This window comes from Bombina bombina, chromosome 2 (assembly GCF_027579735.1).
Source record: "Bombina bombina isolate aBomBom1 chromosome 2, aBomBom1.pri, whole genome shotgun sequence".
NCBI lineage: Eukaryota > Metazoa > Chordata > Amphibia > Anura > Bombinatoridae > Bombina > Bombina bombina.
In genome coordinates, this window is record NC_069500.1 from 888,173,121 (window position 1) to 888,317,299 (window position 144,179).

Below are 144,179 nucleotides of genomic sequence, written 5' to 3' on the forward strand. Positions count from 1 at the left end.
TAGTTTCACATATTGCAATTTATTTCATTTTTTTAAATGATTATCCCAGCAGTATATGATCCACTGCTGGGCTAATAATTAAAATTTTTTTATAAAATAAATTGATTTAGTTGTTTTTTTGAATGTTGGGATGGAGAGCGAAATTGCATGGGGGGGGGGGGGGGGCAAGAAAATGTTTGGCCCGGGTCCAGTCAATATTAAAGACGGCCCTGATTACTTTGGATAAGAGCAGGTAAAATAACCATGTTTACTTATCAGCTGATTATTTCACCTGTGCTGTAGTAAAGATATCCCCAAAATCTGGCCTGTTAGGGAGGCCTGAGGACAGGTTTGAAGACCAGTGGTCTAAGCTAATTAATGGATGCTACTGTGAGGTGCTTACAACTGAGGACATTTTTGGACTGACCCCAATAATGGTGGCTCAGTGTGGAAGTTTTTGTTACCCTATGGGCCAACTGTTCCCTATCAGCATCACATACATAAGAACAATAAGGGAAGGGCAGGTAAAGGAGTTGTATAGGGTATTTATTGGTCTTGGGTCTAATAGGAAAACAAAACTGGCAATAAATGTACTTTTCTTGCTCCTCTCACAAATAAAGTTTTCTCCTTTTGTTGCCTCTCTCACATTTAATAAAGTTTTATCAATCACATGTTAATACATAATTGTATAATTGTATAAATGTCTTATACATGCCAGTAAATATTTATTCCACCACTAAATGAAAAATGGCTTTCACAAACTTGCTAATATGAAATAGGAGTTTATAATAAACCATCATCACATGTTGTACTGCTTTGATTAATCACATTTTTGTTTTATGTTTTTTTTTTATTTCAAATTAACAACAGCCATAATCTTTCTCATTCCTTAAATTTTGAACTTTCAGTATATTAAATGCAGACAAGGCACACTTACTAACATACTTTAGAGAATAATTAGCTTTTTTTTGTTTCTTTAAATGATCACATTGCATCCACATGTTAATTTCATCTGAATTCAGAAAAGTGTGACAGTTACTGCAGTGGAAGACATTTGGAAAACAGATGGGAAGAATGAGGTATTGGAACAAATCAAAGTAACATTTGTCAAAAAAAACTAATGCTGTAGGAGAACAACCAAAAGTAGCAAATTGTAAAAATGTCTCCCTAGGTGTGTTGCAAATCATGGTTAACAGACATTTGTTTTGAGTATATGATTTAGATTTCTGAAGCTGAAAATCTATAAAATACACAAATCAAAATATAAGTATTTCAGTAAAATCATAGGAAAAGGCAAATATCTATATACTGTACATTGACTGCTTTAGGGGTAGGGAACTGCACCCCAGAGACCAAATCAGGCTTGCTGTGTGTTATTGTATGGTCCACTAGTTAAACATTTTTTCATATTTTTTAGAGACATGAAACCCAAAAATTGTATTTAATGATTCAGATAGAGGATACAATTTTAAACAACTTTCCAATTTATTTCTTGTATCTTATTTACTTTGTTCTCTTGGTACCCTTGTTGAAAAGCATAGGTAGGCTCAGATGCAACAATGCACTACTGAGAGCTAGCTGCTGATTGGTGACTGCTGTCATTGGTTCACCAGATGTGTTCAGCTAGCTCCCAGTAGTGTATTGTTGCTCATTCAACAAGGGATAGCAAAAGAACAAAGCAAATTTTATAATATAAGTAAATTGAAAAATTGTGTAAAATGTAATGCTCTATTCTAAACGTGAAAGAAAAAAAATTGGGTTTCATGTTCCTTTAAATACCTGAATAATTTGAAAAGAATAATATTTTGTGACAATTGACAATTATATGAAATTTGATTTTCAGTATCCATAAATATTTTTTTTATTGGAACACAGCTGCTCTCATTGATGGTATGTATTGCCCATGGCTGAAGATAAGGAATTCAGATTATCCTAGCTTTGTGAAGGAATAATATAGATTTTATTAAAGACACAGAGACAAATATTTTGCTTAACTGTGTTTTAGTACTAGTGTGCAGCATTTAAATGTATAATAAATCACATAATAATTACATAAATACAGAGAAAAAAAGGACCAATATTAGCCAGAGAGAAGGCTAATGTAGATATAAAGGTAACAAAAGACCAATCAGGTGACCCATACTGTCCATAAACTGACCAATGAGCTCCCCATCTTCCTATTTCTTGCTTAAAGCTCATGAAAAAGAAATTCCCAAAAAACAGAAGAGACTCAAAAGTCCAACAATTAACGATAAGATGAACAGGAACCAGGTAATGTAAAACAATTTGGAAAAAACTTGACTTGAAGAATTCTAAGAAATGAAAGAAGAGCGCCTGTAAGTCCATTTTGTGCTCCAGGATGATGATCAAGATTTGATGGAAGGTGTAAATCCAGATTTAATTAGGGATGTTTGTGAAGTTGGTAACTAGAAAAATCAAATATATATGTTAATACATGAATAAAACATATTGGATGGGAAAGACAGAAGTAGAGGAGGGAAAATATTTGTCTCTGTGTCTTTAATAAAATCTAGATTATTCCTTCACAAAGCTAGGATAATCTGAATTTTATTACAAGACCAGAGACTTCATATTTTGCTAGTTTAAAGCAATTACTTAAAAAGATTTTGAGAGGCGTGTTGAATGGGTTTAACATAAAAAATGTTTAAAAGTTGAATCAGAAGACCAATCTGTCGCCTTTAAAATCTCCTGAAGAGGAGCGGATTTTAAAAAGGCCTTAGAAGCGGCAGAGCCTCTTATTGAATGACCTGAAAAAAGAACAATTAATCCCAGCTTCAGACATAACCCATTTAATCCACCTCCCAAAAGAGGTAGAGGATACAGGACATGAGGAGGAACAAAAGATAAAAGAAGTTGATTTTTTACAGAGTCTCTAAAAGGAGAAGTTTTAGATTCATAAACTTCTAGACATGAAACAACACATATAGAAGGTTCAGATTGAAAATAAGGGTAAAATATAGAAGAAGATAAAGTTTTTGTTCTTCGAGTAATAAGAAAAGTTACACCTTCAGGAGAAAAACATTTGGAGTTAAAATCAAGAGCCCAGACATCAGAAACTCTACGAAAGGAGATAAGACAGAGAAGAGTAGCAAGTTTAGCAGAAATTTGTTTAAGAGATAAAGAGTCATTAGAAGGCCAGGATTTAAACAGAGAAAAATTAGATCTACATCCCAAAAGAAATTATATTTCAGAGAAGGGGGGTCTTTTTAAACTAATCGATTTAAGAAGGCGACAAACTAAAGGATGCTTGCCGATAGGAGAATTGTTGATATAATTATGTCTAGCAGGGATAGCTGATCTAAAAAGATTTATAGTTCTATAAGCTAGGCCAATGTCGAAAAGATGAGAAAGAAAATTTAACACTTGAGTTAAAGGTGCTGAAAAGGGATCCATGTCCCTAGACAAGCACCAGGCAGACCATCTGGACCATGTGGAAAGATAGGATTTATGGGTTTCTGGAGCCCATGAGTCCCGTCTCAGAGTCTTTGCTGATTCCGAAAGCTTGTGGAGATTTCTGATTTCCCCATAATTGACCAAGCTATCAGTCTGAGTGAGTGATTCAGAATAAGATTGTGGGGATTGTCTACTGGATATAGAAGAAGTTCTGGAAACTGAGGGAGTAAAAGAGGAAGTTTGAAGAACATTTCCAGAAGGGAGGGATACTAGGCTTGAGTTGGCCCAAGGGGAGTTATCAATAGAAGGGATAAGAGATTCCTGCGAACCACCAAAATCGTCCGAGCAATCAGGGAAAAAGGAGGCAATGCATAAACTATGAGATTCGGCCACTGTTGTAGAAAGGCATCTATAGCAATTTCATCCGGATCCGGGCGCCAACTGAAGTATTGAGGAAGTTGGTGATTGAGATGGGATGCAAAAATGTCCAAGGAAAAAGGACCATGAAGAGCTTGAACAGAGAGAAAAATGTTTCTGTTCACCCCCCAATCCACAGCTGAATTTGAGAGACCGGGAATATATTCTGCTTTGATAGAGATATTCTTGTTTAGACACAGATGAACAAAATCTTTGGTAATGTTGGATAGATTTCTTGACTTTGTACCACCTAAACGATTAAGATATCTGACTGCAGATATATTGTCCATGCGAAGAAGGATGGTAGCTGGGGCAAAAGATTTTACAAAACTTTTTACAGCAAACGATCCAGCCAAAAGTTCCAAACAATTTATATGAAGATTTTTCTCTTCTGAAGAACATTTGCCCCCTGTTATAGACAGGCCACAACACGCTCCCCAACCTGAAAAACTGGCATCCGACTCTATCATAATATCCAGAGATTTCCCAAAAATAGCTCTCCCGTTCCAAGCTTCCATATGAGAAAGCCACCATGAAAGCTCCTCTTTGGAATCAGAAGATAAAGGAATGAGATGAGAATAGGAAAATTCTTTCTGAAGATAAGAAATTTTTAATCGTTGAAGTTTGCGATAATGCAGAGGGGCAGGAAAGATAGCCTGAATAGAGGATGAAAGTAACCCAACTATTCTGGCTATCTGTCTGACAGAAACTAATTAATTGGAAAGAATTCTTGAAATTTCCTTTTTTATATTCTTTATTTTCTCTTGAGGAAGATTTAACATGGATTTTGAGGTGTCTATAAGAAAACCTAGATTTTTGGAAGGAGTTAAAACTGATTTCTCCAAGAGATTAATAGTGGTTGATTATTGGGATTGAAGAGAAAGATAATTCTGATTCATTAAAAGAATGTTGTCTAAGTGAATAATGAGATGAACACCCCTCTGTCTCAGCCAAGAAACTGATAGTTTGAGTAGTTTCGTAAAAAACCCAAGGGACAGAGGAGAGGCCAAAAGGAAGGCAAGTAAAATTGCAAATGTGATTGTCCCAGGATAAAGTTAGATATTTCCAATGTTCTGGGGATATAGGAACTTTTAGATAAGCATCGGAAAGATCCAATCCGACCAACCAGTCGTTTTCCAAAAGACAGTCCCTTAGAAGATGGATACCTTCTAATTTGAAGTTGTTTTAAGCAACATAAGCGTTAAGGGATCTGAGATTGATGACTGGTCTGAATTTTCCGTTTTTCTTTTTTACTAAACATATATTGCTGAAAAAGACCAAATGAGGATTTAAACTTGGCATAATTGCATCTTTTAGATGAAGATTTTTTATTTCTTTTTAAACCTGAATTTTGTCTTTCTGTGAACAATTGATAGGGTGAGGGGAAAAAAATGAATTGGAGGAGAGACAAACTCTATAAGAACTCCCTGAACTGCTTGCAGTATCCAAGGATCTGCTGTTATATAAGTCCAATTTTGAGCAAATAAATTTAGTCTTCCTCCAACCTTGGATGGAAAAAAGATAGAGGAAGAAGGGACAATGGATTTACCTGAAGATGAACGAGGTCTTGACCTGAAGCGGGAACCTCTTTGTTGCCAAGGTCTGGCACGTGATGGTAAAACATTTGAGGAAGGACCATGTTCTTGGTAGGATCTGTTATATTGGTAATTTGGTTGCTGATATTGAGGTCTGGATAGAAATGAGGCATGGCTGGGAAAGTGACCTCTTCCTTTACTGGCTCTGTCAGTAGAGTATATAACATTTTTCTCATATTGGTTTTTACTTTGTTCAAAGTAGTAAAAGTATTAGCATACTGATTTAAATCTTTCAAAAATAAGTCACCAAAAAGAAAGCCATCTTTGTCTGAGTGTAACTCATTGATTGCAAAATCACAAATTTTTGGATCTATTCTATGCAGAATGTTCTTGCGCCTTTCAATAACCATAACAGCATTAGTGTTGCCAACAAAAGATACAATTATTTGCATCCACTCTCGAACTGTAGGAGGATCCATATTAGATTCTTTAAGAACAGCATCTTCAGAGAGTTCCAAGCTTCCATATGAGAAAGCCACCATGAAAGCTCCTCTTTGGAATCAGAAGATAAAGGAATGAGATGAGAATAGGAAAATCCTGTCTGAAGATAAGAAATGTTTAATCGTTGAAGTTTGAGATAATGCAGAGGGGCAGGAAAGATAGCCTGAATAGAGGATGAAAGTAACCCAACTATTCTGGCTATCTGTCTGACAGAAACTAATTAATTGGAAAGAATTCTTGAAATTTCCTTTTTTATATTCTTTATTTTCTCTTGAGGAAGATTTAACATGGATTTTGAGGTGTCTATAAGAAAACCTAGATTTTTGGAAGGAGTTAAAACTGATTTCTCTTTGTTCACCAGAAAACCTAAATTTTCCAAGAGATTAATAGTGGTTGATTATTGGGATTGAAGAGAAAGATAATTCTGATTCATTAAAAGAATGTTGTCTAAGTGAATAATGAGATGAACACCCCTCTGTCTCAGCCAAGAAACTGCTAGTTTGAGTAGTTTCGTAAAAAAAACCAAGGGACAGAGGAGAGGCCAAAAGGAAGGCAAGTAAAATTGCAAATGTGATTGTCCCAGGATAAAGTTAGATATTTCCAATGTTCTGGGGATATAGGAACTTTTAGATAAGCATCGGAAAGATCCAATCCGACCAACCAGTCGTTTTCCAAAAGACAGTCCCTTAGAAGATGGATACCTTCTAATTTGAAGTTGTTGTAAGCAACATAAGCGTTAAGGGATCTGAGATTGATGACTGGTCTGAATTTTCCGTTTTTCTTTTTTACTAAACATATATTGCTGAAAAAGACCAAATGAGGATTTAAACTTGGCATAATTGCATCTTTTAGATGAAGATTTTTTATTTCTTTTTAAACCTGAATTTTGTCTTTCTGTGAACAATTGATAGGGTGAGGGGAAAAAAATTGAATTGGAGGAGAGACAAACTCTATAAGAACTCCCTGAACTGCTTGCAGAATCCAAGGATCTGCTGTTATATAAGTCCAATTTTGAGCAAATAAATTTAGTCTTCCTCCAACCTTGGATGGAAAAAAGATAGAGGAAGAAGGGACAATGGATTTACCTGAAGATGAACGAGGTCTTGACCTGAAGCGGGAACCTCTTTGTTGCCAAGGTCTGGCACGTGATGGTAAAACATTTGAGGAAGGACCATGTTCTTGGTAGGATCTGTTATATTGGTAATTTGGTTGCTGATATTGAGGTCTGGATAGAAATGAGGCATGGCCGGGAAAGCGACCTCTTCCTTTACCGGCTCTGTCAGTAGAGTATATAACATTTTTCTCATATTGGTTTTTACTTTGTTCAAAGTAGTAAAAGTATTAGCATACTGATTTAAATCTTTCAAAAATAAGTCACCAAAAAGAAAGCCATCTTTGTCTGAGTGTAACTCATTGATTGCAAAATCACAAATTTTTGGATCTATTCTATGCAGAATGTTCTTGCGCCTTTCAATAACCATAACAGCATTAGTGTTGCCAACAAAAGATACAATTATTTGCACCCACTCTCGAACTGTAGGAGGATACATATAAGATTCTTTAAGAACAGCATCTTCAGAGAGTTCAAATAATTTGGTTATTGGGCAAATAGAGTCTAGCAATCTGTCTTGACAGTTTTTCCAAGATCTGTTTAAACTTTTTTTAATTTTATATCCAGGAGATCCTATAAATTTAATTACTTTGGGGTCTATATCAGGGGTAATGTTACTATTGTTTGGCCATAGAGGTCTTGGACATTCGGCCCTCATATTATTCCTGGAATGTTTTTTAAGGGTTTTAATTGAAAATCTACAAAATTAGTGATTTCCAATGGTGGAAACCATTCTGAAGAACGTGGGTGTTGTAATGTATCAGCATTGAAACAACGATTACCCAAAGGGTCAGTAAAAATATTTTCATCCTCAATATGTTTTTAGATTTTTTATTGTGTTTTTTCTTTTTTTTCTCTTTTTTGGTTCTGAATCAGAAGAGGAATCAGAATCATAATTTGATGAATATTTATCAGAATCTTCATAAAAAGAATCTGAATTTTTTGAAGTAGAAGAGTCAGAAAGCTCTTCTCTAATAAAAGATTTAGATTTTTGTTTAGAAACTCCCTTGTTATGCCCCTTGGGGGTTAGGGGTATTTTTGCGGATATTTTAATTACTTTACCGCAACAAATAGGATTATCAGACAGTGTCTGTTTAGATTTGCAAACTCATTTTTTACTAGTTTTAATTGCTGATGAAGAAGTTTTCCTTTTAATGGCTTTCTTTTGGACAGATCTATTAGCTAATAAAGTAGTCATATGAGACATAAGTTTGCCAATATAATTATCCATCATTTTATGAACTGACTGTTCAGTCAGAGGATTAGGGGATGAAGCATCTTGAGACATATTAATATATGAAAAATAAAATATATACAATAAACTTGGTTGAATAAAAAATTAAAATAAATAAAATAATTTCTTAAAAGAAAAAATAAATATATGAAAATTAAAATATGAAAATTAAAAATAACCCAACTTCTCTGACAGAAAATAACAAAAATAAAAGTATTAATACAATTTTTTCCTCAGGTTAATTCAATATATGGCCACCAGAGGGCATCAAATACCTAAAAATGAAGACAAAAAGAAAATAATTAGGAGACAGATCAATTTAGAAACAAAATAACGATCTAACAGGAGGAGTACCAAAAAGGAAACGTCCGTCAAGTGAGAAAACTGCAGACGAACTGCTGAGGCATGAAAATGGGCAGGCGGATACGTCCCAACAAAACACCTACAAAATGGCGTTGGATGCGAGACCGCAGAAAGAAAAGAAGATATGCAATGAGATGGAAGAAATAGACAAACGGTAAGAAGCGAAAAAGGAAAAGGACAACCTTAGAGGAAAGAAGGAAACAACAAAAGGGGTAAATTAATGAAAAATGGAAAAAGGAAAAAACTGCAGTTAGCAAGACAAAAAGAGAAAAGGGTACAGTCTAATAGGAAAAATATTTTTTTTAAAAAAAAGCAGAAAAAATTAAGAAGAATAATAGAAAGAGAAAAAATAAAACAACATAGGAATAAAAAAAGAGAAAAATATAAAGATATATATATATATATGTATAACACACTGAAACAGCACACTTATCTTTTGAATGAGCAGCAAAAGAAAGAGGAAGATGGGGAGCTCATTGGTCAGTTTATGGACAGTATGTGTCATCTGATTGACCTTTGTTACCTTAATATCCACATTAGCCTTCTCTCTGGCTAATTACATTGGTTCTTTTTTTCTCTGTATTTATGTAATTATTATGTGATTTATTATACTTTAAAATGCTGCACACAAGTAGTAAAAGAAAGTTAAGCAAAATATGAAGTCTTTAGTCTTGTAATAAAATTAAGTAGTTGTGAAAAAGACCAATTGCTGCACAGTGCACTCTGATAAACATCAGGCCAGGGCTGAGCAGTGGGACTGGCAGTTGTGGGACAGTTGCCCTGTCCTGTCTGTCACTGCCTTGCTGTGTCTCTGAGCCAGGTAAGAGCCAGTCCTGCCACCCACAATGTTGTTTTGACAGACTATAACTACACGGGCTATTTAAAATATATTATATTTATTTATATTTCGATATCTTCTATCTTTTAATTATATTTAAATGTACTATTTAATGACAACCAATAAACAAAATACAGTGACAGAAGGGTGTTACAAACCTTTAATGTTTTTGTAAATCAAACTTGTACATTATACTTGTTAGTTTAAGGGTATGGTTACCCAACACAAACAGGATTACTTTAGACTACATCCTGTAGTCATTTGAAGATAATCAAACTACTTTAGAAGTCATTTGCACATCATCAGACTGTTAAAGTCATCAGCTTAGGTAAACAAATCTGGGTGATGACTTCAGAATGATTAGTAGATTACCTTACTGATTACTTCACAAGCATGAACACATTGAACAGCCAGTGAATCATCTCATTTAAATATTTTTGGTCTGTGGGATTACTTCAAGATAGCTTCTGTTGACTAGTCTGGAGTCATCGATTACTTCATAATGACCCCAGGAAGATCATCTTTTATTGACTAGGGTAAATAACAGAAGGTGGGGGGGGGGCTGCTCTGCCTTAAAATGTGCAGGCCTATTATTGGTTCCAGTCCGGCCCTGATTTAATTTGTCAGAATATTCCCAACTAAAAAGAAAGCAACGGTCTGAAAATTAAGACTTTTTAAATGGAATGTTAAAAAAAACAAAAAAAACAAAAAACGAGGCTGCAATCAAAGGAAAGGTTCTGAGTGGCTAATTTGTTTTTCATATATGTTCAATTTTGTCAATAAAAATGTGTGGAAATTTGTTTTCTCTCTTGTTATAGAAGTACCTATATAATATCCTTCATTTTACTCTCTTGGTCTGCAAAGCCTAAAATATTTATTAGCTGACTCTTTATCACATATTCAGCCCAAGAATCTATACGCAGAGAATGAAGACATTTTTTCCATATTCACCTTCCCACACATAGGCAGGAGCAGCAAGCCTTGCGCTGAATATGAAAATACCGTAACTCCCTGGAAGCCTTAATAAACACCTAATGCATGCACAATATCCACCCCTAATCTGCCAATCCCCCACCACAATAACTAATATAATGTATTAACCTCTAAACCGCCAACCCCCCACAATGCAAAATAATAACTACCTTAAGAATTAATGAAAAATTACCAAAAAAAAAAAAAAAATTACTTAAAAAAAACAAAACACTAAAATTATCCAAAATATTCAAATAGACAATGAAATTCTCCAGAGAGGTAATGTGGGTGCATTAGTATATCTGTAAAAAAAAAACTACTGTTGCAGATCAAAAAATACCCTTTGCTAAATGAAGTGTTTGCGACCTGGGACAGACTATTTAGAAAAGACTCATACGTCTCCTCCCCTAGCGCCCCGGTTACACCCATAAAAAAAATCCAGACTTAGGGATAGTCTGTAGATCGCATGTTTCAGGCAGTTCATACCCTTTGTCGAATTCCCCTATTTACAATATATTACAGCAAGACAAACTCAAAACCCAAGAGGAATTGGCTGATTGGGACCATGACATTTTCTCATCCTGGTTCAGAATGGCGCAAATAACACTTCTTTAACACTCATAAAGAAAAGCATTTGCTAACCAGCCACAAAACACTCTTTGAGGTATTATGTACGGTGTCTCAGCCCCCATCTCATTTAATATCCCTACTCTACAAACTTTTACTTTCAAAGGGAGAAACCATTCTGCCAACATTTGTCCAAGCATGGCAGAATAACCTAGAACAGCACATAGAAACCAAGGATTGGCTTAAAATTTTTGAAAAAGCCAAAAAAGCATCTATCTCTGCCAAACTAAAAGAAATACACTATACATTTCTCAGCAGATGTTATCTGACCCCTCAAAGACTTAAAAAAATATATCCGAACACAAATGGGGAGTGCTGGAGGGGATGCGGAGAGGAGGGTACCCTCCAACATATCTGGTGGACATGCCCACACATACGCCCCTTTTGGGATGAGATCCTGCGTGAGATAGGTAGGATTCTTAAGATCCCCCTAGGCTGAATTATCTCATTTATCATGAACTACCCAAGATAGTTGGTGAGTGTAATATCCCTTTAAAATGGGTCCTCCCTTTTTCACTCACCAGCCTATTTAACCTCACTTCCCTCTAGTAACTTTGCTTGATTATTCTAGTCATATTGCCTACAGCTGGAATACCTCTCAGCACTATTCTGAATTGTGGATCTTCAAGCTAACTTTTCATTTTGTACTCTGGCAGACACGGTCTCTGTCCTCTTTCCTTGTGCAAATACTACAGATTTCCCTGTACTCGACTGCAGCAACTCACAGCACGAAGCCTTCCCCAGCCTTAACTGCATAAGAAACCGCAAGTAATTTTTACCTCTGATACCGGTAACATTCTGATACACTGTTTCCTTTTTGTTATGCCATCAACCACCTGTTTGCTGTATGTGTCAATTTAACTGCAAGTACTTTTTACCTCTGATACCGGTAACATTCTGATACACTGTTTCCTTTTTGTTATGCCATTAACAACCTGTTTGCTGTATGTATCAAGTTAACTGCAAGTACTTTGTTACCTTTTTTGCTGCATTTACTACCATCCGCCTGTAATGCTGAGCAGAGCCTCTTTTTCAACTTATCCTGTATAAAGCATTTTGCAGGTTTCTACGAGTACTAATTTACCTGGACATTACACAATCTTTAAACTTATACTCAAGTCCATCACTCGCTGTATAAGAATAATATTTTCTGTATTAATTGCTGAATGCTGATTATCCCAAATTCTGTTTCAGTCTTATTTTTGGGCCCTAGCATAATTCAGCTACAAACCAAACATTTAGTTTATTCATAGGATTACCTTACCTTTTACCTTTTTCTTCTAATGTTAAATGAAGTTAGGGTCTGATACCCCTTTACTGGAAAAAAACAACACATCCCAAATTTGCAGGAGTGGAACATGAAGGTGGGAGATCTGTTGCGGCTTGAAAGATATTATTATCTCAAAATTGGCAAACTCTGCACACAAATAATGATGCTCCTTACTTGGGAGGGTAAAGAAATTTGAAAGACTTAAGGGGTTCGGGGACACCTTATAACATTGACAATTTCAAATAATATTCTTGTGACTTTCTGACCTCTGGGTCTCCCTCTTAGGTCCCCCCCCCCTTCTTCCCCCCCCCCTCTTTTTTTTCTCTTCTCTCCTTCATTCTGTGTGTTCTCTCCTGCTCTCCTAACTCTATAACTGCCGGTATAGGCAGCCACATCAGGAACCCAGTTATTCTCAGTTGTGTGTAGCAAGTAAACTGAGAATGTCTGCTAGTCTCTTCAATAAGAGCACCTTATGTCTTTTATTTCTATTTCTCCTTTTCAATGTATTATATTAAAAGTGCATTCTCCGGGGGGCGTGTCCGGGCTATGGCCTAAGATGGCTGCTAAATTGGGAGCTCTGCTACTCAGAGTTACATTCCGCCTGTAATCTGTGGATTATATAGCCATCCAGCAATAATTTATATCTTATATCATAGAGGACACTTAGCTGAATGGCACTATATAAAAATTTTCTTTGCTAAGCAACACCAGGACTTCCCAAACCGGATCGCTGAGTGTCTCTGGCGGCCTCCAAGGAGAGAGATCCCAGCCCCCCCCCCCCCCCGGGAAACCGGGTAAACAGAGTATACTGACATCCTCTGTCAAAGGTTTTTGATAACCCTCATATAATGGAGGAGCTACTTGTTCTGCTTCGGGACTTATTGGAGGAGCATGGAAGGAGGATATGCAAAAGGATAGACCGTATTCTAACCCAATCTACTATGCCAGTGGAGGATGCACGGCAGAGTGAGGCCCAAGCATTTGCCTCAAGGCTCTCAGACGAGGAAGAACTATCTCAGCCTGGTTCCCCTGACCTAGGACTGGGAGTATGTGCAATGGAGCGCCCAGTGCAGAATATAAGGAAATGCTTTGCGGCCTCTGTGGCCAGGCGACCAGCTCCTGTCTGTTCTGCTGAGTCTACTGGGAGTGACGCAGGTACCGGGAGAGCTGGACTGAAGAAAGACCATGCTGTGACGGCTATACATATCTCGGAGGGCTGCCGCAAGGTGTACAGATCATCTACTTACCCTCCTGACTCCCGATGCCATGATCTGGATGGGGACGCTTTGGTCCTATCATATGTTCAGGTCGGCTTTGCGCGATGGTGGTCCCGGGGCCCTGAGGCCCCCTTTCCTTTGAAAGCGGTGAGATCTGGGGTTGGGTAAACTGTGAACTGAAAGACCGGGTCCTGGCAGGATCCCTCTAGCCTGCCGGACTATGTGAACTGTACCACATAGAAACCTGCAAGGACTGAGTTCTTACGGTTGCAGGGTCTGGGGGTAGTGGGATCTATGTGACTTCTTTTATTTACTACTGTGATAGCCACAATTAGTTGCTCAAGCCCAGTATGTCCTCTGGATACTGCCAGCAATCTGCAATGCTAACTTTTGAACTTTATACTGATTTATGTTTTTCATGTACATTGCATTATTTCAGTTGTTTATTCATGTTGTACTGTACTGCAACCTCATAAGTATTTTCCCTTGGATATAATAGCACCTTGACTTTACTTTAACCCTCCTCTCAGTGTACTGTTTGAATTTGGCTGAACTTGCTTTATATGTGTCTCCATTGGTGGGGGTTGGTAGGGGGTTTACACCTCATTATAGCTAATCTGCCACAAGATCTAATTAAGTAATCTAGATGGGTCCCTTTGCCTCAGTATAAATTTTGGTAGCCTTAACGTGCTGTCTGCGGCCGAGACGGTATGTGTGGCACATAATTTTCCCTAGGGCCCTGGCAATATATTGAGATACATAGAGATCTTAGGTGAATTTTGTTTGTGCATATGGCCTAGATATATCCTAAGCCCAATAACTAGTTTGGGTGCAGGGGGAGCTCGCATAGTGTGGCAGGACCCATATCCTTCGTCCTCTGGGATGGTGTAAATCTCTACCCTAGAATTCATGGTATTCTGAGTGGCTTTTTTTTTTTTTCTGAGTCCAGGGGAAGTTTACTCTGTTTGCTCTGGCATATAATTGAATATTAGCTTAGTGGCTGAATTTTGACCATAAGTAGTCTCCTTTGCTTATTAATAATTTTAAATCTCTGGGGATTAAATGTTTAATTATTAAGCTCACTAGCCTTAGCATTGGGTCCATGAGTGGCCCTGTTAACATTCTCCCACTCTTCACCCCTTACCTATATATAACATCCGGGGTCCAAAAGTGACCGCAAACTCTTAGTCGGGGTATACTTTATTTCTAATTTTTATGGGGGACTTGTTGATATAATGTTTTAAAGTGTTATATGTTCTGATGTGAATGTTATGGACACATACAGGCCTACTTGTTACCTAGAATCTTTGTATGAAAGTCAGGCCGTAGGACTACTACCTGTTACTTTATTTTCTGTTGTCCAAATGAAAATGTATATATCTAAAAAAGAGGTGCCGCTCATGGCCTTATATATTTCCTACTGTCAAGGATGTAATACTGTTTATGGACTCTAAGACATGCCTTCTGTATTGGGTATTTGAGAAGTGATGTAGGTTGTTAGGCGTGTTGCCATGACAATTATATGAGTATGTTATGTATGTCATTGCTACCTCAATAAAAACTATTTCTTAAAAAAAAAAAGTGCCTTCTCCAATGTTACAATATATACTTAACTACAAATTACTGTCACAAGCTCAAAGTTGATGGACATGTCAGACTAGCTCGATGTAAGAAGGCACCTGACTTTAAGATCAATTCATATTGATTACTTATATTCTATAACGTGTCTCATCCAATGATTTGCATGTAAATTATATATATTCATGTTGGATTCTAATGTGACCATGCTACACATGTAATACTGACTTACTATTAATAAAGCTTGTTTAAAAAAAAATATATCCAAAATAAAATAATCCTAACTTTACATTAAATTAAAAAATCCTAAAATTACAAAAAATAAAAAAATAAGATTAGAGAAAAAAAAACTAAATTATCCAAAATATAAAAGTTATTCCTAATCTAATACCCCCTTAAAAACAAAAAGCACTCCAAAATAACAAAAAAAACACTAATCTAACAATAAACCCATAGCCCTTAAAAGGGCCTTTTGTAGGGCATTGCCTTAAAGATAACAGCTCTTTTAAGAAAAAAAAAAAAAGTACCTCCTAACAGTACAACAACCAACCCCCCAAAATAAAAAAAACCTAACTAAAAAAATAATAATCTACTCAGAGGCGAGTGGTGTAGATTCAAGAGAAACGAAGAAAAATTCATAATTGGTTGCTTAAAATTGCATGCTCTATCTGAATCATGAAAGAAAAAAATTGAGTTTAGTATCCCTTTAAGTATTGGCTTTAGAACAACTGTGTAAACATACCCAGCAGAAGATATTAGACTCCTAGGGGAGGTAGGAGAGATAAGTAATAAAATGTTAATTTTCAATTGTTCTCTCTTAGTATTGGGCTTTTGCATACAGACAGAGATAATATAAAGTGTGCTCACACACAATTATTCAGCCATTACTGTATGCTATTACATTTGCATGTATTGGTTGCAAAAAAACTAATATAAAACACAGTAAATTCCTCTTTTTTTATTTGTATTTTAATGCAATCACACTTTATCCGATTGGCCAATAGAATGCAAGCTCAATACAATTGGCTGATTGGATCAGCCAATCGGATTGAACTTCAATCTGATTGGCTGATTGCATCAGCCAATCAGATTTTTTCTACCTTAATTCCGATTGGCTGATAGAATTCTATCAGCCAATCAGAATTGAAGGGACGCCATCTTGGATGACGTCCCTTAAAGGAACCTTCATTCGTCGTTAGTCCGTCGGTTGAAGAGGATGGCTCCGCGTCAGCTCTGTTGAAGATGGCTCCGCTCCGGATGGATGAAGATTGAAGACGCCGCCTGGATGAACACTTCTACTGTATGGAGGACCTCTTCTTTGCCACTTAGATGAAGACTTCTACCGGATCAAGGACCTCCTCTGCGCACCTTGGATGAAGAATTTGGCTCGGCTAGGTGAAGACGACTCAAGGTAGGATGATCTTCAGGGGGTTAGCGATAGGTTTATTTAATGGGGGTTTGGGTGGGTTAGAGTAGGGGTGTGTGGGTGGTGGGTTGTAATGTTGGGGGGTATTGTATTTTTCTTTTCAGGTAAAAGAGCTGATTACTTTGGGGCAATGCCCCGCAAAAAGCCCTTTTAAGGGCTGGTAAAAGAGCTGATTACTTTTGTATTTTAGAATAGGGTAGGGAATTTTTTATTTTGGGGGGCTTTTTTATTTTATTAGGGGGCTTAGATTAGGTGTAATTAGTTTAAACTGCTTGTAATTCTTTTTATTTTTTGTAATTTAGTGTTTGGATTTTTTTGTATTATAGTATAGTTTATTTTATTGTATTTTATTTGAGCTAATTGTATGTAATTTATTTAATTAATTTAATGATAGTGTAGTGTTAGGTGTATTTGTAACTTAGGTTAGGATTTATTTTACAGGTAATTTTGTATTTATTTTAACTAGGTAGCTATTAAATAGTTATTAACTATTTAATAGCTAATGTAACTAGCTAAAATAAATACAAAGTTGCCTGTAAAATAAATATAAATCCTAAAATAGCTACAATGTAATTATTAGTTATACTGTAGCTATATTAGGGTTTATTTTATAGGTAAGTATTTAGTTTTAATTTAATTTAGTTAATTTTAGGAATATTATTTCGTTTAATTTAAATTATATTTATGTTAGGGGGGTGTTAGGGTTAGGATAAGAGTTAGGTTTAGGGGTTAATAACTTTATTATAGTAGTGGCGACGTTGCGGGCAGGAGATTAGGGGTTAATAATTGTAGGTAGGTGGCGGCGATGTTAGGGAGGGCAGATTAGGGGTTAATCAAATTTATTATAGTGTTTGCGAGGCGGGAGTGTGGCGGTTTAGGGGTTAATACATTTATTATAGTGGCGGCGAGGTCCGGTCGGCAGATTAGGGGTTAATAAGTGTAGTTAGGTGGCAGCGACGTTGGGGGGGGTAGATTAGGGGTTAATAAATATAATATAGGGGTCAGCGATGTTAGGGGCATCAGATTAGGGGTTCATAGGGATAATGTAGGTGGCGGCGGTGTCCAGTCGGCAGATTAGGGGTTAAAATATTTTATTATAGTGGCAGCGATGTGGGGGGACCTCGGTTTAGGGGTACATAGGTAGTTTATGGGTGTTAGTGTACTTTAGAGCACAGTAGTTAAGAGCTTTATATTCCGGCCCATAAAGCTCTTAACTACTGACTTTTTTTGGCAGTAGGAGTCTTGTCGGTAGAGGGTCTACCACTCACTTCTCCCAAGACTCCAAATACCGGCGTTAGGCAGATCCCATTGAAAAGATAGAATACGCAATTGGCGTAAGGGGATCTGAGGTAGCCTGGAATCGCAGTAGGGAAGTGAGCGTTAGACCCTTTCCTGGCTGACTCTAAATACCAGCGGGCGGCCAAAAGCAGCGTTAGGACCCCTTAACGCTGCTTTTGACGGATAACGCAAAACTCTAAATCTAGGTGTAAATTTGGAAGTGTGCTTCTGTGTGTGTGTTTTTTAATTGATTTTAATGTTTCCTTTTTAACATGAACATTAAAAGTTATGTTTATCTAAATAGGCTCTCCAATTTTCACACCCATGTTAATTATATTAACTCTTATGAAATTGTGAATTATACGCCTGGTGTGTAACATCTAAGTGTGCTGGTATATGACTCCTCTCTTCTTTCTCTCTTTTTTTTTTAAAGGCATGTATGTGGAGCCACCAATCAGCAGCTTCTGTGCCTACCTAGCTATCCTTTTCAACAAAGGATACAAAAAGAACAAAAGAAAATAAATAGAAATAAATTGGAACGTTATTTAAAACTGCATATTCTATCTGAATCCTGAAAGAAAGAAAAATGGGTTTTATTCCCCTTTAATTTCCAGATTTTGCAATAATCCAAAAATCAAATTTGCATTATTAAAAGCAAACAAAATGGCACAGCAGGAGCTTAGAGGTTATGTATGTTGTTGACTCATCCCTTTTAATAGTGTGTGGTGATGCTAATAGGTATAGAGGCCCATTTATCAAGCTCTGAATGGAGCTTGAGGGCCTGTGTTTCTGGCGAGTCTTCAGACTCGCCAGAAACAGCAGTTATGAAGCAGCGGTCTAAAGACCGGTACTCCATAACCCTGCCCGCCTGCTTTGAGCAGGTGGACAGACATCGCCACAATTCAACCCGATCGAGTACAATCGGGTTGATTGACACCCCCTGCTGGCATTCAGCGATGTCTGTCGGACCTGATCTGCACTGTCGGATCAGGTCCGACAGACATTTGATAAATATGCCTCAATGTGTGCAATGCCTCTTGTGGTCCAAAACCATAGAGAAATATGTTTTATGTATGTCAATTGTGGCACTCCAGAGGTTTTGAAACTACAATTCCCATAATGCTCAGCCAGCTGAAATGCTGGCTGAGCATCATGGGAAATGTATTTCAAAAACCTCTGGAGGTCCACAATTGATGACCCCTGAATAAGGGATTGAAACACCTTACCATATTTCCAAATTTCCCCTACCATATTGATGGGTTATGGACTTGGCTAATTTTTTCATTGTAAAAGTATTACTCGTTCTGTAACTTTAATAGATTGAGCAGGTAGCATGTTTATATGTTTGCTTCTATAGCTCCCTAATGTCATACAATATGATAGGGGTAATTGTTGTATGTTTTGTGCACAAGGAAAACCAATTACACATTTTTACATTTTTGGGATACTTGGCAATTGATGTAAAAGTGTTGTGTTTGAGTTTATCAAGTCATATTGACTGTGGAATTATAAAAGAAAAAATGGCTTTGTAAATGTGTTTTTTAAAGGGACAGGAAACCCCATGATTTAATATATGTTTAATATAAATAAATAAAAAAATTCAATTTACTTCTATTATCAAATTTCCTCATTTTTCTTGTTATCCTTTGCTAAAGAGACATAATTGCACTACTGGCAGCTTACTACACATCTAGTTAGCCAATCATAAGATATAAATGTGTGCAGGCACAAATCAGCAGCTAGCTCCCACTAGTGTAGGATATGTGTGTATTCTATTTCATCAAGAGATACAAAGACAATGAAGCACATTTGAAAATAGAAGTTAATTTAAAAGTGTCTTAAAATGACATGCTCTTTCTGAATCATACAAGTTTAATTTTGAATTTCATATCCCTTTAAGTATGGAGAATTAAGATCAAGGATTGTGATCAAGGCTGGAACTTGTTGAATATAGGACCATTTGTTTATAGAACTGATAATGAAAAGAGATGATTGCGATCACATTGACACCAAAAAACAGACTTATTTGCAGCCATTAAAGGGACATGAAACCCAACAACTTTCTTTCATGATTCATATAGAGCATACAATTTTAAACAACTTTTCAATTTACTTCTGTTATCTAATTTGTTTTGTTCTCTTGGTAGCCTTTGTTCAAAAGCATAGCTAGATAGGCTCAGGGTCAGGAGTAGCAATGGACTGCTTGGAGCTAGCTGCTGATTGGTAGCTGCACATATTTGCATCTTCTCATTGGCTCACTTAATACGTTCAGCTAACTTCCAGTAATGCGTGACTGCTCCTTCAACAAGCTCGGACTTGTAACTTCCAAGAGAATGAAGCAAATTTGATCAAATAAATACATTGTACTGTTGTTTAGAATTGTATGCCCAATCCAAATCATGAAAGAAAAAAATGTGGGTTTTATGTTCCTTTAATTATCAAAGATAGATTGTTATCAATCATCAACCTCTATGTCTTTAATACCCACAAAGACAGCTTCAGAGCTGCAATGCACTGCTAATTATGAGATGAACACAGCAAGTGAATTGCAGATATGCAGGTATGCTGCCCTTATTGGCTCAGCAGTCATGTTTAGCTCTACACCATTGCAGAGGGTTTAAACACTTCATCTGTAAGCAATAATACAACAAAAAAATCTCCTAACTAGCACATTAAAACATTTCATTATTGCCCCTAACATGAACACCCTTATAAACATAGATATTTCTTATCTAAAGTTTGTTTGAAGTGACTTATTTCTTCAGCCTTTTCGTGCTTGCCATTGGGACATACATATTGTATGTTTCTTGGTCATGATATTATACTGTATATAGAAATTTGAATACAATCCTGTTTGTGGCGGATGGCCTCACTGTCAAAATTTAGTTTACCCATTCTCTAAATTGATATATTCAATAGTCATTAAAGAGAGTCTAGTCAAAACTAAATTGGCATAATTCAGATAGGGCATGCAATTTCAAATAACTTTCCAATTTTTTTTTATCATCCAATTTACTTTGTTCTCTTGATACTCTTTGTTGAAAGCTAAACCTAGGTAGACTCATATGCTAATTTGTAAGCCCTTGAAGGCCGCCTTTTATATTAGTGTATTTTGACAGTTTTTCACAGCTAGACAGTGTTAGTTCATGTGTGCCATATGTATAACATTAAGCTCACTCCCTTGGAGTCAGCACTGCTTGGCTAAAATGCAAGTCTGTCAAAAGAACTGAAATAAGGGGTCAGTCTGCAGAGGCTTAGGTACAATGTAATCACAGAGTTAAAAAGAATATTAATATAACTGTGTTGGTTATGCAAAACTGGGAAATGGGTAATAAAGGGATTATCTATCTTTTTAAACAAATACAAATTCTGGAGTAGACTGTCCCATGTTTAATCCACAACTGGATTAAACATGAAAGTAAACTCCTGTTTTGGTGACTATAAGCATTGCAACTGGCCAGCAGAACAAAGTTGGTCAACCAATTGAATGCAGTAGTTGCACAGCTCTGCCAATCGGGTGTTGTGTATCTGTTTACCAATAGCAAAACCTGCTAGAACAGGACTTTATTTATATATCTGTTAAATACTTCCAAAGGGTTTTGGGCCTGATTATGAGGGGAGCACTAACGATTACGCTTAAGAGATAATAAGTTTATCGTGGGTGTTTGCAAATGACGGCTTTTTCGCTCGTATTACAAGTTGAAAGTAAACACGATCAAGCGCAATTCAAGTTAATGTACTTCAGCTTAGCAAAACAAAATGATCTCACAAACACATTAAAAATTTGAAAAGACAGGACGCGTCTTCAGGAAGCTCCTCTCTCTAAGATAGCTTTTCTAAGTTATTTACCCAAAGTTTTTGACACTGAGGCGGTATAACACCGCATTTTGTGAGACTACATGATCTATGCAGTTTAAAGGAGTGGATAAAACGACTGCAACCTGTCTAAGTTTGGCTACAAACTAAACACGGAGACGGGATACAGCGGACAGTATTACCAAGATGGCAGAGATATGTACATGGGGAGTGAAAGTGCGTCATGCGCTCGAACTTTGTCTGCAGAAAATTGAACAGACCCTAATAACGGAGATCACCTCTCAGTATGAACGGATAGGCAGTAGGGCTGCTTAATCACCGCTCTCTGCTTCAGAGCTTCAACTAAACAACGCTACTCTGACAGCCTCCGCAATACAGCTAACCCAGCCTGAGGAGGCAATCTCACAGACAACTGCTATGTCTCCCTATAGTGGAGTCAGTGTCTCCCGCTGGACATCCTTAGCTCGGGGCGATCCACCTAAACTGCTAGAAATATTTGGAGGGATCCTTCTGAGTTGTTCCCACGAATCTGAGATACCATCTCTAATAAGTACTGCTGTGGAGTCGGTGGAAAGGTACATAGGCCCTGGGGACAGGTCTCACAAGCTTCCTACATCGGAATTACCACAGAGCTCATACGTCAAGATAATGCCACCAGTGCCGCCCCACATTGATACTTTGCGGTTGGTGACAGGAGACCCTATGGATCTGAGAAGGATATCAAGAGGATTGCACATCTTCCACAGGCAGCTATATGGAATATGACTTTACAACGGCTGGAGGCATACCAACTGATAAGAGACACTCTTATATCAATCGTCCGCATTAACGGATCGTAATTGAAGTATATCGTGGCTGAACCGTACAGGTCTGGCATTGGATAAATATAAACTTTTGACTTCTTATATGGACATTACTACTAGTTTCTTATTGTTGATAATTCGTTAATACAAGATTACAGTGACTTCCCTCAGTTTCTTCTTTTTGTTATTTTCATGTTATTGAGTATTATGGTTGATGCCATGAGATAATATACAGTGGGGCAAAAAAGTATTTAGTCAGCCACCAATTGTGCGAGTTCCCCCACTTAAGAAGATGAGAGAGGCCTGTAATTTTCATCATAGGTATACCTCAACTATGAGAGACAAAATGTGGAAACAAATCCAGACAATCACATTGTCTGATTTGGAAAGAATTTATTTGCAAATTATGGTAGAAAATAAGTATTTGGTCAATATCAAAAGTTCATCTCAATACTTTGTTATATATCCTTTGTTGGCAATGACAGAGGTCAAACATTTTCTATAAGTCTTCACAAGGTTGTCACACACTGTTGCTGGTATGTTGGCCCATTCCTGCATGCAGATCTCCTCTAGAGCAGTGATGTTTTGGGGCTGTCGCTGGGCAGCACAGACTTTCAACTCCCTCCAAAGGTTTTCTATGAGGTTGAGATCTGGAGACTGGCTAGGCCACTCCAGGACCTTGAAATGCTTCTTACGAAGCCACGCCTTCGTTGCCCGGGCAGTGTGTTTGGGATCATTGTCATGCTGAAAGACCCAGCCACGTTTCATCTTCAATGCCCTTGCTGATGGAAGGAGGTTTGCACTCAAAATCTCACAATACATGGCCCCATTCATTCTTTCATGTACACGGATCAGTCGTCCTGTTCCCTTTGCAGAGAAACAGACCCAAAGCATGATGTTGCCACCCCCATGCTTCACAGTAGGTATGGTGTTCTTTGGTTGCAACTTAGCATTCTCTCTCCTCCAAACACGACAAGTTGTGTTTCTACCAAACAGTTCTACTTTGGTTTCATCTGACCATATGACATTCTCCCAATCCGCTTCTGGATCATCCAAATGCTCTCTAGCATACTTCAGACTGGCCCGGACATGTACTGGCTTAAGCAGGAGGACACGTCTGGCACTGCAGGATCTGAGTCCCTGGCGGCGCAGTGTGTTACTGATGGTAGCCTTTGTTACGTTGGTCCCAGCTCTCTGCAGGTCATTCACTAGGTCCCCCCGTGTGATTCTGGGATGTTTGCTCACCGTTCTTGTGATCATTTTGACCCCACAGGGTGAGATCTTGCATGGAGCCCCAGATCGAGGGAGATTATCAGTGGTCTTGTATGTCTTCCATTTTCTAATGATTGCTCCCACAGTTGATTTCTTCACACCAAGCTGCTTGCCTATTGCAGATTCAGTCTTACCAGCCTGGTGCAGGTCTACAATTTTGTTTCTGGTGTCCTTCGACAGCTCTTTGTTCTTCACCATAGTGGAGTTTGGAGTGTGACTGGTTGAGGGTTTTGGACAGATGTCTTTTATACTGATAACAAGTTCAAACAGGTGCCATTAATACAGGTAATGAGTGGAGGACAGAGGATCCTCTTAAAGAAGAAGATACAGGTCTGTGAGAGCCAGAAATCTTGCTTGTTTGTAGGTGACCAAATACTTATTTTCCACCATAATATGCAAATAAATTCTTTCCAAATCAGACAATGTGATTGTCTGGATTTGTTTCCACATTTTGTCTCTCATAGTTGAGGTATACCTATGATGAAAATTACAGGCCTCTCTCATCTTCTTAAGTGGGAGAACTTGCACAATTGGTGGCTGACTAAATACTTTTTTGCCCCACTGTACCTTTGCATACTCTCTGCTACGGTTAATTTGTTTAAAGTTTTTAAAATATTTTTAAAATATAGATATAGGTTTTTTTTTTGTTTTTTTTTAAATATACCTGATTTGTATTTCCAGGTACTATAAATGCATGCTATACTTATAATGTAGGCAAAATATGCAATGTTTGAATAACCTCAGCTCTAATGTCTGCTTAGGATGTTCTATGGGTTATTACTGTGTCCCACTGTCGGCGGCCGAGTCAGAGGGATACAGGAGGACAGTATTCACTGAAATATATAAAGAAATAGGGAAGGACTAGTCAATATAACAAAGGTTTCTCCTTATAGATGTATTTGCAATCACCTCTAATCCCAGCTATAGTATAGCCCACTAATAAGTATGCACTTATTTTTATGTGCTCAATATATTTCATGCTTATTTAATATGTTACACAGTCTGTTATGCAAGGGACCTACTTTTAATATGTCACACGGTCTGTGTTATGCAAGGGAGCTACTTTTTGCTCTAGGCTTTGGGGTATAGGGCCCATGCCCCTGGGCCAGAGGTATAATGATGTATATTCCTGCAGAGCTCTTATTGCCTTTCATTGAGGTCTGTTATATAGATTTAGAGGTATTTAAGTTATTATACATATATTCTCAAGGCTTATGCCTATTTTTTCATCATGCATTGAGGTTTATAATTACATGAGACATTTTCAAGCTGCCCTATAATCACTCAATTTATACCACAAGTCTATAATGCCCCTTGAATATTAAAAAGCTCAGATCTCTGGCTGGTTATATACATAAAGCGAGACATAAATGCCAGGATATTTGCTTTTGTCTTCATAGGTTCATGGCTATTGGAATTAGGCTCCGCCCCCCCCCCAATTTTTGTTCACTAAGTGAACTAAGGAACTCAGATTCCATCAAACTTTTTCCCAATGTTTATTATATCTTAGCTGCAAGTTAACGGCCTTAGACATACCCATTCTGAATCACCATCTGTGACATATATGACCTGGATAGTACTGTTACTAATCTTGTTTTATTTTTTCTATTCTTGGACCGGTAGTGACCATTTATTGGTTTGAGAAATGACGTGTCGTGGATGTAATGATTCAATCCCTAAATTTTATATATAGGTGTTTTAGTATAGATGATATTGATAGTCCCTTCCATATTAATGTGAGGTTATAAGTGTGCAAATATTGATACAAGGGGTCAAAAGGGGCCCCATATCCTATTGTAAAAAACCTGAGGTTAGTTCTATATTTATATTAACCACACAGTTAGCTTAACAATACTGAAATTGTTTTTGATGATCTGGCCTCTGTATTACTAGCTATGGAACTGTACACTTTCTCTTGTGCCTTATATTAGCAGTGTATTGTTAGGTATGCGAACTGCTTTGTATATTGTGATAAGTTGCCCTTACTGGTTACGGGCTTATGCAAGTGGTTATTCTGTATTGTAATTTTTTCAACCTCAAAAAAAAAAAAAAAAAAACCTCCATAGTGAGGTTTAAAAAAAGAAAAAAGAAATACATTACAAAGTGCAGTTACACTCATAATAATACTATCTAATAAAAGTTATTAAAAAAAATATTGCAAACAGAAGTTATAAAGGCTCAAAGATATGATGTCTCAGGTGCAAAGGGCTTACATAGACATACATACATATAATGTCTAAAGAAGTATATGTATGTATGTATTTATATGTGTATATATGTATTTACAGATATAACCATTTGAGATTTTACAATCCCTCTCAACAAAGCAGGTGGATGGCAACTATCTGCCCGCAACAGTGAGTTGCGGTCTGTAGATTTTTTAAAAAGTGTAGTGCCAATCCTATTTCCATCCCTAAAAATGTTAAGGTCTGGAAAATTAATACTCTCAACATCGTGTGTAATTTTAAACTGTACAGTTGTGTCTGTCTGGTTAAGGTTTTCAAACCACATCTATCCAAACCACCCGCCAGATGAGGAAGATGTCATCTATATATCTGCGATAAGATACGAAAGATGACATCTCCCCATCCAGATAAATCTGTCTTCAAAGTCAGACATAAAAATATTGGCATAGGCTGGGGCCATATTTGACCCCATTGCCGTTCCTGCCATTTGTAGATAAAAATCAGTCTCAAAACAAAAAAATTTTCGCACTACACTTTTTAAAAAATCTACAGACTGCAACTCACTGTTGCGGGCAGATAGTTGCTATCCACCCGCTTTGTGTAATGCTCGTGGGATACTCCTCTATCAGACCGAACTCGGCCAGTAGTCTTGTTATCCCGGCATCGAGCTGGAATGATAGGGAATATCCCAGAGCAGAGAAAGTTAGTAAGATGAGGAGAGCGGCACTCACCACAGGCAGGACGGTCCCCAGCGGCAACGGCAAAGCAGTCCAAGGACACACCACTAGAATGGTCAAGGCAGGCAGGATTCGGCAACAGTAAAGCAGTCCAAGGGCACACCACTAGAATGGTCAAGGCAGGCAGGGTTTGGCAACAGTAAAGCAGTCCAAGGGCACACCACTAGAATGGTCAAGGCAAGCAGGGTTTGGCAACAATATATCAGTCCAGCAATTTAGGGGTTAAACAGGCAGAGTAGTCAGACAGGCAGAGTTCAGCAGCAGTAAATCAATCCAGCATTTCAGGGGACAAACAGGCAGAGTAGTCAGCAACAGGCAGGTTTAGCAACAAAAGATCAGTCCAGCAGTTAAAGGGTTAAGGCAGGTAGAGTAGTCAGTAACAGGCAGGATCAGCAACAATGGTATAGAATGATCTGTCACACCCAGGAGCACACAGAGTAACACCTATACTTGGGAAGCGACAGATCGTTAGTGCAGGGTTTAAATAGCGCAGGATTCACGCCAGAGAGCTCCCAGCAGCATCAGGAGTGTGCGGCGATGATGTCAGCGCCGCAAGCATCCTGAGCCGACACTGCCCCTGGCAACGAGCAGGAAGGAGACGCCAGGTCCGACACTGCCTCTGGCAATGAGCAGGAAGGAGACGCCGTGCCCCTAGCAACGGCTAGAGCAGTGCGGCATGACATAGCCCCCTCCACAAGGGTTCCCTCTGGGAACCAGAGCCGGCCTCAAAGGATGAGCAGCATGGAATTTGGAGACCAGAGATGGGGCATGCACATCACAGCAGAGACCCAGGGAGTAACCCTTCCAATGTACCAGGTATTGCAATTGTCTGCGCCTGTATCTGGAGTCCAGGATCTTAGCTACCTCATATTCGGGGTCCCCACGGACCAGGAGTGGAGGAGGAGGAGCTCGGAGCTGGATATATCTATTCTTGATGTATGGTTTAAGCAGTGAGATGTGGAAGACTAGATGTATGCGTAGGGTTTTTGGCAAGGCCACTTTGTAGGCAACAGGAGACAGTCTTTTCAGGACCTTCTAAGGGCCGATAAATCTGGGCCCCAATTTGTGACAGGGTTGACGTAGACGCATGTGTCGAGTAGATATCCAAACACGTTCACCCACTGGAATGGCACGTACAGAAGTCCTATGATGATCAGCAAACTTCTTATATCTAGAGACAGCTGAATGTAGCTGAGAGCGAATACGTTGCTAATGAGTGGTGAGTCAAGTGACGTGTCGGTCTGCGGCAGGGACCCCAGTGGACTGAGTTAAGAGAGGGAACACACAAGGTTGATATCCTGCTGCGGCTTGAAATGGAGAACATTTAAGGGAAGAGTGCCAATGAGTGTTTCTTGCCAGCTCAGATAGGGGTAGCAACTCAGACCAGTTGGTATGACTAGCATTGACAAAGGCTCTAAGGTAGGCTTCAAGATCCTGGTTTGCTCTCTCAGTTAGTCCATTGGTCTGTGGATGGTAGCCAGAAGACAAGGAAACCGTGGTTCCAATTGATTTACAAAAGGCCCTCCAAAAGGCAGAGATAAACTGTGAACCTCTGTCGGAAACAATGTTCACAGGAATGCCATGAAGTCGTACCACATGCAAGAGAAAAAGGGATGATAATTCTTGAGCAGAAGGTAGTTTGGTTAGTGGTACGAAGTGAGCTAGTCTGGAAAAGCGGTCTACCACAGCCCAGATTACTTTATTGTGGTCAGAAGAAGGAAGATCCACAATGAAGTCCATTGTTATATGTGTCCATGGTTGTTTGGGAATGGACAATGGTTGGAGCAAGCCAGGAGGCAAAGATCGGGGAGTCTTCTTGGCAGCACAAGTTGTGCAGGCTTTGACATAATCCTGTGCATCAGACTTCATAGTAGGCTACCAAACATGTTGGAAAAGATGCTTGAAAGTCCTAGTCAAACCGGGATGTCCTGAGAGTTTGCTATCATGAGCCCAGGCTAACACAGGGATACATAGATTCCGGGGTACAAAGAGGATATCGGAGGACATGTGGGCTCCAGGAGGTTTACTAGACTGAGCATGTTGCAGTCTCTGCAGAAGAGTAGTATTGAGTTGAGCAACCACACAGGAGGGGGGTATGATATGTTCAGTAGGAGCTTCTGAGGAAGCCTTCCTGTTCTTGGTCCCAGGAAGATAAGAGACCACAAAGTTCAAACGAGAAAAGAACAAGGCCCACCTGGCCTGTCGAGGATTGAGTCAGTGAGCAGTCTCTAGGTAAGTCAGATTCTTATGGTCGGTGAGAATCTGAATAGGATTGGTGGTGCCCTCTAACCAATGACGCCATTCAGTTAAGGCCATCTTAATGGCTAGGAGTTCACGATTACCAACATCATAGTTCCTCTCAGCAGGGGTAAAGCGTTTAGAGTAAAAGGCTACAGGGTGTGACTTGGAAGTCAAAGGGTCCCTTTGGGTGAGAACTGCTCCAGCCCCTATCTCAGAGGCTCAACCTCTAAAGTAAACTGTAGGTCAGGATCAGGATGGCGGAGCACAGGAGCTGAACAGAAAGCCCTTTTCAGGCAAGAGAATAGCATTAACGGCCTCAGGAGGCCAATGTTTACAGTCCTTGTTCCGTTTTGTTAATTCAGTGAGAGGAGCTACTGTTTGAGAAAAGTTCTTTATAAACTTGCGGTAATAATTGGAAAAACCCAAAAACCTCTGCAATTTCTTTAAAGAGGTAGGTTGAGGCCACTCTAGTACCGCGGTGAGTTTAGCAGGATCCATGGCAAAACCCTCCTTCGAGATGACATAACCAAGAAATTGGATTTGTACTTGATCGACTCACACTTTTCTAGCTTGGCTACCAAGGAATTATCCCTGAGGCGAAGAAGCACCTGTCTCACGTGCCTATGATGCTCCTCTAAAGTGGGAGAGAAAACAAGGATATCATCCAGATAAATGATGACAGTGCAGTTGAGGAGATCACGGAAGACATCATTGACAAATGCCTGGAAGACTGCAGGGGCGTTACACAGCCCAAAGGGCATTACAAGGTATTCGTAATGCCCAGATCTTGTGTTAAAGGCGGTCTTCCATTCGTGGCCTGGTGAGATGCGAATCATATTATATGCCCCACGTAAGTCCAGTTTCATGAAAAAGCGGGCATCCTGGAGCGAGTCATACAGTTCGGTGATCAATGGTATGGGATAGCGATTCTTGATGGTTATGTTGTTCAAGGCCCTGTAGTCAATGTAGGGTCTGAGCCCACCATCATTCATACTGACAAAAAAGAAGCTGGCCCCAGCAGGAGAGGAGGAAGGACGAATGAAACCTTTAGCTAGGTTCTCTTGTATGTACTCCTCCATGGATTTGGTTTCAGCCTTGGAGAGTGGATAAGTCCTCCCATTGGAAAGTGGGGCTCCGGGAAAGAGGTCGATCTTGCAGTCGTAAGGACGGTGGGGTGGCAGCATGTCGGCTGCTTTTTTGCTTTTTTTTTCAAACACATCAGTGAAGTCCGCATATACTGAGGGAAGGTTTGGAGGAATCTGTATAGTGGTAATGGGAATACGGGTCAGAGGAACGACTTTAGCAAGGCAGGAATGGAAACAGGCGGTGCCCCAGGAGGCCCAGTTGTCCCTCAGTCCAATCGAACCGTGGCTTGTGTACCTGAAGCCAAGGAAGACCAAGGATGGCAGGCTGTGCTGGGGAATGAATAACCTCAAACTGCAGCTGTTCAGTGTGGAGAACTCAAACAGTCAGGGTCAGGGGTGCTGATTCGAATTGAATCAGGCCCAAACCAAGGGGGGTGCCATCCAGGGTAGTTATTTTGAGACAATGTCTTTTCTGTAGAAGAGGCAAACCAGCTTGAATCATAAAATGGTGATCCAGGAAGTTTCCAGCTGCCCCTGAATAAATGAAGGCATGAGTGTGGACTGTATTCTGAAGGAAGGTAAGGGTAACAGGTACCAGGATCCGAGAAGATTGAGGGGATTTAGTTGAGACCATGCTTAGAGGTACCCCAGTGTTATCCTCTAAGCATTGGCTTTTCCCAGCCGAACATCACATTCCTTTAGTTGGTGGGTGTTAGATCCACAATAAAAATATAGCCTAAGTCTCCTTCTTCTCTGCCTTTCAGACTCTGAGGGTTTGAAGGAGGAGAGATCCATGGGTTCCTCTACCGAGGTAACTGGAGCTGCTGAAGGGATAGCGGATGCTGCCGAAACTGGGCGAATAGGAGGACTGTCTCTCTCGGCTTGCCAATCTTGAAAGTGAGAGTCCAGATTGATACAAAGCACTATAAAGTCATCCAAAGAAGAAGGTATATCACGATAAGTGAGTTCATCTTTGATGCGTTCATGGAGACCCCTCCTAAACTGCCTTGAGAGCACTGCCATCCCAGGTGGTTTCAAGTGCCAAGGTGCGGAACTCGACGGCAAATTGTGCCACAGTTTTATTACCCTGGGGGAGATCCAGGAGAGAATATTCTGCAGCAGAGGTACGGCCAGAAGTCCCAAACACAGAAGACAAAGCAGATATGAACTCATCAGCATCATGCAGGAGTGTAGCGTTCTGTTCCAAAAGAGGAGAGACCCAGGCTAGGGCCTTGTCCTTTTAGCAAAGAAATGATAAAGGTCACCCTTGACTGATGAGACCGAAAGGTGTGCGGATCGTTGCGGAAGTGCAGCCTGCATTGGTTTAGAAAACCCCTGCAATCAGTAGTACCTTCATACTTGTCAGGCAAGGGTATCCGGGGTATGCTTCCAGAAGCAGAGGAAGAAGTCACAGTACTGGGAGTAGGGACTGGTGGTGTAGCAACAGGAGCGGCATCCCTCGCTGCAACTAGTAAGGAGAGCTGAGCGGTAATAGCTTCTAGCTTGGAATCCATTTTCTGCATCTGCAACTGTGTGGTATGGGTTCCCTGAAGATAAACAGCTTGTGCCACCTCATTTGGCTGCATGGCCCAAGTATAATGTAATGCTCGTGGGATACTCCTCTATCAGATAGAACTCGGCCAGTAGTCTTGTTATCCCGGCGTCAAGCCGGAATGATAGGGAATATCCCAGAGCAGAGAAAGTTAGTAAGATGAGGAGAGCGGCACTCACCACAGGCAGGACGGTCCCCAGCGGCAACGGCAGAGCAGTCCAAGGACACACCACTAGAATGGTCAAGGCAGGCAGGGTTCGGCAACAGTAAAGCAGTCCAAGGGCACACCACTAGAATGGTCAAGGCAGGCAGGGTTTGGCAACAATATATCAGTCCAGCAATTTAGGGGTTAAACAGGCAGAGTAGTCAGACAGGCAGAGTTCAGCAGCAGTAAATCAATCCAGCAATTCAGGGGACAAACAGGCAGAGTAGTCCCAGGCAGGTTCAGCAACAAAAGATCAGTCCAGCAGTTAAAGGGTTAAGGCAGGTAGAGTAGTCAGTAACAGGCAGGATCAGCAACAATGGTATAGAATGATCTGTCACACCCAGGAGCACCCAGAGTAACACCTATACTTGGGCAGTGACAGATCGTTAGTGCAGGGTTTAAATAGGCGCAGGATTCGCGCCAGAGCCGACGCTGCCCCTGACAATGAGCAGGAAGGAGACGCCAGGTCCGACACTGCCCTTGGCAATGAGCAAGAAGGAGACGCCACGCCCCTAGCAATGGCTAGAGCGGCGCAGCGTGACACTTTGTTGAGAGGGATTGTAAAATCTCAAATGGTTAGGACAATTCGTAACAATACTAACCATGCTGTAGGGGTCTCTCAGTTAAAAGAAATGGGGGATAAGTTCCTTCAAAGGGGATATAAACAGAGGATCATTGATCCAGTACTGGAAATTGTTCAGACATATACTCAAGATGAGTTGAATTCTAAACAGAGGGAAGAAAAGGATGCCAAGAGATGATTATGGCCACTACATTTGGTCCAGGGACAGCCAATACTGGCAAAATTCTCAGAAAAAATTGGCCGATCCTGCTTTTGGATCCTAAACTTAGATTCTTAAAACAGTACACACCGATGGTGGGCTTCAGAAGAGGTACTAACCTCCGGGATCAATTGGTCAATGCGGATCCCAAACAATGTTATCTGGATCAGACAGTGGTTAATGTGAAGGGCAGCTATCAATGCACAGGCTGTGTAACTTGTAATGGACTGATATCAACCAAAAGATTTCATCATCCCCACACAAACAAAGTATACACCATTCGACATTCAATAACGTGTACTACCACACATGTGGTTTACCTATTGGTTTGTCCTTGTTCAAAATTCTACGTGGGCAAGACGAAGGGCACACTAAGGGAAGGGATGGCCAATCATAGGCTAGCTATAAGACAAGCTTTGGAGAAGGGTCATTCCGACCAACCGGTGGCACATCATTGTGCCGAAAACAGGCACTCTGTGTACTCCATACGATATACTTTGACCACGTTCTGAAATTGGATAGAGGTGGTAACAGGGACAAACTTCTACTGATCACAGAAGTAAAATGGATGTATTTTTCTGGGAACTATCGTCCCGGGAGGATTAAATTCAGTACCAAATTTCAAGTGGCTGATATAATCTGTTACATACCAGGGGTGCAACAGGAGTGGGGTGGAGCTATCCGACAAGAGTGTGTTGGAGGCTTCTGGGGAGGCTCCCATCACACATAACATGCCAGGGGGGGCACCGCTTTGGCGGATGGGATCTGTCAACAGGGCACCTTGATTGCCCACGTAATCCACTACAATATTTGTCACCCTTCTATCAGAGATAGCCACAGTGGTTGTAATCTGGGAGGTATACATTATGGGTCTGCAATGGAGGAACAACCCATGATCATAGAGGAAAGACATGTTGCTCATGTTGGATTGTGCAATGAATGCTGCATGTATTGAGTTATTACAAGTTAATCTTTATCCAAGATGTAAAATCATTCTGATTGGCATACTTAGATATGCAGAGTCTATTATCCATCTTTGTATTTTGTTTCTTAAATGTTTATCTTATTGACACTGTTATTATTGCTGTTTATCAATTTTAATTAGGCAATATTATTTAAAAGGATGAAACGATATGCCTGTTTCTTTAAATATGTCACTTGGTATTGACATGCACAAAGGGGTATGTAACTTATTAGTCTGTATTAAGGGAGTTATTACACTAATAGTATATAGGAATTATAGTTTAGGATGCTGTATTATATGGGATGTAAGGATGTAAGGATTACATTTTGTTATCACTATTAACATATGAACATGATTGTTTATGTATCCTGGTTACCATGGTAACCCATTTTTGCAAACAGCATAAGGGCTGTATGTTTTATTTTTGTTTAATGCTTATATGCTGGGAACAGACCTTAACAACTTATTTTCACAAGTGTGCAGTGAAATTTACATATACATTATATTATTATTTTCTTGAAACCGGAAGTGGTCTCAGTAGCTACTTCCTGTTCACTGTGGTGTTGGAACACATTGATGTGTTCCACTGCAATGTTTGACACTTTTTTGGAAGGAAAGGGAGGTTTGTTTGTGCTTTAACACTTATTTGTGACACTATATATAGTGCTGTGTTTGTATACTTTGCACTGTTTGATCTGATGAAAGGTCTTATATAGATCTGAAACGTCATCTAATAAATTTGACACTTATTTGTGCTTATATATATATATATATAGATAGATAGATAGATAGATAGATAGATAGATAGTATATTGTAGCAAAATACCATAAGAAATATATAGAAATATTTATTTATGAATAAATTCTACTATGTGTAGAACATTGCAATATGAAATATTCATATTTTCACGTCGGGTTAGTGCACTTGAGAATTTGCAATCGGGTTTTGCTCTGTTGGCTTATATGGGGGAATAGGTTATGGTGTGCACAATATTGTAAGTTCTGCTTTTTGCGTGTGTCAGGTTTTCAACTTGTAATAAGAGCACCTGCGTAAAGCTTTCTTTCTCAAGCAGGAGTGTTAAGGAACAGTCTACACCAGAATTATTATTGTATAAAAAGATAGATAATTCTTTTATCACCCATTCCCCAGTTTTGCATAACCAAAACAGCTATATTAATATACTTTTTATCTCTGTGATTACCTTGCAGCTATGCCTCTACAGACTGCCCCCTTATTTCAGTTCTTTCGACAGACTTGCATTTTAGCCAATCAGTGCTGACTCATAGGTAACACCCCGTGCATTAGCACAATGATATTGGTATGGCACACATGAACTAACGCCATCTAGCTGTGAAAAACTTTCAAAATGCATTCAGATAAGAGACGGCCTTCAAGGGCTAAGAAATTAGCATATGAGCCTACCTAGGTTTATTTTTTAACTAAGAATACCAAGAGGAGAAAGTAAAATTGATGATAAAAGTAAATTAAAGTTGTTTAAAATTACATGCCCTGAATTATGAAAGTTTATCTTTGACTAGACTGTCCCTTTAAATAAAGCTCCACTTGTAATCTAATCCTTGGTGACTACAATTAGAACAAAAATAGAGCATTTTTTGGATTTTAACTTCTCTTTAAAAAAATATATATTATTATTATACTTTATTTATGAAGCGCCAACATATTCTGCAGCGCTGTCCATGAAAACAATTCATTTAAATAAACAATGATATAAAACTTGTAAGAGACAGGACAAAATTTACAAACACATACAGGAGGAATTGAGGGCCCTATTCCCGTTGGAATTTACAATCTAGAAGGGTAGGAGGTTGAGAAACAAGAGGTGAGGACTGCAAGATGTTAATGCAGAGTTAGATGAGGGAAATGTTAGGTAAGGGAAATGAATCTATTACTGAGTTGGGTGATAGGCTTCCCTGAACAGAAAAGTCTCCAGGGAGCATTTAAAGGAAGTAAGATTAGGGCAAAGCCTGACAGCATGAGGGAGAGTGTTCCAGAGGGTAGGTGTTGCACGACAGAAGTCCTGCAGTCTAGCATGAGAGGAGGTGATAGTCGCGGATGCAAGGAGCAGGTCATTGTTGGATCTTAGTGGGCGGGCTGGAGTATACTTGTTTAATAGAGAGGATAGGTAGAGGGGAGCGGTGTTGGTTGTATGTAAGGGTGATAATTTTGAATTCAATTCTGCTGTGAATGGGGAGCCAAGGAAGGGACTCGCAGAGAGGTGCAGCATATACAGAGCAAAGGAAAGGTGGATCAGCCTGGCAGAGGCATTTAGGATGGATTGAAGGAGAGAGAGGCGGGAAAGAGGAAGGCCAGTAAGTAGGTTAAAATAACAAGGAAGTGGATTATTTGCTTTGTGGTGTTAGTGCTCAGAAAATGGTGAATATTGGAAATATTGTGTAGATGGTTGCGGCAGGATGTAGAAAGCGATTGGATATGGGGGACGAAGGATAGATTTGAGTCAAGTGTAACTCTGAGGCAGCGGACTTAGTGCGATGGGGAAATGGTGATGCCGACAACAGGGATAGAGAAGTCAGTAGTAGGCGTAGAGCTAGAGGGGGGATTAGAAGGAGCTCAGTCTTGGACATGTTAATCTTTAGGTGGTGAGAGGCCCTCCAGGAAGAAATACCAGATAAGCAGTCGCTGACATGAGAAAGGACAGAGGGAGATGTAGATCCGGGTGTCATCAGCATAGAGGTGATATTTAAAGCCATAACTGTTGATAAGTTTACCCAGCGAAGAAGTATAAATGGAGAAGAGTAGAGGACCCAGAACAGATCCTTGAGGTACTCCAACAGACAGAGGTATTGAAGAGGAGGAGTCGCTGGTAAATGACACAGAAAAAGACCTGTGAGAAAGATAGGAATGAATCCAGGAAAGAGCTGTGTCACAGAGGCCAAACTAGCTAAGGGTCTGTAGGAGGAGGGGGTGGTCAACTGTGTCGAAGGCAGCTGAGAGGTCAAGTAAGATGAGTATAGAGTAGTGGCCAATATTTTTAGCAGAGAGAAGATCGTTAGTAACCTTGGTAAGAGCAGTCTCAGTTGAGTGTTTGGGGCGGAATCCAGATTGCAGGGGGTCAAGCAAGGAGTTGGTGGACAGGAAAAAGGTTAGGCGATTGTAAACTAGTTTTTTAAGGAGTTTTGATGTTAGTGGAAGCAGTGGTATGGAACGGTAGCTTTCAGGAGAATTATGGTAGAGGGAGGGTTTTTTGAGTATGGGAGTGACTTTTGCGTGTTTGAAAGAAGATGGGAATGAGCCGGTAGAGAGAGATAGGTTGAAGTTGTGGGTAAGAGCAGAAGTGAGGGTGGAAGACAGCAAGGGTATTAGATGGGAAGGGATAGGGTTGAGCAGACAGGTAGTGAGGCGGGAGGAAGATAGTAAGGAAGAAACTTAATTCTCAGTGGCTATAAATAAAAAAGAAAATAAAAATTGTAATATAACCTTTTTATGTTTCTTAAATAGATGAAATATGATCAAATAAAATGAATTAACTATTTTGGCTAGAATATTTTCTCTTTAATTAAGTTACTAATCTACAATATTTTGGTTAGCGAGCATTTGTTTCAACAAAATATTTGTTTTTATTATATCATAATTCGCATAATGTAATTTTCTTGCATGGAAACTATAAATATAAGAATACTCTGCCAAAAGTAATCTAATTATTTCCTTGTGTGTTGAGTATATAAAAAAATGAAATAGTAATCAAAATTTAAAAAGAGAACAGCTGGTAGAGTATTAGAGAGAAAAAAATAACAAAAAACGTAAAGCCCATATTAATGAATAATCACTAATTTTAAACAATATTCCAATTTACTTCTATTATTAATTTGCTTCATTCTTTTAATTTCTTTTATTGAATAAATAGCAATGCACATGGGCGAACCAATCACACGAGGCATGTGCAGCCACCAATCAGCAGTTACTGAACCTATCTAGATATGCTTTTCAGCAAAGAATATCAAGAGAATGAAGCAAATTAGATAATAGAAGTAAATTAGAAAGTTGTTTAAAATTGCATGCTCGTGGGAGAGCTTCCGGAGGAGGAGCACAGGTGTGTGATCAGGTGCTGCACCTGTTCTGATCTCTCCTACCTACAAGCTGTTGGTGTGGAACCGCGCCTAAAACCCTCTAGTTTAGGGTGGCTTGTATTGCTGAATATCACCGCTGCTGGAAACTCTATAGTGCCCTGACATTGCACTAAATAGCTGCAGGTAGCAGCCCTGAAAAAGGACTTATCATTACAGCAAAATTAATACCCTTTAAAAAACGGTTGTTGTCACACAATCTCCTTATTAAGCCGGGGTAACCCAAGAAGAAGTGCTCAGCTAAACCAACAGGCAAGTCAAATTCTCGATTACTGCTGAATAAATTGAAACGGAGGACGGAGGTGAGAGGCGCTGCACTTATCCTAAGTTGTGTGGACTCTGAGAACTTACCGCTCTCCTGTGTACAGCTTAATTGAATATCTAGGAGTTGGAGCTGGAGTTACCTGTACATCACACCGGCATTGTGGCTAGAGCAGTGGGTGCGGATGGTGTAGCCCGCTGTTTTTTTTTATTTGCATTCCTGCGCTGAAGTGGCATTCCCCCTCCCACCAGTGCTGCGTGAGGGGGGGCCACTGCTGGAGGAGACGGGTCGATCCCTGGTGTAGTGTTGGTTCCGGGGAGGATAACGTGGAGCTGCTGGAGCGGTAGTTGTGGCTGCCTTCCCTCCCGCCTCTGCCCTCCTTCTTCTGCCTCTAGCCAAGGTGTTGAGACTCAGGAATGTTACCGATGTCGGCTGGTGGAGTGATTGTAGCAGCATATGAGTCATACCCTTGAGAATAGCTGACCGGCTTCTTTGAAAAAACGCAAGAGACGAGGATACTGGTATCCGTGTGTCGCAGCCTGCTGATTTGTTTCCCGGCAATCGCTGTTTCCTCGACCTGGAAGACGCTCCCCTTCCCACCGATGCTGCGTGAAGGGGGCTGAGGCTGATGATCGCTGGTTGTCCCCTGCTCAAAACTTAGTCTATTGGTTCTGGGTAACGTAGAACTCCTGGGATAAAACTTGCAGTTTTGTTTTTCTTTTTTAGCCGCCTCTACCCTGGAATGACTTGGCTCAGTACTGGACCCTTATTATTTGTTCTTTTTTTCCCTTTGCTGGGGTTTTCACATAACCTATAAGCTATGATAGCCGGCCTGACCTTGATATAAATAATGGCTATTTGTCTGCAAGCGCTGTATAACACCTAACTTGTTAGGTCCGTTCTCTTTAGCTGCTATTTATGATAATTTAAAACCTAGAACCCCTTAGTTTCTAACTGGTATATATTTTTCCTTGAAAGTGTATGTTGTTAATTTATAGCAGCAAAATGTGAAACATTGTATTATCTTATTTCCTGAACCATCTAGACTGTTACTAATTGACTGGGGGTTTTCGCTTGTTTCTCTCTCAGACCCACAGCAAATGTATTATAACACCGGATTACTCTATGTAGCTTTGCCTAAGTTTTGAAGTCACATCCAGTTGTGTTAAAATATACTATGAGTATTGGCTTCATAGAAGTAAATTATATTTAGTTTAGAAGTGTGTTTGACCCTGATATAAATAACGGCTATTGGCCTATAAGCGCTTTACAATACCTAAACTTGCTAGGTTTGTTCTCTTTAGTTGGTATTTATGACAACTTAAAATCTAGAACCCCCTAGTTTCTAACTGGTATATATTTCTCCTGGAAACTGTATGTTGTTAATTTGTAGCAGCAAAATGTGAAACATTGTATTATCATATTTCCTGAACCATTCAGACTGTTACTAATTGACTGGGGGTTTCTTTTGTTTCTCTCTCAGACCCACAGCAAACGTATTATAACATTGGATTACTCTATATAGCTTTGCTTAAGTTTTAAAGTTACATCAAGCTCTGTTAAAATATATCATGAGTATTGGTCTCATAGAAGTGAATTATACTTAGTTTAAAGGTGTGTTAATAGCCTACAAGTAATCTGGTGTGCCAGATACACACAGGCGAAATAATCTGAGTATCAACTAGTTTAAAAGTACCTTAAAAGCTGATTTCTTTCTAAAATTTATAAAATATTGATCTGGTGGCCTAGGACTAGGAGGCTTGAGTTGTTAAACACTGTTTTTTCTGTTCTCAGCTGAAAATTTAAAACTGTATATTAATCACTATTGAGGGCTTTCTTAAAGATTAGAAAACTGTGGGCTCCACAGTAGGACCCCTTTTCTGTGTTATGATATATCTTATCTTGTCACCAGCATGACTGAACCTGACTCACTTAGTTCACGGTTATTTTTTCTTTTTTCTCTCTCCTTTTAGAGGAGAAGATAACCTCAAACAATACACAAAAGTCTGCACCTTTCTTTTTCACATATCCTTCACACCTCCCTCCCTTCTTCAGTAGATTAGTTTGTCTCTTTCTTTTTTTTTTTTTTTGCTCCCTATCACAATCCACTCCCATTATTTTATGGATAAATTTCTACATACACAATCTCGCACATCACCTTCAGTCATGTCGGCTAGACAGAGGGATAAAAAACATAGACCTAATACAGAGCCTGTGGGTGAGCCACAATTGGTAACCCAAGAATCGTCAAATGTACTTGATTCTGCTGATACACAGTCTCTAGTCTTAAATATCTCTGCTGCTCTTGCACCCAAGTTTGATTCACTTAGAATAGAAATCAAACAAGATATTGCGCAGCTAGCTACAGAAGTCAAACAATCTCGGAAAGATTCTCTGAAGTTGAACAGAGAGTCTCTGACTTAGAAGATCTCACTCTAGCTCAAAACAGTAAACTAGAAGCCACTTCCTCAGCCCTTGCTAAATTGCAAAATAAAGTAGAAGACTTGGAAAATCGCGCTAGGCGCAATAACTTGAAAGTAGTGGGGGTACCTGAGGGGAAGCAGTTTGAGGATTTAAATAAATTCATAACACAAACATTACCAGCATTGTTGAACATACCTCAAACCCAGCCAGTTATAGAAAGGGTGCACAGGTTAGGGCCATCACCTTTATCTAAAGAAAATATGAGGCCAAGGCCAATCATAGCTAAATTCCTGAATCACCAGGACAAGATTACATTCTTACAAGCCTTTCGTAAAAATCAACCTATATTACTGGAAGGTACAAAAATCCTTTTATTTCAGGACTATGCAGCTGAAACTGCCTCAAAAAGAAGGCAGTTGGCTCCGGTATGTACTAAGTTCATACAGCAGGGGCTGCGAGCGACAATCTTACATCCTGCCAGGTTGCGACTTGTGTGCAACAACACTTTGCATTTTTTTGATTCTGCCCGTACAGCAGAATCTTTTTTCACCAAAAACTGCACACCTGAGCAGTTGAGGTGACACACTATTTAGTTTTTTTCTCCTTGGTAAAAATTAGAATAGATCTGTTATTTCTCATTTTTCTTCTTCTAAGATGGGCCCTTTTCAGCAAATGGGCAACAGACGGCTCAGGTGGACTAGTCGTATGTTTTGGGGTTTTCCTTTTCCCTTTTTTTTTTTTTTTTTTTCTTTTCTTCTCCTCTTTTTCTCCCTCACCATCTTCCCTTCTTGAACATAGATACCTACTATAATGACTGGGATTAAATTTACCTCATGGAATATAGGAGGGCTAACTTCTCCTATTAAGAGAAAAATGATAATCTCTTATTTAAAGAAAATAGGTACTGCTATTGCTTTTCTACAAGAAACCCATTTAAAGACTCAAGAAATTCTTAAACTAAAATCTTCTTGGGTTAAGGAGGTCTTTTTTTCTTCTAGTTCTAGCCGAAAAGGCGGAGTTGCTATTCTTCTGGGTAAAAAATTCAAATATGAGATAATACAAAGTGAATCAGATGAGGAGGGGAGATATATCATACTGAAAATTAAGGTTGCTAATGTTTTGTATACTTTATGCAATGTATATGCTCCAAATGTTTTTAATCTCTCATTTTGGGATACACTTCAGGCCAGGCTTATGACATGTGCAGAGGGTTTTTTAATTTTAGCTGGTGACTTTAATATGGCTCCTCAATATCCAATTGATAGAATGAGGCAGCAGCCATTAGTCAAACAAACTAAAAGAGATAATCTCGAGGCAAAGTTGTTCTCCAGGATTTTTTCTAATTTAAGAGTTAAGGATATTTGGAGGATATTGAATCCGGATACACGTGATTTTACATGTCTCTCAAAAGCACATAAATCACTGTCACGGATTGATTTATTTTTGGTTGATGAAAGACTTTGTAAACACAAAGTATCAGCTCAAATTTTGCCTATTGTGGTATCTGATCATGCTCCAATCTGCTTTGAGATTTATACGACTGGCCTTTCACATATAAATAATCTGTTTTTCTTTCCTAAATATTTGTCTGCTGATTCTGGATTCAGAGGCTTCCTCGAAACTAAGTTTCAGGACTTTGCCTTGTTTAATGCGGAGGCTAGAGCCCGTCCTTCTTTGTTCTGGGAAACTGCTAAAGCAGTGCTGAGGGGGGAAATTCTGGCATACACCATTAGGCGTACCAAGAAATTTAAAAAACGCGAAAATGAACTCCTTTGCGCAGTTACAAATGCTTATAACTCATATCTATTAGAAAAGACGTCTCAGAAATGGGTTAAATATATTACTGCATTAGAAGAGAGTGACTCATTTCTACTTTATAAATCTACTCAGCAGGAAGTTCGGTTTTCTGCGAAACTTTACAAATATGGGAACAAGACTGGAAAACTTTTGGCTAGACTGGTAAGGCAGGACTTAGGTTCTCAGTTAATAGATTCCCTAGAAAAAGAGGGACAGATGTTTAGTTCCTCTCAGGATCTTGTTCAAATTTTTTATGATTACTATAAGGGAATATACTCCCCCAGGACTTCTGACTTCACAGAACGTCAGAAGTTCTGGGGAGAAATCTTTTTTCCAATATTAACACCTAGTCTAATTAAGGAACTTGAATCCCCCATTACGGAAATAGAAGTTGCAAAGGCAATTAAAAATTTGGCATATAACAAAGCACCCGGCCCGGACGGAATACCTAATGAGTTCTATAAAATGATACCCTCCACTGTAATACCTGATTTAACCTCGTTATTTAACTATATATATATAGAGGGAAATGAACCCTCATCTAATTTTACAGCTTCATACACGTCTTTAATTTTAAAAAAGGGCAAAGATGCAAGAGTGGTCGAATCATATAGACCCATAGCTTTGATGAACACCGATTATAAATTGTTGACTACGATTCTCGCCCAGAGACTCCAGTCCCTTCTTCCTTTGATTATTAGCCCAGATCAGGCTGGTTTTATGAAGAATAGGAACTCTGCGGCCAAAATAAGGGAACTCCTGCTCACCTTGGATTACTTTTCGAATGGTACGGATGCTGATCATTCAGAGGAGGGAGGTATTCCAGACTTGGCAATTTTGGCTATAGACGCCGAAAAGGCCTTTGACTCAGTTTACCATGATCATCTTCTATTTTCATTAGAACAATTTGGGCTAAAAGGTAATTTTGCTAAGTTTATTGAAAAACTTTATCGTACAGCCTCCACAAGAATGATAGTAAATGGCCAGCTATCCCCAGAAATAATTCTGCATAGGGGGACTAGGCAGGGGTGTCCCCTTTCCCCGCTCCTTTTTAATATTGCTATAGAACCTTTTGCTATAATGATAAGACAGAGATTGGAGGGGATTGGGGTGGCTGGGGGGGAGTTGAAAATAGCATTATATGCTGATGATATTCTCATTTATCTTTCTAATTTACGTAGAAATTTACCTATTCTCTTATCAACTATACAACAGTTTGGTTCCTTTTCAGGATATAAGGTAAATATAAAGAAATCTGAACTTCTCTGGATAAGGCACACAGACAGCTCTCCTATAAATGTACCCTTCTCTATAGTGAATGACTCATTTAGATATTTGGGTATAAATGTCTCAAGTAATCCTGATTCTTGGTATTCCCTGAACATTCCTCCTGTGTTGAATAAGGTTAAATCAGTTTTTAAGAACTGGCAGACTTTACCGTTGTCCTTGTCCGGACGCATAGCAGCCTATAAGATGATCTTATTGCCAAAAATTCTATATGTCCTCCAAAATATTCCTTTGATTTTAAGAAAGAACGATTTAAGTTTATTCAATTCACAACTCCGGTTTTTCCTGTGGCAGGGTAGGAAATCCAGAATATCACTTGCAAAACTCTCCCTTCCAATAGGATCCGGAGGCCTGGCTTTACCTGATTTACGAGTATATAATTATGTATTTTTGGTTCGTATTCTAGCAGATTGGCTTTTTTCTCATAATTATGTTACAAATAATGACTCAGGCCTAGATTTGGAGTTCGGCGGTAAAAGGGCTGTTAACGCTCCGCGGGCTTTTTTCTGGCCGCACCATAAAATTAACTCTGGTATCGAGAGTTCAAACAAATGCTGCGTTAGGCTCCAAAAAAGGAGCGTAGAGCATTTTTACCGCAAAAGCAACTCTCGATACCAGAGTTGCTTACGGACGCGGCCGGCCTCAAAAACGTGCTCGTGCACGATTCCCCCATAGGAAACAATGGGGCTGTTTGAGCTGAAAAAAAACCTAACACCTGCAAAAAAGCAGCGTCCAGCTCCTAACGCAGCCCCATTGTTTGCTATGGGGAAACACTTCCTACGTCTGCACCTAACACTCTAACATGTACCCCGAGTCTAAACACCCCTAGCCTTGCACTTATTAACCCCTAATCTGCCGCCCCCGCTATCGCTGACCCCTGCATATTTTTTTAAACCCCTAATCTGCCGCTCCGTAAACCGCCGCCACCTACGTTATCCCTATGTACCCCTAATCTGCTACCCCTAACACCGCCGACCCCTATATTATATTTATTAACCCCTAACCTGCCCCCCACAACGTCGCCGACACCTGCCTACACTTATTAACCCCTAATCTGCCGAGCGGACCTGAGCGCTACTATAATAAATGTATTAACCCCTAATCCGCCTCACTAACCCTATCATAAATAGTATTAACCCCTAATCTGCCCTCCCTAACATCGCCGACACCTAACTTCAATTATTAACCCCTAATCTGCCGACCGGAGCTCACCGCTATTCTAATAAATGTATTAACCCCTAAAGCTAAGTCTAACCCTAACACTAACACCCCCCTAAGTTAAATATAATTTTTATCTAACGAAATAAATTAACTCTTATTAAATAAATGATTCCTATTTAAAGCTAAATACTTACCTGTAAAATAAATCCTAATATAGCTACAATATAAATTATAATTATATTATAGCTATTTTAGGATTAATATTTATTTTACAGGTAACTTTGTATTTATTTTAACCAGGTCCAATAGCTATTAAATAGTTAAGAACTATTTAATAGTTACCTAGTTAAAATAATAACAAATTTACCTGTAAAATATATCCTAACCTAAGTTATAATTAAACCTAACACTACCCTATCAATTAAATAATTAAATAAACTACCTACAATTACCTACAATTAACCTAACACTACACTATCAATAAATTAATTAAACACAATTCCTACAAATAAATACAATTAAATAAACTAGCTAAAGTACAAAAAATAAAAAAGAACTAAGTTACAGAAAATAAAAAAATATTTACAAACATAAGAAAAATATTACAACAATTTTAAACTAATTACACCTACTCTAAGCCCCCTAATAAAATAACAAAGCCCCCCAAAATAAAAAATTCCCTACCCTATTCTAAATTAAAAAAGTTACAAGCTCTTTTACCTTACCAGCCCTGAACAGGGCCCTTTGCGGGGCATGCCCCAAGAATTTCAGCTCTTTTGCCTGTAAAAAAAAACATACAATACCCCCCCCCCCAACATTACAACCCACCACCCACATACCCCTAATCTAACCCAAACCCCCCTTAAATAAACCTAACACTAAGCCCCTGAAGATCTTCCTACCTTGTCTTCACCATCCAGGTATCACCGATCCGTCCTGGCTCCAAGATCTTCATCCAACCCAAGCGGGGGTTGGCGATCCATAATCCGGTCCAGAAGAGGCTCCAAAGTCTTCCTCCTATCCGGCAAGAAGAGGACATCCGGACCGGCAAACATCTTCTCCAAGCGGCATCTTCGATCTTCTTCCATCCGGAGCGAAGCGGCAGGATCCTGAAGACCTCCAGCGCGGAACATCCATCCGGACCGACGACTGAACGACGAATGACTGTTCCTTTAAGGGACGTCATCCAAGATGGCGTCCCTCGAATTCCGATTGGCTGATAGGATTCTATCAGCCAATCGGAATTAAGGTAGGAATTTTCTGATTGGCTGATGGAATCAGCCAATCAGAATCAAGTTCAATCCGATTGGCTGATCCAATCAGCCAATCAGATTGAGCTCGCATTCTATTGGCTGTTCCGATCAGCCAATAGAATGCAAGCTCAATCTGATTGGCTGATTGGATCGGCCAATCGGATTGAACTAGATTCTGATTGGCTGATTCCATCAGCCAATCAGAAAATTCCTACCTTAATTCCGATTGGCTGATAGAATCCTATCAGCCAATCGGAATTCGAGGGACGCCATCTTGGATGACGTCCCTTAAAGGAACAGTCATTCGTCGTTCAGTCGTCGGTCCGGATGGATGTTCCGCGCTGGAGGTCTTCAGGATCCTGCCGCTTCGCTCCGGATGGAAGAAGATCGAAGATGCCGCTTGGGGAAGATGTTTGCCGGTCCGGATGTCCTCTTCTTGCCGGATAGGAGGAAGACTTTGGAGCCTCTTCTGGACCGGATTATGGATCGCCAACCCCCGCTTGGGTTGGATGAAGATCTTGGAGCCAGGACGGATCGGTGATACCTGGATGGTGAAGACAAGGTAGGAAGATCTTCAGGGGCTTAGTGTTAGGTTTATTTAAGGGGGGTTTGGGTTAGATTAGGGGTATGTGGGTGGTGGGTTGTAATGTTGGGGGGGGGGGGGTATTGTATGTTTTTTTTTACAGGCAAAAGAGCTGAAATTCTTGGGGCATGCCCCGCAAAGGGCCCTGTTCAGGGCTGGTAAGGTAAAAGAGCTTGTAACTTTTTTAATTTAGAATAGGGTAGGGAATTTTTTATTTTGGGGGGCTTTGTTATTTTATTAGGGGGCTTAGAGTAGGTGTAATTAGTTTAAAATTGTTGTAATATTTTTCTTATGTTTGTAAATATTTTTTTATTTTCTGTAACTTAGTTCTTTTTTATTTTTTGTACTTTAGCTAGTTTATTTAATTGTATTTATTTGTAGGAATTGTGTTTAATTAATTTATTGATAGTGTAGTGTTAGGTTAATTGTAGGTAATTGTAGGTAGTTTATTTAATTATTTTATTGATAGGGTAGTGTTAGGTTTAATTATAACTTAGGTTAGGATATATTTTACAGGTAAATTTGTTATTATTTTAACTAGGTAACTATTAAATAGTTCTTAACTATTTAATAGCTATTGGACCTGGTTAAAATAAATACAAAGTTACCTGTAAAATAAATATTAATCCTAAAATAGCTATAATATAATTATAATTTATATTGTAGCTATATTAGGATTTATTTTACAGGTAAGTATTTAGCTTTAAATAGGAATCATTTATTTAATAAGAGTTAATTTATTTCGTTAGATAAAAATTATATTTAATTTAGGGGGGTGTTAGTGTTAGGGTTAGACTTAGCTTTAGGGGTTAATACATTTATTAGAATAGCGGTGAGCTCCGGTCGGCAGATTAGGGGTTAATAATTGAAGTTAGGTGTCGGCGATGTTAGGGAGGGCAGATTAGGGGTTAATACTATTTATGATAGGGTTAGTGAGGCGGATTAGGGGTTAATACATTTATTATAGTAGCGCTCAGGTCCGCTCGGCAGATTAGGGGTTAATAAGTGTAGGCAGGTGTCGGCGACGTTGAGGGGGCAGATTAGGGGTTAATAAATATAATATAGGGGTCGGCGATGTTAGGGCAGCAGATTAGGGGTACATAGGGATAACGTAGGTGGCAGCGATTTGCGGTCGGAAGATTAGGGGTTAATTATTTTAAGTAGCTGGCGGCGACGTTGTGGGGGGCAAGTTAGGGGTTAATAAATGTAATACAGGGGTCGGCGGGGTTAGGGGCAGCAGATTAGGGGTACATAAGTATAACGTAGGTGGCGGTCGGCAGATTAGGGGTTAAAAATTTTAATCGAGTGGCGGCGATGTGGAGGGACCTCGGTTTAGGGGTACATAGGTAGTTTATAGGTGTTAGTGTACTTTAGGGTACAGTAGTTAAGAGCTTTATGAACCGGCGTTAGCCAGAAAGCTCTTAACTCCTGCTATTTTCAGGCGGCTGGAGTTTTGTCGTTAGAGCTCTAACGCTCACTTCAGAAACGACTCTAAATACCAGCGTTAGAAAGATCCCATTGAAAAGATAGGCTACGCAAATGGCGTAGGGGGATCTGCGGTATGGAAAAGTCGTGGCTGAAAAGTGAGCGTTAGACCCTTTAATCACTGACTCCAAATACCAGCGGGCGGCCAAAACCAGCGTTAGGAGCCTCTAACGCTGGTTTTGACGGCTACCGCCGAACTCCAAATCTAGGCCTCAGAGAGCAGTATTTTGTATCCTTTTTCACCTATTGCGTTGATTCATCTCGACACTATTCATATCCCACCCCAAGTTAAACGCTGTAGATCTATATATAATATAATCCTAGCTTGGAGAAAGATATGTACTTTTTTTTGTAAATAAGATTTTTTGTAAATAAGATTTTTATTGGGTGACAATTCCAACAGCTTTAACATTCACAAACTTTTAGTCACGTGATAACAATAGAATCGAAAAAGAAAACATGGTATACTTTCAACAACGGAACTTATGATCACATTTTTGCTGCCGAATTGCCCTCCCCTCTTTCCTTGTATCTCACCCCCTCCCCTATTTGTTGTCAACCATCTCCCCTGTTCTATTATCCTCTCTATCTCTGCTCCCCCTTTTCTGAGGCCCCTTATACTCCTCTCTCCTCCTTCTCCTAACATTTCTGCATGTATAACATTTTGTGTCTTTCAGGTTGATAAAAAGTCTTGTCTGTTATTATACTTTGCTGTTAGTATTTCTACATTTAATTACCTCCGCCCTTTAATGTTCAGCAGTGGACTCCTTTCCCCCCTGGGACTCGCTTTTTCATTTTGTAGTGTTTACAGTATGTTCCATTCCCCTCTCAGTTGTGCAGCTAATATGTATTCTGAGTTACGAAATGGGTGTAGTATCTGTTTTTGTATCTCTGTTGATTGTTGCAGGATCAACCTCTCCCACTTCTTCATGAAAGCCTTTACCCTATTTTTGACCTCGCTCATGGTATCAAATTGTTCTATTATCATTTGTTGCCTTAGTGCATTTTTGAGCTGACTTAATGTTGGCGGTTTCCTCTTCCTCCACTCCTTGAGAATTAACTTCCTTGCTGTGAGGATCACGTTATGTGTAAGTCTTTTCTGAGTGCCTAGTTTAGCTGTGGTGTCAAGAAATATTATGGCTTTCCCGTCTAGTTTAATCTGTGTGGAGCACATCTTATTTATCCATCTTTCCGTCATGGCCCAAAATTTTGTCAGTCTTGGGCAAGTCACAATTAGGTGTGTATAATCGGGGTCCGGCTGTCTGCATTTGACGCATACATTTTCTGTGTCTTTCTCCCATTTACTGTATATTCTGGGTGTGATGTGTGCCCTATGAATCGTTTTGATGTGCATCTCCCTTATGTCTGCTCCTATAGTGGCTCTCCTGACTTTTTCTATACTCCCTGTAATTTGTTCCTCTGAAATTGGTGTCTGCAGTATGTCTGACCATTTGTCACCCAGGTTTGCCTTGTGTTTTTGGTTTGGCTTTTCTATCAACATTTTATATATTGGGGAAACAGAGTGACCCCCTTGTGATGTTCGAGCAATCAGTTTTGAAATCGGATCATTATGATCTGTGAAATCTATGTGTTTCTGTAACTGTGTAACGTAGTGTTTGACTTGCAGGTATGCAAAGTGATGTTGTCTAGGTAGTGTGTATTCTTTTTGTAGGTCTTGGAATGTATGGATCAGCCCTGTGGACTCCGATACCAACTGTTGAACCGCGTGTAAGCCTGTGTCTTTCCATTGTTGGAATGGCTTTGTCGTCAGACCTGCTGGGAAGTCAGGGTTTCCCCCTATGGGTATGAATTTTGTGTGTGTATGTGATACCCCCATCCACTTGCATATTTTCGTCCAGGCCCTTACTGATTCCCCAAAAATTGGGAAATCCTTGGACCATGTGCGTAATTTGTGATGTTCCATGTGCGGTAGCATGGCTAATGCCCATGGCTGCACCATACTACTTTCTATTTCTTTGTGTGTGAAATGGTTCGTGTTACTTAGCCAGTCCAAGACGTATTTGCTAGTTGTGGCCCAATTGTATAGTTCCAGGTTCGGTAGGCCAAGGCCCCCTGCGTGAACCGAACACATGACCTTCTCCAGGCTGAGCCTGTGTTTTTTCCCCGACCATATGAACTTCGCCCATTGTGTGTTTAAGTGTTTCAGATCTTTCTTATGTAATAGCATGGGGAGCATTTGGAAGGGATACATAAGTCTAGGAAACAGGATCATTTTTATCAGACTAATTCTGCCCGTCGTTGATATCGGCAATGCCTTCCAGTTTTCTAAATCCTCTATAATTTTGTCAATTATCGGTTTATAGTTAAGTGCATACCATTTGGCTGGGTCCTTTGATAAGCTAATCCCCAGGTATTTAATAGTGTCCTCTAGTGTTTTAAAGTTAAATCCTAGATCTGCTCTATAACTAGGTGGAGATAGCCACAAAATCTCGCTTTTATCTTTGTTTATTTGGTACCCTGAGATTTTGCTGAAGTCTTCAATAATTGACATTAGTCGTGGTGTGTCCCTCTCTGGGTCTGATATGAATACTATCATGTCATCTGCATACAGGGATAGGTGCAGTGTCTCCTTCCCCACCCTTATTCCTTGTGTGTCCGTCCTAATTCTGTATGCTAGCGGCTCCATGGCCAAGTCAAAAAGGAGGGGTGATAGTGGGCAACCCTGCCTCGTCCCCCTTCCCAGTCCGAATCTTGGAGAGAGTGTGCCATTAATGATTACTGCTGCTTGAGCTGATCTGTAAATGCTGGCGACCGACCCGAAGAAGGAGCCCCTAATTCCATATCTGGTCAACGTGTGGAATAGGTGTTCCCACAACACCTTGTCAAAAGCCTTCTCCGCATCGATCGCCAGCATGCATGCTTTTTGTGATATGTAGTCTGTTTTTCCGTCCTTTCTGGTGTTCCAGTAATGTTGTAAGACTAATTGTACTTTCCTGATGTTGAGGACTGATGATCTGCCCTTGATAAACCCTGTTTGGTCGCTGTGGGTCAAAGATGGTAGTATGATAGCTAACCTGTTGGCCAAAATTTTTGTGAAAATTTTGTAGTCACTATTTAATAGTGATATGGGTCTGTATGATTCCCTAGCAGTGGGGTCTCTGCCTGGTTTTGGAAGGACACAAATGTGTGCTTCTGTAAATCTGTCGCTTAACTCTTCTCCTCCTGTTATCTTGTCAAATAGCGTGACTAGTGGCGCCAATATTTCCTCTTTCATCAGTTTGTAGAATTCATTGGGTAAGCCGTCAGGTCCTGCTGTCTTATTTAGTGGTAGTTGTCCTATTGTCTTGTGTATTTCCTGTATTGTGATTGGTGCGTTTAATAGTTGAAGGTTCTCCTCCGTGATTTGGGGTAGTTTAATGGTTTCCCAGAACTGATCTCTGTGTCTCCCGTCTACTGAATGTGGTGTATATAGGTCTGAGTAGTAGTCACTGAATGCCTGCTGCTTTTCCTTTTCCGTTATTAAAGTTTTGCCCTGGACTCTCAATGTCTGAATTACATTGGGTTTTCTCACTAACCTTGTAATGTTGGCTAGGGTGCTGCTTATCTTATTGCCATATCTGTAGAAACGTGCCCTGGCTCTGGTTATGGTGCTTTTAGCATTTTGCAACAAAAATGTGTCCCTTTGTAATTTAACTTCGGTATACTTTTGTCTGTTTTCTGTGTTCGGGGCTCTAAGATATTTATTGTATGCGTTCGTGACTTGTCTTAGTAGTATGTCTTCCCTTTGTTTGTATTTCTTATTAGCTCCTGATGCATATGACATTATGACTCCTCTTAAAACCGCCTTAGCTGTGTCCCAGAATAGGGCCGGTGTTGTCATATGTGCTTTATTAGCTTCTGCATAATGCAGCCATTCCCCTTTAAGGTGGTTTAACAGGTTAGCGTCCCTGTACAGATAGTATGGGAATTTCCAACCCTCTCTTTTGGGTCGCCTGGGCCCTATCGTCATGGTCATGGAAATTGGTGCATGGTCTGAGAGTGTGACTGTATCAATTTTGGTGTCCATAATCTGTGTGCTCAAAGTAGGTGATGTGAGGAAGAAGTCTATCCTGGATAGTGTCTGTTTAGATGGGGATATACACGTATAGTCTCTGCTGTCTGGGTATCTTGCCCTCCAAATGTCTGTCACTTTTAATGCCCTTTTAAATTTGTTCAGTATCCTTGTGTCTCTCTTGCTGTAATTGGCTGGCTGTTTTTTGTTCCCTGGAATGTCTGGGTTGGGAAATCTGTCTGCTGGCACCTGTGGTGCGATGTTGAAGTCACCTACCACTATTAGTTGTGTCTCTGTATGGGTCAGTAATTTTCTTTGTAATGTTTGCCAAAACTCAGCCTTCCTGTGCAAGGGGCCATACAGTCCACATAGAGTGAGTGTCGTTTGTTCTACTTCTATCTTTAGAATGATGTATCTACCCTCATTGTCTATTTCCTTGTGTGTTATTTTGTATGGTAATTGTTTCCTGAATAGGATGGCTACTCCTCTTGCTCGTTTAGCTTCGTATGGTGTGAATGTGACCTCCCCCACCCATTCCTGTTGGAGTTTCCTGTGTTCTCCTTGGGATAAATGTGTCTCTTCCAACACTGCAATGTCTGCTCTTTGTTTTTTAAGGTATTTAAGAATAGCTTTTCTCTTAACAGGTGACGTGACCCCACCCACATTCCATGCTACTATCTTGATCTGGTTTAGTGCCATTGTGTTATGAATGAAATGTGTCTTTTATGTATGTTTGTGTGATATTTGTGTTCGTCTAGTAAGCGCTTACCCTTGTGGTGTACACCAGAAGTGTGTAGATGTATTTATGACCTACTTATTTCTTTTTCTGTGAATTGTAGCTGAGTCCCAGGGGAGTCCGTGAGCTGAGTCCAACCTGCTTGTCAAAGATAAAAGAAAAACAGTGTAAGCAATAACTTGTCTTGGTTACCTTAGTTTCCAACTCCTAGCCTTTATATGCCTTGCAGAAAACGATATGTCTATTAAATAACAATTAAATAACAAGCCCCCCCCCCCCCCCCAATAACTTGAACTGTGATACTTATTTTAACTGTTCATAGTTATGTCCTTTTGTAGTCCTTAGGTGAAGACCTTTGGTCTTTCTTCTCCCTTTGCTCTTATTATTTCTACCAGACCTATAGCAGGTCTTGCCTTGCTTGTATGGAACTTTTCCCATGGGGTTGTTGATACTTTGTTATTTTTACTGTTCTGCCGGTGGATCATGTTCTTCTTCTTCCTGTTGGTTTCCGCCTCCTGCCCCATGTCTTAGATACTTCTGTATTTGGCTCGTTGAGTCAAAGAGTCGTGGGCCCTGAGGGGTTTGAATCCTGAGCTTTGCTGGGTATAGTAATGCCACTGGGATTCCTTTTTCTATGAATTGTCGACAGTATGGGGAAAATTCTCTCCTCTTCCTGGTCACATCCGCTGAATAGTCTTGAAAGACGTGTAGTTTTTTGCCCTCGTATTGGATTGGTCCAACTTGTCTGTATGCTCTCAACAGTTGCACTTTGTCTTTAAAGTTTAAATATTTTATCATTACTTGCCGAGGTGGTGCATCTTTATTGTCCATTTCTCTCATCCTGCCTACTCTGTGTGCCCTTTCCACTACACACGGAATGTTGGCTTCTGGAATTTGTAGTGTTTGTGGTAAGATAACCTCTGCAAAATGTATCAGTTCGGTGCCTGGAACTGACTCTGGCAACCCCACAACCCTCAAGTTGTTCCTCCTCGACCTGTTTTCCAGGTCATCCACTTTTGCTAGCAGTATAGAATTTTGTCTCTGAAGTTGTGTGACGTTTGTGGTGGTATCACGTTGTCTGATCTCTGTGTCTGAGATTCTTTGTTCAACTTGTGTCAATCTTGTTGAGAAGTGTTTGAATTCAGACGAAAGTGAATCCATCCCATTTTGGAGCTGTTCAATCTTTGGGAGGAACAACGCTGACAACTGTGAGACTATGGGGTGAGTATCATGTAGTTGAGAATCAAATGTTGTGTCTTCATTATTGGATTCTGCATGTATTTCTGCCAAGTGTCTTGTTTTGCGCTCTGCAGTTTTGTTCCTGGCTGTCATGGTTTCTGTTCTTTTTTTGAAGCTATGATGATATTTTTGCATACAGGTGTCTGGCAATTGAGCTTCTTGTTAAAACAGGAATCGGGTTGGAGTTCTAAGGGATAAATGTATACCCCTTTGTGCGGCTGCACCCCTTGTGTAATTGGCTTTGTAGGAGTATCTGTAGTCCTGGTAGATTGTGTTAGTCTCTCAGTAAGGTCTTGGTCTTCACCATTATAGGAATGTCTCTGTGTTTGTTCAGGCGATGGTGTATTGGGGCATTGGGGGGGGTTCAGGCCATAGGGTCTTACTCCTCACATAGTGTCATCACTACTGATTATGAAACGGTTACCTCCTTTCCAGTAATTAATTTTCCTTTCCCCAGGCCCAGTTCTCTTGCTGTGCTGCGCCCCCCTTCTTATCCCTGTTGCTGTGTGTGGTGCGGGAGTCGTTTTGGGGTTAATCACCTCTCTGCTCAGCTCTCAAGCTTGTATGTCCTTTCTCTCCACCTGGTATCTGTGTAGGGGCCTGTAGTTTCCGTGTGCTGCGTAGTCTTTGCGTTATTACCCCATCAGGTGATTTTTATTTCTATGTATTTTGTCCCTTTGTTTCTGATGCAGATATATGTGTGGGTTTTTAGTGATTTTTATTTTGCAGGGTGTAGCGTGATGCTCTTAAGTTGCAGTTCCGCTTACTCTGCAATAGTGTGTAGCCCTTGCCACGTGGGCCTTTCGGCTTTGCGTCAAATAGTCTCTTTATTACTCACTGTCGTTGTGGATACCGGGCGATTTCCTCTGCTATCTCTTGTGCCGTTTTGCACTCCTCCGGTATGGTTGCTTTTATGCCTCTGTACCTGATGCGGGCAAGATGGTTGCTGCGCTTTCGCGCCACTGCTGTACTGTCTGTCCGGGTGCCGGGGCGGTGTATTTCCCCCGCACGCTTCTCTGGCCAACACTGACCTGTCCAAGGTGTTAGGGACTAAGGGTCATGTAAGGCTTGTGCGTTGGAGCTAGTTGAGTGGTTTTTTTTATAGTTTATTACTATCGCTTGTCCGGAGCTCTCTGTCCTTGCTTCCACTCTGCAGCTCCGCCTCCCGGAAGTCCAAAGATATGTACTTTGTTAGGAATAGAACACCGGGTGTCGAGATTCCTAGGTTTTTTGGGGAACCCACAATTTCAGTTAGGAACACCATCTTCAATCTTTTTAGAGTGGAAGACCCAAGGGCTTGTTAATGTTCTTCAGATACTTGACATAGAAAAAAGATGTGTGAAATCATTTGATGCTCTTAGGGTGGAATTCAATATCTCCCAGAGAAACTTTTTTGCCTATCTTCAGGCTAGACACTATGCTATGAAGTTAGTGAATGAGTATGGCTGGAATTGGTCACTGGGGCACATAGAGAACTGGTTTATTCTGGCAAAAAATGGACTCATGTCAATATCTCCATGTTATTTGATTATTGTCTCCGACAGGGGCACAATTAATCTTGATAAAATTGCTATTAACTGGGCCACATTGTTATCTCAGGAAGTAGAATCTAAAATATCTTCTCTCTCAATTCGAAAGGTTACTCAAACAACCCTTTCTGCCACATGGAGAGAATCTCATTTGAAGTTGTTACATATGACATATTTTACACCAGAAAAAGGAGCGAGATGCAGCAGTATGAATGTTATTACATGTCCTAAATGCTCGTTTCCCTCTGCAAACCTCCTGCACATGTTATGGACCTGCCCTAAAATTAAAAACGTATGGTCCAAAGTCCAATTTTGGCTTTGTAAGATACTAAAGCTCTCATCATTAAATTTGATAGGCAGACATATAATTTTTCTCTTTCTTGACCCAGAAGATAGACAACTCAATGTGAAGTTTATTAATATAACTATATTGGCTGTTAGATATCTTATCTTTAAAAAATGGAAAACGCTTACGGTCCCTAGTATATCAGAAATTAAAAACTGTTTAAAAAAACAATGTATTCTTGAACAATATAATATTAGTGTTGATAATGATGTCCATGTTGTTAAATTCTTTCTCAAATGGTCAGCATTTATAAAAGTTTTTTCTCCTACGGAAATTGAATATTTGATACATCCCTTACGTAATTCTGAACTAGTTCTGCTGGGGAGATGGTGAGGGGTTCTTTTTTTCCCTTTTTTTTATTTATTTATTTTTTTTATTTTTATTTATTATTAGTATTTTTTATTATTTTTTTTTTTTTTGTTTTGGGGTATTGTGTTGTTTTTCTATGTAAAAATAAAAACTCAACAAGGTATAGAGTATCACGAAGCATAGTGTTATTATCTGGGTTATTCTTTTTATTTACATAAGACACATCCAAAGAGTTGATGTGTACCTATAACATAGTATTGAATGTGTAATAATTTATATACTATATGTACATTTGTTATACCCAAGCTATGGTTTGGAAAAAGCTTTGCTTTTGTTTTTATTTAATGGCTATGTTTCTCTTATTATTATCTGATTGTTATGGGTCCTTGTTGGATATAAATAAATATTTGGAAAAAAAAAATTGCATGCTCGTTTTAAATCATGAAAGAACCAATACAGGCCAGGATTTTATTATAGCTGAACTAGAGCACAGGTGAAGTAATCAGCTGATGGGTGAGAGCAGGATAGTAACCATGGTTACTGATCAGCTGATTACTTCACCTGTGCTCTAATTCAGCTATAATGAAAACCTGGCCTGTTAGGGGTATGTGAGGCTGAAAAACACTCTCTTACAGAACACATGCAACCAGTGAAGTTGCAAATGAATGAATAAGGCATTATTAAAACTTTAGAAACAGAAATGTTGCAATTTTACATAAGAAAATAGACTTGTGCAGCCAATAAAATGTCATTTCAGATGAATTGTTTTTGTAACAAATATTTGGTGGCTGCACTTTTCAGTGTTGGTTTGGTTTAAAACTAAGTGAATACTGAATTTTAGTTAAACGTTTACATTCGTTTTCGTTAAAACAAATGTAAATGTAAAAAAGTTCACCTGTAGCTTTATATTGCGCACTGGAGAGTGCTCTAACCGGATTCTCTTCTTGCCAGACCCCCGGCAGAGCTAACTGCAGGCATTATGCACTTGGCTCACAGGACCTGCACTAACTTTGTGTATTCATAGCAAAATGAAATGCACCTATCCAATAAATACATTTAGAAATACTGTCTCTCTTTTTTTGGTATCTTTTGTTGAAAAGCATACCTAGATAGGCTCGGGAGCAGCAATGCACTACTGGAAGCTAGCTGCTAATTGGTGGCTGCACATATATGCCTCTTGTCATTGGCTCATCTGATGTGGTCAGCTAGTCCCCAGTAGTGCATTGATTCTACTTTAACAAAGGATACCAAGAGATTGAAGCAAATTTGACAATAAAATTAAATTTGAAAGTTGTTTAAAATTGTTTGCTCTGTCTGAATCATGAAGGTAAAATGTTGGATGGTATGTCCCTTTAAGAATTGTTTTTTCTTTGTCATTGGACTAGGCCAGCCCACAAGTCTTGTCAGAATAGCTGTACCGCACACTTTTTTTGCCGTCACGCAACGTCAGTACCGCACTTTTAGAAAAGTCCTTTTTCAATGGGACTCCCATAGCGCCGGTATTACAAGTTTTGCTGTGAGGCCAAAAAGTGAGCGGTACAGCCTAAAATGATAAGATCTGTACCACCATCTAAAGTCAGTAGTTATGAGTTTTACGCTACAAAGCTGTAGCATAAAACTCATAACTAAACTGTTAAAAGTACACTAACACCCATAAACTACCTATTAACCCCTAAACCGAGGCCCTCATGCATCGCAAACACTATAATACAATTATTAACCCCTAATCTGCTGCTCCGGACATCGCCGCCACTAAAAAAATGTATTAACCCCTATTCCGCCACTTCCCGACATTGTTGCCACTATAATAAACCTATTAAGCCCTAAACCACCGCCCTCCCGCATCGCAAACACTATTTATATATTATTAACCCCTAATCTGCCGTCCGCCCACACCGCTGCTATAATAAACCTATTAACCCCTAAACCTAACCCTAACACCCCCTAACTTAAATATAATTAAAATAAATCTAAATAAAACTTACTATTACCTAAATAATTCCTATTTAAAACTAAATACTTACCTATAAAATAAACCCTAAGCTAGCTACAATATAACTAATAGTTACAGTGTAGCTAGCTTAGGTTTTATTTTTATTTCACTGCTAAGTTTGTATTTATTTTAACTAGGTAGACTAGTTAATAAATAGTTATTAACTATTTACTAGCTACCTATTTAGAATAAATACAAATTTACCTGTAAAATAAAACCTAACCTGAGTTACACTAACACCTAACCTTACACTACAATTAAATCAATTACATTAATAAAATACAATACAAATTAATCTAAATTGCAAAAAATAATAAACACTAAATTACACAAAATAATAAACACTAAATTACACAAAATAAAAAAAGGAATTATCAAAAATTAAAACGAATGACTCCTAATCTAATAGCCCTATCAAAATAAAAAAGCCCCCCAAAATAAAAACCCCCATAGCCTACACTAAACTGCCAATGACCCTTAAAAGGGCCTTTTGCGGGGCATTGCCCCCCCAAAAAATCAGCTTTTACCTGTAAAAAAAATACAAACAACCCCCCAACAGTAAAACCCACCACCCACACAACTAAACCCCCCAAATAAAAACAAAAATCTAAATAAACCTAAGCTAACCATTGCCCTGAAAAGGGCATTTGGATAGACATTGCCCTGTAAAGGGCATTTAGCTCTTTTTCATTGCCCAAACCCTAATCTAAAAATAAAACCCACCCAAAAAAACCTTAAAAAAACCTAACACTAAAAGTGAAAAAATCCTATTGGCTGTTCCAATCAGCCAATAGAATGCGAGCTCAATCCTATTGGCTGATTGGATTTTTTTTATTTTGGGGGGGCTTTTTTTATTTTGATAGGGCTATTAGATTAGGAGTAATTCATTTTTATTTTTGATCATTTCTTTTTTTATTTTGTGCAATTTAGTGTTTATTTTTTTTTGTAATTTAGATAATTGTATTTTATTAATTTAATTTATTTAATTGTATTGTAATGTTAGGTGTTAGTGTAACTCAGGTTAGGTTTTATTTTACAGATAAAATTGTATTTATTTGGACTAGGTAGCTAGTAAATAGTTAATAACTATTTATTAACTAGTCTACCTAGTTAAAATAAATACAAATTTAGCTGTGAAATAAAACCTAAGATAGCTACAATGTAACTATTAGTTATTTTGCAGCTATCTTATGGATTATTTTACAGGTAAGTATTTAGTTTTAAATAGGAATTATTTAGTTATTAATTTTTATTTAGAATTATTTTAATTATGTTAAAGTTAGGGGGTGTTAGGGTTAGGGTTACGTTCAGGGTTAATATATTTATTCAGTGTTAGTGATGTGGGAGGCCAGAGGTTTAGGGGTTAATAACTTTAGTATAGTGGCGGCGGTGACATTGGGAGCGGCAGATTAGGGGTTAATAAGTGTAGGTAGGTGGTGGCAACCTTGAGGGCGGCAGATTAGGGGTTGATAAGTGTAATGTAGGTGGCGGTGATGTTAGGGGCAGCAGATTAGGGGTATTTAGACTCAGGGATTATGTTAGGGTGTTAGGTTTAAACATACATTTTTTTTTTCCCCATAGACATTAATGGGGCTGCGTTACGCGATCGCAGGTGTTAGGCTTTTTTTTAGCCGGCTCTCCCCATTGATGTCTATGGGGAAATTGTGCACAAGCACATCAAAACACCGCTTGTATTTGGGTGAAGCATGGAGATCAACGCAACCATATTGCCCACACAAGACGTTTTTTTGCAAACCTGTAATAGCAGCGCTATGAAAAGTGAGCGGTGAAAATAATGTACAAGTAATTAGCGAGCCAACCATAATGCAAAACTCGTAATCTGGCTGATTGTGATTTTTTTTTTTTCTCATACACTAATTATTAACCCACACAGTCTCCCCAGCTATGTAAAACCATTAGGGTTGATTATAAAAGTTAATACTCATAACAAGCAAAATCCTTGCTAGTAAGAGTAGTGAGGATAGTGTTTTAGGTGTGTTTTTGTTTTATTATATTATATTATACGTAATAACATATATATATATATATATATATATATATATATATATATACAGGTATATATACACACACACACACACATATATATATATATATATATATATATATATATATATATACACATCTAGATTGTAAGTTCCCACAGGAATAGGGCCCTCAATTCCCCCTGTATTTGTCTGTAAAATGTTGTCTTTTATTGTATTGTTTCTCAGTTGTATTTTTATCCTTGTACCCATGGGCAAAGCTGCGGAATCGATTGGCGCTTTATAAATAAAGAATAATAATAATACACACACTTTATTATGTCTTTATCTCTTTCTCTGCTTGGACATTTCCACAACCCTATGCTAGAGGTGTTTTTAGATGTTTCTGCCTTGATTGTATTTACACATATTATTATTTTTTTTTTCTGTGGTGTACCTACACAAATTATACCTCATTTTTTTAGCAGACCAAACATTGTTAGAAAATTACTTTAGTTTGCAGAAATATTGTAATATGAGAAAACAAAACCATATTAAATGAAAACAAATACATTCTGGTGTCATTTGATGTGGTGTACAGTACATAGTAAAAAGAAGCATGAGAGTCATTATTTCCAAAATATTTCAAACACACATTCTAATGTCCGCCATTTAGCATCAGTTTGCCTTCACAAAAAAAGCAACATTTGTGATTCTATTCTTATATGCTTCAATTAAAATTAATTATTAAAAATAGAAATCGGAAAAGAGAAAAATTGTAATTGTTGTCACATTGCACAATCTTGTAATTTATGCGAAAAATGAGTAGGTATAAAAATACCTAAGTATACAATTATAACATATATTTAAAATTACACAATATTCCCAGAGGGGTGGTTTAACCATTTATTTATAATGTATGTAGGTTCCTATCCCTGTCCAAAATCACAAAAGTAATTGTACCAAAAGTCATTTTATATAGAATTTCACAAATGATCATCTATTTTTACGTTCTCCCACTTATTTTGATTATTACATTTTGCTGCAGGTAATAGCCATTTTTAAGGCAATCACCAGCAACTTACAGAGGTATACAACTTCAGTCTCCTTTCCCCATTTGCAGTGCAGAGGGTCCCCAGGATCCAGATCTGAAGAGGGACCCTCCTGGATAAAGAACCTGTGTTTATCATCTGCATTGCATTAAAGATGTGCATGAATGTAAGGGCCTGTAATGTGCAGCTAAGTGGTTAAAGAACAGGAATTCTACAGAAATTGGAAATCCAACAATTTTCAGAGTTAAATTACAAAATTGGGGCATAATAACAAACTCTAAATTATAATCTCAAATTGTTTAATGTTTCTTAACCCTACTATTATTCTCTATAAAAATGCTGCACCAGTAGAGGGCCCTAGTGCAATGTTTATTTCTGGGGCCCCCAAAGGTAACTATGTAGTAAGAAATAAAATGATACACAAGTTGGCCTGTATAATGATTTTAAGGACAGACAGGTACGATAGACCTGCAACCTGCACTAATAAAAGGCTCCCTGCATTAGGATTGTACACATATGCACATGCTAATGTATAGACTGGCTGCTCTGCCCCCACCCCACCCTCCAACACTTGGGCCCTGGTGGCACTGCGCCTGCTGCGCCAGTGGTAGTTCTTCCCCTGTGCTGAACGACCAGCAGATGACTGGGTACAGGTTGTAGGTGGGGTCACACAATGGTCCCACCAAACTTTTCACAGAATAGTGATTGTATCCTCTTGAATACCAGTTACATATAAATATGTTTTTAGCTATTTGGTTGATGATTTCTTTGGTTGCCAGTAACAAATATACAAAAAAAAATTGTGGGATGCCTGCTAGTAACAAAAAAATCAGTACATGCGCAATGTAACGTCTTCCATGCCCTTGTGATACTTAGAAGCACTGAGGCCTTTATAATTTAGCTGCTACTCAGGGGCATGGGAAATATTGTACTGTCCTGCTGAATACTGGATACCTGAGAGCTCTAAGCATATATTGAGGTAGACATAGATAGATAGATAGATAGATAGATAGATAGATAGATAGATAGATAGATAGATTTAGAAATTAACTGGTTCACTTAAACTGATGGTAAATTACACATAATAGACGTGTGCAGCACTGAATAATTTGTTTAGGACTAATCAGAAGGGCTATTCTGAAAAATTAGTTTGCTGCACTATTTGGTATTCATTTTGTTTAAAACTGTAGAATACTTACCTATAGCATGCATGGGAGCTAATTAGACATGTGTAGCAGCGAATCATTTGTTTCTAACTGATTTTTTTTTTTTTTTTAATATAATGTTTATTTGGAAATCACAAACATGATTATAATACATAGACACTATCCATCAGAAATTCAGCGTTTAAACAATAATATAATAAAGAAAAACGAACAAGAAATCTCTTGTACAAAAATTGGAATAGGACTAAATATAACATGACATCATCTTCGCTGTGATTTCCACAAGTTTTTCTAATTTTACCCCCCCCCCCCTTTGAATCACACTGACCTGTGTGATACAGCAGATAAAAAAGAAACAACAACGCTAAAGAAAAAAAAAAAAAAAAAAAAAAAAGGGAAAGGGAAAAAGAGAAACCCTTGGGTTGGACTAAATTGCTCCCCCATCATTAATTATCCAGGAAGAAGGAAACAGGCCTCCTAATACTAGTTCTGCGAAGCTGATAGATAATAAAAATGGAAAGAGTATCTGTTTTTGTATGGGCAGGGGGAATGACTTGATGGCTCGACACCATCCTAATAAAAAGTTCTTGATTCTCTTATCTGAAGCATCCTGCAAATGGTAAGATTCAAACACTATTTGCTCCTGTATTGACCTAATAATCTCTACAAACCCTGGCACTCTCTTAGCTATCCAATATTTTAATATCAGATGTCTAACCGTTAATATAATGGTATTGACAACCCCTGTCCAGTGGCTATCACTAATATTTAATGGAGATATCAACAAGATAATATCTCGTAACTTCAGAGATAAAGATATTTTAAAATGTTGGTTAATCCAAAAGGTGATTTTTGACCAGAGTTGATTGATTTTGGGGCAAAACCAAAACATGTGTAGCATGTCAGCTCTAGCATATGAACATCTAGGGCAGCTACTTGACCTGTTTGTATAAAATTTAGCGATTTTCAGAGGATATAAGTAGAAATTATTAATAAGCTTCATGTGGGATTCTTTCCAGCCCATAGAGACCTTACATTTCTTAGAGATAGAAAAGCTCTGTATGATACTCTCCTGATTAACCTCAGGGATATAAGGAGACCAGAAGTTGCAGATCTTATCCAGATATACTTGACTCTGTTTAGACAGCATAATATCATACATTAATGAGATCGATGTATCACCTACAGAAAATTTCTGTAAGAGTACTCTAACCTCCGACCAGGCAAATGATAAAGGAAAAAGCCAATTTTGAGCAGAAATATAGTGTCTGACCTGGAAGTATGCAAACAAATTAGATCTAGGAAGATCATATAGCTGAAAAAGAGATTCCGCTGTAAACATCTGGTGATTTCCATCTAGTAGTTGTTTTATCAGGTTTAACCCTCTTTCAGCCCATACTTTAAAGACTTTTTGATAGATACCTGGGATAAAATGAGGATTACCTCTAATAGGGAGGAAGTCTGAATATGTTGGATCAATGCTTAACATACTACAAAACTTGTGCCAGGCTATTACTATATTCTTAAATGATATGAGAGAGGCAACGTTAGACGGTAACTGTTGTGGTTTACAGTGAAGAATAGCCTTTAAGGCAAAAGGATATATTAACGAAGTCTCTTCCTCAATAGAGGAAACTATATTGGCCTCTGTGATCCAATCACAAGCAAATTTAATTAACGTAGCTATATTGTATAGCTTGACATCAGGGAGAGATAAGCCCCCTGTAGATGACTTCTGCATTAATCTAGCCAAAGCGATACGGGGTTTTTTGTCCTTCCATAAAAATTTCGAAATAAATCCGTACAATTTCCTAATATCCTTATTCAAGATGAATATAGGAAGATTTTGGAGTGGATAGAGAAGACGAGGAAAGATAATTGTTTTAATCAGGTTCACCCTTGCCGTTAAAGCCAGAGGAAATGAGGCCCATAAATGAAGATCTAATTTAATTTTTTGAAACAGGGGCAAATAATTTGCCGAATACCAAAATTTGGGATTCTTATGCAGAACCAGGCCAAGATATTTAATGGCATTCACCATTTTGAATGGAGTTTTGACAGTGGGACAAGTCAATTTACCTAGGCACATCAATTCACTTTTTTCCAAGTTGACCTGGTATCCTGAAAATGCACTAAATTCTTCAAGAAGTTGCAGTAAGATTGGGATAGATTGGTGAATATCCTCCAGAAAAACCAGTATATCATCAGCATATAACAGCACTTTTAACCGTTGAGAGCCAAGGGGAATCCCCTGTAAACTATCCCTTAATCTGATTGCGAATGGTTCCAACGCCAGGTTAAACAATAATGGGGATAACGGACAACCTTGTCTAGTGCCCCGTTGCAACATTATCTGAGAAGAGCGCTCCCCATTTATCAGTAGGTAGGACATAGGTTTAGTATAAATTCTATTTACAAACTGGACAAAGTTTCCCTTAAACCCAAACCTTTCAAGTGATCGAAATAGGTGCTCCCATATAATAGAATTGAATGCTTTAGTAGCATCTAACGTGAGTACCGCACTATTTTGTAAAGACAAATTTTTATGACCTTGGTCAATATTCCAAGCATAATCCAAAAAGGAAGTGACTTTGCGGAAGTTCTTAATTGGGTTCCTAGCAGTCATAAACCCCGACTGGTCAGGATGTATAAGATTCTGTAGACAACGAGATAATCTTGCCGCTATAATAGCGGCAAGGATCTTATAGTCGGTGTTTAACACCGAAATTGGCCTGTAAGAGGCTAAATCTTCCGAATCTTTGCCTTTTTTCAGAATCAATGAGATGTTTGCAGCAGAAAAATATGAAGAGATTGGATTATCAGAAGCATAATAGATATTAAATAGATCTTCCAGTATCGAGAGCAGCTCTTCCTTTAGACACTTATAAAATTCTGCAGGAAACCCGTCTGGGCCTGCAGCCTTATTCAATTTCAATTGGTCAATTACATTACCAATCTCTGTACGAGAAATGGGGTCATTCAATGCAGCCAATTCTTCAGATTGTATTATTGGTAGTTGAATCTTGGACCAGAAAGCCTCTTGCTCCGCATGATTTATATTAACAGATGCATATAGCTGTTGATAGTAATTAAAAAATACTCCCTCAATTTCTTTGGAATTAGTATATCTAGAGTCCCGACATTTAATAGCTGGAATAAGATTTTTTTTTTCCTGCTTTTAGTGAGCCTCGCTAGATGTTTTGCAGAGGACCCATGAAACCCTCTGTAATATCGATTTATTTTTAATTCCTCTACCTGAGATTTTTGCTTTAGAAAAAGGTCTCTCTCCTTTCTAAATCCCAAATATATTTCCCAATTAGTCGAGGAAGGATCATTCTGAACTCTCCTAAAAGCATTCTTTACCTTATTGGAGATTTGGAATTCTCTATCCTTAATCTTCTTGTCTCGTCGTTTTGTGTATGCCGTGATCTCCCCCCGTAAAACGGCTTTTGCCGCCTCCCAAAATATTTCTACTTTATTCCTATAATTAACATTGAACCTACCATATTCTAACCATTTCTGTTTCATCCAGGAACAAAATCTGGAATCAGAATAAAGGAACCTAGGGAAACAAAATATAGCTTTACTGGATTTACTCCTACCATTCGGGGGAAAATAGAGTGAAATAATTGCGTGGTCCGAGACCAGAATTTCTGCAATCTCCGTCTCCAGTTTCCAAACAGATAGAGGTTCCGAGACTAAGAACAGATCTATCCTAGAAAAGGTCCTATGGGCTTTGGACTCGCACGTAAAAACCTGAAGATCCGGGTTTTGGATGCGCCATATATCAACCAGATTTAATTTGAAGCAGAAGTTTTTAAACAATTTGGCATTTTTTTTATATAGAGACATATTTTTCTTGGAGAATCGGTCTAATTCTGGGTATAGGGTCGTGTTAAAATCTCCACACAACACAAGATTTTCCCCTTTAAACGGGTATAACTTACTTTGGATTTTCCTCCAAAATTCTGCCGAAAATTGGTTAGGGGCATAAATATTACAAAATATGAATCTTGTATTCATAATACTGATTTGGAGTAAAATATATCTAGCAGAGGGATCGATTTCAGTTTTAATAATCTTGTATTCAAGCTCTTTATGGATTAAAACTACCACTCCCGCTTTTTTACTAAGACCTGAAGAGGTGATAACCTCTCCTACCCATTTAATCTTAAGCTTGGCAGCCTCTAGCTCGTTGAGGTGCGTTTCCTGTAAAAAGACTAGGTCCGGTTTATGTTTAGCCAAAGTTTTAATGATTAATTTACGTTTAACCGGGGAAGAGATTCCCCCCACATTCCAGGATAGTATCTTAACTCCTTCTGCCATCATCCTTTGCTATACGCCCTATCAAAAAACAGGGGAAATAAAGAAGAGAGAGGGAAGAGAGAAAAAATAGAAAAAAAAAAAAAAAACAACAACAAAAACAGGAAAGATTTTAAAATAAATAAGTCCAGACTTATCAATAATCATAATTAACAAAATAAGCTTTTTTTCCATTATCCTTCATGCATGCTCTGACCAAGCTGGATACCTAAACTGTAATATAGAGCCCACTAATCCGCCAGAGCTCTGCTGGTCGGATTATGAGTTTGATCTGGTATGCCTTCGTATGCCTTAATAAAATCTTTAACCATGTTAATTTCACTGAACGAGTGTCTTGTTCCCTTATCCTCCACTACAATTCTAGCTGGATAAAGTAGTCTCGCTTTTAAACCTTTATTTATGAGCTGGGTGCAATATGGGGCCATCCCTTTCCTCCTGGAGGAAGTCTCAGAAGAGAAATCCTGAAACAAGAGGATTTTACTGTTGCCGAATATTGGAGGGTCAGTTTTTTTGAACCATTTTAGTATGTCCACTTTATCCTGAAATTTTAAAAACTTGCATATAGCCATTCTAGGTCTTGCAAACCCATTCTCTGCCACTCTCTTCGGGCCCACCCTGTGCGCCCTTTCAATTATTTGAGGTAGGGATTGAGTTGGCATACCCAGGGCCTGTGGTAACGTAACAGACATGAATTTACTTATGTCATCAAATTCAGATAATTCAGGCAGGCCTATAATCCTGATGTTATTGCGTCTGGAGCGATCTTCAAGATCCTCCAGGCGCAATTGCATACTGTCTATTTTGGCCTGTTGTTTCTGGGAGGCTACCTTAAAGCTATTTGCCTGATCTTCCAATAAAGAGATTCTATTCTCGGCTTCGACCATTCTCGCTGAGAATTGTTTAACCTCTGAAGAGAGTACCCCTATTTCTGTAACTATAGTACCTAATTCCTTTTTGATTACCTCAAATTGGGGGGAAAACATAGCTGAAAGCTGTCCAATCAATACCTGAGTATCGATGACCGACGGCACAATGTCTGCCACCCCATCGATACTGGTATCTGCCGTTTTGGCTTTTTTATCCTTGGGCTTCACCGGCATCTTAGGTGAATTAGCTCTCACCTGTGACACAAACTTATCCATTAAGTGCAATACAAAAAATAGAAAATATGTCTGGCCAGTACCCCGCACTACTAAGCTAGGGTCTGGCTTTTGATGTGAAAATAATTGTGAATAATCAAAACACTGGGGTAGAGGACCCCTAGATCCAGCGAGGAAAAACCTTTCTCCTATGTGAGTGCAAAAAAAATCAAAAGAGTGTGATTATATAAGTGGGAAATTTGTCTGTGCATTTGGTGGCAGATAGCTGCCTCTATATCAAAAGGGAAAAAACAATAAATAAACAAAATAATAATCAGGGGGTCAAGGACCCACTGGTGAAAAAGTGCTGAGGGCCTATGCCCAATTTAACGTTCACTAAACTCAGAAAGAAAAAAACGGTCAGGATACCAGCTCAGCTCCTCCAATTCTATTATCAATAATCTGGTACTTTTGTTCGCTCAAAAACATAATTACAGTTAAATCTGACCATGATCTAACCATATACTGGTCTAAGTTGAATTTAAGAGCGAGAAACACATTTATCAGAGTATTGGGGTAGAAAACAATATTTAGCCTTCAAACACAGTAATGACCCACTTTACATTAAGTTCTTTTTTTCTTTCTTTCTTTCCCTCCTTTTTTTTTTTTTTTTGTTTTTTGAAGCTTATGATCAAAAAAACAAACATTAATGCAGTAAAAAAAATTCTCTCAGGTAACTTTTCTTATAATATTGCTATATGTGGGTACTTGGCAGTATGACAAAACTCATGCAACAAACTACCACAATTCTTTTGGGCTCTAAACCTCTTACCAACAAGCCCTGGGGAACACAATGTTAATCACTGTTTGCTAAAAGTTCAGTCTCTGGAAACAGAAAAAATGAAAAAAAAAGTCACACATATGCCTATAACTTTAGCACAAGCCCTTTTTCTCTTTTTCCTTTCTTCCCTTCCTTACGGTAACACAGTCAGACTTGACATGCTCACTGCTTGCTAGATGTTTAGTCTCTGGGGAGAGAAAGGATCACGAATATGCCTATAGCTTCAGCATAAGCCCTTTTTTCCCTTCTTTCCTTACGGTAACACAGACAGGCTTAACATGATCACTGTTTACTAGATATACAATCTCTGGAAAAGAAATGATCCCATGTAAGCCTTTAGCTCCAGCACAAGTCCTTCTCTTTTTTCTTTTCTCTGCTCTCTCCCTCCTCACGGTAACAAACACAGGGCTAACATAGCAATCCTCAAGAGAGTGGAACAAATGATTAGGGACCCAGTCCTAAATATCCCGTGTACTCCTGTTAAGCCGCCCACAGCTCAGATCTGGACTATTTCGCCCGGCAACACCTTACAGCCAAACAGCTCAGCCCGTGTCGTATGCATACAATCTCTGCAGGGACAAGACAGCACAGTTCTTTAAATAGTACCCATCAGGGCTTACCAGAGTGCAGTTGCCGGGTAGGATTGGGATGCCTCCTTATCTCTCGTCCGTGAATTCACCGTCTGCTCCGGATCAACAGTGCTCCCCACGTCGTGGGAGCTCCACTGAGTTTGCCACTGTGGTGGGGGTGCTTAGCATCCGGATCCCTCCGCACGCCTTCAGCACCTCCCCCTGCAGCTTCTCTGGGTTCCGGATTATGCAGACAGGCTCCTCTATCCCCGGCAAGCAGGCGGCTTGCGTATGAAGGTAGGTTGCGGGTACAATCCCCTCTGTATGCTTTCGATACAATTGTGCACCAGGGCACGCTGGAAACTCCTGGACTTGTAAAAGAAGTGTGAAGTGGCGGTTCTACCGCCGGCCTAAGCGGCCTCTGAGATTTCCTCCTCAGGCTGTCATACAGCCAAATTTCAGCCCTACTGAACCCCTCTTGAGTCGGGGCTATGAGGCAATGAGTAGGGGCAGTGATTGTAGTCACTAGGTCGGAACGCCGACATGGAGCATGCTGCTGTTAAGCTCCGCCCTCAGACCGGAAATCCTCGCATCCTAACTAATTATTCATATCAAATATTGAGAAAATTTAGTTTTCAGAATATTCGTTTGCTGCACAATACTGAATATTCGTTAACATTTACTTAAATTTTTATTAAAACAAATTTAAATCCTTTGTTGCAGGTGGAGTTCACCTGTTGGCTTATACTTACCCCTAGCGGAGCTGTGGGGGAGCGGTGCTAATAAAACATTTAGTGCAAGATTTATCAATCTGCAAAGAGGCAGGATTAAAATGTACTCAAGGAGAAGGTCTTTTAGAGCAGTCTCTGGGATCCTAATGTTCCTATTAGCGTGGCCCTGGGATCTATGAAGAGGAGAATTAGCACGGCTCCCCAGCATGCTATAGGCAAGTATACACCTAATTTAAAGGGACAGTATACACCAATTGTCATATAACTGCATGTAATAGATACTACTATAAAAAATATGCACAGCAAAAAAAAGAAAAACCAATATAAAATCCTTTTAAAAACTTACTTAGAAGCTTCCAGTTTGTTGATGAGGTTAGGCTGAGACACCCAGTGAAAGCGGCTGGGAAATCAGGAACAGCAGACACCCCTTCCCCCTTCCTTGCATATGAAAAGACATATTATAAAAACAGGAGCCACAGGAGTCTGTAGACATCAGTATACATCTAAAACTTTGGGGCTTGGTTAGAAGTCTGAAAATCAGCACAATGTTATTAAAAAAAATAAGCAAAGCTATACATTGTTACAAAAAAACTCCCAGATGAGCTATATAAACGAATCATCTACAAAACATTTATGCAAAGAAAAATCTAGTGTACAGTGTCCCTTTGAAGAATAACAAATATATTAATGAATTATATGCATTCTTTTTTAAATTAGTGCATTCATTTGGATATTCGTTTCAGTAAAATGAAAGTAATATCTGTATTTTTGGTACACATTTGCATTCGTAAAAGGCCTTAAACATATCAGAATGTATTTTTTGAATATATATATATAATAGAATTCACATGAAAACGCTAAACTTGTTTTATTTTTGTAATAATATTAATTGTTAAGAAATATAATCTTTCTTTTCATAAAATTTAAATGTGCATGGGTGCCTTTCACTTTGAAATAGAAGTATTTTTGCAATATACTTCCATTAGGAAAAATGCTTTTAGTAAAATGTATTAATACTGTAAGGGTCATGCATCAGTATTCAAACAATATTCCTGCTCAGAGAGCTGCTGATGGTGTGTACTGCTTCTATGAAGATGTATTTTGTGTCATACAAGTCAGCTGACTTTCTGAGAAGCTGTTGTGTTTGAACACTGGTGCACAGGACCTCACAGCATATGTGCATATGACACAGAAAAACCGTGATCAATTTTACTAGAAGCATTTTCGCTAATGGAAGTATATTGCAAAAATGCTTCTATTTCAAAGTGAAATGCACTCATGAAGATTTCAATTTTAACATTGTTTTTCCTTTAAAATGATACACCATGCAAAAGGAAATAGCAACTCCATGCTATGGGGCATATTTATCAATGTACGAGCGGACATGATACGATGTAGCGTATCATGTCTGCCGCACATCGATAAATGCCAACAGCATACGCTGTCGACATTTATCATTGGACCAGCAGTTCGGCCGCTAGCAGGGGGTGCCAATCAACCCGATCATATTCGATCGGCTTGATTTCTGTCTGCCGCCTCAGAGCAGGCAGACAAGTTGGAAACAAGGGGCATCAAGCTCCATTTGGAGCTTGATAAATATGCCCCTATATGTCAATCGTTATTTTGCAGATAGTAAACTTGTATTTGCATTTCCTGTTAGATATAATGCTTTTTAAAGGACCGTGCAATGCAGTAGAATTGCATAATTATGAAACGTATCATAAAAAGACAATGATTTAACACTTATTCTGAATTTCAAATAAACAGTAGATTTTTTTTCGGACAAATTAAATTTTCTCCCATTTTCCGGCCCCCTGTATCATGTGACAGACATCAACCAATCACTAGTATACGTATACCCTGTGATCTTGTTCCCCAGATAGTGTGAATATAAAAAGACTTTGCAAAATTTGATAGTGGAAGTAAATTGGAATGTGTCTTTAAAACTGCATGCTCTGTCTGATTTATAAAAGTTTAGTTTGACTTGAGTGTCCCTTTAATGTATCAACTTTAATTTATCCTAAAGATGTATTAAGCATTATGTATTTTGAAGGGAATATCTAACAAGCAAATAGCCCCATCTAGAGGTATATTAAGAATCTGCAGTGTTAAAGATTTTGCTTACACAGTTTGACTCTGTGCCAACCATATAAGTAAATGCATTGATTAATTTCTTCCAAGCTGACAGTATTTGTACAGCCCATATAGGTTGCAATTCTGTATATTTTTCCTACTCAAGCAGGGAACCGAGCTGCTAGTTTTTAGTATGACACAAAAGACCCACATTGTTATGGTTGGTTGGCAATAAAGTTTCTCTAAAACGTTGACTACACATGTTTTCAGTTAGCTGAAAAAGGAAACCTCAAAAGCATATGGTTTTAACTGCACCAAATATCACTTTCTTTTTCTGTCAGGAAAAAAATGGCTGAGACAGCTGTATCACACAGGTGGTATGCGATGTAGTAAATTATAGGGAGTTTATAGAGGGCTGGAGACACGTAGTCTCTGAACAATTAATTTTACTAGAACAGTTTTGACCTGGGCTCACTCCTATTTTAATCACTGCAAGAAAGTCTTATCAAAATCAGATGTGCAGGTGTGGACTTAATGTTTTGTCAATGGGATTGCTCTAGTTTTGTAAATGATTGTGAAATATTCTGTAGGTAACCAATTGGGGTAATCATGGCATACATTGAACTTATTTAAAACATCTAATCAATCATATGGATTCCACTGAGTGACTTTAAATCCCCTGAGTCATTTTATGCAAGGCTGGAATTATTCTTCTGCTCAAGCAGGAACATTTTCCAAAAAAGCAGCAAGTGCAGAATGATTAATTAGGTACAAATCAATTACAGTATAATTTTTTAGATTTAGTTACATAAATAGTTGTGCTTTATGAGACATATGTCTTTATTATGACTGTAACAAACCTATTTTTTCTTTAGTGAGACAAATTTTATGGTGTTCCTCAGGCATGCAAATATAAGGCTATGTCATAGATAAATATTAACACAAGGGGCAAAACTTGAACCACGCTCAGGCCAGTTTAAAGGGACAGTCTAGTGTAAAATAGAGAATGTAATTTTAAACAACTTTCCAATTGACTTTTTGTCATCAATTTTGCTTTATTCTCTTGGTATTCTTAGTTGAAACTAAACCTAGGAGGTTCATATGCTAATTTCTTAGACCTTGAAGGCCAACTCTTATCTTAATACATTTTGACAGTTTTTCACCACTAGAGGGCGTTAGTTCATGTGTATCATAAAGATGACATTGTGCTTACGCAGGTGGAGTTACCTAGGAGTCAGCACTGACTGGTTAAAATGCAAGTCGGTCAAAAGAACTGAAATAAGGAGGCAGTTTGCAGAGGCTTAGATACAAGGTAATCACAGAGGTAAAAAGTGTATTACTATAACTATGTTGGATATGCAAAACTAGAGAATGCATAATAAAGTGATTATCTTTTAAAACAATAACAATTCTGGTGTAGACTGTCCCTTTAAAGCTCACCTTTCATTTGTGAAGAGCATGATAAAGCCAATCTTAGGGCAAAACTATATAGCACCTCATAAAATGAAAGCATAACTTGTTATACAAACAAAAGCACTCATTACTATAACTCAACGCAAGGACTCAAGCCACGTCAAGTACTAATTTATTTAAATGAGTTCAATATGAGCACAAACATTAAACTGCACCTGTTTTGAATATACAAGTAATTATTAGATGCAGTGAATTTAGCGTCCCGTCATACTGACCAGGTGCAAATTCAATTGCTTATTAAAACATTTTAACACATACATTTTCAGCACTCAGTTTTATTGATTCTCTTTATAGACCAAAAATTAAATAGTTCTGATTTTGATTATTAATGCATTTGATATTTTTTATAATTAGGTATAAAGTATGTGCAAAGTTTATCTCTAGATTATCTTGAGTTTTCATTTACTTCAGTTGTCATATTTTGTTACAGTGCACGGCACTCAGATTAATTTATACATTTCTTACTACACGGACAAACAAAATAGTTGTACAAACTGGATATCTAATGTTTAGTTTTTAAAGGGACAGTATAGTCAAAACTAAAGTTAAATGGATTGGATAGAGCATGCAATTGTAATCCCTTAACGACCAACGAAATAGAATTGCAGATTTGTGGATGAAGAGAGGGCCACTCTGTGGCCCTCTCTTCATCGGTAAGCGATGGTGCCGATTGTTGGTGGGTGGAAGCCAATGCAGGGAGGCGGGTGGGAAGCCCATTGCCGGTGCGTGCTCCGGATCCTGTGATGAAAGTGTCCGTGAGCATGCAAGGAGGCGGGAGGCAAGGGATATTCAGGGATTCCTGACAGATATCAGAATTCCAATGTATCGCTTATTTTGAAAAAAATAAATTGGAAATAGCAAAGTGCTACTTGTACTTATTGCCCTATAACTTGCAAAAAAAGCAAAGAACATGTAAACATTGGGTATTTCTAAACTCAGGACAAAATTTAGAAACTATTTAGTTTTTTGGTGGTTGTAGATGTGTAACAGATTTTAGGGGTCAACGTTAGAAAAAGTGTTTGTTTTTTTCATCATATTTTATAATTTTTTTTATAGTAAATTATAAGATATGATGAAAATAATGGTATCTTTAGAAAGTCCATTTTAATGGCGAGGAAAAATGTTATATAATATGTGTGGGTACAGTAAATGAGTAAAAGGTAAATTACTGCTAAACACAAACACTGCAGAAATGTAAAAATAGCCCTGGTCCTTAAGGGTAAGACATTGAAAAATGGCCTTGTCCTTAAGGGGTTAAACAACTTTTAAATTTAATTCTGTTATCAATTTAGCTTATTTCTCTTTCTATCCTTTAATAAAAATTAAATCCTAGGTGAGCTCAGGAGCGTGCACGTGTCTCTAGCCATTCTGCAGTAGTGTTTCCAACAATTTTTAGAGCAATGCTATACATACGGTAGATACAAACACTGCTGACATAGGGCGAGATTACATATGTGGAGTAATTTTCAGCACTGCTGCTGAAAGCCACGTCACCCGTAAGCTTGCCTCGCACATCGGGTGATTCACATAACCTGTGCCTCCAGATGATATACTGCTGTAAATCGGATAAACTGGCGAGGTAGTTGCACACATTTCTGGCAACGGAAGTAACTTACGCTAGTATATAATCTTGCGGTGCGTAGCAAAAAAAAAAAATGTTGAATTCACGCATAAAAATCTTACCCGGAAAAAATAAAATAAACCGACATGTCAAAACGCCATTCAAAACCCCTAATCTGCCATGCCCCCACATCGCAAGGTCTAATAAACGTATTAACCCCTAAACCCATCGCAATCATTAATAAAATGTATTAACCCCTAAACCGTCATCCCCCACAATGCAAACGACTATATAAACCTATTAACCCCTTATCCGCCCACAACGCAAATAGTAAATAAACATATTAACCCCTAACCCACCATCCCCCACAACGCAAACTACCTAATTAAAATATTAACACCTAATCCGTCAACCCCCCACAACGCAAAATATCTAATTAAAATATTAACACCTAATCCGCTAACCCCCCCCCCCACAACGCAAACACCTAATTAAAATATTAACACCTAATTCGCCAACCCCCTACAACACAAAGTATCTAAATAAACTACTAACTCCTAATCCACAACTCAAAGTATTAACCTAATAACTAAGCCCCCTAACCTAACACCCCCTAACTTAACCCCAATTAAATTACAATGAAATGAAATTAAAAAGATACTGACTACATTAAAAATAAAAAAGTTACAAAAAATAAAAAAACTTTATTTACATAAAACCCTAACATTACATTAAAAAAAACTAACATTACATAAAAAACTACCATTACAGAAAATAACAAACTAAATTATCCAAAATTAAAAAATGTATTCCTATTCTTATACCACGTTTTAAATAAAAAACCCACCCCAAAATAAAAAAACCTAATCTTAACAACTCTTTTGCCCAAAAATAAACAAAGTACCCCCTAACATTACAACCCCCCACCACCCTAAAATAAAAAAAAACTAACTATAAAAACCGTAATCTACCCATTGCCCCGAAAAGAGCATTTGTATAGCATTGCCATTTAAACTTTAAAGGACATTCAGCTATTTTACAGCCCATAAAAAATAAAAAATAAAACCCTAATCTAAAAAACCCACCCCGAAAAACTAACACTAACCCCAACATCGGTACTCACCATTGCAGAAGTCCAACAAAGCATCTTCATCCCAGCGGCAAAATAAGTTCATCCAGGCAGCTCCATCTTCATCCAGCACGGGACCATCTTCAGTCTTCATCCTGGCGGCGCGGAGGCGAATCGGTCATCAGTGACGTCCATCGGCGACACAGAGGTCCTCTTCATGTAATCATCTGATGCACACTGAAGATTTTATATAGGGTACCCTTGCATTCCTATTGGCTGAAAAATTCAAATCAGCCAATAGGATGAGAGCTGCTTACATCCTATTGGTTGATCAAATCTCCATTCTGTGCACATAAGTCCTTGCGCTGCATATGTGATACTGACTTGCGACGCCAGTTCTATGTTAGTTTATGGGAGTTAAAACTGCGGACGATGTGTAAAATATACGCACATAACTTGTCTGCTGCGCTGCATATATGATCTTCGATTAGACTAAAAATTGGGGGTTTGCACCCGTCACCACATATGGGATCGGGCCCATAGACTGCTAAAGACACAAGCACACCCCTGAGCTCCTATCAGCCTACCTAGATTTACTCTTAAAGGGACATACAACACCTTTTTTTTTTTCTTTCATGCAATTTTTAACAACTTTTTTTTTTGCTTCTATTATCATAATTTCTTAGTTTTCTTGTTATCCTATGTTGAAAAGCAGGGATGTGAGACCAAGACTGGAGTGTGCACGTGTCTGTAGTACTATATGTCAGCAGTTTTGCAACAATGTTATACATTAGCAAGAGCCCTAGATGTCAGCATTATTTAGTGTCATGTAGTGCTTCAGGCATGTGCACGCTACAAACCTAGGTATCTCTTCAACAAAGAATAACAAAGCAAATTTGATAACAGAAGTAAATTAGAAACTTTTTAAAATTGTTTTTCTCATTCACCTAGATTACGAGTTTTGCGCTAAACAAGGCGCAAGACTAACGCCAAACGAAATTGCAATATTACACTCTCCATAGCGCTGCCATTATGAGTTACTGAAAAGCCTCCTTGTGCTGTGCGTTATGGTGCGTTAAGCAAGGGCTGAGTTTACGTGCTCATGCATGCTGTTATGCTCGTGGGATATTTCCCTATCAGACCAAGCTTGGCCAGTAGTCTTCTTATCCCGGTGTCAAGAGGAAGGAAATATCCCAGAACAAAGTGAGTTTATGAAATGAGGTAAGCAGTACTCACAGTAGACAGTAGACAGGGTAGTTCTTCAAGGTAATAAGATGAAGGCTGAGAGTGGTCAGAGACAGGCAGAGTCCGGCAACAGAAAGGTAATCCAGCAGTATAACAGTTCAGGGGTAAACCAATAGAATGGTCAGACACAGGCAGAAGGTCAGCAACAAAAGAAAATCCAGCAGTTTAGCAGTTCAGGGGTAAACCAGTAGAATGGTCAGGAACAGGCAGAGGCCAGCAACAAAAGGTAATCCAGCAATTTAGCAGTTCAGGGGTAAACCAGTAGAATGGTCAGACAGGCAGAGTTCAGCAATGAAAAGGCAATCCAGCAACACAAGGGTTAAACAGGCAGAGTGATCAGACAGGTAGACTTCAGCAATGATAAGGCAATCCAGCAATACAAGGGTTAAACAGGCAGAGTTCAATAATGATATGGCAACCAGCAATGCAAAGTAATACAGCATCCAGGAGCACACACAGTAACACCTATACTTGGGCATAGATGAGAGCAACTGAGGTACTTGTTGCACAATTATCCCTCAAATCCACCAGGATTACATTCAATAAATCCACTTTGAAAATGTTCTGGATAATATCCTCTGCGCTGTGTAATACTTGTAATAACCCCTAGTGTCACCTCACTACACACTTGTGCACTATTCACTTTACCAACAATCCCAGGTAAATATTGTATGTGTAGTTCTACAGAAATATAGCCACTATACTGTACTCATAGTAATTCTAGGCTTAAATGATTTTCAGACACTCAGTTCTTTACCAAATTACAGAAAGGTTAAATAAAGAGGTTTTCAGTCATACCCCCAAACACACAATGTATCCTATCTAACAGTTATTACAGGGTGGGTGTCTGTGTGTGTGCACTTACCAAACCCCTTTCTTCCTAACTAGAATGACTGTGCGGTTGCATGTGTGTGTTTGTGTATGTGAATGCATGTGTGTGTAGAGTGTCAGTGTGTGTATACCTACCAGCCTTCCATCCCAACTGCCCTTATCCCTCTCAGCTGTTCTGCTTATATTCTGAGATCTTTCTTTCATGTAACTGGCAAGAGTCCATGAGCTAGTGACGTATGGGATATACATTCCTACCAGGAGGGGCAAAGTTTCCCAAACCTCAAAATGCCTATAAATACACCCCTCACCACACCCACAATTCAGTTTTACAAACTTTGCCTCCTATGGAGGTGGTGAAGTAAGTTTGTGCTAAGATTTCTACGTTGACATGCGCTTCTCAGCATTTTGAAGCCTGATTCCTCTCAGAGTACAGCGAATGTCAGAGGGACGTAAAGAGTATTTCCTATTGAATGCAATGATTTTCCTAATGGGGGTCTTTTTCATAGGTTCTCTGTTATCGGTCGTAGAGATTCATCTCATACCTCTGTCTGCCAGTATAATCTGTCTGCCAGTATAATTCCACCCTTACATCAGTCATTGACACTCTGGCCCCTCCAACCTTAGCTCAGAAACCACACTCTCATCCTCAGCCCTGGCATACTCCTCTGACACGATACCTACGCAGATGCTCCCGTACTGCTGAGCGACATTGGAGGAAATCTCGGAGTTCAGCTGACTTTCTTCACTACAAGTTCATCCTGAACTCCTACTATTCTGTCCTTAATCTTTATAAGCAACAATATTTTTCTAATCTCATCTCTAAACTTTCCTCTAACCCTAAACGTCTGTTCTCCTCGTTCAACACTCTTCTCCGCCCACCCCCACCTCCTAACACAACCTCTCTCTCAGCTAAAGATTTTGCAAGCCACTTCAAAAACAAAATTGACTCCATCAGAAGTGAAATCAGCTCTCAACATACTTCCAATCTTCCACCCCCTCAAAAGGTCACGATCACCCAAAACCCAAATATCCAAAAATGCAGCTCTTTTGCCCCTGTTAATGAGGATGAAGTTTATGCCCTTATACTGTCCTCCCACCTCACTACCTGTCCCCTCGACCCCATCCCCTCACAGGTACTCCCCTCCCTCTCTTCTACCCTCACCCCCATACTCACACACATTTTCAACCTCTCCCTCAGCACTGGTATATTTCCCTCATTTCTAAAACCTGCACTGATCACACCTATCCTCAAAAAACCTTCCCTTGATCCAACCTCCCCTTCCAATTACCGCCCTATTTCCCTACTCCCTCTTGCCTCAAAGCTCCTCGAAAAGCTAGTTTACGCACGTCTATCCCATTTCCTTACACTAAACTCTCTTCTTGACCCACTGCAATCTGGATTTCGCTCCCATCACTCTACAGAGACAGCAATTATCAAAGGTTACCAATGACCTACTTACAGCAAAATCCAAAGGCCACTTCTCTCTGCTTATCCTCCTTGACCTGTCTGCAGCCTTTGACACTGTTGACCACCCTCTTCTGCTCCAAACCCTCCAATCCTTCGGCATCTGTGACACAGCTCTCTCGTGGTTCTCTTCCTATCTGACTAACTGTACATTTAGTGTAGCCTTCTCCGGAACATCCTCTGCCCCGTTACCACTTTCTGTTGGGGTACCTCAAGGCTCTGTCCTTGGTCCCCTTCTCTTTTCAATCTACACGTCGTCACTAGGTTCCTTAATAAAGTCCCATGGGTTTCAACACCATTTGTATGCAGATGACACCCAAATCTACCTCTCTGCACCAGACCTACCTCCTTCCTTACTAACCCGTGTCACTAACTGTCTTTCTCACATCTCATCTTGGATGTCCTCTCACTACCTTAAGCTAAATCTCTCCAAAACTGAACTCCTTATTTTTCCCCCTTCTTCCAATGTCTCCACCCCCAAAATTTCTATAACTGTTGATAATTCCATCATTACCCCTACCCCGCACGCCCGATGTCTTGGGGTCACACTTGACTCAGATCTTTCCTTCACTCCTCACATTCAGTCCTTGGCTAAAGCCTGCCGCTTCCACCTTAAAAACATTGCTAAAATTAGACATTTCCTTACACAAGATACAACCAAGATTTTAATCCACTCTCTCATCCTTTCCCGCCTCGACTACTGCAATTCCGTCCTCTCTGGTCTACCTAGCTGCCGCATAGCTCCTTTACAATCCATTATGAATGCCTCTGCCAGGCTCATCTTCCTTACTCGTCGCTCTTCATCTGCTGCACCCCTCTGCCAATCCCTTCACTGGCTTCCTCTTGCCTCTAGGATTAAACATAAAATCCTCACCCTGACATATAAAGCTCTCAACTGCACTGCTCCCCCCTACATCTCAGAACTTGTCTCTAGATACTCTCCCTCCCGTCCCCTTCTATCAGCTCAGGATCTCCTCCTCTCCTCCTCTCTTGTTACTTCCTCACATTCACGTTTACAGGACTTCTCCAGACTGGCCCCCATCTTGTGGAATTCCCTGCCTTGCTCCATAAGACTCTCCCCTAGTTTTAACAGCTTCAAGCCTTCCCTAAAAACTTTACTATTCAGGGATGCATACAACCAACACTAACCTTTCCTAACGACATTGCTTTCCCCTTGAACCCCTTAGATTGTAAGCCTATGGGCCCAGCTGTTTACAGATCGCTTCATAAGAGCCAACTACAACAGTGAAACTCTTGGCAGGGCCCTCTACCCACTTGACCCCTACAAAGCCATCCTGTACACCGACTATGTTTACAGCGCTGCAGAATCTGTTGGCGCTCTACAAATACCTGATAATAATAATACCTCCCTTTTCAGATCGACAATATACTCTCATATACCATTACCTCTACTGATAACTGTTTCAGTACTGGTTTGGCTATCTGCTATATGTGGATGGGTGTTTTTGGGTAAGTATGTTTTTATTTATTAAGACACCTAAGCTATGGTTTGGCACTTTATGCATTTATATAAAGTTCTAAATATATGTATTGTACTTATATTTACCATGAGTCAGGTTCATGGATTTCCTTTTGCAGATTGTCAGTTTCATATTTGGGAAAGATAATATTGAGAAATATTTTTCTTCCCTGGGGTTTAGTCTTTTTTTCAATTGACTACTTGTTCAAATTGCGGGCTGTCTTAGGCTCACAAGTGCGCTAAATGCTACACTTAATTGCGTCATTCTTGGAGTGAAAATCTTTTTGGCGCGAGAGGCACGTCCGTTGACGCAAGTTCGTCATTTCCAGCGTCATACTTGATGCAGGGGTTCACACAGGGTTGCATCCCTAGTGACGCGAGTATCTCATTTCCGGACATGGTTGGCGCCAAAAATTTTTTAGTTACGTTGTGCGTCATACTTGGCGCCAAATTTTTTCATTATTTATTGCCCCATTGCTTTTGCCTCTTGCCTTTTGCTATGTCAGAGGGCTATGCTATTTGCTTTTTTTTCCCATTCCTGAAACTGTCATATAAGGAAATTGATCATTTTGCTTTATATGTTGTTTTTTCTTTTACATTTTGCAAGATGTCTCAATCTGATCCTGCCTCAGAAGTATCTGCTGGAACTTTGCTGCCTGACATCGGTTCTACCAAAGCTAAGTGCATTTGTTGTAAAATTGTGGAGATTATATCTCCAAATGTTATTTGTAATAGTTGTCATGATAAACTTTTACATGCAGATAGAGTTTCCATCTGTAATAGTACATTGCCGGTTGCAGTTCCCTCAACTTCTAATGTACATGATATACCTATGAATTTTAAAGAATTTGTTACTGATTCTATTCAGAAGGCTTTGTCTGCATTTCCACCTTCTAATAAGCGTAAGAGGTCTTTTAAAACTTCTGATAAAGTTGATGAAATTTCAAATGACCGACAGCATAATGAATTATCCACCTCTGATGAGGATCTTTCTGATTCAGAAGATCCTTCCTCAGACATTGACACTGACAAATCTACTTATTTATTTAAAATAGAGTATATGCGTTCTTTGTTAAAAGAAGTGTTAATTACTTTGGATATTGAGGAAGCTAGTCCTCTTGATATTAAAACCAGTAAACGTTTAAATGTTGTTTTTAAACCTACTGTGGTTACTCCACAAGTTTTTCCTATTCCTGATGCTATTTCTGACATGATTTCTAAGGAATGAAATAAACCAGGTACTCCTTTTAATCCTTCTGCAAGGTTTAAAAAATTGTATCCTTTACCAGCAATTGCAATAGAGTTTTGGGAAAAGATCCCCAAAGTTGATGGGGCTATTTCTACTTTTGCTAAACGGACCACTATTCCTATGGAAGATAGTACTTCCTTTAAAGATCCTTTAGATAGGAAGATTGAATCTTATCTAAGGAAAGCCTATTTATAGTCAGGTCATCTTCTTAGGCTTGCAATTACTTTGGCTGATGTTGCAGCTGCTTCAACTTTTTGGTTGGAGAATTTAGCGCAACAAGAATTGGATTCTGACATATCTAGCATTGTTCGCTTACTGCAACATGCTAATCATTTTATTTGTGATGCCATTATTGATATTATCAAAATTAATGTTAGATCCATGTCTTTAGCTATATTAGCTAGAAGAGCCTTGTGGCTTAAATCTTGGAATGTTGATATGACATCTAAGTCTAGATTGCTATCTCTCTTTCCTTCCAAGGTAATAATTTATTTGGTTCTCAGTTGGATTCTATTATCTCAACTGTTACTGGGGGGAAAGGAGTTTTATTGCCTCAGGATAAAAAACCTAAGGGTAAATCTAAGGCTTCTAATCGTTTTCGATCCTTTCGTCAAAATAAGGAACAAAAACTTCCTTGAGCCTTCCTCAAATTGGAATAAATCAAAGCCTTTTAAGAAACCAAAGTCAGCCCCTAAGTCCGCATGAAGGTGCGGCCCTCATTCCAGCTCAGCTGGTAGGGGGCAGATTAAGGTTTTTCAAGGATGTTTGGATAAATTCCGTCCAAAATCAATGGATTCAGAGCATTGTCTCTCAGGGGTACCGAATTGGATTCAGAGTAAGACCTCCTGTGAGGAGATTTTTTCTCTCACGCATCCCAGTAAATCCAGTAAAAGCTCAGGCTTTCCTGAAGTGTGTTTCAGATCTGGAGGTTTCAGGGGTAATCATGCCGGTTCCTTTTCAGGAACAAGGCCTGGGGTTTTATTCAAATCTATTCATTGTCCCAAAGAAAGAAAATTCATTCAGACCAGTTCTGGATCTGAAAATTTTGAATCGTTATGTAAGAGTACCAACTTTCAAGATGGTGACTATAAGGACTATTCTGCCTTTTGTTCAGCAAGGACCTTATATGTCTACAATAGACTTGCAGGATGCTTACCTTCATATTCCGATTCATCCAGAACATTATCAGTTCCTGAGATTCTCTTTCCTAGACAAGCATTACCAATTTGTTGCTCTTCCATTTGGCCTAGCAACAGCTCCAAGAATCTTTTCAAAGGTTCTGGGTGCCCTACTCTCTGTAATCAGATAACAGGGTATTGCGGTGTTTCCTTATTTGGACGATATCTTGGTACTAGCTCAGTCTTTACGTTCTGCAGAATCTCACACAAATCAACTTGTGTTGTTTCTTCAAAACATGGTTGGAGGATCAATTTACCAAAAAGTTTTTTTGATTCCTCAGACAAGGGTCACTTATTTAGGTTTCTAGATAGATTCAGTGTCCATGACTCTGTCTCTAACAGACAAGAGACGTTTGAAATTGGTTGCAGCATGTCGGCGCCTTCAGTCTCAGTCATTCCCTTCAGTGGCTATGTGCATGGAAGTTTTAGGCCTCATGACTGCAGCATCGAACACGATTCCTTTTGCTCGTTTTCACATGAGACCTCTCCAGCTTTGCATGCTGAATTAATGGTGCTGGGATTATACAAAGATATCACAATTAATATCCTTAAATCCCAATATTCGACACTCTCTGACATTTAGTTCAAGGGTCCTCTTTTGTTCGGCCAACCTGGACTGTGATCACAACAGATGCGAGTCTTTCAGGTTGGGGAGCTGTCTGGGGATCTCTGACAGCACAAGGAGTTTGGAAATCTCAAGAGGCGAGATATCAATATTTTAGAACTCCATGCAATTCTCAGAGCTCTTCCGTTTTGGACTCTGTTGAAGAGAGAACCGTTCATTTGTTTTCAGACAGACAATATCACAACGGTGGCATATGTCAATCATCAGGGTGGGACTCACAGTCCCCTAGCTATGAAAGAAGTGTCTCGGATACTTGTTTGGGCGGAATCCAGCTCTTGTCTAATTTCTGTGGTTCATATCCCAGGTGTAGAATCATCAGACTTTACATCCAGGGGAATGGTCTCTCCATCCGGATGTGTTTTCTCAGATTGTTCAGATGTGGGGTCTTCCAGAAATAGATCTGATGGCCTCTCATTTAAACAAGAAATTTCCCAGATACCTGTCCAGGTCCAGGGATTCTAAGGCGGAAGCAGTGGATGCGCTGACCCTTCCTTGGTGTTATCAACCTGCTTATATCTTCCCGCCTCTAGTTCTTCTTCCGAGAGTGATCTCCAAGATCATCATGGAACAATCGTTTGTGTTGCTGGTGGCTCCAGCAAGGCCCCACAGGTTTTGGTATGCGAATCTTGTTCGGATGTCCAGTTGCCAACCTTGACCACTTCCGTTAGGGCAGGACCTACTGTCTCAAGGTCCGTTTTTCCATCAGGATCTCAAATCATTAAATTTGAAGGTATGGAAATTGAACGCTTAGTATTAATTCAATGAGGTTTCTCTGACTCAGTAATTAATACTATGTTACAAGCTCGTAAATCTGTCTCTAGGAAGATTTATTATCGAGTTTGGAAGATTTACATTTCATGGTGTTCTTCTCATAAATTCTCTTGGCATTCTTTTAGAATTCCTTGAATTTTATAGTTTCTCCAGGATGGTTTGGATAGGGGTTTGTCTACAAATTCCTTGAAGGGACAAATCTCTGCTCTTTCAGTTTTATTTCACAGAAAGATTGCTAAACTTCCTGACATTAACTGTTTTGTACAGGCTTTAGTTCGTATTAAGCCCATCATTAAATCAATTTCTCCTCCTTGGAGTCTTAATTTGGTTTTGAAGGCATTACAGGATCCTCCGTTTGAGCCTGTCAGGGTTTTTCCCTGTTGTGTTTGCCATGTGCTGCTGGCAGCCATTTTACTCACCTCTCTTCCTGACTTGGTGCATTGTGGGGGATGCTGCTCACTTACTGTACTTCCTTTTATGGCCAGACTGTTGTGCATCATCCATGTGAGACAGGATGCAGTCTCAGAATTGTGATGTCATCATTTATTATTTAAAGGGCCTCTGTTCAGTATGCTTTGCCTTTGCATTGTCTGAGACCTGTTTGTGAGAGTTCCTGTGTATTACCTGGCTGCCTGATGTCCTTCCTGGTTCCTGATCCCTGGCTTGTTCCTGACTCTGCTGTTCTCCTTGTTCCTGATTCTTGCTCTTCTGACTATTCGCTTTGGCTCCTGACTTGGCTTGTCTGACTACCAGCTCTGGTTTTGACTCCTGGCTTGTTATTTGACTTGTGGACATTTTATTATTTTTTGCTATTAATAAAGGTGTGATTATTTTTGCACTTCTCGTCTCAGTCTGATTCCTGGCACCCTGACATTACGCAAAGGCCATGAATCCTGATGTTGATAATTATCCACCTTTACCTGCCATCATTTCCAGGATGGATGTACAGGATCACCGCTTGGATCAATTTGCACTAGCCCTGCAAACCCTGCTGACTCGCACTGCACATTTGGACCAAAGAGTCCCGCATGTTATGGCTGCTGCTGTTTCCGCTGCTGCACCTTTGCCTACCAGGAGCATTTCCGGTTCAGCACCTCTACCTCAGCGATATGGAGGCGATCCTATTCAGTGCAGAGGGTTTTTGAACCAGGTGGGCATTTACTTTGAGATGTTACCTCAGGTGTTTCTGGCTAATCCCTTGTGGGAGACTAATAAACCTGTGATTTCAAATTACCCTGAATTTGTGGCCTTCTTTCGAAGGGTATTTGATGTTCCGGCTCGCTCCTCCTCTGCTGCTAAATGACTCATGTCCATTCAGCAAGGTACAAGATCTGTTGCTCAGTATGCTATTGAGTTCCATACGCTTGCCGCAGAGGTAGGTTGGAACAATGAAGCCCTAGTTGCCGCCTTCTTTCATGGGCTCTCTGATGCGATTAAAGACTAAGTTGCTGCCAGAGATTTACCAGAGGATCTCGAGGCATTGGTGTCTTTTTTGATCCTAATTGATATCAGACTCAGAGAGAGGCCCTTTTTCAAGGAGCGCTTGCGTCAGCCTCCTGTTCCGTTGTCTCCTACGTGTTCATTCCCACCCATGCCTTCTGGTCCCGAGTCACCAGGTACTGCTGAGCCGATGCAGTTGGGATTCACGCATCTCTCCACGGCAGAGAGGGCCTTTAGGAGGAGGGAGGGGCTCTGCCTCTATTGTGGGTTACAGGGCCACCTTTTGAAGTCTTGTCGTACACGGCCGGGAAACGCTCACACCTAAGGTCCTGTCGGGGGCAGACCTTGGGTGGTTTATCCTTGTCCCCGGAAACGCTTAAGGAGAAACCTTTGGTCACGGTTGTCCTTTCCTGGGTGGACTCCTCCATAGTCACTCAGGCTCTTGTTGACTCCGGTGCTGCTGGCTATTTCATTGACAGTGCTTTTGTATCAAAGCACTCCATTCCTGTTTTGCCTTGGTCTGTTCCGCTTGCTATTGATGCCATTGATGGCAGGCCCCTTCAGCCCGCACTCGTTACTCACGAAACTGCTCCGTTGTCCATGGCTGTTGGGGTTCTCCATTTTGAAACCCTCCAGTTCCAGGTGATAAACTCTCCGCATTTTCCAGTTGTTCTGGGTTATCCCTGGCTCCAAAAGAAACCAGTTAAAGTCTTGTGCACTTCTTCGGTATCTCAATTGCCAGAGGAGTATCAAGAGTTCCAAGACGTGTTTGACAAGGCGCGTGCCGGTACGTTGCCTCCTCACCGGTCTTACGATTGTGCCATATACCTGCAACCCGGAGCCATTCCTCCTCGGGGCCGGGTGTACCCTCTGTTTGTTGCAGAGAATTGTGCTATGGAGGAGTATGTTGCTGATGCTCTGTCGCGGGGGATCATCCACAAATCCTGCTCTCCTGCAGGGGCTGGCTTCTTCTTTGTGAAGAAAAAGGGTGGCGAGTTAAGACCATGTATCGATTATAGGGGTCTTAATCGTCTTACCATTAAGAATGCTTACTCTATTCCGCTCATTACGGAACTCTTTGACCACCTCAAGGGAGCTACGGTCTTTACTAAACTTAATTTGAGAGGAGCGTACAATCTCGTTAGGATTAAGGAGGGTCACGAATGGAAAACAGCATTTAACACCAGGAGCAGGCATTATAAGTATCTTGTAAAGCCCTTTGGCCTATGTAATGCTCCTGCTGTTTTTCAGGAATTTATTAATGATGTCCTACGGGATATGTTGCAACAGTGTGTTGTGGTGTACTTAGACGACATCCTCATACACTCACCCACACTTGAGGCTCATCGTTCTGATGTTACACGGGTTCTTCAGAGACTACGTGAGAATGGCCTGTTTTGTAAACTTGAGAAATGTGAGTTCCATCAGACCCAAGTAACCTTCCTAGGTTATGTTATCTCCGTTGCAGGGTTCTCCATGGATCCTGACAAGTTATCTGCAGTTCTGCAGGGGCCTCGCCCAGTTGGTCTTCGGTCTATTCAACGTTTTTTGGGGTTCGCCAATTACTATAGAAAGTTTATTAAAAGCTTTTCTTCCTTGGTCAAACCTATCACAGACATGACCCGTAAAGAGAATGATCCACTCCATTGGTCACCTACTGCCATTGAGGCCTTTGATAGTCTTAAGACTGCCTTTGCTGCCGCTCCAGTTCTGGCTCATCCTAACCCTGTCCTGCCTTTTGTTCTTGAGGTTGATGCGTCTGAGACTGGAGTAGGTGCCCTCTTGTCTCAACGTCCTACGCCTGACGGTTCCTTGCATCCGTGTGGTTTCTTCTCTAAGAAATTGTCACCAGCGGAGTGCAATTATGAAATTGGCGACAGGGAATTACTGGCCATAATTTTGCACTCAAGGAATGGAGGCATCTTCTTGAGGGTACTAGCGTGCCAGTGCTCATTCTTACTGACCACAAGAATTTAACTTATCTATCTGAAGCAAAACGTTTGTCGCCCCGACAGGCCAGATGGGCGCTATTTTTGTCTCGATTTAATTATGTGGTCTCCTACCTGCCTGGTAGTAAGAATGTTAGGGCTGATGCCCTCTCTCGACAATTTTCGCCTCTGTCCAAGGAGGAGTCTGTACCTACTCCTGCTATACCTCCTGACCATATTTTGGCTACCATACGTACTAATTTGACTTCTCCCTTGGGGGAGGAGATCCTGGCTGCACAAACCAATGCACTGCCTGAGAAACCTAGTGGTAAGTGTTTTGTTCCTGAGAATCTTCTAACTAAACTTTTGCACACTTACCACTATCCTAAAGCCGCAGGTCACCCAGGCAAGAACCTGTCACTCGACAATTCTGGTAGCCAGATCTTCGTTCTGATGTTGCTGCGTATGTTGCCTCCTGCTCAGTTTGAGCACAGAATAAGACTCCTCAACGTCTTCCTGTGGGTCTTCTTCAACCTATTGCTAATGGTGAGCGTCCTTGGACACATCTTTCCATGGACTTCATTGTCAAGCTCCCTGTTTCCAATGGCAATACTGTTATCCTTATGGTGGTTTACCGTTTTTCTAAAATGTCACATTGCATTCCCTTGATGAAGCTGCCTACCGCTCAGGGGCTTGCTTCAATTTTTGCCCGGGAGGTCTTCCATTTACATGGGTTACCCAAGGAGATAGTGTCGGACCGGGGTAGCCAGTTTGTCTCCAGATTTTGTGGTTCCTTTTGTGCTCAAATGGGGATCCAGCTTTCCTTCTCCTCAGCATATCACCCTCAATCCAATGGGGCTGCGGAACGGTCTAATCAAGCTCTGGAACAGTTCCTCCGTTGCTATGTCTCAGATCACCACAATAATTGGTCTGAACTGTTACCTTGGGCAGAGTTTGCTCATAATAGTGCTATTAATGCTTCCTCCAAGTTATCCCCGTTCATGGCGAATTATGGGTTTCAATTATCCTTGTTGCCCGATTCATTCATGTCTCAGGGTATTCCGGCTTTGGAGGAGCATGTCCGGCAACTCCGTTCCACGTGGGTGCAGATTCAGGATTGCATTCATCGTTCTATGCAGCGCCAAAAGTTCCAGGCTGATCGTAGGCGTCTGCCCGCACCTTCCTACCAGGTTGGTGAGAGAGTTTGGCTGTCCTCCCGCAACTTGAACCTTCGTGTGCCTTCCAATAAATTGGCTCCCCGTTATGTTGGTCCTTTTCGAATACTCCGACGGGTTAATCCTGTGGCCTACGCTCTTGACCTTCCTCCTGCTATGCGCATCTCCAATGTTTTTCATGTTTCCCTCTTGAAACCATTGGTTTGTAATTGGTTTACCACTGTGTTGCCTCGTCCCCATCCTATCTTTGTTGACAACCATGAGGAGTATGAGGTCAGCAGCATTATTGACTCTCGTATGTCCAGGAGCCGTGTACAGTATTTGGTTCACTGGAGGGGCTACGGTCCGGAGGAGCGTTCTTAGGTTCCCTCCTCTGATGTTCATGCTCCCGCCCTCCTCCGTGCCTTCCGTGCCCGTTTCCCCAATAAGCCTTTTGTCCTCCCGCGGGGGAGGGGTCGTTGAGGGGACGGTACTGTCAGGGTTTTTCCCTGTTGTGTTTGCCATGTGCGGCTGGCAGCCATTTTACTTACCTCTCTTCCTGACTTGGTGCATTGTGGGGGATGCTGCTCACTTCCTGCACTTCCTTTTATGGCCAGACTGTTGTGCATCATCCATGTGAGACAGGAAGCAGTCTCAGAATTGTGATGTCATCATTTATTATTTAAAGGGCCTCTGTTCAGTATGCTTTGCCTTTGCGTTGTCTGAGACCTGTTTGTGAGAGTTCCTGGTTCCTGATCCCTGGCTTGTTCCTGACTCTGCTGTTCTCCTTGTTCCTGATTCTGGCTCGTCTGACTATTTGCTTTGGCTCCTGACTCGGCTCGTCTGACTACCAGCTCTGGTTTTGACTCCTGGCTTGATATTTGACTTGTGGACATTATATAATGTTTTGCTATTAATAAAGGTGTGATTATTTTTGCACTTCTCGTCTCAGTCTGATTCCTGGCACCCTGACAGAGCCTATGCATTCTTTGGACATTAAACTACTTTCTTGGAAAGTATTGTTCCTTTTGGCCATCTCTTCTGCTAGAAGAGTGTCTGAGCTATCTGCTCTTTCTTGTGAATCTCCTTTTCTAATTTTTCATCAGGATAAGGCGGTTTTGCGGACTTCATTTGAATTTTTACCTAAGGTTGTGAATTCTAACAACATTAGTAGAGAAATTGTTGTTCCTTCTTTGTGTCCTAATCCTAAGAATCCTTTGGAAAGATCCTTACATTCTTTGGATGTGGTAAGAGCTTTGAAATATTATGTTGAAGCTACTAAAGATTTCAGAAAGACTTCTAGTCTATTTGTTTTATTTTCTGGTCCTAGGAAAGGTCAGAAAGCCTCTGCTATTTCCTTGGCCTCTTGGTTAAAGCTTTTGATTCATCAAGCTTATTTGGAGTCGGGTCAAGCCCCACCTCAGAGAATTACAGCTCATTCTACTAGATCAGTCTCCACTTTGTGGGCTTTTAAGAATGAAGCTTCAGTTGATCAGATTTGCAAAGCAGCGACTTGGTCCTCTTTGCATACATTTACTAAATTCTACTGTTTTGGTAGAAAAGTTCTTCAGGCAGCTGTTTCAGTCTGATTCTTCTGCTGATGTTTTAAGTTTTTGTTTTTTCTTTAGAATAACTTATCTTTTGGGTTGTGGATTATTTTTTCAGCATTTTGGCTGTTGTTTATTTTTATCCATCCCTCTCTAGTGACTCTTGCGTGGAGTTCCACATCTTGGGTATTTGATATCCCATACATCACTAGTTCATGGACTCTTGCCAATTACATGAAAGAAAACATAATTTATGTAAGAACTTACCTGATAAATTCATTTATTTCATATTGGCAAGAGTCCATGAGGCCCACCCTTTTTATGGTGGTTAAGAATTTTTGTATAAAGCACAATTATTCCAAATTTCTTTGTTGATGCTTTTTACTCCTTTCTTTATCACCCCACTTCTTGGCTATTCGTTAAACTGAATTGTGGGTGTGGTGAGGGGTGTATTTATAGGCATTTTGAGGTTCTGGAAACTTTGCCCCTCCTGGTAAGATTGTATATCCCATATGTCACTAGCTCATGGACTCTTGCCAATATGAAAGAAATGAATTTATCAGGTAAGTTCTTACATAAATTATGTTTTACTTTGGACAAACTGACTTTCTTGGAAAGAGTGAAGTACTTTGCATATGTAAAGACCTTGTTTCTTTGATGTTACTTTTATCTACCTGTGTCAATAATCACACCCTTCCATTGAATGTAGACCTTTGTTACACATATACACAGACACACATATTTTATATACATTCTATATCAGTTATATGCATATATATATATATATATATATATATATATATATATATACCTACAGTACTTACATAGGTGCAGGATTTGTGCCAAGAGAGCACAGGAAGATCCGGACCGGCATCAGGATGACAGGGCGTGCATGTGTCACGCCGCTTCCCGGGTTCCGGCTGCCTGAAGCAACCGCCGAGCCCATGGCAACGGCCATTGCAACTAATGAGAGCGGCAGCTGGAACCCAGGAAGCAGCATGACACATGCTTTCCCCCATAGACATCAATGGGGAGAAAGTGTTAGAAAAAAAACACCTGGAGTGCTGAATGGCGATCGCCGTCATGCAACCCCACTGATGTCTATGGGGAAAAGAAAGCTATGTATAAACCTAACACCCTAACATAAACCCCTAGTCTAAACACCCCTAATCTGCCGCTACGCAACATTGCTGACACTAATAAAAGTTATTAACCCCTATTCCGCAGCTCCCCGACATCGCCGACACCTAAATAAACCTATTGACCCCTAAAACGCCGGCCCCCACATTGCAAAACACTAAATTAAAATATTAACACCTTAACCTAACACCCACTTTAACTTTAAATTTAACTTTAAATTAAAATTACAATATAACTAAATTAAAGGGACACTGAACCCAATTTTTTTTCTATCGTGATTCAAATAGAGCATGCAATTTTAAGCAACTTTCTAATTTACTCCTATTATCAAATTCTTTTCATTCTCTTGGTATCTTTATTTGAAATGCAAGAATGTAAGTTTAGATGTCGGCCCATTTTTGGTGAACACACTGTGTTCTTGCTGATTGGTGGGTAAATTCACCTACCAATAAACAAGTGCTTTCATTGGTTCTGAACCAAAAAATAGCTTAGATGCCTTCTTTTTCAAATAAAGATAGCAAGAGAATGACATTTTTTTTATAATAGGAGTAAATTCGAAAGTTGTTTAAAATTGTATGCTCTATCTGAATCACACAAAAAAATGTTGGTCTAGTGTCCCTTTAAAATAAATAAAAACTTACCTGTGAAATAAAAAAAACTAACTATTCTTCTAAAATTAAAAAAACTACCAATTAAATCATCTAAATTACGAGGAACTTCCGGGTAGCGGCCATCACTGGTCGCATTGAGCTACAGCTCCTGAGCCCTTCACCACCCTTCTTCTTCTTATTTTGTGTCGTAAAATCAATATCAACATATCTAATCAGGTGGAGAGGTTTAACTGAGGATGCTCTGACCCAAGAAATAGGGTTTCGGATCCTAGTGTGGCTCCCCAGCCCTCAGTACTGGACTTTATAGATTGAGGCCTTCCCCTATTTCTGAAGCCTCTTTTGTTACCACAACTGCTGCACCTATTGTGTAGCCAATGCCCTACTTGGCAAATTACTAACAATGGAAGATACTCAGATTGGTACTGCTGAGCTGATCTTACTTTTAGAAGATCACAGAATCCAAATCTGCAAAGCTATAAAACAAGCATTCCACCCGGAGCCTCACAACTGCAAACAAGTAGAAGAGCAGTCACAGGTTGCAAATACACCCAGTTCTTCTAAGGAGGATATTGTAGCAGCAGAGAAGAATCTCGGTCCCAAGATCCGTAATTTCATTCCTCCCCATGCTGTCTCACAATCCAATACCGTTAATTAAAGGGATCTACACTGCTAAACCAGATCAGGGTGGCGGAGCTATGGGGCCCAGGCTCTTGTCACCCCAACCGCAGCTCCATGAGGAAAATGAGGCGGAGACAATCCTGATTTGAACCGCAGGTTAATTTTGAATAGACTGTCCCTTTAAGTATTCTGGATTTTCTTTTCTTTTTTTTAAATAAATCTTACTGTATGAATAGGAAAACTATCACCTCCCTAGAATCTATTAATACAACAAAAAGGGGACAATTTATCAAATGCTGGTCGGACATGATTCGCTATAGCGAATCATGTCCCTTTGGCATCGCTAAATAATGACAGCATACGCTAAATGACGACAGCATTTCTCATAAAATGCTTGTGCAATGCTGCCCCCTGACATTCTCAGCCAATTGGCTGCTAGGATACACAGAAGATATGGCGCTAATTCCTAAAGGAAAACTTAGCCACTCTAAGACAGTCACCCCAGGACTGACACAGATGAAACAAAGGCTAGAGGAAAAAAGAGGGCGCTGAAAAAGCTAAGTTTCCCACCACACTTAGTCAGTTATAAAGATAGACACAACTGGATTTAAAATTAACAATTTACTTGCAAATAAAAATACAGTGCAATAATATAACAATACAAATAATGGTATAGATGAAAGGGACGTCTCCCTAATACATAAAAAATTGGACTGGAATACCACCCTATAAAAAAGGGTTAAAAAGTTAAGCGCATATGTTGATTTATATCAGCAAATATTGGATACAGAATATATTTAAAGTCTCCAGTCAGGAACCGAATTTTACCAATCCCTGATGTGTTGTTACAAAGTTCCTAGTGATAGCTGATCAGACAAGTGTTGAAATTACACCAAATAGGGTCAGCGTGAGAAATTTTGGTTTAACACTGATTTAACCCCCTGAAGAGTGATTCGAAAATGGATCTTAAACACCTTAGTATCAGATTTATTACATCTTATTCTTACTCACTCCTTCTTTTTCAAAGTGGCTTACCGACGATCTTATGGCTCTCGATATTGAAGATAAGACACGGGTAGGCAAAGTCTCCCAGTACTTCTTGCTTCTACTAGTGTCGGCTGAACCCGGTCAGCGTGAATGGAGACTGCTCGTCACTCCAGCGTCCGTGGTAAGCCAAATGGATCCCAGTTCAGAAGGGAGAAGGAGATTCACAGACCCGCACTTAGCGTGGAACACGCGTGGGTGACAAATATAGAAAGCTAGGTACCTAGATTCTTAAATTGAAGATAAAGTCCTTGGCAGGATACAACACAGATTCAATCTACGCGTTTCACCCGTTAGATAGGGCTTTATCAAGATCTGTCGGCGTTTATCATTGCACAAGCATTTCTCATAAAATGCTTGTGCAATGCTGCCCCCTGATATTCTCAGCCAATTGGCTGCTAGCAGGGGTTGTCAGTCATCCCGATCGTATCTGATCGGGATGATTGCAGTGAGGTGGCAGACGAGTTAAGGAGCAGCGGTCTTAAGACCACTGCTTCTTAACTTATGTTTCCGGCGAGCCAGAATAAGCAGCATCCACTGCTTAATAAATCGGCCCCAATGACTCAAAATTAGAGCAAATGTTTTTTAAATTATATTAAAACTCTTAAAAACAGTGAGAACCCTGATGAAGAAGAATAAATAGAAAAAAATGTAATTCAGAAATATTATCAATTTAATTTCTCAAGGGTGGAGTCTGGTAGTTACAAGTTTCAGAACTCTTATGAAACACCATGGGCACAGATTAGACTGAATTGAATGTCAGAAATCTAACTGCTAGATTACGAGTCTTGCGTTAGCCTTAAAAAGCAGCGTTGAGAGGTCCCAATGCTGCTTTTTAACGTCCACTGGTATTACGAGTCTGGCAGGTACAGGTGTACCGCTCACTTTTCTTCCGCGACTTGAGCTTACCGCAAATCCCCTTACGTAAATTGCGTATCCTATCTTTTCAATGGGATTTTCCTAACGCCGATATTACGAGTCTTGGAAGAAGTGAGCTGTAGACCCTCTCCTGTCAAGACTCCTACCGCATTTAAAAGTCAGTAGTTAAGAGTTTTATGGGCTAACGCTGTAACATAAAACTCTTAACTAAAGTGCTAAAAAGTACACTAACACCCATAAACTACCTATTAACCCCTAAACCGAGCCCCCCCCAAATCGGAAAAACTTAAATAAAGTTTTAACCCCTAATCTTCCGACCGGACATCGCCGCCACTGTAATAAATATATTAACCCCTAAACCGCCGCACTCCCGAATCGCAAACAATAGTTACATTTTTATTAACCCCTAATCTGCCGTCCCTAACATCGTCGACACCTACCTACATTTATTAACCCCTTATCTGCCACCCCCAACGTCGCCGCTACTATATTAAATTTATTAACCCCTAAACCTAAGTTTAAACCTAAGTCTAACACCCCCCTAACTTAAATATAATTTAAATAAAACAAAATAAAATTACTACAATTAAATAAATTAATCCTATTTAAAACCAAATACTTACCTATAAAATAAACCATAAAATAGCTACAATATAACTAATAGTTACATGTGTATCTATCTTAGGGTTTATTTTTATTTTACAGGCAACTTTGTATTTATTTTAACTAGGTACAATAGTTATTAAATAGTTGTTAACTATTTAATAACTACCTAGTTAAAATAAATACAAATATACCCCCACTAAATTACAGAAAATAAAAAAGTAATTACAATTTTTTTAAACTAATTACACTTAATCTAATCCCCCTAATAAAATAAAAAAAGCCCCCCAAAATAATAAAATTCCCTACCCTATACTAAATTACAAATAGCCCTTAAAAGGGCTTTTTGAGGGGCATTGCCCCAAAGTAATCAGCTCTTTTACCTGTAAAAAAAAAATACAATACCCCCTCCGACATTAAAACCCACCACCCACACACCCAACCCTACTCTAAAACCCACCCAATCCCCCCTTAATAAAACCTAACACTAACCCCTTGAAGATCACCCTACCTTGAGACTTCTTCACCCAGCCGTGCACAAGTGGTCCTCCAGAGGGGCAGAAGTCTTCATCTGATCCGGTCAGAAGAGGTACTCCAGAAGGGCAGAAGGCTTCATCCAGGCGGCATCTTCTATCTTCATCCATCCGGAGCGGGTCCATCTTGAAGCCAGCCGACGTGGAGCATCCTCTTCTTCCGACGACTCCCGACGAATAAAGGTTCCTTTGAATGACATCATCCAAGATGGCGTACCTTGAATTCCGATTGGCTGATAGGATTCTATCAGCCAATCGGAATTAAGGTAGGAAAAATCCTATTGGCTGATTGGATCAGCCAATAGGATTGAACTTCAATCCTATTGGCTGATCCAATCAGCCAATAGGATTGAGCTCGCATTCTATTGGCTGTTCCAATCAGCCAATAGAATGCAAGCTCAATTCTATTGGCTGATTGCATCAGCCAATAGGATTTTTCCTACCTTAATTCCGATTGGCTGATAGAATCCTATCAGCCAATCGGAATTCAAGGGACGCCATCTTGGATGACGTCATTTAAAGGAACTTTCATTCGTCGGGAGTCGTCGGAAGAAGAGAATGCTCCACGTCGTCTGGCTTCAAGATGGACCCGCTCCGCTCCGGATTGATGAAGATAGAAGAAGCCGCCTGGATGAAGCCTTCTGCCCGTCTGGAGGTCCTCTTCTGCACGGATCGGATGAAGGCTTCTGCCCCTCTGGAGGACCACTTGTGCCCGGGTGGGTGAAGACGGCTCAAGGTAGGGTGATCTTCAAGGGGTTAGTGTTAGGTTTTATTAAGGGGGGATTGGGTGGGTTTTAGAGTAGGGAGGGGTGTGTGGGTGGTGGGATTTAATGTTGGGGGTATTGTATTTTTTTTTTACATGTAAAAGAGCTGATTACTTTGGGGCAATGCCCAGCAAAAAGCCATTTTAAGGGCTATTTGTAATTTAGCATAGGGTAGGGCTTTTTATTATTTTTGGGGCTTTTTATTTTATTAGGGGGATTAGATTAGGTGTAATTAGTTTAAAAAAATTGTAATTATTTTTTTATTTTCTGTAATTTAGTGTTTTTGTTTTTTTTTGTACTTTAGTTTATTTAATTTAATTGTATTTAATTGTAGTTAGTTTTAGGTAATTAATGTAATGATAGTGTAGTGTTAGGTGTAATTGTAATTTAGGTTAGGATTTATTTTACAGGTATATTTGTATTTATTTTAACTAGGTAGTTATTAAATAGTTAATAACTATTTAATAACTATTGTACCTAGTTAAAATAAATACAAAGTTGCCTGTAAAATAAAAATAAACCCTAAGATAGATACACATGTAACTATTAGTTATATTGTAGCTATCTTATGGTTTATTTTATGGGTAAGTATTGAGTTTTAAATAGGATTAATTTATTTAATTGTAGTCATTTTATTTTGTTTTATTTAAATTATATTTAAGTTAGGGGGGTGTTAGACTTAGGTTTAGGGGTTAATAAATTTAATATAGTAGCAGCGACATTGGGGGCGGCAGATTAGGGGTTAATAAATGTAACTTCTTCTAGCCTGCTCTCCCTCCTGCTTGTCTCTCCCATGCCACAGCCACTGCCCTCCCCCCCACCTACCAGCACAGCACAGGTAACTCCCTTTGTTAACTTTCTTTCTTCAGCCACTGCCCTGACCCTCGCCTACCAGCACAGAACAGGTAACTCCCTTTTTTGACTTTCTTTCTTCAGCCACTGCCCTGCCCCCCGCCTACCAGCACAGCACAGGTATCTCCCTTTGTTAACTTTCTTTCTTCAGCCACTGCCCTCCCCCCGCCTACCAGCACAGCACAGGTAACTCCCTTTGTTAACTTTCTTTCTTCAGCCACTGCCCTGCCCCCCACCTACCAGCACAGCACAGGTAACTCCCTTTGTTAACTTTCTTTCTTCAGCCACTGCCCTGACCCCCGCCTACCAGCACAGCACAGGTAACTCCCTTTGTTAACTTTCTTTCTTCAGCCACTGCCTTGCCCCCCGCCTACCAGCACAGCACAGGTAACTCCCTTTGTTAACTTTATTTCTTCAGCCACTACCCTGCCCCCCGCCTCCCAGCCCTCCCACCTCCCAGCACCTATTTAATGGAGGTTGCTGTGTGACTGCGCAGTGGCCGCGCACGGTGGGTGCAGCGCTAATGCGCCGAAGGCAAGCCCGTCTGTGCCGTCCGTGCCTGGACCGCATCCAGCGCCACTAACCCTGGCTCCCACAACCACCGCCATTACGATACCAGCACCCTCCTCGATCTCAACACCGGTAGATCTTCTGCCTGCCACCACGCATCCCCGACAAACACCATAGGACCCTTCACCTGCCGCAACTGCGCCTTCTCCTCCCTCCAAACTACTAACCTGCCAGTCACCTCACGTGCCTTCTCCTCCCTCCGAACCACTAACCTGCCAGTCACCTCACGCAAAAACAACCGCAAGCACACCGTCGAAATCTGGAACCTGCTCAACTCCACCTCCCCAGATGTTGCCTTCCTTACTGAAACCTGGCTGAACCCCACATCAATGCCTGACATCGCCATCCCCGACGGATACAAGATCTCCCACAAGGACCGCAGCAACCGACCGGGAGGAGGCATCGCCATCGTCCACAAACACTCCCTCCACGTCACAACCAGCTCCGACTACCACTCACCAGGCTTGGAACACCTACACTTCAAGATCCAGATCAGTCCCAACACTACCCTCCGTGGCACCCTCATCTACAGACCTCCCGGACCTCGTCCTGTCTTCTGTGACTCCATCACTGACCTCATCGCACTCCACGCCCAACCCTCAACAGACTACATCCTCTTTGGTGACCTCAACTTCCACCTAGACAACCCCAATGACCACAACACTTCCAACGTCTTAGAAAACCTTGGAACCATCGGACTAAAGCAACTTGTCAACTCCCCAACCCACTTAACCGGACACACACTCGACCCTATCTTCTCTGCAGGCAACCACATCTCAGTCAACCACATCACCAAACTCCATTGGACCGACCACCATTGCATACATTTTTCCTTCAACAAACCCACCACACACCTCCGGCAGCACCAACCATCCTGGAACAACATCACTGAAGACCAACTGCACTCCACCCTGAACAAGTGCCCCCAGCTACCTCCACAGATGCCAACTCCTCTGCCCGCAACCTCCACCACTGGCTCACAGACTGCGCCAACACCCTTGCCCCTCTCAAGAAACCGTCCAACCGCCAACCCACCAACATGGCTAGTTGGTTCACCCCTGCCCTCCAAGACTCCAAACGACACTGCAGGTGATTGGAAAGGACCTGGAGATACAGCAAGACCCCCTCAAATAAAACAGCCTACAAAGAAGTCATCACTACTCGCCACCACCTCATCGAAACCACCAAGAAGACAGCCATCCAAGATAGAATCAATGCCAACATCCACAACAGCAAGGAGCTATTCACAGTCATCAAGGAATTCTCCAATCCCAACAGCGACACCAACGACATCCCGCCCTCCCAGGACCTCTGAGATAACCTTGCAATGTAGTTCATCCGCAAGATCGTCGACATCTATGACAGCTTCACGCCCCAGAACTCACCCACCACCGCCTACCCACCAACTCCCACCGATACCTCACCCAAATACACCACTACCTACCCCCCCTGACCATCTGGAGCCCCTTCACCACAGAGGACACCATCAGAATCATGAGATCGATCCACTCTGGAGCACCCTCGGACCCATGCCCGCATCACATTTTCAACAAAGCAGGTGACACCATCGCCCCCGAGCTCTGCAGCACCATCAACTGCTCCATCGAAACCGGCACCTTTCCGGATGATTGGAAGCATGCAGAATTAAAACCCCTACTGAAAAAACCCACGGCTGACCCCAATGATCCGAAGAACTACCGCCCAATCTCTTTGCTCCCCTTTGCGGCAAAAGTCATTGAGAAGTTCATCAACGCGCAACTCGTTGACTACATCGAAGCCAACCACACCCTGGACCCCTCCCAATCCGGTTTCAGGAGCAACCACAGCACCGAGACCGCCATCCTCACTGTCACAGATGACATCCTCGCCCTACTCGACCGAGGAGAGACCGCCGTCCTTATTCTCCTAGACCTCTCAGCAGCATTCAATACTGCCTCCCACCTCACCCTCCGCAACCGACTACACGATGCCGGCATACGCGACAAAGCCCTGGAATGGATCACTTCCTTCCTCACCGGCAGAACCCAGAATGTTAGACTCCCACCCTTCCCCTCCAAGCCCACAGAAATCAGCTGCGGTGTACCCCAAGGCTCTTCGCTGAGCCTCACTTTATTCAACATCTACATGGCCCCTCTCGCCCGATGACACAACCTCAACATCGTCTGCTACACCGACGACACCCAGCTAATCATCTCACTCACCAGTGACCCCACCACCACCAAGAGAAACGTCCACGAAGGGCTGACAGCAGTCACCACCTGGATGAGCTACAACTGCCTAAAGCTGAACGCAGACAAGACCGAAGTCCTCCTCCTCTGTCCCACCACATCCGCTTGGAATAACTCCTGGTGGCCCACAGCCCTCAGACACCCCCCAACCCCCACCGACCATGCGCGAAATCTAGACGTCATCCTGGACTCATCGCTCTCCATGGACCGGCAAATCAACGCTGTCTCTTCTGCATGCTTCCACACACTTCACCTGCTGCAAAAGATCTTCAAATGGATCCCAACCGAGACCAGGAAGACTGTCACTCACGCCCTCGTCAGCAGCCGACTGGACTATGGTAACGCACTCTACGCCGGCACCACCATCAAGCTCCAAAAGAGACTACAGCACATCCAGAACTCCTCTGCCAGACTAATCCTTGACATCCCTCGTCAATGCCACATCACCAAACACCTGCGGGACCTGCACTGGCTCCCCATCAACAAAAGAATAACCTTCAAGCTTCTCACCCACGCATTCAAGGCCCTCCACAACATCGGTCCCGAATACTTGAACCACCGCGTTACCTACTACACCCCTGCCAGACAACTTCGATCGGCCGACCAAGCCCTCGCAGTCATCCCCCACATCAAGAAAACCACAGCGGGAGGCAGATCCTTCTCTCACCTGGCAGCCAAGACTTGGAACACCCTGCCGCTGCACCTCAGACAAGCTACCGCCCTAACTAAGTTCAGAAAGGACCTCAAGACCTGGCTCTTCGACTGAACTGCGACCCTCAGTGCCTTGAGACCCTTACGGGTGAATAGCCACGCTTTACAAGAACCCAATAGATAGAATAGATAGATAGGTAGGTTGCGGCGACATTGGTGGCAGCAGATTAGGGGTTAATAAGTGTAGTTAGGTTGTGGCGATGTTGGGGGCAGCAGATTAGGGGTTCATAAGTATAATGTAGGTGGCGGCGGTGTCCGGAGCGGCAGATTAGGGGTTAATAATATAATGTAGGTGTTGGCAATGTCGGGGGCAGCAGATTAGGGGTGTTTAGACGCGGGGTTCATGTTATGGTGTTAGGTGTAGACATAAATTTTATTTCCCCATAGGAATCAATGGGGATGCGTTAGAAGCTGAACGCTGCTTTTTTGTTAGGTTTTTTTTCAGTTGAATCTGCCCCATTGTTTCCTATGGGGAAATCGTGCACAAGCACGTTTTACCTGCTCACCGCTACCGTAAGCAACGCTGGTATTGAGGTGAGATGTGGAGCTAAATTTTGCTCTATGCTCACCTTTTTGCGGATAACGCCGGGTTTAAAAAAACCTGTAATACCAGCGTTGTCTTAAGTGAGTGGTGAAAAAAAATGCTCGTTAGCAACGCACCCCTGTTACCGCAAAACTCGTAATCTCAGTGTAGCATAGTAATCTTTTCTTTTTTTTTGTTGGAGGTAGGTTGAATAGCAAAGTTCTGGCACAAAACCTTCATACCTAGGTGAATAAATCAATGCCTTATTAATAACATATCCCTAATCAAATGACTCCCATCTTAAATTTATGAAAGGAAACATATTAATTTAGGCCTCTTAAATTTATAACTTATTAACCAAAAAACTGTTGGAGATAAATCCTGGAGGATCCAATAGAGCCTTCTCATAACCCCTTTCTCTAGTACGTGGTTGAGCTCTGAATCTTTTAATATTTTTTTCTTTCTGGGACAGATGCAATGGCATACAATAGCTTTGGAGCAGGACAAGGTTTGCATTAAATGTGTACGTACATTAAAAAAAATATTTTCCCTATATAGGAATTATAGATTCTGACTTAGGTTGACCAGATCCTGGATGTTGTTAGGGTCTTCTAAAACTTTAAGAGGAACCTTCAGATCTATAAGGAAATAAGGACCTTGATAAAAAAGCGTTTCCTAATTTTGCTTTGATATTGGAGTCTACAAATGTATTTCCTAGCTCTAGTATATAGAAAAGAAAAAAGCAGAGGAGCGCCGACTCAAATGTAGGGATAAAACAATTTATTAGAACAAAAAAATGCGGTTCAATAACACTCACAAGATAAAAGGGGTATAATACATATCTGGGCCGTCTGCCATGAAAAATCCCCCTGCGGTCAGTACACAGTCACTCCGATGTTGGGAGGTAAAAATTCCGGCTGTTAGAGTCTCCCGCTTAGTATTCGATCCTTACCACACCGCTCTGCAGTCGCGGGTGGTGACGTAAAATTCAGCGTGCAGTATTAGTGGTTGAAAGTAGATCAATACACTACGGATCCCTTGTAGGGACAAACAAAGTTGCGAGCCTGGATCTTTCTTCTACGCGTTTCGTCCTGATCGACAGGACTTTGTCAAGAATACTTGAACGGCTCTGCTGGCACCTTAATATACCAGCTTTTAACCAATGCGGTTCAGGCTCTGGATTAGTGTAACTTAGACAGGTCAAGTATATTCACTAACTTATTAGCGATTATTGTTAAAAAGCTATATACCTTACAAATTTATGATCTTATAATATACATGATACTAAAAAATATACATATAACAGTGCATATAGATGAATATGGACTTAAATGATGATATTTTAATTATATGGCAGGGCCCTAGGGATCAAATAGATGATTTTATTTCACATATCAATGGTAATCTTTTAAATTTAAAATTTACATATGAATGCTCACCCGAATCCATATCTTTTTTAGATCTAGTGATATACTGTGACAACCATACCAATAAAGTATGTGTAAAAAATTATCATAAACCTACTGACAGAAACGGTTTATTAAATGCCAAAAGTGGCCACTACAAACAGTGGAAAAACAACATTCCAATAGGGCAATATCAGAGAATCAGACGCAACTGTACACATATAGAGGACTATAACAAAGAAGCTGATGTTTTAACAGATAAATTCTTGGAGAAAGGTTACAATAGAGAACTTCTTAATACCGCCAGAATCAGAGCCCTAAATATAGATAGAGAAGCTCTTCTCACTAACCAGCATGTGAATAAAAAGAAGAACAATAGAAATAATCTCCAAGAGGGATCTGTTAAATTTATTACAAGATACAACAATCAACATCACCACATTAAAAAGATTATCAATAAACACTGGAATGTGTTAAAACTGGACCCAGTATTACAGAAGGCACTTAGTGATAAGCCTGAGGTCATATTTAGGAAAAATAAGGATCTTAAAAACTACATAGCACCCACCAAACTTCGACAAAAAACAGTAAATGGTACTCTTACTAGTTGGTGTGGTAGTAAGGTAGGCCTGTATCCATGCAAGGTCTCTGAATGCATTATGTGCCCTTTGATTGATAGTAACCATACTACATTTAACAATTACAATGGCAAACGGACATACAAGTGCAAATTCAGATGCACTTGCCATACCACTTATGTTGTATATCAGTTGATCTGTAAATGTGGAAAAATCTATATAGGTAGGACGAAAAGAAAAATCAAATACAGACTCAGAGAGCATGTTAAAAATATTGAGTCACGTTTCGACAATCATAGTGTTTCACATCATTTTAAAGTTTGCCACAATCAAAATCCAAAAGATCTTAGTATAAAAATCATTGAATGGGTAGCACCCGACAAATGGGACACTAATAGACTGTTGAAATTAAGACAAAGAGAAACCTATTGGATTAAAACTCTAGACTGCTTAGAACCTAAGGGGTTAAACATTGAACTAGATATACAAGCGTTTTTATGAAATAATTTATTTTTTAAGAAGTAATTTTTATCTTGGTTCTCCTTATATGTATATCCAGTTTTAATGGCTCTATATATATCTGTTTTAGTAATATGATACACAGTTTTTATTGAAGTGTTATAGTTTATTCTTTTACAATTTTATTTTACAGTGAATATATAGAAATTCCTATGAAACTTGTTTTTATGAGAAACTATGATCTAATATTTGAACCATAGGTATGTATTTGTATATTATATAATGATTTTATACTAATATTTCATGCAGTATATATAGCAAATCTAATACTGGTTATGTATCCATTCGCTGGTATTTTGTGATATTTATATATTTAGTTTTATATCCAATCAGTTCGCCTTTTAAGTCCATATTCATCTATATGCACTGTTATATGTATATTTTTTAGTATCATGTATATTATAAGATCATAAATTTGTAAGGTATATAGCTTTTTAACAATAATCGCTAATAAGTTAGTGAATATACTTGACCTGTCTAAGTTACACTAATCCAGAGCCTGAACCGCATTGGTTAAAAGCTGGTATATTAAGGTGCCAGCAGAGCCGTTCAAGTATTCTTGACAAAGTCCTGTCGATCAGGACGAAACGCGTAGAAGAAAGATCCAGGCTCGCAACTTTGTTTGTCCCTACAAGGGATCCGTAGTGTATTGATCTACTTTCAACCACTAATACTGCACGCTGAATTTTACGTCACCACCCGCGACTGCAGAGCGGTGTGGTAAGGATCGAATACTAAGCGGGAGACTCTAACAGCCGGAATTTTTACCTCCCAACATCGGAGTGACTGTGTACTGACCGCAGGGGGATTTTTCATGGCAGACGGCCCAGATATGTATTATACCCCTTTTATCTTGTGAGTGTTATTGAACCGCATTTTTTTGTTCTAATAAATTGTTTTATCCCTACATTTGAGTCGGCGCTCCTCTGCTTTTTTCTTTTCTATACAGTTTCTTGGGAAATTCGGAAGTCCTGTTTGGAGGAGCAGCGAGACTACACACACATCTATTTATTTCTCTCTGTGATTTGGGAGACATCTCTTGGACTTAAACACCAGTAACTTTGACTCTGGACTTATGTGAGTACCTGTGTACTGGCTATATGATAAATCCAGTTACCAGTGTACCCTGATGCTTACCCTTATGTTTACTAATCTCATACTGGGTGTTTTGTAACATCATACTGTTTGGAACGAGTATATAGCGCTTTACCGTATATTTTCATATATACACCTGTTTCTTTGTAGCTCTAGTATATACAATAGGCCAATAAACGTGTTTCAAGGATGCTTTCTTCTAATAAATAAATTGAATAGAGGAGACAGACTCGGTAGGGGCCAATCATAAATAAAGCAGCGCTTCACCTTTGAGCTGAAAAGAAAATGTTAGTGTTCTGTTGTAATCACATACTGCTAGATTACGAGTTCTGCATTAGCCTTAAAAAGCAGCGTTAAAGGGTCCTAACGCTGCTTTATAACGGCCGCTGGTATTACGAGTATGGCAGGTACAGGTGTACCACTCACTTTTCTTCCGCGACTTTTGGCTACCGCAAATCCCCTTACGTCAATTGCGTATCCTATCTTTTTAATGGGATTTGCCTAACGCTGGTATTACAAGTCTTGGAGAAAGTGAGCGGTACAGCCTCTACCTCCAAGACTCCTACCGCATTTAAAAGTCAGTAGTTAAGAGTTTTATGGGCTAACGCCGGAACATAAAGCTCTTAACTACAGTGCTACAAAGTACACTAACACCCATAAACTACCTATAAACCCCTAAACCGAGGCCCCCCCACATCGCAAACACTATAATAAAATTATTTAACCCCTAATCTGCCGACCGGACATCGCCGCCACCTACATTATACCTATGAACCCCTAATCTGCTGCCCCTAACATCGCCGACACCTACATTATATTTATTAACCCCTAATCTACCCCCCACAACGTCGCCGCCGCCTACCTACACTTATTAACCCCTAATCTGCCGACCGGACATCGCCACCACTATAATAAATGTATTAACCCCTAAACCGCCGCAATCCAGCCTCGCAAACACTATAATAAATTTTATTAACCCTTAATCTGCCCCCAAATAAAAGTTCCAAAAAAGGAAAATCGCCAGTAAACAAAATAGTAAAAAACAAAATCTTTATTTCAATTATTTAAAAGTGATGGGACATCATTTCCCCTTTAACTAACTAAGACTAGGTTGCCGCCACCACCTACCTACAATTATTAACCCCTAATCTCCCGCCCCCAACGTCGCCGCTACTATAATAAAGTTATTAACCCCTAAACCTAAGTCTAACCCTAACCCTAACACCCCCCTAATTTAAATATAATTTAAATAAAACGAAATAAAATTACTATAATTAAATAAATTAATACTATTTAAAACTAAATACTTACCTATAAAATAAACCCTAATATAGCTACAATATAACTAATAGTTACATTGTAGCTATTTTAGTATTTATATTTATTTTACAGGCAACTCTGTATTTATTTTAACTAGGCACAATAGCTATTAAATAGTTAATAACTATTTAATAGCTACCTAGTAAAAATAATTACAAAATTACCTGTAAAATAAATCCTAACCTAAGTTACAAATACACCTAACACTACACTATCAATAAATTAATTAATTAAATTAACTACAATAATCTAAACTAAAATACAATTAAATAAACTAAACTATAGTACAAAAAAAACAAACACTAAATTACAAAAAAAAAAAAAATATTACAAGAATTTTAATCTAATTACACCTAATCTAAGCCCCCTAATAAAATAAAAAAGCCCCCCAGAATAATAAAATTCCCTACCCTATACTAAATTACAAAAGTAATTAGCTCTTTTACCAGCCCTTAAAAGGGCTTTTTGCGGGACATTGCCCCAAAGTAATCAGCACTTTTACCTGTAAAAAAAATACAAGACCCCACCCAACATTAAAACCCACCACCCACACACCCCTACTCTAAAACCCACCCGACCCCCCCTTAAAAAAACCTAACACTAACCCCCTGAAGATCATCCTACCTTGAGCCGTGTTCACCCAACCGGGCCGAATTCTTCATCCAATCCGGGCGATGTGGTCCTCCATCCCGCAGAAGTCTTCATCCAAGCGGGGCAGAAGAGGTCCTCCATCCTGCAGAAGTCTTCATCCAAGCGGGGCAGAAGGGGTCCTCCATCCGGCAGAAGTCTTCATCCATCCGCGGCTCCATCTTCAAGACCTCCGACGTGGAACATCCTCCTCGGTCGACGGACTAACAACGAATGAAGGTTCCTTTAAATTACATCATCCAAGATGGCGTCCCTCGAATTCCTATTGGCTGATAGGATTCTATCAGCCAATCGGAATTAAGGTAGGAAAAATCTGATTGGCTGATTTAATCAGCCAATCGGATTGAAGTTCAATCCGATTGGCTGATTGGATCAGCCAATAGAATTGACCTCGCATTTACTATAAAAACGATTTATAAAATATGATGAAAAAAATCACACTTTTTCTAACTTTGACCCCCACAATCTGTTACACATCTACAACCACCAAAAAACACCCATGCTGAATAGTTTCTAAATTTTGTCTTGAGTTTAGAAATACCCAATGTTTACATGTTCTTTGCAAGTTATAGGGCAATAAGTACAAGTAGCACTTTGCTATTTCCAAACCATTTTCCCCCCAAAAAAATTAGCGATAGTTACATTGTAACACTTATATCCGTCAGGAATCCCTGAATATCCCTTGACATGTATATATATATATATATATATATATATATATATATATATATTTTAATAGACAACCTAAAGTATTGATCTAGTTCCATTTTGGTATATTTCATGCCACCATTTCACTGCCAAATGCGATCAAATAAAAAAAAAATTGCTAATTTTTTCACAAACTTTAGGTTTCTCACTAAAATTATTTACAAACAGCTTGTGCTATTATGGCAAAAATGGTTGTGAATGCTTCTCTGGAATCCCCTTTGTTCAGAAATAGCAGACATTTATGGCTTTGGCATTCCTTTTTAGTAATTAGAAGGCCGCTAAATGCCACTGCTCACCACGCTTCTATTATGTCCAGTAGTGAAGGGGTTAACTATTTAGCTTGTAGGGTTAATTTTAGATTTAGTGTAGAGATCAGCCTCCCACTTGACACATCCCACCCCCTGATCCCTCCCTGACCCCCCTCAAACAGCTCTCTTCCCTCCCCCACCTCACAATTGTCACCGCCGTCTTAAGCACTGGCAGAAAGTCTGCCAGTACTGAAATAAAAGGCATTTATTTTATTTATTTTTTATATTTAGTCTGCAGTGATGGATCCCTCCCTTAGCCCCCAACCTCCCTGACCCCCCTCATACAGCTCTCTAACCCTCCCCCTCTACCCCCTCTACCTATTTGCAGTCATCTTGGATACTGACAGATGTCTGCCAGTACCCAGTTTGCTCAAAAACAATCACGAGATTACGAGTTTTGCGGTAACGGGTGCGTTGCTAACGAGCCTTTTTTTCCCACCCCTCACTTAAGACAATGCTGGTATTACAGGTCTTTTTAAACCTGGCGTTAGCCGCAAAAAGGTGAGCGTAGAGTAAAATTTAGCTCCACATCTCACCTCAATACCAGCGCTGCTTAAGTCAGCGGTGAGCTGGCTAAACGTGCTCGTGCACGATATCCCCATAGCAAACAATGGAGCTGAGCTGGCTGAAAAAAAAAACCTAACACCTGCAAAAAAGCAGCTCCTAACGCAGCCCCATTGTTTCCTATGGGGAAATGAATTTTATGTCTGCACCTAACACCCTAACATGAAAGTCTAAACACCCCTAATATTACACTTATTAACCCCTAATCTGCCACCCCCGCTATCGCTGACACCTACATGATATTATTAACCCCTAATCTGCCGCTCTGGACACCGCCGCCACTTACATTATACTTAAGAATACCTAATCTACTGCCCCCGACATCGCCGACACCTACATTATATTTATTAACCCCTAATCTGCCCCCCCCAACGTCGCCGCAACTATATTAAATTTATTAACCCCTAATCTGCCGCCGCCACTATTATAAATGTATTAATCCCTAAACCTAAGTCTAACCCTAACACCCCCCTAACTTAAATATAATTTAAATTAAACAAAATAAATTTACCATAATTAAATAAATTAATCCTATTTAAAACTAAATACTTACCGATACAATAAACCCTAAGATAGCTACAATATAACTAATAGTTACATTGTAGCTAGCTTAGGATTTATATTTATTTTACAGGCAACTTTGTATTTATTTTAACTAGGTAGAATAGTTATTAAATAGTTATTAACTATTTAATAACTACCTAGCTAAAATAAGTACAAAAGTACCTGTAAAATAAACCCTAGCCTAAATTACAATTACACCTAACACTACACTATTATTAAGCTAATTACCTAAACTACCTACAATTAATTACAATTAAATTAAATAAAATAAATTACAGAAGGAAAAAAAATTACAAGAATTTTAAACTAATTACACTTAATCTAATCCCCCTAATAAAATAAAAAAGCCCCCCAAAATAATAAAATTCCCTACCCTATACTAAATTACAAATAGCCCTTAAAAGGGCCTTTTGCAGGGCATTGCCCCAAAGTAATCAGCTCTTTCACCTGTAAAAAAAAATACAATACCCTCCCAACATTAAAACCCACCACCCACACACCCAACCCTACTCTAAAACCCACCCAATCCCCCCTTAAAAAAACCTAACACTACCCCCTTGAAGATCACCCTACCTTGAGCCATCTTCACCCAGCCGGGCACAAGTGGTCCTCCAGAGGGTCCGAAGTCTTCATCCTATCCGGCCAGAAGAGGACATCCAGACCGGCAGAAGGCTTCATCCAGATGGCATCTTCTATCTTCCGGAGCGGGTCCATCTTCAAGAAATCTGACACAGAGCATCCTCTTCATCCGACGGCCGACGACTGAATGACTGGTCCTTTAAGTGACGTCATCCAAGATGGCGTCCCTTGAATTCCGATTGGATTAAGCTCACCTTCTATTGGCTGTTCCAATCAGCCAATAGAATGTGAGGTCAATCCTATTGGCTGATTGCATCAGCCAATATGATTTTTCCTACCTTAATTTCGATTGGCTGATAGGATTCTATCAGCCAATCGGAATTCAAGGGACGCCATCTTGGATGACGTCACTTAAAGGACCAGTCATTCAGTCGTCGGCCGTCGGATTAAGAGGATGCTCCATGTCGGATGTCTTGAAGATGGACCCGCTCCGCTCCTGAAGGATGAAGATAGAAGATGCCGTCTGGATGAAGCCTTCTGGTGGTCTGGATGTCCTCTTCTGGCCGGATAGGATGAAGACTTTGGACCCTCTAGTGGACCACTTGTGCCCGGCTGGGTGAAGACAGCTCAAGGTAGGGTGATCTTCAAGGGGGTAGTGTTAGGTTTTTTTAAGGGGGGATTGGGTGGGTTTTAGAGTAGGGTTGGGTGTGTGGGTGGTGGGTTTTAATGTTGGGGGGGTATTGTATTTTTTTTACAGGTGAAAGAGCTGATTACTTTGGGGCAATGCCCTGGAAAAGGCCCTTTTAAGGGCTATTTGTAATTTAGTATAGGGTAGGGAATTTTATTATTTTGGGGGGCTTTTTTATTTTATTAGGGGGATTAGATTAGGTGTAATTAGTTTAAAATTCTTGTAATTCTTTTTTTATTTTCTGTAATTTAGTGGGGGTTTTTTTCGTAATTTAGTTTATTTAATTTAATTGTAATTAATTGTAGGTAGTTTAGGTAATTAGTTTAATTATAGTGTAGTGTTAGGTGTAATTGTAACTTAGGTTAGGGTTTATTTTACAGGTACTTTTATACTTATTTTAACTAGGTAGCTATTAAATAGTTAATAACTATTTAATAACTATTGTACCTAGTTAAAATAAATACAAAGTTGCCTGTAAAATAAATATAAATCCTAAGCTAGCTACAATGTAACTATTAGTTATATTGTAGCTAGCTTAGGGTTTATTTTACAGATAAGTATAGAGTTTTAAATAGGAATAATTTATTTAATTATGGTAAATTTATTTTGTTTAATTTAAATTATATTTGAGTTAGGGGGGTTAGACTTAGGTTTAGACTTAGGTTTAGGGGTTAATTAATTTAATATAGTAGCGGTTGACGTTGGGGTCGGAAGATTAGGGGTTAATAAATGTAGGTAGGTGTCGGCGATGTTAGGGATGGCAGATTAGGGGTTAATAAAATGTAACTAGTGTTTAGGCGGGAGTGTGGTGGTTTAGGGGTTAATACATTTATTAAAGTGGCGGCGATGTCCAGTCGGCAGATTACGGGTTAAACATTTTATTTAAGTGTTTCCGATGTGGGGGGGGGGCTTGGTTCAGGGGTTAATAGGTAAGTTATTGGTGTTAGTGTACTTTTAGCACTTTAATTAAAGGGACACTCAATCAAAATTAAACTTTCATTATTCAGATAGAGCATGCAATTGTAAACAACTTTCCAATTTACTTCCATTAACTAAATGTGCACGGTCTTTTTATATTTAAACTTTTTGAGTCACCAGCTCCTACTGAGCATTTGCAGGAATAAGTGTGTATGCATTTGCGAATGGCTGATGACTGTCACATGGTATGTGTATGCATTTGTGATTGGCTGATGGCTGTCACATGGTACAGGGGGAGTGGAAAAAGACAACTTTTAAAATTGTCAGAAAAAAAATCTACTACTCATTTGAAGTTCAGACTAAGTGCTATTGCATTGTCTTGGTATCTTGCATTTGTTGATTATGCAAATCTACTGTGTTGACTGGTCCTTTAAGAGCTTTATGTTCCGGCGTTAGCCCATAAAACTCTTAACTACTGACTTTTAAATGCGGTAGGAGTCTTGACAGGAGAGGGTCTACCGCTCACTTTTTTAGGCGATCGTAATACCGGCATTAGGCAAATCCCATTAAAAATATAGGATACGCAATTGACGTAAGGGGATTTGCGGTAAGCTAAAATCGAGGAAAAAACGTGAGCGGTAGACCCTTTCCTGCCTGACTCGTAATACCAGTGGGCGTTAAAAAGCAGAGTTGGGACCCCTCAACGCTGCTTTTTAAGGCTAACGCAAGACTCGTAATCTAGCCGAATGTTTTTTTTTTATAAAACATAAAAAAAACAATTTTTCTGCAGTGAAGCTACCCCCCTCAATATCATACCCCCCTGCCAGATCCCTTTGCAAAAATGTATTTCCCCTCTCTCTTTCCCTCTCTGAATTTGATGTATGCGCGCTCATGCTCACTTGCGCGCACTGTAGGGACAGGATCCGGATGTCCCTGCAACGATGGGCTGCCTCCCTGCTATGTCTCCCACCCACCAACGATCGGCACCATCGCTGACAACTCTGCAAATCTATTTCTGCAGTGCCCCACTCATGGGGCATGCAGAAATAGTGCGATCTCGCTATTTTTAGCAAGATCGTGGCAGAAAGAAGTCCAGGACATAACGACAAGCGTTGTACAGAGTATGGCGCTGGTCGTTAAGGGGTTAAACAACCTTCCAACTTTAACTGTGCACAATCTTTTTATACTTGTTGAGTCACCAGTTCCTACTGAGCATGTGCAAGAATTCACAGAATACACTTATATGCATACGTGATTGGCTGATGGCTGTCACATGATACAGGAGCAGTGGAAATAGAGAACTTTGAAATTTGTCAGAAAAAAATTACTCATTTGAAGTTCAGCACCTCTCTGCTCAGGTGAGATATTATAAATTAATCCTCCAGCACTGCAAGATCCATAGTGATATTTTAAAAAGGCAGGTTTTGCTTTACTCCTCCAAGGGGCGTTCCCTGCATTTCTGTATGTGAGAGACAAGCCAAGTGCAATATAGCACTGCATGGCATGACAGTTCTGCTGCTTTTACACTTTGTGCTTTCGGTTTTATATCACTTTACACTTCCAATTTAAATTTTTGCACTTTTCTATTTTGTATTTTATTTTGTGTACAGCAGTATAGTTAGGATTGTGATTTTAGAAATTCTGACCTATACAGCAGACTTCAGAGGCAAAATTCACTGCATTTTCTATGAAAAGGGGAGGGACTTGGAAATCCCAGAGCGATGAGAGATGCCTTCCATAGAAAGTAATGAAGCTCTCTGCAATACAAAATTTCACATGGGAGAGAGAAGGTAACTGGAGAACCCTTGGGGATGATAAAGGCTCTGTTTGCAGCAATTCCAAATTACAATTAAATGTTTTCACTACAATTTAACTTTTTGTCTATATTATAGTATATATTTTCTATTAGTTAAAGGGCCACTAAACCCAAGATTGTTCTTTCATGATTCAGATAGAACATACAAATTTAAACCACATTACAATTTACTTCTATTATTTATTTTGCTTCATTTTTTTGATATCCTTAGTTGAAGAAAAAGCAATGCACATGGGTGAGCCAATCACATGAGGTTTCTATGTGCAGCAACCAATCAGCAGCAACTGAGCATATCTAGATATGCTTTTCAGCAAAGAATATCAAGAGAATAAAACAAATTAGATAATAGAAGTAAATTAGAAAGATGTTTAAAAATGCATTATCTTTCTAAATCATGAAAGAAAAAATGTGGGTGTCATGTCCCTTTAAATTAGTCTATTGTGAATTTTGAGCAAACTTCAACTGCATACAGCTGGCGAGACAAATCTGTGAAACAAGCTTGTTTAAAATACTTAGAAAATTTCTCAAGACTGGTGAGAGATCTTCAGACATACCCTGGGAACTCCCCTGTTCAGCCCAGGGAACTGCCCTGCCCTGTCCCTCCCACTTTCTGAAAGTGACAGTTTTAGTTTGCAATGCAACAAATTCAAGGTGCAAGGTAATTTGTTTATATAAACAGAAATATACAAAGTATGATCCTAATGTGTTAAAGTAACACAGAAGTGTAACAAAACTCTCATATCACGCAGTGCTGTATTGCACTGGGCTTGTCTCTACTTCATATATAGAAATGATAGAGATCTTACCGTGCTGGAGAGTTCTGCTCCTTTTTCTTTTGAATATTCAGTGAGTTCAGCCCCTGTGAAGTCTGAACTGCAATTTCTCTCCAAGCTCGAGAACTTTTGAATATCAGGACCTCAGTGCTATTGCATTGTCTTTATTATGGATTTGTTGATTATGCAAATACTGCATTTACTGGTCCTTTAAAAATTGTCTAAGAGAGCATATCATTATAGAAGTAAATTGGAAAAGTTGTTTAAAATTTCATATTCTATCAGAATCCTGAGTTTATTTATCACTTTACTGACCCTTTTATTTTTGATGATAGACATGCCAAACCGCACCCACTAGCCAAGACCATAAAGTTGGTATAATGTACTCTGGGTTTCATGTTTTAACTGATAACAACTACAAAACAAAGTTTGCTGTCAAGATTCAGATAGAGAATACTATTTCTTTCCTAAGATATGGAGAGTCCAAAACATTATCAATTACTAGTGGGAATATCAAATATATCTGTATATATCAGATAGTTGTTGTGATAAACAACCCAAGTGTGTGATTGGAATCCAGGTCCAGGCAGCTATCTGTGAGTGGATAAAAGGCCAAGATCCAGGATCAGCAATATGTAGAAAGAAACAGAAGCAACCCATGGCTTAGCACTGTGTATATTCGTATGGGATTCTGCATTAAATGTTTTCACTCACATTTAGTGAAGCACCCCTCTTGGTGCAAGTAGAGCAGGCTGGGATCAAACGGTCACCCATCTGACTGGCCTCAGGTGTGGATCAAAACCCAAATGGATCAAGATACTATGTCCCAGAAAGTTGTACACCGTATTAAAAAGTGTAAATAATTGAAGATGGTATAACAGCAGGTGGTAAGTACAAAACTTACTTTATTAAAATTCAATAAAAACAGCAATGCGTTTCTCACCCAACCAGTGGCTGTTTCATCAGGCTTAATACAATAAGTATAAAACACTTGCTATATATACCATACAACTAATCCATACGATGAGTAACACCTATGAAAATGCATTCAGCAGTAAATAGAGAAGAGTAGAGGACCCAGGACAGATATATACCATACAACTAATCCATACGATGAATAACACCTACGAAAATGCATTCAGCAGTAAATAGAGAAGAGTAGAGGACCCAGGACAGAGCCTTGAGGTACTCCAACAGACAGAGGCAATAGAGAGGAGGAGTCACCAGCAAAAGAGATGGAGAAGGATCTGTTAGAGAGAAGAGAGGGCAGTGTCACAGAGCCCAAGAGAGCTGAGCGTCCGTAGGAGAAGGGGTTGGTCAACATTGTCAAAGGCAGCAGAGAGGTCTAGTAATATGAGTATAGAGTAGTAGCCTTTGTTTTTAGCAGAAAAGAGATTGTTAGTAACCTTGGTGAGAGCAGTCTCAGTTGAGTGTTGGGGACGGAAGCCAGATTGCAGGGGGTCAAGCAATGAGTTGGAGGACAGGAATTGGATTAGGCGATCGTAAACTAGTTTTTTAAGGAATTTTGAAGCTAGCGGGAGCAGTGATATGGGGCGGTAGTTTGCAGGAGAGTTAGGGTCAAGGGAGGTTTTTTTGAGGATGGGGTGACCTTTGCATGTTTGAAGGAGGCAGGAAATGAGCCGGTAGAAAGGGATAGGTTGAATATGTCACTAAAGCAGTAGTGAGGATGGGAGACAGAGGAGGAATTAGATGTGAAGGAATAGGGTAAAGTGGGCAGGTAGTGAGGTGTGAGGAAGACAAAAGGGAAGCCACTTCACTCTCAGTGGTTGGGAGGAGGGTACAGAGAGTGGCAGAGGGGGTGACTGGGAACAAAATTGGAAGATTGCAGGCTTGTGTTGGGATGTTTCTTCGGATGGTAAGTGTTTTATTGAAAAAGTAGTCAGCCAGGTCTTGAGCACTGAATGCAGATGAGGAGGGTGGTGCAGTTCTTGGAAACCTTCTGTAATCATGAAGCTAAATATACTCACGTTTGCAGGTATAACAGCAACAGCTTTTCTCAATGTAAACGTCTTAAGTAAGTGAGTGGTAGTTCGGACTACCTTACGTAAAAAAAAGAGAATGGTAAGGTGATCAAACCTTTAGAGGCATATAGTTCTTCAAGTGGGATTATTGTCAGTATCTTGAGGACTGGAAGCTGGTTGAGATATTTTCCTATTCCCTTTGCTCCAGCGTTTCTTTGTGGTTTAGGATCATTAGATAGTTGTGTAGTCTTCGGGGATGCAGATGGTTGGGGTATGTTGAGTTGCTTGCAGAAACTTTCCAGGTCATCTGGCATTCTGTAGATAGCAATTTGTGATCCCTGCAGGACATTGATGCAGAATGGAAATCCCCATCTATATGGGATTTTTAGGTCTTAAAGGTGCAGGGTGAGGTATCTTGCTTTTCTTCTTCTGTTTAATGTAATAGTACTTTGTATGTCATCTCCTTCATATGCGATTTGACACTGTTTCCTGGAGGCCACCATTATTTTTTCTTTGTCTGTAAAAATTTGAAACTTTAAGACAATGTCTCTGGGAGGTTTACCCTCTGGTGGCTTCAGGCCTTAAGGCTCTATGGGCCCTTTCAATGGGCATGTTAGGTAGGTCTTTGGCTTGTAGCAAAAATTGAAACAGCCTTTGTAGGTATTGAGGTATTTTGTTCGGGACTATTTTATCGGATACTTCTCATATCCTGATATTGTTCCTATGCCCCCTGTTGTCTAGGTCCTCAAACTGTAATTGCATTTGCTGTATTACAGAATCTTGTGTTTCCATGGATCTACTGTGCATATCGGCGTCATTGTATATGATGCCTATATCTTTCTCAAAGTGTGCAACTCTATCCCCTAATTCGGAGAGGTATTTTTTCACTTCTGTGAGGCCTTCTTTGATCATTTTCCCTACGTGAGTAAGGAAAGAGACGAAATCTGCCTTAGTAGGGAGATTGTCTATATCTGCTCTTATAAGTGGCTCACATTTTTGTAAGTTATTTGTAGTAAATTCTGTCTCTGAAGGCGTGATATCTAGATCTTGTGAGGAAAGAGATACTGAGTTTGGCGCCTCAAATACCTTGAAGTTGTTTAGTCTTGTTGCTGTAGATGTGTGGCTTTTAGCTAGTTTATCTTGTTTAGATGCTCTTCTTGAAGCCATTGTGGTTTGTTGTGTATAGAGCTGTTCTTGTGCCCTTTTAAGTGGGTAAATGTAGATATGTGTATCCTGTGCCTTTTAGGTATTTAGCTGTGGGGTGATATAACCCTCCTAGAGTGCTATAATAGTTGTATGAGTACAATCTATATTAAGAGGTGGCTAGCATGTGCAAAGTTGTGTCACAGCTATAGGTGATGTTCTGTGTATTACATTTATGCAGTCATGTAAACCCAGCTCTGTTAACACATTGGGCCTGGTTGGTTGCGTGTATGGCTGGGTGTATATAGATGCATTCCTTGTGCGTGCTTTATTACTCAATAGCTATTTTTCACTCTAGCCTTAATTTATTGTTAGGCTGTGTTTAGTGTCTCGTGCGGTCTATTGGTTGTGACCGATGTAAATAGTGTGATTATGTTATAGTGCTGCGGTTGTTTTAAATATACTTTCAGGGAGTTTCTCATTCATCTACGCTGCCAATTATCTGCTGCGTGTGTCTTTATTTTTCTACCCGGTTTGTGAAGCTGTGATGGCGGCTCTGCCGCAGCTTGTAGTGCGTCACGTGATCGGGCCTTGCTGAAATGGCGATTCTCTCACCTATCTCAGTGTATCTTTGCCATCCGTGGTGCTATTGCGGTGGGAGTTGTTCTTGTGCCATGTCTATATATTCCGGTGGCCGATTCTCTGGTTTATGAACTTGTTTGCGCCCAGTGAGTAGCTAGAATTCGATCCGTAATCGCATGGAATAAGGGAGCTTCAATTTTTAGCAGCCATTTTTTAATTGGTTTTATACATCTCTACCATATTCATTGAAATACAGTGAGCAGAATAACCCATTAATAAGAACATATACATGTGTTTCCCTGGATGCAGGTATATTACTAATGAGGCTGACATCATATTTAAAAATACGGTCTAGTCAAAATTAAACTTTCATGATACAGATAGGGCAAGCAAATTTGAACAACTTTACAATTCACTTTTATTTTCAAATTTGATTTGTTCTCTTGTTATTCTTAGTTGAAAGCTAAACCTAGGTAGTCTAATATACTAATTTCTAAGCCCTTGAAGGTCACCTCTTATCTCAATGCATGTGACAGTTTTTCACAACTAAAGGGCATTAGTTCATGTGTGCCATATAGATAACATTGTGCTCAAGCCCCGTGGAGTTACTTATGAGAGGGCACTGATTGGCTAAAATGCAAGTCTGTCAAAAGAACTGAAATAAGAGGGCAGTCTACAGAGGCTGATACAAGGTAATCATAGAGGTAAAAAGTATATTAATATAACTGTGCTGGTTATGCAAAACTGGGGAATGGGTACTAAAGGGATTATCTATCTTTTTATACAATAAAAAAAAATCTGAAGTAGACTGTCCCTTTACGTCTCCAGGCAGCAAAATAAATACACAAAAGACAAAACTATTAAGAAAACCCAAGAAATCAGAAATTCTTGATCTTTTGGATATTTGTCTAAAGCTGGTTTATAAATTATTCTAGACATCTAATGTAAAAAATTACAATGACATATTGCAGTTTGGTGACAGATTGCATTATATATCATATAGTTACTTTTACCGAACTTCTAGTGGAATATAAAACTCTCATAAACTTGATAAAGTAACTGCTAACAGTGGAAAGGATCTGTTCACAAGCTATAACATCAGTAATATTTTGAGGTAACAATAAATATAGCCTAATGCTTGGTGAGCATAGAGCGTAAATATATAGCACAGTACTGCACATAAGTGTATATGTTTATAAAAAAGAATGGATTTCCAATACACGGGATGTTGATTAACTAGAAAATTATTCATTTTCCATCACTAATCAATGCCAAATGTTTAAAGCTTTGCAGCTGCTCCAATGTGGGACCATACTACTTGTGAATATATCTTTTGCTTTCAAAATCAAATGCTGACTGCTTGGACAAACATACTAACAGAGGTAAAGCCACTGCTATAGTCAATATAAGTGCCATAACTATAAAACCAAATGGAATACATTCACATACAGCCTTTGATTAAATATTTTTTTTAATGAATAACAAAAACAATTATTGGATGATGAGCACATAAATCCAAAACATGGCTTAAAAAGGCAAACAAAAGTTCCTGTATTGTAAATTATCTATCTATATATTGTAATATACAGAAACATCAACCTTGTGTGCAATTCTGTTCCCTCTAATGAAGATTGGTACAACGTACAGATACCAAGGGCTACATTTATCAAGCACGGGCGGACAGCAGCGTACATATGTGCCCCTGTTCGCCCCAGCTTGCCTTTGGTGGGCAGCAATACTCTGGCGGAATTCAACATTGCACACGAGTGCTAATTAGCGATAGCTTGCAATCCTGCCCGAGCACAGCCAATCACGCGCAGGCAGGAGATGTCAATCTCCCCAGTCGGACGAGACCGGGGGGATTGGAGAAGAGGGTAGGAAGCAGCAGTCTGATGACCGCTGCTTGATAAATATTGTGTATTTAAGGCCACCTGCAATGTGGCATTGAATATGACTTTCTGTAAGCTATACAAAGTTTTGAAATAGCTCTTGAAAAAGACGATATAGCCGTTGAAACGCATTCGCAATGAGCAAATAAACATATACAGTATTTTATTTTTAAAAAGCCAGCTTTTTTCCTTTCCTGATCGTTGTTTTTGTGAAATCACCTGTTGTTTTTGTGAAATCACCTGTGTAGCTGTTTTGCCTGATATTATTCTATACAGACAGAACCCCTTTTGGGAAGAGCCGTTTGTCTGAGATTATTCTGTGAGTATACTGCACTTATGTATTAAGGTGCTCAGACATACTATGCCAATGTGATATTCTTTGAACACAGATACAGACAGAATCCTTCTGGGAAAATTGTGAAACATAAAGAGAAATCCTTTGGAGACCCCTTAGAACCAGCGCCTCTATCTGCCAATATACATTGTTTGTACAGCTTTGAGAGAGACTGTTTGGAAGGCAGCGGTTCTAACTAAAGGGAAGTAACTATCCTATTGTATACTCTTTTTTTGTTCTTGATACATACTGACTGCTGGTTCTCTTGTGAGAACTTGCAGTAATAGGGGAGAAGGCTTGATAAATCGTGCCCCAAATGGCACACTTGGGTAGTTGAGTTAAATTGTAGTTTACTTTATGGCTAACATTGCTGACAACACAGACGGCATCAGAACAGAGCGAGGCTCAAATTAGAGCCTATGGAAGCGCACTCTTGTGAGCACAATGCTTCCCAACAATTGCTGTTAACTTGTAATACCAGAGCACATTTGCTTGCGCTGGTATTACACAGTGGAGAGCATTATAGGACAGCAGACTGTGAAAACACTTCTGCCAGATAGTGTTCTTATAAATGTAAGACATTGTTAAAATCATTTCTTGTACATCTGCTGCCTTATAGTGCTGCAGACAACTCCTAAGACTACCTACATGCTCTTCAACAAAGGATACCAAGAAAACAAAGTACATTTTATATTAGAAGTAAATTTAAATGTTTTTTCGGAGTTTAATTTCACTTTAAGTTCCAATGACCAATTATTTATTTATTTATTTTATGCACAGGTGATATGATATCCAAAGGCAGACCTTAGTTTCTGGCCTGGTGTTTGGGATGCCGAGTATATGCAGACCAAAGCATTTAATGTTGTTTCTACATTTAATTGACTATAGCAATTGACTGGATTGTCACAGTATATGGAGAGGTCATGTGCACAGACAAATATTTGTTTGGATGGAAAAATAGAAAAAGGAAAAAAAAAAAATTTCATCCAACATTCATCTTGTACTTACAAGACATTTCTGTTGCGTTGCTAAAGAATCACATACCAGCCAAGCCTCACCATTTTTTAAACAAATTAACATCTTTTTTACTACAATTGTTTTTTTTAGTAGCCAAGCTCCACCCTCCTTTTGACTTATTTGGAGGAGCCAATCTAGGGCAAGATAACATGTGGCGTGGGCCGCAAAAGCCGGTGTCGCCTATTTTTAGCTGGATCTAACAATCACAAATACAGCGCCGCATACAAGTTATGCGCGTATATTTTAACAGTTGCTCCCAGGTTTTTACTCCCATAAACTATCATAGAACTGGCGTCGCGAGTAGGTATCACATATTCAACACAAGGACTTATGCGCAGAGAATGGAGAAATTTACTCCATTTTCACTTTGCCACACATAGCCAGACGCAGCAAGCCTAGCACTGAGTATAGAAGTGCCGTAACTCCCTAGAACACTTAACAAACACCTAACGCATGCGCCATATCCACCTCTAATCCGCCATCCCCCCACATCATAATAACAAATAAACATCGCTGACGCTAAATAAACCTATTAACCCCTAAACTGCCGGCCCTCACATCGACAACACTATAAGAAAGTATTAACCCCTAAACCTCCAGCCCCCCACATTATAACTACTAAACTAAACCTATTAACCCCTAAACCTTCACCCCCCCACATCACAAAACACTGTTAAACTATTAACCCCTAAACCTAACACTCCCCTAATTATAAATTAAAATGACAATATAACTATATTTGAATAAATAAAAACTTACCTGTGAAATAAAAAAAAAAACTAAAATTAAACTATAAATTGACCTAACATAATTAATCTAATAAAATAAAAAAACTACCAATTAAAAAATCTAAATTACAAATTTAAAAAAACCTAATACTACGAAAAACATTTTTTAAAAATCTAATGGCTAGATTACGAGTTGTGCGTTAGGGTAAAAAAGCAGCGTTAGGACAGGTCCTAACGCTGCTTTTTTACGCCCACTGAGTCTTGCAGGTTTAGGGTCACCGCACACTTTTTTGGCCTTACCGCAAAACGATTTACGTAAACTTCATAAAGGTTTTTTTCTATGGGACTTCCATAGCGCCGGTATTACGAGTCTGTCCTGGGAGGCCAAAAAGTGAGCGGTACACCCTACCCCGTCAAGAGTCCTAACGCATTTAAAAGTCAGTAGTTAAGAGTTTTATGGTACAACGCTGTAACATAAAATTCATAACTAAAGTTCTAAAAAGTACACTAACACCCATAAACTACCTATTAACCCCTAAACCAAGGCCCTTCAGCATAGCAAACACTAAAATAAAATTTTTAACCCCTAATCTGCCACTCCGGACACCGCCGCCACCTACATTATATTTATGAACCCCTAATCTGCCGCCCCCAACATTGCCGACACTTACATTATATTTATTAACGCCTAATCTGCCGACCCCCAATGTCGCCGCAACCTACCTACACTTATTAACCCCTAATCTGCTGCCCCAACTTTGCTGCCACTATAATAAACATATTAACTCCTAAACCGCCGCACTACTGCCTCGCAAACATTAGTTTAATATTATTAACCCCTAATCTGCTGTCCCTAACATTGCCGCCACCTACCTACATTTATTAAGCCCTAATCTGCCGCCCCCAACATCACCGCCACTATACTAAATGTATTAACCCCTAAACCTAAGTCTAACCCTAACACCCCCTAATTGAAATATAATTTAAATAAATCTAACTGAAAATTCCTATCATTACCTAAATAATTCCTATTTAAAACTAAATACTTACCTGTAAAATAAACCCTAAGATAGCTAAAATATAACTAATAGTTACATTGTAGCTATCTTACGCCTAGATTTAGAGTTCTGTGGTAGCCGTCAAAACCAGCGTTAGGGGGTCCTAACGCTGGTTTTTACCGCCCGCTGGTATTTAGAGTCAGTCATTAAAGGGTCTAACGCTCACTTTGCAGCCGCAACTTTTCCATACCGCAGATCCCCCTACGCCAATTGCGTATCCTATCTTTTCAATGGGATCTTTCTAACGCCGGTATTTAGAGTCTTGGCTGAAGTGAGCGTTAGAAATCTAACAGCAAAACCGTCCGCAGAAAAAAACCAGGAGTTAAGAGCTTTCTGGGCTAACGCCGGTTCATAAAGCTCTTAACTACTGTGCTCTACAGTACACTAACACCCATAAACTACCTATGTACCCCTAAACCGAGGTCCCCCCACATCGCCGCCACTGTATTAAATTTTTTTAACCCCTAATCTGCCGACCGCACACCGCCGCCACCTACATTATCCCTATGTACCCAATCGGATTGAACTTGAATCTGATTGGCTGATTCCATCAGCCAATCAGAATTTTCCTACCTTAATTCCGATTGGCTGATAGAATCCTATCAGCCAATCGGAATTCGAGGGACGCCATCTTGGATGACGTAATTTAAAGGAACCTTCATTCAGACTTAGGACGTCGGAAGAAGAGGATGGATCCGCGCCGGAGGTCTTCAAGATGGAGCCGCTCGTCATCGGATGAAGATAGAAGATGCCACTTGGATGAAGATGGTTGCCAGTCCGGATCTCCTCTTCTGCCCGGATAGGATGAAGACTTTGGAGCCTCTTCTGGACTTCTTCAGCCGCTTTATAGAAGACTTCAGCCGGATGATGGATCTCCAGCCCCCGCTTGGGCTTGGATGAAGATTTCGGAGCCTGGACGGATTGGTCATACCCGGTGTGGTGAAGATAAGGTAGGAAGATCTTCAGGGGCTTAGTGTTAGGTTTATTTAAGGGGGGTTTGGGTTAGATTAGAGGTATGTGGGTGGTGGGTTGTAATGTTGGGGGGGGGGGTATTGTGTTTATTTTTACAGGCAAAAGAACTGAATTATTTGGGGCATGCCCCGCAAAAGGTCCTTTTAAGGGCTGGTAAGGTAAAAGAGCTTTTCTATTTTAATTTTAGAATAGGGTAGGGCATTTTTTTATTTTGGGGGGCTTTGTTATTTTATTAGGGGGCTTAGAGTAGGTGTAATTAGCTTAAAATTGTTGTAATATTTTTAATATGTTTGAAAATATTTTTTTTTCTAACTTAGTTCTTTTTTATTTTTTGTACTTTAGTTAGTTTAATTATATTTATTTGTAGGTATTGTATTTAATTAATTTATTGATAGTGTAGTGTTAGGTTTAATTGTAACTTAGGTTAGGATTTATTTTACAGGTAATTTTGTAATTATTTTAACTAGGTAACTATTAAATAGTTATTAACTATTTAATAGCTATTGTACCTGGTTAAAATAAATACAAAGTTGTCTGTAAAATAAATATTAATCCTAAAATAGCTACAATATAATTATAATTTATATTGTAGCTATATTAGGATTTATTTTACAGGTAATTATTTAGCTTTAAATAGGAATAATTTATTTAATAAGAGTTAAATTATTTCGTTAGATTTAAATTATATTTAACTTAGGGGGGTGTTAGTGTTAGACATAGCTTTAGGGGTTAATCCATTTATTAGAGTAGCGGCGAGGTCCGGTCGGCAGATTAGAGGTTAATAATTGAAGTTAGGTGTCAGCGATGTTAGGGAGGGCAGATTAGGGGTTAATACTATTTATTATTATTTATTATAGCCTAACGCAGCCATTCTGTGAACTCTAAATACCAGCGGTATTTAAAAGGCGCGTAGCTAACGCACCCCTTTGGCCGCAGAACTCTAAATCTAGCCGTTAGTGTTTATTTTTATTTTACAGGCAAGTTTGTATTTATTTTAACTAGGTACAATAGTTATTAAATAGTTATTAACTATTTAATAACTACTTAGCTCAAATAAATACAAAAGTACCTGTAAAATAAAACCTAACCTAAATTACAGTAACACCTAACACTACACTATAATTAAATACATTAGCTAATTTAATTTATTTAATTGTTGTTTATTTAGTTAAAGTAAAAAAAAAAAAACACTAAATTACAGAAAATAATAAACAAATTACAAGATATTTAAACTAATTACACCTAATCTAATAGCCCTATCAAAATAAAAAAATCCCCCCCAAAATAAAAAAAACCCTAGCCTAAACTAAACTATCAATAGCCCCTAAAAGGGCCTTTTGCGGGGCATTGCCCCAAAGTAATCAGCTCTTTTACCTGTAAAAAAAAAATACAAACAACCCCCCAACAGTAAAACCCAACACCCACACAACAAACCCCCAAATAAAATACTATCTAAAAAAAACTAAGCTCCCCATTGCCCTGAAAAGGGCGTTTGGATGGGCATTGCCCTTAAATGGGCATTTAGCTCTATTGCAGCCCAAAGCCCTAACCTAAAAATAAAACCCACCCAATAAACCCTTAAAAAAACCTAACACTAACCCCCTGAAGATCGACTTACAGTTCTGAAGACTGGACATCCATCCTCAAGGAAGCAGCAGAAGTCTTAATCCAACCGGGCCGAAGTCCTCAACGAAGCCGGGAGAAGTCTTCATCCAAGCCTGATGACGTGGTCCTCCAGACGGGCAGAAGTCTTCATCCAGACGGCATCTTCTATCTTCATCCATCCAGCGCGGAGCAGGTCCATCTTCAAGACATCCGACGTGGAGCATCCTCTTCTTCCGACGACTACCCAACGAATGAAGGTTCCTTTAAGTGACGTCATCCAAGATGGCGTCCCTTAGACTCCGATTGGCTGATTGGAACAGCCAATTGGACTGATTGGAAAAGCCAATATAATGAGAGTTCAATCCTATTGGCTGATTGTATGTGTTGAGTAATTCTGCTGTAAACTCACAATCCTACTTATAAAACCTCAACTCATGTCCCCACATCCTGATCTACCACTGGGGCCGTCATCCTGTCAATTCAGTCTTAAGATTGGGGTTAGTTTGTTTATAACTCCATATGAGTAATAAGCGAGTATTCGTTTATATTAAGTATATGTTCTCTTCTAAATCCCCCCATGATTACCCAGGCCATTATAATTATCAGATTATACTTTCCCTGAGCATCCGTCCAGATTGTACTGTGTGTTTCTGTTTGACCAGAGTGGGGACCCAGGGAGGGGGCAAGGAAAAGGGACAGAGGTCGTTGCCCCAATAGGTGGGGCCAAGAGGGGTGTGAGGACTTCTTTTATACTGAGTGTTAATGTTGCTAATTTGGATTCCAGATGTGAAGCATCATTTCATGTATCTCTACCGAGCCGCTTCTGATGTGATAATACCGCTCTAACTGTAATAGTGTGTCTACTTGTCTTTCCCAGTCCTGTAGGGTGGGAATTGTGGTAGTCTTCCAGTATCAGGGGATTAATATCTTTGCACCACTCAGCATTGTTAAGAGTAGTTTTTGATTAGCCACAAGTTTAAGCCGTGGTAAGCCTGTGAAAAGAAGTATTTTGGGGTCTCTAGGGATAATAACTTCTAGTGTTTTGCAAATGCGTGTCACAATGTCTATCCAGAATTGTTGAAGTTTGGGGCATTCCCACCAGACATGCAGGATAGAGCCCTCCGCCACGCAACCTCTCCAGCATCTGCCTGAGGAGGATGGGTATAACATTTTTAATCTGCTCGGGGTGAGATACCACCTGGTTAGGAACTTGAGATTTGTCTCCTGAACCGGCACCAATATGAAAGCATTTTTGTTGTTGATGAATATGCTCTTCCAAGATTTGGAGGTCAATTCTATACCCAATTCCCTCCCCCAAGCCTTTGTATATGTCGGGAGGTGGTCTGTGTCACGCTGTTGGAGTTTCTTATATAGAATGGAGATTAAATGTGGGCGGGGACACCCAGCAATGCAGAGTTTTTCAAAGTCAGACAACTGCCGTAGCAGTGAATTCTTGTCTTTGTGTGTCAAGACGAAGTGTGTTATCTGTGCATGCGTCAGCCAGTTTAAGTGCGTTTCTGTATCTGCAATGTCCTCCCACTTTTTTATTTTATGGTGTTGCGTTAGACTTGAAATTGTGTTCTGCACTATCTGCTGGCCTAAGGGTGTGTACCTCCTTGTTAGACCCAGTGAGAAGGCCGGATTGCCCATGTATGGTGTCATGGGGGATGTGGGGGAGGATATGTGTGGAGAAGTATGAATGATTTTATCCCACACCACAAACAGTTCCCCAAGAAGGGGGTATCTGTCAATGATTAGTGGCCGATCTTTTTTTAATGTCCATGCTATGTGCCCGAGGTTATTGGTGTGTAGAATTGCCCTGTCCACTTGTATCCAATGTTTAGTACTGTCATTTGTGCTCCATTCTACAATTCTTTGTAGCATTATGGCTTGTCTGTATATCTGGATATTTGGGACACCCAATCCCCCCTCTTCCTTTGCTAGGTACATAGTTTGCTTATTAATTCTTGGTTTTACACCGCACCAAATGTACATCTCTAGGGCATTCTGGAGTTTGCTTGTGAAATCCACCGGGAGTGGAATAGGCAACGTTTGTAGGACATAGAGTATCCTGGGGAGAACGTTCATCTTTATTCTGCCCAGCCATGACAGTTTCTTATTTTTTCAGTTGGATAGATCACCAATTATCGACCTCTCTAGTTGTTTGTAATTGGCCTCAAATAAAACCTCCAGATCCGCTGATAGTTGCACACCTAGGTATTGCATCGTAGCTGGCTGCCTTCTTAGTGGGCAGGATGACATTAGCTGGGACATTTTATCTTCTGTTAAAGTTATGTTTAAGACTTCCGATTTGGAGACATTCAGTTGTTCCTGAATTATCTCCATGGCCTGCGGAAGTGATTTTTCCGAATTTGTAAGAGTTAATAGAATGTCATCCGCGTACATGGCTAACATATGTTCTGTGTTGTCTAATTTAATTCCTGAAAGTCGAGGGTCTGCGCGTAACTTAATGGCCAATATTTCTATAGATATCGTGAATAGGATTGGCGAGAGAGGGCATCCCTGCCTGGTCCCATTTGCGATTTTAAAACTCTCGGACAGGAGGCCATTGACTTTAATCTTGGCTGACGGGGCTGTGTATAGGGAGAATATCATCTCACCCTGTCGAAGGCCTTTTCAGCATCCGTAGATGTCAATGTCATTGGTATTTTCTTATGCTTTGCATATGAGATTAACTGCATCACTTTCAGGGTGTTGTCCCTCGTCTCCCTACCCGGGACAAAACCCACCTGATCCGAATTAATTAGCCCTGGAAGGACTCTATTGATCCGTGCAGCCAGTATCTTTGCGTAAATTTTAACATCAGAGTTGAGCAGGGAAATTGGGCGGAAATTCTCAGGCCTATCTGGGGCTTTACCTGGCTTTGGGAGGACTGTAATGTGTGCTTCCAAGAGGTTCTGTGAGAACCCTCCGTCCCTCTGGAGTGTGTTGTATGTGTCTGCCAGGTGTGGGATCAGTATCTGTGCAAATTTTTTATAGTAAGTTATCCCAAACTCGTCTGGGCCAGGGCTTATTCCTGCAGGCGTATCTTTTATTGCTTTTAGGATTTCAGATGGCGTTATGTGCGCTTCCAACTTTTTCGCCTCCTCTGCACTAATCTGTGGGATTTCTGTATCACCTATATAGGCTTCCAACCCAGTATCTGTGTCTCCGCTACTCAAGTTCGTGTCTGGGGATGGGGTGTTTGCTTTTAAGTTATATAATATAGAGTAATATTGTCTCAATGTTTCTGCTATACCCCTACTGTCTTCGTGTTTTTTCCCTTGCTTTTCTATGATACCTGTTACATAGGCCCTTTGCTGTTTTCGTTTAAGAGCTTTTGCAAGTGATGCACCAGGCTTATTACTATATTCAAAGTAATGCTGTTTTAAATAGAGTGCTCTTGTTTGAGCTTCATTAATTTGTAGTTTTTGTAGTTCTGCCCTTACCCCTGTCAAGGAGTTGTATATGTCTGTAGATGTTGTGTCTTTCTTATGCTTCCCCTCCCAGTAAGCAATTTGTGCTTTTAATGAGTTATAGTACTGTCTAGTATGTTTGCTTTGTTGTGCCTTCATTTTGATCAACACCCCTCTTATCACCGCTTTGTGTGCCTCCCATATCATAGAAGGCTTGCTTTGGTCAGTTTTATTTAATCTAAAGTATTCCTTTAGTTCTTTTGTTATCTCTAATGTGATTAGTGGGTTATTCAACAGAGTCTCATCTAGGCCCCAAATGAACGGGATGATTGGCTTCTCTTGCCAGTCAAAATCACACACCACAGGTGCATGATCCGACCATGAGATAGGCAGAATGTCTGTGCGGACAACCTGTGAGAGCATTGCTGGATCTGTCAAAATGAGGTCAATTCTAGAATACGAGTGGTGTGGGTGCGAGTAAAATGTGAAATTCCTTTCAGATGGATGTAGCACTCTCCATGTGTCCCGTAGTAGGAGCTGTTGCATCTGTGCACTAATTGACTTTAGAACTTTTTTTGGGACACTGGAGGAGCCGCTGGAAGTATCTATATTTGGATCTAGAGGTGTGTTGAAATCCCCTCCCACTATCACCTCCCCTTTACCTATTTCCAGTAACTTTTGTGTAACTGTTTTTTCAGAGTGACATGTTGTTGTTGGTTGAGCAGATACACATTTGCTAGAGTTACATATCTATTGTATAAAAGGCCCACCACTAATACATACCTTCCCCCCTTGTCCCTCTCCACATATGTTGGCTTGAACTGCGTGGTGTTACCAATAAGGATTACCACCCCACCTGTTTTTGTGGGGCCTGAGGCCAAAAATTTGGTTTGGTATCTCGGAGTAAGCACTTTTGGCTCCCTTCCCTTCTTAAAGTGTGTCTCTTGGATTAATAATATATCACCCTTTTGTCTGTATAATTCATTAAAGGCTATAGACCACTTTTCAGGGCTATTGAGACCTTTAGCATTTATAGTTATAAGACGTAATTTATGTGCTTGAGTCTGCTCCTCTGTTGTTTCCATGTCTACAGATCAGCTCTGTACTTGTGATGAGAGAGGGGTTTCCTGCGGGTTAGCGGTCAGTGATGTGTGAGTTGGTGAGTAGTGAATTGAATTTTGGTGAACGGGTATGGCAGCGACCTCTGCCCTGTCTTTTTTGTAAAGCTAATGGAATAGCTGGTGTTCCTTGTGTACCGTGTATCACGGAGTATACCTAAAATCTAAGGTAGTGTTGAGGGGTGTTATCCCTTACCACCAGACTGGCGGTCTGATACGCGTTAGTCCTTTAGTGTTAAATATCAGCTCAACCTTTTTGTATGTGTTTAGTTGTCTAGCGACCCCAGAGGTTCCGATAAGTGGATGTTGTTCCTGTAGGTGTGTCCCTTTGGAAGTGCGTTGATATGTGGGTATGTCATGCCTTCCCCCCAGCACTATATGTCGTGTCCTGCATGTAGGGTCTTGTACACCTTTGTGTGTCCCAGTGTCTCAAAGCTTGTTGTATTATCTGGGCCGTCTGTTTGTCTAATTTTTTGGGGTTACAAGTATCTTATTCATGCGGGCCAGTCACTATCTAATATTGTATTCATACCCATTTACATTTTGTCATATTATACAATCAACAATTAGGAATACATAGGTCAATGCTTTTTCTTTATATTGCTAATATGTAGGTGCCTGATCCTGCTCTTTTCCAATCTACACATCATATTTTCAGCTTTACTATATAACATACAGGATAGGCAGTGTTACTCTTTGTTGCTTGTAAGCATTAACATTAATTTACACATTGGAAATAGTGTTCCTAGACTAGGTATTCTATTACTAACGGCTCCACATAAAGCGTATTAAAAGCATAGCCATTAATAACAGTATTGTTTGCCGGCTCGCCCTTTTATTACCAGTACCTTGATCAATTAATAACTAAACATTTGAGTGATTCATTAGGTAACTGACCTTATGCTGTCTACCTACTAAGCCATTATATGACCGTATGATTTGTCTGCACCAGGACCTAGTCATGTATAGAACAACTTTATTGACCCCCCTCATGCCGAGAAACCATAGTGAGGTTAACCCATTTGCTAGCGCTAATCTGCATCACTTTCCCTTGTGTTAGATGTATGCGTTGTAACCCATTTTACCTTACTGAAAAGCACACTCTTGGATTTAAACATTGTAACATTCAAAACATATTAAATTATGGTTATATAACTGGAACAACTTTACCCAATATTTACTGAAATGTCCATTTTGTTAATTCCAAATTCTGCTGTGCAGGGGGTATGTAGTCTCTACAATATTGTCCTTACAAAGCTTTAGGTCTGTTTGCGTGCTTCACCTTTCTTTGTATGGTTATCTGATGGAATATTCCTGTCCAGAGAGGGCTGGTCTTTATGTGGTGTGATTCTAACCTGTAAAGTCTCACAGAATTGTTCCAGGTCATCCGGCCCTCTGTACGTTGCTGACTTATCTCCCTTTGTGACATTTATACTAACTGGGAACACCCATCTGTATTGGATGCCTCGATCTCTCAGGACCGTTGTGATGAACTGCAACTCCCTCCACTTCTGGAGAGTGGTTGGACTGAGGTCCGCGTACACCTGGATGGGTACTCCTGCATGTGTGAATTGGGGTTTCTGTCTAGCATGCCACAATATTTCTTCTTTTTCTTGGTGGTTCAAGAACTTTATAATTACATCTCGTGGTGGGGCTTTTGGCGATGACTTAGCTCTTAGGGCTCTATGTGCCCTTTCCATAATCACTTCTGCTGACGTGCTAGTACCTTTAAGGGTCCTGAAGAGGTCTTGTAATTACCCCATCAGAGCAGCAGGAAGGACACTTTCTGGGATGCCCCTGATGCGCAAGTTGTTTCTGTGTCCTGTATTATCAAGGTCTTCTACCTTCTCTAGTAGATTTTGGATAGTTTCCTCCTGGTTATACATAAGTTGCGACAAGTGGTGCATGTCTTGGGTAGTAATGTTATGGTTCTCCTCCAGGGTGACCACTCTGTTGTCAATCCACTTTATGTCCCTCTTTATTTCTTGAAACATGTTGCGCATATCAGCCATGGCTGATTTTATATCCTCCTTGGAGGCTAGTAATTTGAAATCTTCTCTTGTTATCTCTGTTTGGTGGATGAAGTTTGGGGTTCAGGGCTTGTTTCTTGCGTCTCCAATAGTGGCTGAATTTCTTGTGAGCTGTCCGATGGGGCATGTGTTAGTCCCTCTGTTGTTTTTAAATAATGGTCCATCATCTTTATTTTGGGGCTAATATCAGCTTTCAGTATCTTTTTGGCCAGAATTACCCCTCTAGATGTCTGTACGTCACTGCTTTTATAATGTCCTGTTGTTTGCTCAGTTGCGTGGTTCTGCTGATTATACCACCGGATGTTTATACAATATGTGGGCCTGTGTGTACTTAACCACTGACTATTCGATCAGCTTTTATAGTAGGCACATATTCTGCATTATATACCCTTTTTATGTGCTTAATGCACTACAATAATAACTCTGGTCACTTATCCCTACTGTCAGAATGTTCTCTTTCAATGTGATCACTAGGATCTCTTATCAGCCACGTGGTACACCCGTTTACTCCGGTCTGCTATTTTAGTACCTTTTCTCTGCTGCGTGACTGTGCCAGCCGTTACCTTCCGTCTTCTGCTACCGCTTGAAGCCCCTAGGTCTCCTTATCTAGGCCGTCGTGTGATGAGGCCTATTTTTCGGGAGCTTCCTGTGTCCAGTCTGTTTGTACTGTGGCTTCAGTCGCCTCTGAAGTAGATCTTTGTGGCGAACAGCTCCGGTCTCTCTCTGTCACCGCAATGGCCGCCCAGTGATCCCGTGACTCTCTCAGGTGCGAGCTCTTTGTGGTATCCTGCGTTAGAGGCGCCAATGCATCTCCTTACTGTGTCTGCTTGACCGTTTATCTCGGTCTGCTCAAGGCCTTCTACGTTGCGAGAGTGGCTGTGGGGACAGCTGATGTGAAGGGTGGTCTAACATTTATGATCTCTGGGTCTCCTGGGGAACTCTATTAGGCTGTAGATGTCTTTTTGGGGCTTATTAGCTTAATATTTGCTCATTATTTCGCCAATCTGGGGGATCAGGGCCTAGGAGCTGTTCTAGCAAGCAGCCATCTCAGTACGTGACCAAGCTCCGCCCCCCAAGTATTTAGTTTTAAATAGAAATTATTTAGGTAATGATAGGAATTTTTTGTTAGATTTATTTAAATTATGTTTCAATTAGGGGGTGTTAGGGTTAGGGTTAGACTTAGGTTTAGGGGTTAATACATTTCGTATAGTGGCGGCGATGTTGGGGCTGCAGATTAGGGGTTAATAAATGTAGGTAGGTGGCGGCAATGTTAGGGACGGCATATTAGGGGTTAATAATATTTAACTAATGTTTGTGAGGCGGTAGTGCGGCGGTTTAGGGGTTAATATGTTTATTATAGTGGCGGCATTGTTGGGGGCAGCAGATTAGGGGTTCATAACTATAATGTAGGTGGCGGCAGAGTCCGAAATGGCAGATTAGGGGTTAATAAATATAATGCAGGTGTCGGGTGGCAGATTAGGGTTAATAAGTGTAAGATTAGGGGTGTTTAGACTCGGGGTTCATGTTAGGGTGTTAGGTGTAGACATAAATTTTATTTCCCCATAGAAATCAATGGGGCTGCATTAGGGAGCTTTACGCTGCTTTTTTGCAGGTGTTAGACTTTTTCTCAGTCGGCTCTCCCTGTTGATTCCTATGGGGAAATCATGCACAAGCACGTACAACCAGCTCACCACTTTCTTAAGCAGCGCTGTTATTGGAGTGCGGTAAGGAGCAAAATTTTGCTCAATGCTCACTTCGTGCCTTTTAACGCCGGGTTTGTAAAAACCCGTAATACCAGCGCTGTAGGTAAGTGAGCGGTGAGAGAAAACTGCTAGTTAGCACCGCACAGCTCAAAACGAAAAATTCGTAATCTAGCCGTAAGATTGCAAAAAATAATAAACACTAAAATTACAAAAAATAATGAATTAAATTATCAAAAATAAAAACAATTACACCTAATCTAATAGCCTTATAAAAATAAAAAAGCCCCCCAAAATAAAAACACCCCCTAACCGACAAAAAACTTAAATGGGCCGTCTGTAGAACATTGCCCTAAGTTAAACATCTCTTTTACCTAGAAAAAAATACAAAGTCTCCCCCAACAGTAAAACCCACCACCCAACTAACCCCCCAAAATAAAAAACCTAAATCTAAAAAAATCCTAAACTACTCATTGCCCCATTTGTATGTATATAAGCTTGTATTTCCTACGTTGAATTTCAACTTATTTATAAAAGCGGTAACTCGCTGAGCTATAGCGGTAATCCGCTGAGCAATTAGATCCGTTAGAGGACCTCAAAGGCAATGTAAGATACATCATTGTGCATTGAGCTAAGCAGATCTGTAATAAACTGTGGCAGTTAATCACCTTGTTTTAAGAATTGATCGAAAGGGAATAAAAGGGTAAATCCTAATCTAAGTGTCTAACGACATAGAATTTACTGGGGAAATAAACCCACAGATTAATTGGTTCACCTTGACCATAAAGTAAACTTTCATCGTTGTAACAATCTTAGACTGTTAACATGGATCCATGAGGGAATATTACAGTATTTTTAATTCATTGTATTAATCTGAGTTGTAAACCATTGTAAAAATAATACCAGTTTTTAGCAGAGAATTGATAACACATAGCCACCGTTATCCATTTTTTATTTCTATATGTTTTATATTGTTCTAGCAATGGAATAATTTTATATCTATATTGTAATAAATATTGATTCAATTTTGCGTTTGAGTTTCAGACCCTGCCTTATTTGTTGGTGCTTTGATAGTTAACTGATAGGTTAATACTTTATTATAGGGTTGGTGATGTTAGGGGTTAACAGATTTATTTAGTGTTGGGCGGCAGATTGGGGTTAATAGGTTTATTTAATAGTAGAGATTTTGGTGGGCAGCAGATTAGGAGTCAATAAGTTTAATATAGTGTTTACGATGCGGGAGGTTATTTAGTGTCAGATGTCGGAAAGTGGCGAATTAGGGGCTAATCACTTTATTTAGGTGTCAGCGATGTCGGAGAGTGGCTGATTAGGGGTTAATCACTTTATTTAGCGTCGGCAATGTCAGGGAGCGGCGGATTAAGGGTTAATCACTTTATTTAGGTGTCGGGGCAGCGGATTAGCGGTTAATAATTATATTTAGTGTCAGGGATCGGCGGATTAGGGGTGTTTAGACTAGGGGTTTATGTTAGGGTGTTAGGTTTAAACGTAACTTTCTTTACCCCATAGACACCAATGGGGTTGCGTTAAGGTGATTTGCCATTCTGTGATCGCAGGTGTTAGACATTAATGGGGAGAGGGTGTTAGAAAAAACTATGGGGGGAAAGCGTGCATGAGCATGTAAACTCAGCCCTTGGCTTTTGTGCGGTATGAAGCTTAATGCACAAGGAGGCTTTTCAGTAACTCGTAATGTCAGCGCTATGGAAAGTGCGGGACCGCTAATTTTATTGTGTTCCTTACGCACCTGGTATAGCGCAAAACTTTTAATTTAGGTGAAAGTTATTAACCCCTAATCCGCAAACCCCCACAATGCAAAGTATTAATCTAATAACTAAGCACCCTAACCTAATGCCCCCTACCCCCTAACACCCCCTAAGTTAACAACAATTGATATAAAAAACTAGTTACATTAAACATTAATTACAAATTACCAAAAATAAAAAAATAAATTACTTAATAAAAACCCTAACATTATCCAAAATAAAAAAAACTAAGATTACATAAAAATAAAAAACCCTAAGACTAAGTTAAAATAAAAATGTCTAAGATTACAAAAAAATTAAAAAATCGAAGCTTACAGAAAAAAAAAATTATCCAAAAAATAAAATAAAAATACTAATCTAATACCCTCTTAAAAAAAAGTCACCCCAAAATAAAAACACCCCCTAATCTAACAAGTATTGCCCTTAAGAAATCAGTTATTTTACCAAAAAAAAAAAACAAAGTTCCTCCTAACAGTACAACCCCCCATCCTACCCAAACCCCCAAAATAAAAAAGACCTAACTAAAAAAAACAACTAATTTACCCATTGCACCTAAAGGGGCTTTTGAATGGGCATTGCCCTCAAAAGGCAATCAGCTCTTTTAGTGCTCATGAAAATAAAAAAAAGCCATAATCTAAAAAAAAAAAAACACCCCAAAAAAACATAACACTAACCCCAAAATAGGTACTCACCATTCCTGAAATCCGGTGGCAAAGGTCTTCTTCAAGGCTGCTCCAGAGCAGAGGAGGATCGGCGGTGGGCAGACATCCAACGTGGAGGAGCCTCTTCATGCGATTGTCTGTGGCATACCAAAGATTAAATATGAGGTACCCATTTTATATTGGATGAGAGCTACTTACATCCTATTGGCTGAGTTGAACACCCAATAGGATGTAAGCAGCTCTCAACCACTTGACTGATTTGAAATTTTAAGCCTATAGGAATACAAGGTACCCCAATATAAAACAGGTACCTCTCATTCAATCTTCAGTGTGCGGCGGACGATTGCATGAAGAGGACCTTCCACGTCAGATGTCTGCGCCGCCGATCTGCCTCCACTCAGCGCCACCCGGATGAAGATTGAAAATGGTCCCGCGCTGGATGAAGAAGGACCTGCCTGGAAGAAGACCTTCGCCACCGGACTTCAGAAATGATAAGTAACTATTTTGGGGTTAGTGTTAGGTTTTTATTTTATTTTGTGGGGGGTTTTTTTTTAAGATCAGGGCTTTTTTTATTTTCATGAGCACTAAAAGAGCTGATTGCCCTTTTTAATGGCAATGCCCATACAAATGCCCCTTTAGGGGCAATGGGTAGATAAGTTTTTTTTTTAGTTAGGTCTTTTTTATTTTGGGGGGTTGGGTGTTGTACTGTTAGGAGGGACTTTGTATTTTTTTGGTAAAAGAGCAGATTTCTTTAAGGCAATGCCCTACAAAAGGCCCTTTTAAGGGCTATTGGTATTTTATTGTTAGATTAGGGGGGGTGTTTATTTTGGGGTGGCTTTTTGTTTTTAAGGGGGTATTAGATTAGGAATAAAAAAAATTATAATGTAGTTTTTTTTTCTATAATATTAGATTTTTTTATGTTTTTGTAATTTTAGATTTTTTTATTTTAATTTCATTTTATGTTTGTAATCTTAGGTTTTTATTTTGGATGATGTTAGGGTTTTTATTAAGTAATTTACTTATTTTTATTTTTGGTAATTTGTAATAAATTTTAATGTAGCTAGTTTAGTTAGTGTAATGTAATTGGGTTTAACTTATCCTGTATTTTGCTGGAATCTCTGTCTCACTTTCCTTCTACTGTCCATGTCCTAGTTTCACAAAGTACCATCTATACCCATCCATACCCCTCTTAGAAATGCCCAACTCTATTCACAGTCTGCCCATCTCCAGTTCTGCCAATAACTCTGCTGACGACTCAAGTGTTCAATCCCAGGTTAAAAAAATGAATTGTTGGGAGGTACGACACATGGGGGCCTATTCCAATCCATCAGAAGAGTCTGATGGATTTAATTATAGATGACACTAATCTGCATGCCTCATAAAATAAAAAACACACCCAAAAAAAACCCTCCTAACACTAAAATAAATTATAATAGCCCTTAAAAGGGCCTTTTGTAGGGCATTTTTCCTAAATATATTTAACCCCGTAACCCAATAAGACATATATATATGTCTTGCAGTACTTTGCCCATTGTACTGAAAGACGTATATATACGTCCTCTCTTCAGGAAGCTCCAGCACTCTCGGCTGTTAAGTTACAGCTGAGAGCTGGAGCTCCTAAAGCTTCAGGCATCTGCCACATATGGAGCCGGAGCGCGATCAGTTCTCCACCTCCATATGAGGGCAGATGCCTCATCGTTACAGATGGTGACACTGTGTGTGTCACCGTCTGTAACAATCTTCTGCTGGTTCCGGAAGTAGGTGTAGGCGGGAGGTGGTTGGCAGGTGGGCGGCTCAGCAGCAAAAATATTGTTTTATACATACACACACACAAACTTTATTTATATGTGTATAATCTATACACTCTGGTTAATGAAAGCAAATTAAAACCAATGAAGGACTGAATGGTGGGCTTTGGGGCTTGAGGATGAACACCCATGGATACACTTTTACATAGCAGGGGTGAAATTTTTACTTGTGGATTCAACTGACTTTTTAAGTTGAATTTTTTTTTCTTTCTATGCTTATAAAATTTTATTGGGAAAGTCAAGGCACATACAGGACAAAATGACAATACAAAGATTATTGAGATACAGACAACACATATACCTCATCCAAGTACTGTGATCCAAAATGAAGTACAAGAGTAGAGTACAAACAATTTTTAGAGGAAATGTCAAAATTGTCCCTTGTATTGAAATTGCAAAGAGTTCATATGAGAAATCTGATAGACGACTGCAACCTATCCCATAAGTACTTCCAGTCTCCCTAACCAAGTACTTATTATACAATTCAAAACATTAAAATTAAACATTAAACCAAACAATGACCAATGTAACAAGGTGACTGCCTCAGATGACCAAAATATATTGAATTGTCTTATCTGCCCCTAGGGATTCACTTAATTTGCCTCTCTGGCGAATATTAATCTACAAGCCCTACTTTATATTAAAATATACCGATCATCAAAGACCAAGTCTTGTTTGCAAGAATGATTCCCAATGAGAAACTATGTCATGAAACAGGTCTATTTTCCCTGTCTTAAAGTAGTAATCTCTTTCCATGATAATTATGGGTCTTTCGTTTAAGAAAGATATTTCTGGGGATAATTGTATATCTGTTTGTAATATTGAGTTAATATTTTTCGATATCATGTCCCAATAAGGCCTTATTTTTTCACACAGCCACCAAATGTGGAGAAGGTCCCCCCTAACTCCACCCTCTGTCTAACACTTGTCAGTCGCCGTGGAAAACATGTATTTAATCCTGGTGGGGGTCAAGTACCAACGTGTTGTTATTTTGATATTTGTTTCTAGGGCTTTGGCTGAATGTGCAGAATTGGATAAAGCTCTGAATCTTGATTTCCAGGTTTTCCCTGATATCTGAGTCCCCAATTCTCTCTCCCAACCTTTAATGTATCCTGAAAGCGTGGAGTTATTATTATTCATTATTAATTTATATAGGGTAGATATGAGCTTTTTAGGAGGAGACTCCTTTACACATATTTGTTCAAAGGCTGTTAAGTTTTGTGTCAGGCTGCCTCTATATTTATGCGATGAGATGAAGTGAGTCACCTGGTGATATCTGATCCAAGGACCCATAAAGCCATTACCTAATTGCTCAATTTGATCCTTTGGAAGAGGCCTACCATCCTGAACCACCAGATATATAGGAATATAGCATGAGTGTTTGAGTGGCGTTCCTAATTGTGTGCTTTTGCCCGCAGTGAATTCTGAAAAGTGGAAAATAGGTGTAAGCAGAGAGTATTTTGTTGTGATTGTGGGGTATTAATTTCAAAGGCGCTTCCTTTCTATCCAGGTCTCATTTACAATGTGGAGATGGAACTTTTGTGTTCCAACACAATACTCCCAAATGTGGAGTTTCCGTCAAAAGTGTCTCTAAGCAAATCCATTTTCTGTCCCTGAAGGGAGAGTATGTTGACCAATCCACTACCCTCTGCAGGGAAATGGCTTGCTTATAAGCTAAGCGATCCGGGACGCCCAAGCCTCCATCTGATGCTAGTCTATATAGTATCTGTTTAGATATCCTTGGAGGCCTACGCCTCCAAATGTAATCATTATTAATGCTTTGCAACCTCGTTATGTCACGTGAAGATCCTCGGATTGGTAGAGTTTGCAATAGGTAAAGTGCCTTAGGCAGCAACATCATTTTGGCAGCTTGAATTCTACCCAACCAAGAAAGATGTTTAGGAAGCCACATGGAGGTGAGTCTTTCAAACTCGTCTATTAATTTGCCATAATTGAGTTTGCATAATAAAGCATTATCTGGGGTAATATGTATGCCTAAATATTTTAGGGATTTTTTTGGATTTGAAAGGGGCTAATTTGAATTATATCATTTATCATTTAAGGAGGGATGTTGATAGGCAACAACTCACATTTATTGAGATTAACTTAAAAATTGGAGGCCAGACCATATTGCTTTAGTTTGTCTAATACCACAGGAAGAGATATTAGTGGATCTGTGAGTGTCATTAAGACATCATCCGCAAACATGGCTAGCTTGAATGAGTGGTCTTTAATTTGTATTCCTTTAATTTTGGGGTTTAGCCTGATTTTACTGGCCAATGGTTCAAGCGCTAATATGAATAACAAGGGGGAAAGGGGGCAGCCCTGTCTAGATCCATTGCGGATTTCAAATGCCTCAGATAGGCACCCGTTGACTTTAATTTGTGCAGTCGGATTTTGATATAGAGCCATGATTTGTTCGACAAAAGTCAACTGGGAAGCCTAAATGTAGAAGAGTAGCCCACAGGAAGGTCCAATCTAAGCAATCGAAAGCCTTCTCAGCATCTGTCAAAAGAAATATAGCTTGCTTTGTCTGGGAAGACACATATTCTAGCAGGTATAACACCCGTATGGTGTTGTTCTTAGCCTCCCTCTGCGGTACAAACCCCACTTGATCTTGGTGGATTATGTATGGGAGGATATGGTTCATACAGGATGCCAAGATTTTGGCATACAGTTTCAGGTCCACATTTAAAGGGACACTGTAACCAAAATTTTTCTTTTGTGATTCAGATTGAGCATGAAATTTTAAGCAACTTTCTAATTTACTCCTATTATCAAATTTTCTTCATTCTCTTGGTATCTTTATTTGAAATGCAAGAATGTAAGTTTAGATGCCGGCCCATTTTTGGTGAACAACCTGGGTTGTCCTTGCTGATTGGTGGATAAATTCATCCAGCAATAAAAAAGTGCTGTCCAGAGTACTGAAACCAAAAAAAAGCTTAGATGCCTTCTTTTTCAAATAATGATAGCAAGAGAACGAAGAAAAATTGATAATAGGGGTAAATTAGAAAGTTGCTTAAAATTGCATGCTCTTTCTGAATTACAAAAGAAAAAATTTGGGTTCAGTGTCCTTTTAAGGAATGTACATATGTTTTGATGTTTTGTTGTTTTAAAGTTTTAGCCAACATCCTGCCTGCTTTATTGTTTTCACCATAGAATTTTTGTTGGGAAAATAAATGTTGTCTTTGCGCTTTAATGTGTAGTAAATTATTTGTTCTATCTCTACACTCCATTAGTTGTTGTAATATATTTTCGTCTTTGGATTGTCTTTTATGTAGATAATCTAGTTCCACTATTTTTTGAGCAAGGGATGTGTATTCTAATCTATCTCGCCTATTTTTTTGTGCTTTCAATTTTATGAATTTCCCTCTCATTTAGCTTTTATGTGCTTCCCATAGTGTGCCCAACGTCACTTCCTGGTTGTTATTTATATCAAAGAAGCTACTTAACTGTTTTATTAACTTTTGTTTATTCTGGGGTTCTAGAAGAAGAGAATCATCTAGTTTCCATTGGAAGCTTTTAAGGGGCATGGAAGGCCAATTAGTGTCACATGTAGACATGGAATGATCTGACCACGCTGTATGCCTTATGTGTGCATTAACAATGTATGAGAGGGCAAGGTGGTCCACTAAAATGTAATCCAGCCTAGAATAGACAGAGATTCTTCCAAATAGATACCAGAGCATTTTGGAAGATTCTGGCATTGGGTTTAGTGGTGTATTTAAATCTCCCAATATAATTAACGGGCCCTTTTGCATTGAAACTATTCTAGGGGTAACTGCATGAATGAAGCTATCTTGATTTTGATTCGATACATATAGGCTTACCAGAGTTACTGGTTTGCCATATAACAAGTCTACTATGCAGAGGTATCTTCCCTTTTTATCCTTATCTAAAGATAATAGAATGAAATGTACTGATTTCTTAAATAAGATGCTAACTCCATTTCTCTTCTTTATAGGGTTAGAGCTATGATATGCTTGGGCGTAATGAGATGAGAGATATTTGGGTATATTCTTTGTTTTAAAATGCGTTTCTTGAAGCATGATTATACCCCCCCTGCTTTGTAGATCCCACAGTGCTAAATGTCTTTTATTAGGACAATTTAAACCCTTTACATTCTGTGTTAATAAGGTTATTACATTACATTTTTTTTGTGTCCACCATTAGGTGGGTGCAAACATGTTCGAAACAGTCACATCATGAATACCTCGCTCAGGAGCAGATTTCTGGCAGTTCGGGGCAGCCTGTACTTCAAAAAAACAAAAAACTGAAACACAAAGAGTAAACAAAAAAATATTACATAACTTAAAACATCATAAACATAAGTAAAACAAATATGAAACATGCGTAAAGCAACCATCGAGGATTTAGGACATCCTCGCCATGTGAACATATGACATTTTAACAAGGATACAATATATATGTATACTCCCAGCTTAAATGCCATGACTGGCTCATAGACGGACCCCTGCATACTGGGGTACAAAAACTAGAGTCGAGAGAGAGGGTCAACCCTCACCCCCCAGACCATTGGAGTCCCATCTGTTCAAGTAACTTTGGAGGGAGACCCATTCGCACGTGTGCGTGATTTTTTAGCTTGAGAATGTTGCCACTCAGGTCTCTGTGGCAGGGGAGCAAGCTCCTGTTGTGAGGGTCCGGCCACAGCTTGCAGATCTCTGGAACATCTTCTGAAGTTTTACAAGTTAATCGCTTATCTCTCCAGTTAATCTGCAGATGAAATGGGAAGCCCCACTTATATGCAATATTTTTTTTCCTGAGTGTAGAAGTAAGATGGGATAGCTCCCTCCTCTTTTGTAGGGTTCTGGCTGTTAGGTCCAAAAAGATTTGTAGGTCTGCATTGTCGTAATGAATGGGTTGTTTTTGTCTTGCAGCTTTCATGAGCTCTTCATTTACAGAATATTTTGTAACTTTAATAATAATGGTTGCATATTCAGTGACTTGGAGCGCAAGGCCCTATGGGCCCTATCCAACTCCACAACACCTAGGGAAACATTGTCTTTTAGGAAATCAAGCAAGCCCTTGAGATAGTTTTCTTTTTTTTTTCAAATATATTTTTATTGAGGATGAAAAATAAAGACAGTACAAATTGCTGCATGTACAGCCAGCATGAAACAGATGGTAACAATCAACAAGGTCATTGTAATACATAACATTGCAGGATGTTCATACTGTGATACTGCACATATAGCAAGGTAATATTAAATCAACCTCACTTTTTCTTAACATATATAAAATATAGAATATAATATAAGGTATATAACGTAATATATAATTTAGACTCCCTTAGTTATAAATAGAATCTGTAGCGAAGCCTTCAAACTAGAACATCTAGATACTTATGAGTTCTGTCTTGATCTCAGTGGCCTCAAAGGAGGCAACTGAGAGATGATTTAAGATTGAAGACTTAGTTGGAAAGTAATGTTGATCAGTCCTGCTGATCTAGGTAAGGTAGATAGATTCAACACTATGGTACTATGTAAGAATGAATACTAAGGGAGTAGTTGAGGTTGCAGTATAGGCAAGAGAAACCGCATATGTAGTCCTCCTAATCTAGGAGGCTTATTGCATGGGGGGGAAGGTGGTGGTTCTAATTACAGTGGATTGCAGGGACTAAAAGATTGAACTATTATGCATCTGGAGTAGAGGAGGTTTACTAGAATAAATTCACATTCAATGAACCCATGTCAATAAATATATATATATCATTAGATTAGATTTTGGGACAACAAGGTTATTGCAGGATAGAATAAAGGGTAGGTTTAAATAGTGCCGGGAATTTTAATTCTGAGAGTTTACCTTGAAATCAGAACTTGTCAGAGTACTATATGTGGGGGAGGGGGGAGATAGGAGGCCAGCTGTTCAGCGTTGAAAAATAACTCTTGTGGGACCTATTAATAAAAGGGATACCAGTGGGCTTGTTGTGCTATATCTGTTGAACTACTGATATGGAGATAGTTTTCTAAATTTGGAGCTGTGACAGACTCTGGCACTCCTCTGATTCTAATATTTTGT